The sequence below is a fragment of the Scomber japonicus genome, chromosome 2 (genome assembly GCF_027409825.1).
Source record: "Scomber japonicus isolate fScoJap1 chromosome 2, fScoJap1.pri, whole genome shotgun sequence".
NCBI lineage: Eukaryota > Metazoa > Chordata > Actinopteri > Scombriformes > Scombridae > Scomber > Scomber japonicus.
In genome coordinates this window covers 18,620,730-18,742,625 of record NC_070579.1, presented here as the reverse complement: position 1 = coordinate 18,742,625, position 121,896 = coordinate 18,620,730, and the positions used below count along the sequence as shown (strand labels likewise).

The 121,896-nt window shown below is 37.5% G+C and overlaps 11 protein-coding genes across 12 annotated transcripts; 6 read left to right on the top strand and 5 right to left on the bottom strand.

The window, feature by feature from the left end:
• Nucleotides 1-857: 857 nt before the first annotated feature.
• Nucleotides 858-5,534, top strand: LOC128365708 (leucine-rich repeat LGI family member 2-like). Its single transcript, XM_053326284.1, has 8 exons — nucleotides 858-1,036; nucleotides 1,228-1,299; nucleotides 1,496-1,567; nucleotides 1,868-1,939; nucleotides 2,083-2,154; nucleotides 2,462-2,631; nucleotides 3,558-3,722; nucleotides 4,699-5,534. Exons 1-8 carry the CDS (start codon nucleotides 858-860, stop codon nucleotides 5,532-5,534), a joined length of 1,638 nt encoding a protein of 545 aa, XP_053182259.1.
• A 2,330-nt stretch (nucleotides 5,535-7,864) lies between these two features.
• On the bottom strand, nucleotides 7,865-97,510 carry fabp2 (fatty acid binding protein 2, intestinal). 2 transcript variants are annotated; one of them, XM_053340734.1, is made up of 5 exons: nucleotides 97,355-97,510; nucleotides 96,600-96,772; nucleotides 96,279-96,386; nucleotides 95,975-96,020; nucleotides 7,865-7,877 (listed from the first exon to the last, which is right to left on the bottom strand). In XM_053340734.1, the coding sequence occupies exons 1-5, from the start codon at nucleotides 97,419-97,421 to the stop codon at nucleotides 7,873-7,875; spliced, it is 399 nt and encodes a 132-aa protein (XP_053196709.1). In that variant the 5' UTR covers nucleotides 97,422-97,510; the 3' UTR covers nucleotides 7,865-7,872. The 2 variants fall into 2 exon arrangements, with proteins under 2 accessions (XP_053196709.1, XP_053196700.1); XM_053340725.1 differs by lacking the exon at nucleotides 7,865-7,877 and having other exon boundaries at nucleotides 95,778-96,020.
• LOC128375419 (coiled-coil domain-containing protein 149-like) lies at nucleotides 8,412-14,833 on the top strand. Its single transcript, XM_053335772.1, has 12 exons — nucleotides 8,412-8,468; nucleotides 9,519-9,680; nucleotides 9,797-9,835; nucleotides 10,619-10,726; nucleotides 11,025-11,141; nucleotides 11,641-11,813; nucleotides 12,138-12,210; nucleotides 12,772-12,856; nucleotides 12,983-13,130; nucleotides 13,360-13,436; nucleotides 14,210-14,275; nucleotides 14,367-14,833. Exons 1-12 carry the CDS (start codon nucleotides 8,418-8,420, stop codon nucleotides 14,831-14,833), a joined length of 1,566 nt encoding a protein of 521 aa, XP_053191747.1. The 5' UTR covers nucleotides 8,412-8,417.
• LOC128380846 (extracellular superoxide dismutase [Cu-Zn]-like) lies at nucleotides 17,174-20,728 on the bottom strand. Its single transcript, XM_053340714.1, has 2 exons — nucleotides 20,641-20,728; nucleotides 17,174-18,006 (listed from the first exon to the last, which is right to left on the bottom strand). Exons 1-2 carry the CDS (start codon nucleotides 20,652-20,654, stop codon nucleotides 17,382-17,384), a joined length of 639 nt encoding a protein of 212 aa, XP_053196689.1. The 5' UTR covers nucleotides 20,655-20,728; the 3' UTR covers nucleotides 17,174-17,381.
• LOC128380792 (ATP-dependent RNA helicase DHX15) lies at nucleotides 23,799-31,984 on the top strand. Its single transcript, XM_053340698.1, has 14 exons — nucleotides 23,799-23,956; nucleotides 25,414-25,756; nucleotides 25,878-26,071; nucleotides 26,192-26,351; nucleotides 26,727-26,945; nucleotides 27,040-27,207; nucleotides 27,337-27,423; nucleotides 28,097-28,246; nucleotides 28,406-28,514; nucleotides 28,611-28,802; nucleotides 30,186-30,308; nucleotides 30,921-31,111; nucleotides 31,240-31,409; nucleotides 31,503-31,984. The coding sequence occupies exons 1-14, from the start codon at nucleotides 23,892-23,894 to the stop codon at nucleotides 31,618-31,620; spliced, it is 2,289 nt and encodes a 762-aa protein (XP_053196673.1). The 5' UTR covers nucleotides 23,799-23,891; the 3' UTR covers nucleotides 31,621-31,984.
• Nucleotides 32,938-40,091, bottom strand: LOC128380814 (solute carrier family 22 member 7-like). Its single transcript, XM_053340712.1, has 10 exons — nucleotides 39,705-40,091; nucleotides 39,505-39,608; nucleotides 38,679-38,833; nucleotides 38,267-38,435; nucleotides 37,911-38,034; nucleotides 37,713-37,822; nucleotides 37,265-37,479; nucleotides 36,939-37,047; nucleotides 36,638-36,716; nucleotides 32,938-33,009 (listed from the first exon to the last, which is right to left on the bottom strand). The coding sequence occupies exons 1-10, from the start codon at nucleotides 40,089-40,091 to the stop codon at nucleotides 32,938-32,940; spliced, it is 1,524 nt and encodes a 507-aa protein (XP_053196687.1).
• Nucleotides 45,505-49,421, bottom strand: LOC128380800 (solute carrier family 22 member 7-like). The gene is made up of 9 exons (XM_053340710.1): nucleotides 49,041-49,421; nucleotides 48,619-48,722; nucleotides 47,687-47,841; nucleotides 47,369-47,537; nucleotides 47,157-47,280; nucleotides 46,937-47,046; nucleotides 46,093-46,307; nucleotides 45,871-45,976; nucleotides 45,505-45,756 (listed from the first exon to the last, which is right to left on the bottom strand). Exons 1-9 carry the CDS (start codon nucleotides 49,419-49,421, stop codon nucleotides 45,546-45,548), a joined length of 1,575 nt encoding a protein of 524 aa, XP_053196685.1. The 3' UTR covers nucleotides 45,505-45,545.
• Nucleotides 55,136-59,212, top strand: synpo2b (synaptopodin 2b). The gene is made up of 2 exons (XM_053340686.1): nucleotides 55,136-55,817; nucleotides 56,765-59,212. The coding sequence occupies exons 1-2, from the start codon at nucleotides 55,136-55,138 to the stop codon at nucleotides 59,137-59,139; spliced, it is 3,057 nt and encodes a 1,018-aa protein (XP_053196661.1). The 3' UTR covers nucleotides 59,140-59,212.
• Nucleotides 68,024-70,226, top strand: myoz2b (myozenin 2b). The gene is made up of 4 exons (XM_053340713.1): nucleotides 68,024-68,190; nucleotides 68,595-68,688; nucleotides 69,445-69,592; nucleotides 69,683-70,226. Exons 1-4 carry the CDS (start codon nucleotides 68,032-68,034, stop codon nucleotides 69,906-69,908), a joined length of 627 nt encoding a protein of 208 aa, XP_053196688.1. The 5' UTR covers nucleotides 68,024-68,031; the 3' UTR covers nucleotides 69,909-70,226.
• usp53b (ubiquitin specific peptidase 53b) lies at nucleotides 77,730-92,315 on the top strand. The gene is made up of 16 exons (XM_053340676.1): nucleotides 77,730-77,823; nucleotides 78,112-78,272; nucleotides 78,651-78,785; nucleotides 78,986-79,120; nucleotides 79,780-79,893; nucleotides 80,152-80,234; nucleotides 81,395-81,500; nucleotides 82,470-82,616; nucleotides 82,871-83,020; nucleotides 83,120-83,288; nucleotides 86,466-86,588; nucleotides 86,751-87,477; nucleotides 89,399-89,460; nucleotides 91,074-91,152; nucleotides 91,270-92,096; nucleotides 92,239-92,315. Exons 1-16 carry the CDS (start codon nucleotides 77,730-77,732, stop codon nucleotides 92,313-92,315), a joined length of 3,189 nt encoding a protein of 1,062 aa, XP_053196651.1.
• Nucleotides 97,511-101,401: 3,891 nt separating the features above from the next.
• Nucleotides 101,402-119,332, bottom strand: gucy1b1 (guanylate cyclase 1 soluble subunit beta 1). The gene is made up of 13 exons (XM_053333985.1): nucleotides 119,239-119,332; nucleotides 118,840-118,913; nucleotides 115,496-115,596; nucleotides 115,182-115,300; nucleotides 112,773-112,970; nucleotides 111,387-111,617; nucleotides 111,100-111,216; nucleotides 110,167-110,300; nucleotides 108,090-108,287; nucleotides 106,456-106,693; nucleotides 105,613-105,753; nucleotides 103,368-103,522; nucleotides 101,402-103,033 (listed from the first exon to the last, which is right to left on the bottom strand). The coding sequence occupies exons 1-13, from the start codon at nucleotides 119,239-119,241 to the stop codon at nucleotides 102,886-102,888; spliced, it is 1,857 nt and encodes a 618-aa protein (XP_053189960.1). The 5' UTR covers nucleotides 119,242-119,332; the 3' UTR covers nucleotides 101,402-102,885.
• Between the last annotated feature and the right edge of the window lie 2,564 nt (nucleotides 119,333-121,896).

Below are 121,896 nucleotides of genomic sequence, written 5' to 3'. Positions count from 1 at the left end.
TATTTTCTCAAATTTTTTCTATAACAATTAGAAATAGAGTTTTGTGTATTACAAGTAATACTTAATAATAATAATTTTTAATTATTTAGTAATTCCATTTTTTGAGTATCTTTCTACAAACTGTGGATTTTGTTACTCTCTTTCTTTATCAGCAGTTTGCTTCCCCCTACTGGTTAATTTATGTAAAAGCATTCCCATAGTATTCTTCATTTGATTCAGTACTTGAATGCAGATACAAATATTTAGTGTCTATTCCCCCATAGAGAAATCCAAACATCACTTCCATCTATCCCAACCAGACTGAAGTGAGCAGGAGTTATGTAGCTGTAACCTGTAAGTGTTTGTGGTATATGCAGCATAGAGATAATATAGAGTTACATGTTAGTATGTTTTTTGTTTATGTGCTAATGGAGTCAAAACGCGCTGTCACGTGATACATTCTCATTACCAAAACGTGCCTGACACATTTTAACGCTCTCCATGGTGCTGAACATAAAACTTTTGGGGCATTTTGGTGTTGAATTCCTCACATTGAAGACCACTTTACTTTTTGTCATATACATTAAAATCATTCTTAAATACATATGAACACTATTTTAGTGTATTTTCCCCACAACAAATTACCATTGTGATGCAACTGCTGGTCAGATGACGTTTTTTCCCCTGCCCTGTCCGAAACTGAGGCAGCTTTCCGGGACGCAGCTGCAGCAGTATCAGCCTGTGTCAGGACTTGACACTAGTGCAGCACTTTGATGTCGCCCAGGCGGATAAAAGCTCCTGCTAGCACTGACCTCGGTCTCATTGCTTATTATTATTATTTTTATTATTAATTACCATTAATGCTCAAGACAAGCGACATGACGTCTACTAATCGGTGGCTGCTGGCCGGTTTTGCGCTACTGTGCATTTATGGATCAGCTGAATCTAAAAGGTATTCTTTCAAATGCCCTTCAGGATGCTCCTGCTCCAAGGAGACAATCATCTGCGTCGGCACCTCACAGATCCCACGGACTATACCGGCTGAGTTTAACTCGTTGTAAGTAAAAAAATTGTATTTCTTAAGCCTATAACAAGAGAAGGATTATTTCCTCTAGGACAAGCGATACTGCATTCAATGAGGCAATTTGTTATTCGGAGCTTCCCTGCAGAGTTGGCACTTGATGTGTCTGGTGCAGAGTGTTAAAAAATGTCCCAAAATGAGTTTGACTTCACTTTTTCCCCAAACAGGAGCATCGTGAATGGATCCATTGCTGAAATCACAGAGGGAATGTTTTCACTTATGCCTTCTCTTCAGCTGCTGTAAGTGCACCTATTGATTATTGACATTTTAAGTGCTTACTTGTACAGACAATACAGCATGCAAGACAAAATGTAGTATCAATAATTCAATAATGAATGTCTTTCTGTTCTTATAACCTGGAGTCAGAAAAGAAGCAAAAGTGATAGTTTTGATTTTCACTTCACTGATGTGTCTTATTTTCTTTTCCTTTAACAGTCTTCTGAATGCAAATTCTTTGACCACAATCAAAGATGATGCTTTCTCTGGTCTTCCACATCTGGAATATTTGTAAGTATTATTCAATTTATTTACTGCTTTCTCTGTGTGATTTGTTACATCACGTCATGCTTTTAAATGTATTTTTGCATGAGTTTGTTCACGGGTTGATTCAACAATTAACTTGAATGTATCCCTTAATCATAATTGGAGGATACACACATACATAATGCTGTAAATACAACTGCAGATCATTTCTACTCCAACCACCGCCTCCAATCACCAAATACCTTCCTGTCAACCATCTACTCAATTATTTCATAATCTTTGCCTGTCCACACTGACATGTCTCTTATGTGATTTGTTGAACAGATTCATTGAAGGAAACAAAATTGAAACCATCACCAAAAATTCCTTACGTGGTCTGCGAGATTTGACTCATCTGTAAGTGAAACCTGACAAGAGTTCCACTTCTGACCTACTGTATGCAGTGTATCTTGATATTTTAGTGAAAAGCTTATGTTAGAGCTCAAACATAAGACTTATCAGTGCAATTTTTCTCTTGTCTCCCTGCGGCTTTGGTTCAGATCACTTGCCAATAACAAGATGAGGTTTCTGCCAAGAGATCTCTTTTTTGACTTGGACTCTTTGCTGGAACTGTGAGTAAGCACTTGTGGTGTCAGCAGTGTGTTTGTGTGCTTGGTTTGTGTGTGTGCTGTCGTCTTTTTCTACACCACGCTCTTAAGTGAAGCTGACTCAGTTCTTGTTTGACTTTGTATGTGTGTGTATATTTATATATATATATATATATATATATATATATATATGTTATATGATACATGATACATATTGTAATGCATTTATAACTACCGGACTGTCACAGTAAGATATATATTCTGCCAGTGAATGTTTCCAAGGTGATTTTTTTAGATTTTGCTGATGCTGATTTCCCTTGTTATACATTAGGGATCTGCGAGGCAACTCTTTCCAGTGCAACTGTGAGAACAAGTGGCTGATGACATGGCTGAAAAACACAAACGCCACAGTGTCAGATGTCTTCTGCGCAGGCCCCAATGAGATGAAGGGCAAGCGGCTCAATGACCTTCCTATTCCACCGGGGGAGTGCATCTCTACAGGTGAAGAGATGAGTACAATATCAAAAGCTGTTATGAATAGTTACAGGCTTAGCTAAAGATGTAATGTTGAAAGAGAAAAGGAAAAAAATAGAATGTGAGAAAGAAATCAATAAAACTGTTTATAAATTCAACAGGAAACAACCATGCACTATTCTGTACTCAAAAACATATAGACTCCAGGTTTTCCAACATGTGTGCCACACATACAGTATGTATGCACACAAACAAACACACTAGTATCAATGCACACACATCCTCATACAATCGAAAACATAAACAAATAGAAAACTGAAAAAAAATCTACATTGCCTTATAATATTTTATATTAACAACTTTTGCCTTTACTGCTGTAATCTTCACTATTTTGTTTGATTCTCATAGCTCTCATAGTGTTGTTTTTGGCTGCAATGACCAGCACCAAATGGCAGAGAGACAACAATTAGCAATCAGCTGATGAGCATAGTGGAGCATTTAGCATCAGGGTGATTTAAGAAGCAGATTTAAGCAGTAGAAGCAGTTTTTTTTTTACCTGAGATAAGTTTTCAGTTCCAGAAAGAGAGCTAACTTAAACTCTGCTTGAGGTAACTGACTGTGAATCTAACATGATAGGTTTTCTTCGGGAGTTTCTCTCTGTCTCCTCCTTCTTACAGAGCCAGACATACTGTTTAATTTCCTCATTCTGTCTTATCGAAGCACTTTAATTAGCGGAGGTTTACTGTCTGTCATAGTAATAGTTCATTAGCCAAGGAGTATCTAAATTTACTGCTTTTATAAGCTTCAGTCATTTCTTTGAACAGTGTTTTTTTCCTTCACATTCCAATATTACAGGAGGAGGTAGGGAAAAAAGTGATTTAATCAGCAAGGATCTAAATATTGACCCTCTCAATGTGTCAGCAAACTATCAGTTTCTTTTCTGCATCTCATAGATTTTGTGCGTCATCAGTCCATTCCCATTCAGTCCATGTCAGCGGACATCTTCTTCTTTAAAGAGGACATCTATGTGGCGATGGCAGCACCCAACTCCAACAGCTGTGTGGTCATGGAGTGGGATCACATTGAAATGAACTTCAGAAAATTTGATAATATAACAGGTTTGATGACACCCACACAAAACAATTTTCAAAGGATAAGTCTGAAATCTTTATTGTCAACAAATCTCACAAGAAGAACAGAACAAAGCCCTACTTACAAGTATTGTCTGTGTTGCCAAAACCGTTTATATCTTATTCCACTGTGCCATAGAGCTCAATTGTTTTCCAAAAACAACAACAATCACATCAGTTAGCCACACTGTTGCACAGGGTGACATGCTCCGTCAACACAATGAACAAGGGCATTGTTTATTTTCAGTCCATTTTACTCAGTGTAGAGTACCAAATCAGCAGCAGAAAACAGTCCCCAACAAATACATTATTCACTTGTGGAGTAACTGTTAATTTACAGTTTCATTTTGACTTTTTGAAAAATAAAATGTTATGTTTGTGACTTGTTTATAAAGGTTTCCACATTTAGACCAATGCATTGATGCTTTTTTCATAGGATATGTCGACAATAAAAAAAGTGAGTATTTAAAGTAAAATAGGTATCTAGCCTTTTTTTTATATAACTAATAAAAATATTATTTTTAGTGTTAGTTTTTGATCCACTTAAAGGATGAAGACGGCCATTTTCTGTATTTTTCAAATTATGAACAAATCACATGTGCAGAGAACTGATCCTACTTACGGTACTGTGTGTGTATCTAATGCCTGATATATCGTAATCCTCTGGGCCATAGGCCTCGATTGTTGTCCAAAAGCTTTTAAAAAGACATCATTGAGCTGTCACTGTTAATAGTCTTTGGAACCATTTCTAAACTAACTACCATGCCCATAATCTTCATGATAAAGGAACACCCAGTTCAATGGTGTTGTTCATTTATATGTTACATGAAAGATCAGATCATTGTTAGTTTGGCTCTTGTCATGTGATTTGTTGACAACAAGAAAAATACTGAAAATCGCCATGCCTATCCTTTGATGTAACTTTCTGTGTTTTATTGCTACTGACAATTTCTTTTCTTCACAGGGAAATCTGTTGTTGGTTGCAAGTCAGTTCTGGTTGACAACCACGTCTTGATAATTGTTACCCAGCTATTTGGTGGTTCCCACATCTACAGGTTTGACGATCAACAAAACAAGTTCACAAAATTTCAAACGATTGAAGTGTTCAACATCTCAAAGCCAAATGATATTGAGGTCTTTCAAATGGACAGTGTGTGGTACTTTATAATTGTGGACAGCTCCAAAGCGGGAATGTCTACTATGTACAAGTGGACCGACCAACCTGACCGCAATGAAACTGGTTTCTTCTCATATCAGTTTCTCCACGAATGGTTCCGTGATACAGATGCTGAATTTGTCGAGGAAGACGGGAAGTCCTACCTCATCTTAGCAAGTCGCTCTCAGTCACCTGTCATCTACCTCTGGAACAAGAGCACTCAGAAGTTCATACTTCATGGGGAAATCCCAAGCGTTGATGACGTGGTGTCAGTGAAAGCTTTCCGGCTGGAAGGCGAGTTGTATCTGGCCATGACCTGCTACATTGGTGACTCCAAAGTCCTCAAGTGGACCAACAAGCAGTTCACTGAGGTGCAACCTCTACCCTCTCGAGGAGCGATGATTCTCCAGCCTTTCACCTTCACAGACAGACACTACCTTGCCCTTGGCAGCGATTACTCTTTCACACAAATCTACCTCTGGGATGCAGAAACCAAAACCTTTCACAAGTTCAAGGACATTTATGTGCAGTCACCACGATCAATTACTGCAATGAGCACTGACAGGAGGAATTTCATCTTTTCATCTAGCTTTAAGGGTAAATCAATGGTTTTTGAGCATATTATTGTCGATTTAAGCTTATAATGCTAAGCAAAATAACTATTAATCACACTACGTGTTGGTCTCTCAATGCAATATTGTGAATTCGCTAGAAATGAGTCTCAAATACTGTATGGCTTCCTTATGCAATTAGAGTCATCTTTCCTAGCTTGAGAGATTTTTTGTCTGGCAAGTTTCTGCAACTCATGCATTTCTAGCAGCTGTTGAAGTATGATTAATGACTGACCAGAAGGCTGGCAGAAATATAAAACAATGGCAACTTATGAACTTAATATTTAAAAAGCATGAACAGAATGTATTGGGATACTAGATATGATCAAAAAAGGTGTTGGCACTTTACTATAATTCTAACAAGCAAAAAATGGCTGAGCCAAAGGTTGGCCATGGTCCTGAGGACTACAGCATGGCGTTAGTTTTGACCATAGTAGCAAGTTATGAACAGGAATAATGCTAATACCAAGCAGAAACCATTTCAAAGTACATATTGTTTTTAAAAAAAAATCCTACACATGCTTTGAACCTGATGATCATTCAGCAGAGACCTGAAATAGTGTATGTTGCTCTGCTGAGACCAAAACAGAACCAGACACTTCTTTTGTGACTGCCCAGAGTGAAAACTGGGCTCAATCTGTCCAACCATACAGAAATTGCCAGAAGTAACCCTAAAGCCTATCTCTACTTGATGTGGTTTTCTTGGGACAACAGCAACTTTGTTCCTCTAAGCAGCCAATTAGAAAGTCTGACACCGGCTCTTCCCAAAAACTGTCATGACTGCTGGTTTCTAATGTGCACGATGCTGAGGTTTCCTTACTTACCAAAAACACAGCTGAATGTATTCCCTTAATATCACAAGCTTAAGACTAACTGCACAACATTTATGTCAAGCTAAAAGAGTGCCTGATTAATAGCAGAACAAAATATTATGTAATTTATTCCTGATGCCTATGTAAAATGTATAATACTAAGTGTTGCTCTGAATTACAATCACAAGGTTAATTGTGCTGCTATTTGTCTTAACATGCTTTGTGGGAGACACAAATGTGTGATCTTTTCTTTACAGATTTTTTGATATGTTTCATGTATTGTACAGATTTAATTAAAGTCCATTGGTTTTAGAGCAGAAATCTTGTTCACATGTATAATAATGGTGTGTCAATTAGGCCATGGTCTTTAAATATGTTCAAATCTGTGTTAAACTGTGAAATTAATTAAATTAAAATCACAAAAAGATCTATTAGCAATACGTTTTGTTAGCATTTTGAGATTTCTTTAAAAAATTAATTAAATAAATAAATTACCTTTTTATTAATCCCTAGTACAACTGATAATGACAATTATGTAAATATTTTTTTCACTGCTGGTTAAAAATTGATCTTTTACACACCGTCTTATGTAAGGATGAGTTTGTTGAAATGCATTAAAGAACATTTAACCATATGAATGGTCTGAATTAGTTTTTCACTCTGTGACAGAAGTACAAACGGTGAAATGTGACCATGTAGCCAAGACAAAGTGCATCAGACAACATGTCTGAAACTGATCGCGCTGTCAGCAACTGAGACGGAATTTTGTTTCAATTGCTGCAGATGACAAATGATGACATCATTTGGTTTATTTCAGAGACTGTTGACAACATCACCAAAGAACACCAAGAGGCCTACGTGTCTGACATCAGTCCTGTCATGCACAAACAGAGACTACTTTATCAACATTTGATCATCCTTTATGGGATGATACAGTTTGTAGTTCCAAAACATTTTTAATTTACAGTATCCAGAGAATATTAATATTAAGAAGTTTTGTCTAATAACATAAATAACCTCAACTAAGGTCTCAATTTTCCCTCTTATGCTCTTTAAGAATTAAGATAGTGACAAGCCAGCCCAAGTACTTCTGTACTTTGGGGTTATAAATCAGGTGCTGAGGGTATTTGTATAGATATCCATTTTTTCTCGTCCCATGTCTTGACCTCTGAACAAGCCTCAAAATGTCTTAAAGCTGTTCAGCTTTTCCTCTGTACTATCTTTCAGTCGGCTACATAAGGATTAACATAATTTGACTGTTTAGCGCTTTAAAAGCTGCAAATCCCCCCTAGTGTAAATGTGGTTATTGTTGTTTATTTCAGCCTATACTCCTGATGGCTGTCTGATCTATAATTTATCTTTTTGTTTGAGATGTTTACATCTATGGATATTAATTGGCAGTCACGATAAGAACATTTTAAACAAATGCATTTCTTATTTTTATTGTATATTTATGTGAAGTTTCCCAATTAATAAAATGAAAAGTACAAAGTAAACAAAATCTTTGTCTCTCAAATTGTCCTCAAAACAAAGAAGACTAAACGGATGTTTATTTTTTTCTAATCTACAGACGTCACAAAAATATTCAATATCCAGCCTTAACCTCCTCTTCAACACGTGTTTTATTTGGATGCAAAATACCTCATTCAAAATGTTATTAATACAATATTTACCACCAGTTAACCGTATTTTATGCCAGTTCAATTGTTCACACAGGGGTGGCCAGGAAAATGAGACAGTCCATAATATATCCCATTAGAGCTCCTTAATAACATTTATGTCTCCTAAGAACAGTCTGAAGAAACAAAGCTCGTGTTCATAGGAAGAAATAACTCTTTATAGTCTTTAATAGTGTCCTTTCTGAGTTTTACGCAAGCAGACTAGTAGTTGTCCTTTCCTTGGTTTTACGCGCATCTCCAAAAGCGTCGTGACGAAGCTATGACGTATGACGAGCGGAAATGATGCAGTCCGTATTTCCCCGATCAGCTAATCCGTCTTGACGATGCAAAATGTCAAAATGTTCAGCAGGAGCAACCACAGCCCGGTGGTGCCTGTTTGATCCTCAGTAGTTGTCATTAAGGGGTTTTCTGCGCCGCAGAGAGAGATGGACGTGAGCAGGAGGAGCGAGAGTGACTGGCAGGGGATGATCAGCGAGGTGAGACACCGTGGACATGCACACTATAACCTGCACTGATGCTGGAGTAACTACTGCATTATAATGTCGATAGTAAAATGTGTCTGAATTCAGTTTGTCGCCTCCTGTTTGGATGTAGAGACAGTCAGATTAAAGGGAGTAAACAGGATTACATCTCTCAGTGTGTTCTGAGAGCCTGCAGCGGTCGTACATGAGGAAGTGGATTTATTTCTGTGTGTTTCCTTGTACCTGCAGAGTCCGTCATTTTACAAAGTAACTTACATGTAAAACAGCATGCAGCACACAGCAGGTGTTTTAAATTGTCACTAGTTATTAGAGATATATCTCACAATCAATATCTGTAGATGAAACTTAAAGGTCTGTCATTACCCCCATATTCATGTTACCAAGAGCTGGAACAATAAGTTGCTCAATCTATTGGTTGCACCTACTTTGATAATGTATTAATTGCTTAACTTTAAAAAAAAAATTGTCTAAAGGATCCATAAAATATTCACAATTGAGAAGCTGGAACTTCGTCTTCTATCAGAGTAAACTGAATATCTTTGGTTTGTGGACAAAAACAAGACATTTGAGAGCATCATGTTGTGCTTTGGGAAACATAAATTGTCAATTTTCACGATTTTCTGACATTTTATGGACCAAACAACTGATTGATTAATTGAGAAAGTAATGCAGAGATTGAAGGACCTGTGTGTAGGATTTGGAGTCATCTAGTGGTGAGGTTGCAGATTGCAACTAACTGAATACACCTCCCCTCACCCTAACCCTTCCAACTGTGTAGGGGAACATATAGTGGCCATGAAAGGCCCTCTGTGTTTGGTTTTGTTCAAACAAAACAAAAATAAATAGGTGAGTAACTGTAACAAATAAAATTAAAACAATTATATCATTATATTAAATTTAAGGGAACTCACTGAAAAATGGTGATTTCATATATTAACATTAACATCAGAAGAGGCCTCATCTGTGTATTGTGATATTTTTGTTTTTGTTTTTCATGTTTTCATATTCATAATAATAATATTTGTTTTACTCTCCTGCTTGCAGTTTGTAATTTGTAAGCGGAAGTTGGAGAGCAAGAAAGAAGCTCTTCTGATTCTGTCTAAAGAGCTGGACACCTGCCAGCAGGAGCGGGATCAGTACAAACTGATGGCCAACCAGCTTCGTGAGCGGCACCAAGGACTCAAGAAGAAGTACAGGGAGCTCATTGTAAGACCTCAGTGTGTGCTGAACAAGTACAGATCTGAAAATACGTAGAATAAACATGTGGTATTAGATATTGTGATTAATGGTGATTTCTGTTATTTTCATTTAACAATCAATAGGATGGAGATCTGTCGCTGCCTCCTGAGAAACGAAATCAAGTGAGTGATTTTGACTTGCTGATGCTGTTTTACTCGAATATCCAGAAATCATGAAACAAGACATAATTCTTGTACCATTGAATCCAGCTGTGTCTGTGCACTGATTTTTCTTTTTTGGGAGCAGTTTCGTAACACAGTCAGTTTTAATTGATCATTGCCAGTGGGCAGAGGACAGTGTACCGCCAATGTCTGTAACAACATTTCATTGGGAAAACGGTAACAGTTCATCATGGCTGATGGGATGCTCCTCACCACTGTGACCTCTGTAATGATTTTATTTTAAAAGTTGAGGGAAATTTCTTGCCAGACAATGTAGGTCGAACCAACTGTCACTTTGGTCCTGACAGAAATATCTCCACAACAGACATCACTGCTGTTAGGCTGACATTTGTGGGCTTTTATTTTTAGGATAATTGTTTCAATAACTATTAGATGGATTGCCTTCAAATTTAGAAACATTCATGACCCCTCAGAATTAATTATAATAACTTGGGGCTCCTCTGTCCTTTCCTCTAGCACCATCAGCAGCATAATATACTTTGGTTTATGACCAAATGCCTGCTGAATTAATGACATTCCCATCAGCCTTAGCTAACCTTTGTGTTTAGTGTTAATTAGCTAACATACTAATCTAAAATGCTGAACAAGGTCAACATTATATCTGCTGAGTATCATCATGTTGGCATAGTTGTGAGAATGTTAGCATGCAGATGTTATATGAAACCCATGTTGTTCTGCACAGCCCTAAATGCTGACTCAAACTGACGTTCATGTCTTATTCAGGTAAATTTAGCCCAGCTACTGAGAGACTCCAGAGAAAAAAGTAACCAACTTTCTGAAGAGGTGAAGGAGCTGAAACAGCGACTGGTAGAAGCTCAGGGTGATAACAAGGTACCAGGTCATTTTTTTCTGCCTTATTGAATGTTTGGTTAATAACAAATAAGATTATAATGTTAAATATATATATAATATATAATGTATATAACGTTTATTTTACTTAGTATGTCTCCAACACATCAAATGTTTGTCAGTTTTGAATCAGTCAAAATAAATTGTGATCAGGTTGATTGGAATACATAAAATTGAGATCATGCAATTCAATAAATCAGGAGGATTATAGATATTGTATGACCTATGGACAAATTATCTGTGAAGTTACATTACTACTGGTGGATCCATGTTCCCACAGCTCCTACGAATGACCATCACCAAACAGAGGCTGGGAGATGAGGAGGTTGGCGCTCGACACTTTCCAGCACACGAGCGAGAGGATCTGGTCAAACAGTTAGAAAGAGCTGGAGAGCAGGTGAGGACTGTTGAGGTTATTCAGGCTATTCAGGTGACATTCAGTTCATCGCTTTCAGTCAGCTGCTTAACTAAAAATTAGATTAGGATCACAGTAATTAAACGCTGCCTGAAATTTCACAACATGCACAACAACAACAACAACAAAACATCCTTTGTCTTTGCAATAAGAGCTCCCACTTCCTCCTAATAACAAAAACACGTGCTCCCAAATTATAAAGACAGCAATGACATTAATTCTTTCTTCTGTTATTTTAATTTCAGACAAACAAAGTCGTCATGTCACATATTTATGACAGATTTGTGGCTGTGATCATTCAGGATAAGATGTCTTAATAATAAAGAATATGTCAAATATGGCTGCACATAGTTTGTCTGGAACTGTGGCTTTCTTTAATTAGTTATATTAGTAATAAAGAAATAAATAAGAACAGATTAAATATTATGCCACAGTTTATGTACTCTGTGTGATTATGTCTGTGTGATTTGTGTCGCTGCAGAACGAGGTGCTGGAACACAGCGTCAAATCTCTGACAGACGAGCTTCAGGATGTACAAGCGGAACGGGACGTGTTCCAGCAGAAAGCTCATCGTCTTAACATAGAAATTAATCACATTGTGGGGAATGATGAGATTCGGATTTTGGACATAGATGCGCTCTGCATGGAGAACAGGTTTGTGTTTTTTAAAACTATCATTGTTGGTGCTTCTGTGCCTCACTGTTACGAATATTAGAATATCTGCAGCAGTTTCCAAAGGTAACGGCAGAATCTCTAAGCTTAGCATCCTGTTGAAACACTGTTATCCTTCTACTACTCAGCTAGTTCAGTGAAAGAAAGTATTATTTCATTATTAATGTATTAATGTGTATTTAACTATAGAATAAGAAATTATAACATAATGACTTTGGATTTGACTTAGTTATAACATGAAGGTTTTTTCTCCACATAAAAAGATTGACTTTTGAATTGAAGCTTTTGATTAAAAATGTTTTTCAGGTATTTGCATGAAAGGCTCCGTCAACTTCAAGAAGAGGTCAACTTGCTCAAAACAAATCTGTTGAAGTACAAGGTAACTACACTTTTTTAAGCAACAGGCTTTTGGTATGGATTCCTCCTTGTCAATAGTATTTCTATTGGTATTGGTATTCAAACTGTTTCAAAATGGAGAAACATTTTTGCTGGCTGGTTATAAGCCAATCATTCCCATGGTTTGGGTTAAAATGGTTAGGTTTAGGCACAAGGGTTAGGGAAAGATCATGGTTTATGTTAAAACTAAAATGCCTGATATGACGGTAAAAAATACCCAGTTAGTGGTCTACAAAATATCCAAAAGTAAATACCAGAAACCTAGCCTGGCTAACACCAGACCGCATCTCAATCTCATGTGAGATTGAGGTAGGGTCTGACGAGGAGCCGTTCATTACCTCGTATTTGAGGCGGGATCAACGAATGTCGATCAAATGGCAAAGAATCCCCTTCTGTGCCAGTAGTGGTCAATATTTTTTGATTGTTTATTTTCTCAATACTGTGAAAACAGGGCAAATTAAAGATCACAGATCCATGTAAAAGAGCATGTTTTTAATAAAAAGACGACAGTTTAATCCTCACTAATGCTTTGAATTGATTTCAGAGTGCCCTGGAGTGCAGGAAGAACTCTAAAATCTGTGGGAAACCCAACAGCAGTGCACTCACCGGAGTGCTCTCCGCCAAACAAGGTTAGAGGAATCATATTTTTAAAACTCTCTTAATATGATGATGGTGAAGAACAGGCATGTGTGTGCTTCTGTAAACCATTAAATTGAAGGTACGGTGTCTGTAACTGACTACTGATGTGTGTGCAGTGAAGGAACTGTTATTGTCTGAAGAAAATGGCTGCAGCTTGCCCGTGACTCCTCAGTCCATCTCCGACCTCAAGTCTCTCGCCACTGCCCTGCTGGAAACCATCCATGAGAAGAACATGGTGATTCAGCACCAACGCCAAATCAACAAGTACTCAATCTCATTGTTAACACTGTCTGGACTGTGTTCACTCTCTGTCAAGTCCTGTGGCCAGTTTCACAAAGATACTGTCAAACTTCAGATAGATGTCTACAGTGGGACTCATATGCCATGATTTCATGTTAAATTGAGACACACACCTCCCCCAGCTCCTTTCTCTCCAGCTGAAAATGTTTCATGTACACACATTGTTTGCATAACTTTTGTATTTTGTCTTTAGGATTCTTGGAACTCGAGTAGCAGAACTGGAGAAGAAACTAAAAACACTAGAAATTTCTGGATTATGGAGCCTTCCAGGTGGCTATGAGTATTTTAATTGGATAAACGTCTACGATTAGTTGATTAAAAGAAAATTAATCAGCTTTTTCAGACTTTCAATCAGATTTTTCAAATAAAAATGCCAAATAAGTGTTGGTGGGTGAGGGTTTGCTGCTTTTATCTGTTCTATATCATTGTAAATTGAATATCTATTGGTTTTGGACTGTGGGTTGGACAATATCAGACATTTGAAGAAGTTAAATCGGACTGAAACAATTAATTGAGAAAATTATCATTAGATTAATTAATGATGAAAATAAAACTCATCTTTTTAGAACTGCTTTTATTGTGTGATAAATGGCCTGCGCCTTTTTTTCTTTTAGTATGTTTTTGTAGTTTAGGATTCTTTTAACTTATGTACAGCGTCTTTGACTATCTTTAGAAGCCTTCTATAAATAAAATGTACTATCATCCTTAGTTGCAGCCCTAATATATTACATTAAGACAAGTGTAATCATTGTAACCTGTATTCAACACACTGTTTACAATGATTTACCTTTCTTATCCTTTCTTCTGCCCTTTCCTTCTTGCTTCCTGGAGGCCTGACTTATAATGTGTCTTTGGGAATACATGGAAGTATGTTCTTCTACTGCTTTCAAACTCTGAACTCATCATTTTCTTCTTCTAACATCTCCCCACATTACATTTACCCCTCTCTATCCAATCCAACAGTAGTGGCATTACAGATATAGTAACTGAATTCTTACCACTTTTATAAATGACTTACTTTGAGTAATATTTTGTCACAATAGGAGGAAAAGACGCCATCATTCTGAGCTCTCAGCAGGCTGAGTCGCCAGGTTCTGATACACAGGAAGGTGAATACTCAGTTTGACTCTACTGTTGTAAATGTTTGTTATCTACTATTTTTTGTGCTGCTCTGTAAATGTTTTTTGAATCTCCTTGCAGGGGAAGAGGGCTTCAAAAATACACCTGCTGATCAGCAGAGCTCACCAGACGTCGTAAACCAAGACAGTGAAACAGCAGCTGTGTCGGCTGGTCAAGAGGAACTTCACGAGGAGTCGCCATCCAGTGAGAACCAGCAGATCTACACATCCCAGCCTCAGACAGAAACGCAAAACGGTGAAGAGTATGATGACAGCGAGGAGTCACCGATAACAATGGTTTTAACGGACTTAACGAGTCACCAGTCAACAGATGAGGAATGCCACTCAGAGCAAGCTTCAGAGAACTCCAACCCAATGGAAGGAAGAGAGGATGATAAACACACCGTTGGTACTGAAACTGAGTGCATTATAATAGAGGAAACCATTGATAGTACATCAACCATTACTGAGGAGCAGGAGGACGTCCAGTCACACCAGGAGACAGAGCTTTCTGACGGGGCAGATGTTGGAGTTAGTCAGGAAATATGAAGTCTTCCAGGAGCCTCATTAAAAAAGAGAGATCTAATAGAATGCTATTTTATTTATTTTTATGAATAATGAAGAAATATCAAGAGAGTGATACAATTTATCTGTTACTCTTGCAAAATAGCGTGTTATTGTATTATAATGATCACAATCTGAAAACATGATTACACACCGCTGTCTGAAAATCCCAAAAAGTATTTTAAAACTTTGTGCCAGTCAGTTGGCAATTTTTTAATAAATACAGGCCTGAGAAAGTAGTAAGAATGATAGCAAACCTAAATACATCTTAGTGTTACCTCTCATAGTTAAAAACAATAACCGATCATTTGACTTTTACTTGTTCCCACTTTTTTGATTGACGATTTTCAAATACCAAAAACATCTGGACACCTGAACATTGCAACCGTGTATGATTGTTGAACATCTGATTCCAAAAACCATGGAGGATAATAAGCTGCTATTTTGGCTTTTCACTAGGTTTTAGGAACTGATGTTGAGCAAGAAGGCCTGTCTTGCTACCACCCAGCCAAACCTAGGGCTGGAAAATATGGCAAAAATCAAACATCACAATATTTTTGACCAAATACTTTGATAATGATACTATGACAATATTATAGAGATGGTTATTGGTGCTTTTTACAAAATATTAACGCTTCGATAAATAGTCATCAATTGTGACTAAGTGGGTAAAGGCCAATAATGTAAAAAGTATCAAACGATATAAAAAGTAGCAAACAAGGGCTATGGAAAGAGACCTTTAGCTATGTGGCTAATATGTGTTCCTGCTATGAATCACAAAATGACTGTAGTCGTGTGAATCCTTACTCTGAATTTGACGTTGCTGGTGGAAAATGTATTTTGCATTACATTCACGCTGTTAACTCTGGAATTGACAACAATTCAGATTTTGTCTCGCACGGAAAACAGATGAAAAGCTAAAAAGGGACAAAGCACAATTCAAACCTTAAGCTCATATAGCTCTTCTGCCAGTTGACGGGTTGGTGTTGTCAGAAGGTTTCTCCTTCACCTTTCTACCTCTGTCCACACTCCCATATATCAGCATTAAAGGAAACCAACAATTATTTATTGATCATTACATCAACAAAGAGACATCCCATGATTGTGAACAGAGTTTGAACTAATTGAGCACATTTATGTTGTTCTTAAAACCACTATATAAAACAGTTTCACTTCTTCCTGTTGTTTTAAGATATACTGGAGGACATTTACTCCTCCAGCCATAAAAACAAGTATTATCAAGAGCTACACACAAATGCTACATGATAATATACTATTCAATAAAACTGCATTTTCAAACCCATGCTTCCAACTTTAGCAGACATCTTCAGTCACACAGCATGTCATGGTTTACACGCATTTGTCAACTGACACTGGACAAAAAGATCCCATCACACCTTTAAAGAATATATTTACTGAACTTAGTCTGTAACACAGTGAAGCCGCAGTATCTAGACTACCAGCACTGATGTCTTTGTTTGTGATTTGTGTCTTTGTCATGTCTAATTTTCTTTTTATAGTGAAAAATATTTATTTACCAGATATGTAGAAATTCCATAGAGCCATATATGTGCACTGTAAATGTTGAATGTGTATCAAATTGATTTATTTATGAAAAATAAATACATTTTCATTAACTGGTTTGTTGTGACTGTTTTGGGCATCAGATCTGAAATAAAATAGACTCAAATATATCAGCAGCTATTAAACTGATCGTCATTAAATATTGTTTAGATATCCATGGTACCCAGAGAATGACTTGGATGAAGTGTCTTGTCAGCTATGAGATGGATTGCCATATTACCAAATTTGTAATATATCTATGTTCCAACAGGATGAATTGTAATATATTTATCTTTATCTTCTGGTTAAAACTTGTAATTTGTCCAATGCCCAAGCTGTGTGTTATGTCTAATGTTAATTATGTAGTGTTGAAAGATGCATAACTTATTTGTGGTAAATATCACACCTGCTTAGCATCAGCTTGTCATATCACAATATATATATATATTTGAAGTAGGCAGACTACTTTAAAACCAATTCTTGTTTGACAGACCTCATTTTAAAGCCCCAGAGAACCTGGTTTCTATTCTTAAGCATTCTTTAAAAATATTAAATATTCATGATTAAATAAGCAGTGATTTAAAAGAAAAACAGATCTTTAGATGACTTCAATGAGAAAAGTCAAGCAAAACAAATACAGAAACCTCTCCCTCAGTAATTTTCTTGTGAGACTTAATAACCTGATAAAGAAAATACATTTTCAAGGCATTTAATAGTAATTTCCCTACCTACCCTGTCATTTAAAAAACATGCTTTTTTCCACACCCTGCACAGCAGTGATGTGGCATTGCACTAAACCTCACAGCTGGATGTGGTCACAAGTTGCTAGAACAGACCACAACAAGCTGTGATGTTTAATCTTTAGAGAATCAGAGTTGATTTGGTCATTGATTTTTTTTGAGTATCAGACAAGGAATACAATGAATGAAAACAAAGGCAAAACCTTTAAGTGTATGCCATTACTGTGGGATTAATTTCTCCTCATAGCATACATATTCCAGAGATTGGGGGAGGTTATCCCAATAATACAGCAGCCAAGCCTCCGGCCTGCATTTCCATGCAGCAGGCTCCCAGCATCCCCACCACGGCCTAAGTCATCTATCTTTTCATGGATCACCACAGCTCTTCCAATCACAGACTGACTTCCGAACAATGTTGCCTCAGATTCAATCATTGTATTGATTTTTCCTTGTTGGGAGTCAAAGTTACCAAAGTCTCCAGGGTGGTTGGGGTGATCTACGCCGTCTGGATTGTAGTGGCCACCGGTGGAGTCACAGCCCCGACTCAGGTCTCCATACTGATGAATATGTATCGCTCTGGGCTCTGGATTGCTCCCTCTGGGAAACCCACTGGAGCGGAGAAGGACTTTGAGCTTTCCCTCAGGATAATCCTGCTTAAACAGCACTTGACCATAAACTTTGGGCAGACCCTCAGCTAGTGATGTGCTGGGCCTCATTTTGCAGGCTGCATACAGAGTGCCATTCTGCTGCAAGACCTCCGGTGGTGGATCCACAGTGTCACAGTCAGCCGATACACGTGGCTGACAGCCTGCCAGCAGAACCACCACCAGTGTTGTGACCCACATACTTATTGACCTGGAAGATAGAAATAATAGGACATCATATTCATTACGTCATATACTTTTTATGTACAATATTAATGTAGGCTATATAAATAATTGTTAGATTATTTACTTAAAATACCCTCCAGTCAAAAATGCTTTTTATTCTCATTGGTAAAGTTAAATGTTTGATCTTCACTGTGCAGAATGAGGTATGTGCAGAGTTTGACACTAGAAGGCTGTTTTCGGGCGCGCAGGTGGTTGAGTGGTTAGAGCGCATGCCACTTACGCAGCCAACCCCGGTTCCAATCCCAGCCAGAGGTCCTTTGCTGCATGTCACACCCCCCTCCCCTCTCTCTCCCATGTTTCCTGTCTGTCTACTGGTGAATAAAGGTGTCTATGCCAGAAAAAAAAATCTTAAAAAAAGGCTGTTTTCACATTCATCTGCTGAAGGTGAAAAGTTTCTTTGTGCCCAATGATAATCTGATTTTATGAGGCAGACCTATAAGCATGATGTGTGACATCACAAACCGTTTGGAGCAAGTCCTGGTCCAACATTCAACTTCCTTGTTTCAAGATAATTAGGGCGCTAACGGATGCGATGATCCTTTGTTTTTAATAAGGATCTCATGTTTTTTTTTTTGGCTAGTGTCCGATGCTTTCATTGGTTGAGATAGTTAGGTTTAGGGATGAGGAGTAAAGGTCAGGGTAAGAATATCAGGGTTGGCCAATCAGAAGCAGAGTAGGCTGTGTCTTGCCAAGAAAAACAATGACGGGAACTAACGAAACCTGTTTGATTAATACCATTACTGGTAAATAGGAACTGTTAAGCCACGTCATGACACCGGATTAAATTTTTCTATTATCATGTAAAATATAAATAAAGTCATAGACAAGAAAGAAAACAGAATGGATTTAAAGAGATTAAAAAGGTATAAAAGTTCCAAATTCATAAAAGTAGTTACAGAAATATTAGCAACAAAGTGTACCTAAAGTGCACTGAAGTTCAATTAAAAGGAAGTGTATTTATATTATATTATAGGATTATTATTATTATTACCATAGGACAATGTTATAGCATTTAAGAAGCTTTTAATGTTGTGGCAGGTGGAGATTACGTTTAGCTAGCTATATTGTTGGGTACTTCATTATGATGCATCATTTTTATAATATTTCAGAAAATTTGTTCCTGCTGAGTCACTTCTGAGTTTTGCTCACCGCCCGCCATCCCAGAGCAGTCAACCTAGGAGAAACACTGTAATGATATTAGTTTCAATGCTGTTCCCAGTCACTGAGTTGGGATCTTGAGTGCTGATGAAAAACTACAAACTGAAATGTTATATGAGTTAACTCTCTATGAATCTTGACCTGTAAAAGGGAGAAAAAGAGCGACAAGTTGAACAAGTGGTGATGAGTCAAATTTACATGCACCCACCTTTCACTCCCACTTCATTATATTGTGTTGAATATTCATTTATTAAGTTGTTTGCCTGGATTTAGTCAAACATTTATAGACAGTGTGACTTGGGAGTGTCCCAAATTTACATTAATTAGTAGTCAAGTCATCTAAGCAGCTATGTTATGTGTGATTGTGTAGTATTTGGAATAGGTCTTATAACAGCTTATTATTCATTTTTCCTTTGCTTTCAGAGAGTGTTGAGTAGCTTTTTAAAGACATACTGTACTTTTGAATGCCATGCAGGAATGAGCAGTGTGGAAGTTATATGTGAAAGTGAACTTTTATCTATAAATATGTTGTGTTGTCATATAAAGAATCCCCCCCCCCCTCCCACACACACACACCTCTTGTCCCTTTTCATCAGATACATGTGAAAACAGCCTTCTTGAGAAAAACTCTACATAAACATCTTTCTGCACAGGCAAAACCAAACATCCGGATTAAGTATAACAATAAGCAAAACCCACATCTAGGTGTGGGGCTTGAATACTTTCACGCTTCATTGTCTCATGCCTGAACAATACTTGTATTGTTTCTAATATACTCCTTTGCAAAAAAAAAAATCAACACAACTTAGTAACAGTTCAACCAAGAAATACGTACATAAATGTACAAAATATGATTTCTGCAATAAAAACAGACTTTAATCACACAACTGCTGCTTCCATTTTCTTTAAAGTTGCCACATTTAAATGATAAAAAACTGAAATAAATAGGCTACATTGGAAAATATAGATATGAAGGGCTAACGGTTTAGCTGGTGGAGACAGTGTGTGTATATGTGTTATGTTTTGTGTGTCTAATCTGCAAACTATTGGCTGTTAAATGAATGTAGCGGTAGAAACAAAGTGGGGTATGAAAAATGTAAACACCAAAGTTAATTCCTCAAAATTAAAATGTATACAGTAGCTTCTTGCTTAAATACACTTTTACTCGTAAGTTTAAATTTAATTTTGTTACTTTTCAAATCTACTCTTCATCTTGAAACCTGCCAATGGTTAAAATGAGCTCTAACTGTGAATAAACTATCGTCATAAGTCTACAGATGGTGAATGCAATATGTTTGCCTTTAGGCTCAGAAATGAACCAGCTCTCCTTTGCCATCACATACCAAACGTGATGTCTCAGTGTTACCCTGCAGATACACTTTTAAATCAGCAGAAACAAACTCAGGCTTCACACACAGCTGCATGAGCGAAATCCACCTACCAGTATTGACGCATGGTCGACGAAACAAACCGCAGCAGACCCTTTAAAGCTCACAGTTTTCTCTCCAGTGCGTCTCCTGTCGTTCAATCCTCTCAGCACACAAAATGAATGTTTCATAAACCAGCCTGGTATTTACGTGTCAGTGGGCGTTGCTCGCCGAGGGTGGAGCACTGGTCCTCATATGACACCTACTAATCTGATTGCTATCGATGTTATGTTTTGGTTAACATATTTTGGCATTTCTCAATATTTGCACCTGCGAAGATCCTGGTGGTATAATCCGTGTTTTCACGGACATCCTGTTCCAGCATTTTGTTCCTCTCTCAGCAAAACAATAATGACACCTCAGTTGATAATATTGGAGATGGTTTTTATTACGTGGTAATAAATCAGTTTTGTTTTGTGCAACTTAAAGCTTAAATTGTGTTCTCATTGTAGAAAAAAGTAGAAAGACAAATGTTGCATATGTGCACCACAACTGTCCAGCAAAGAACTGTAATGGTTATTATGTGAGTATATAATATTACTGCCACTGGCGCCAAAAATATTGCATTAAAAAAAATCTATTTAATTCAAATGTATGTTCAGCAAAATGTATGCTACCAAAAGTATCAAAGAAGTCTAATTAAGACCAAGAATTATTTTTCCAAAGAGAGCTGCATGCAAGACAACAAAAAACACAGTTCAAACCTTCCTTATAAACAGTCTATGGTTCAAACACACATTATACACCCAATTCAAATGCCTGATTATAAAGTTTTGAAGTCTTAGAATATACTGTAGGTAATAAGAAGACACTTGAGTATTTTTTGCAATTCATTCATTTCTAAGGAGCATATGTTTTCAAAACCATTTTGAACATGCAAGTTAAAGTTCTCTGTGACTTGACATTGTACTGTATTAACAGTAGATCCACACACACACACACACACACACGCACACACACACACACACACGCACACACACACACACACACACACACACACACACACACACACACACACACACACACGCACACACACACACACACACACACACACACACACACACACACACACACACACAAAAAGCCTTGTAGTAGAAATATTGTGATATTGTTACATTACTGGATTATGATATTAATGCATTCATGTGTGAGGAGAGATTAAATGTTATAGATCAGTGGTCTCCAACCCTGCTCCTGGAGAGCTACTGCCCTGCATGTTTTAGGCATCTCCCCACTTTAACACACCTGATGCTATTAATGAACTCTTTATCAGGCAGTCACAGCTAGTCAAAGGCTTGATAAAGAATTCAAGTTGGACCCCAGAACACAAAATAGACCTTTTAACATCCGATCAGCCTGATTGTGGTCTTAGATCACAGTTATTTCTGACTGTTCCTTATTTTATCTCTAATATTCTTAGTGCTGTTCTCTTAATAATTATTTTAATGTCTCTACTTTGATGCGGTTTGAAGTCATTTGTAGTATTTTTTTGTTGGAATGCTTTGCATAAAGAAAGAATATTATTATTATTATATTGTCATTGTAACCTCAGAGTATATTGTGATTTAACAGAGCATTAGCATAAACAATTAAATGATCACAAACCAGGGAACTGTTCTTCAAGTGTAGCTTGACTAATTCAGGCTAACATGCTGTTATCAGACTAAAATAATCCTGTTAATTCTCATCCAGATAATTTGGTTCTTTGAAGGCAGTTTGAGGATTGATTTTGTAATCATGCATGACGTTGTCTTGTATAATAAAGGTAAAATGAGTTGACAGTTGAAACCATGATAGCATTCATATGACTGGTTTCGTGTTGATCATGGGATTAAATTAAATGAGGTCAGTGTGTAACTACCCTCCCAACATGCACTGGGGTAATAGATGAATGGACATAAGTCTCATTGTATTCCTGCATTGTCATTTCTGTTATTTTGATCAACATTGAATGTAGTTAGACTACAAGTCATGTTGGATGCATGATTGGTTGCGTTCTCCTCATTGAAAGCATCAAACATTACCAAATGATGATTACAAGCCTACAACAGGAAAGAAACCTTACTAAAAACTTAACTAATAGAAATGCTTTAATTAATTAAATAATTAATTGATTCCTTTTTAGTCTACAAACTGTCATTTAGTTGTACATTAGGTCATGTATAAGTAAAGGTAACTATTAAAAAAATTCCATTAAGATGATTGCACCAATTAATCCTAATAATATCTATGCACTCCTCCAGAGCCAGGCAGCATGCATCTCCGACACATCCCACCATGGATACAGACTCTTTGAACTTGTCTCTGGGACTGAGATCCATAAAAAACTCCACCTACAGACACTTTCCAGAAGCATATATTTCCTACACTCAATTCTTTGTCACAATCCATATTTCCTTTGTACAGTCAATATTTAATTTCAAGTGTTATATCTCATTTCAAAACTGCTACTATTATACGGTGTGCAATGACAACAGTTACAAATTAATTTTAAAACAGTTTTACAAAATCACAAAATCCAGATTCATTAAATTGTCAACTAAAATAGAGTGTATCATCCAGCCATCTGTAAGTGCTGTAGCCTGCATGTATATATTTTTCACTTTAAATCTGTGCAATAACAATATCAAACTCAGGTATATTATCACTCAAGACCAATTTTACTCTTGTACATAATGTTGCTTTTATTTTACTACTATTGTTTTTGCTGCTTTTGTACTTAATTATTATTTATTGTTTTTTTATTCTTTTTTATTGACGCTATTCTTTTTTTTCACTGTACACTGTGCTGCTGCAATAATATAAATGTCCCCGTCGTGGGACAACCAGAGGACTATCTAATCTTATTTTGTAGGTGCCACTCCAGACGAGCAGACGGCGGTAATAAAAAACTAAACTCTGTACAGCTGCTGTGAAACAACCTCATTTTCCCCCACCCGCATTCCGCGAAGGCCAGCCCTACCCTGCATCTGATTGGCTACTACTCGGTGTCTTCGTTGGTTATATTCATAGACTGTATTATATTGGCTGGTTTAGGCACGATGAGTGAAATGATTGGATCAGAGTATGAACTTGTATGCAACAGCCAATCAGATCCAGAGTAGGGGCAGATCTTCTCAGAATGCGGCTGTGAAGAAAATAACGCTGTGAAACACATTTGAAAAGAAGAAAACAGTGAAGCAGGAAATCGAGTTACTTACATTCAACCTGGTGCGATTGTGTCCGTGTTAATTGATTAATAGATAAGCTACACTCTCTCCTAAAGATGTCCAAAAGACATCGTCTGGACTTGGGCGATGACTACTCTTCCACTAAGAAGAGGTCCGAAGGGTAAGAGAAGCTCCACAGTCAACATGTCTGATTGAAGCACTCAACTCGGAGCTAGCTGCTAGCTGATGCTAACCTTGGTTAACTTGGCTAATAGCCACCATGGATGTAACGTGACTATCAAGAATATAACGCTAACCTCGTAGCTCTGAGCTCCTGTTTCTGGCAGATGTTCCACTGATTTAAATTATTAAATTAATTGTGTCCAGCTGTGAAATAAGTAACTTAGACCAGCTGCTAAAGAAAGCTGCAGCTAACTAGTCGCTACCCTTACGTCTGAGGCACGTGTGTGTGTGTAGCTTAGCTGAGTTAGCGTGTTGCTAGCAGGCGACTAGCTGGCTAACACAAGCTACAATTAAAATATTATGATGCAGTTATGTAACATAGCCAGTCCTCGCGTTAAGGGCATCTAACAAAAGCAGTGCGCTATCATGTTTGCTAACAGAAACATTCAGGACATGTTTTCATGCACGTTCATTGACAAACTTTAAGAGACATATTTTCCTGTCTAGTACAACTGGTTCGCAACAAACCCCGCTTTTAGGGCGGCCGTAACTAAGTTATATTGAGCTTTCTTCAGTTTTAAAGTTTTAATGGCGTAATGTGTTGGATACCGTTCTCTTAGTATTGCTTCATATTGTGTAAATTCACGAAAGATGGTGTTTATCGGAAACAGACCAACATTTTATCTGGCCAATTGTCAAGAAACATAATTAAATGTCACTGTTTATATCTTATTTATCTACTTTTTATTATTCATAATCTCTGCTTTTCTCATTAACTGTAAATATATAATGAATGCTACAATAATTACTACCGTCGTATTTACGTGTAAACCTACATTTTGCACTCTTACTGAAGTGCAATACAGTGTAAAAACATGACGAACACCTTAATATGACAACATTCAATTCAACAGCAAAAACGTGATGAAGGTGAATGCGCATCTCTCAAACAGTTTCAGTATAAAGCGTTATAATCGTCATGTAGGTAGGATTTACTGCAGGGATGTTTGTATAAGGCTGCATTTGTTTTTCACTAAGTGTGCCAAATGAATGGATAACTGAGTGTACATCAGAGCACGTTAATGCTGTCATATCTTGCAAATATCCTAATCTAAGTTATGACTAAGAAACTCTCATTTGTCTTTAATATATCTGACCCTGCACATAGCAGCATCAAAGTGCCTAAAAAACAAACAAACAAAAAAGAGTGCCTCTTGTCAGCCCAAGTCTGTCCTTAGGATGTACTATTATTACATCAACACAGAATTATTAACCCTTCCACCACCAACTCTGCAGCCACACAATCATGATAAATTGTCTTATAATGAAACATTGCTGTTACTTACCCTTTTGTTTTTTTATGAGAGTACCTAAAGTAGAAAATTGTTAAACTGCTTCATAAACATTCTTAACAATGTCAATGTCTGTAACAATGTACTGTCCTGATGTTGACAGGAGAGATAGGGACCGTGACAGAGACCGTGAGGATCGCTCCCGGGACAGGGACAGAGATCGGGATCGGGACAGGGACAGAGACCGGGACAGAGACCCAAAGTCATCTAGCGTGCCATCTAACAGCACACCAGTTGTGGTGGGCTTACCGCCCCTCAAGCAGATGGCGGTGCAGCAGCAGATCAACCCATTCACCAACCTGCCGCACACGCCACGCTTCTATGAGATCCTGAAGAAGAGGTTACAGCTACCAGTTTGGGAATACAAGGAAAGCTTCAATGATATCATCACACGTCAACAGAGCTTTGTCCTCGTCGGAGAGACTGGCTCTGGGAAGACAACACAGGTATGAAATACAATAAGTCTCTTATGTGATATATAAGATGCAAGCTTTTTCAAATAACCACAGTGATTTGATACACGTGACTTTTATCTGAATTAATTGCATCCTTTCTTTCAATCTACAGATCCCACAGTGGTGTGTGGACATGGTGAGGGGCTTGCCTGGTCCTAAGCGGGCAGTGGCATGTACTCAGCCCAGGAGAGTGGCAGCCATGAGTGTCGCTCAAAGAGTGGCAGACGAAATGGACGTCATGCTTGGACAGGAAGTCGGCTATTCCATTCGATTTGAGGACTGTAGCTCTGCCAAGACTATACTGAAGTAAGTAACTGAGGTCTGCTAATGTTCAATAATGCAGTATAAAAGCACAGAAGCAGCCAGTCTTGTTTGCCTGAATCTGGAACATCTCAGTCTAACAACGTGTAACTGCTGTTCCTTCAGGTACATGACAGACGGTATGTTGCTAAGAGAGGCTATGAACGACCCGCTGCTGGAACGATATGGTGTGATAATTCTGGACGAGGCCCACGAGCGAACACTGGCCACAGACATCCTGATGGGAGTACTGAAGGAGGTGGTGCGACAAAGACCAGATCTGAAGGTATTTGTTCATTTTGGGAATAACAGTGACAAATAATTAGTTAGTTAATTGATCATTTTGGTTTATCTTAAGTTTTGTTACAACTGATTTCTTTATAATAAGAAAATGTAGAAAGTCAAAAACTTTAAAAGACGCTTATTTAGAAAAAGTCATTAGATGATAATGATGAAATAAATAGGATGACACATAGTCAACACTCCTGAGCAAATGTTTGTTCCCTTTGCAAATCATTTACCAAGATTGTTTCATTTGATGTTCAGAATAAGAGGGTTTGGAAGCTGGTTAGTTATACTGATACTTACAGAGTTATAAGTTAAATTGAACAGATATGAATTCAAAGAAAAAAATGTTGAGCAACATTTCACTCCTGCACAGGTGATTGTCATGAGTGCCACGCTAGATGCCGGGAAGTTTCAGGTGTACTTTGACAACTGTCCTCTGCTGACTATTCCTGGACGTACGCATCCTGTGGAGATCTTCTACACCCCTGAGCCCGAGCGAGATTACCTTGAAGCAGCAATCCGCACAGTCATCCAGATCCATATGTGTGAGGAAGATGAAGGTGACTGCCTTCTCTTTCTCACTGGTCAAGAGGTGAGAATGCCTGTATTGCTTGCAAAGTGGAAATTCTTATGATGTTGTTTTTTTTTTGTCGACACAACATTAAATTTAATTATTTTTGTGTCAGGAAATTGATGAGGCCTGCAAACGGATCAAGCGTGAGGTTGATGACCTTGGACCTGAAGTTGGAGACATTAAAATCATTCCACTGTATTCAACATTGCCACCACAGCAGCAGCAAAGGATCTTTGAGCCTCCTCCTCCAAGGAAGCCCAATGGTGCAATAGGAAGAAAGGTATAATTTAAATAACTTGTCAGATTACATTTTATAGATATGAGTCAAACAACAAATTGAATTATGCAACTGCACCCAGTAATAAGATTTTCATTATAGATGTCTGATGGCTTGTTGCTTCTTTTTTAGGTTGTCGTGTCGACAAACATTGCTGAGACCTCTCTGACAATTGATGGTGTGGTGTTTGTCATTGATCCTGGATTCGCCAAACAAAAGGTGGGCAAAGTTCAGTCAAATTTTGGGTAATCCTGTAAAGTCATTGTCGGTATTACAAATGCACTCAATTCATTATGGTCCAGTGTAGGAGACTGTATTGGGATTGTAACCCAACGCGAATCTGGCTGTGGGTGGGAGCAAGTAGCCAAAAAATAAACTTATGATTTAGCTAGCACTAACCAGAAGGATGGAGTCAACAAATTAAGTTCAAAAGTAGATCAGAGCAGGTCATTACAATACAAAAGAAAAGTTTGGCAGGTCAGACATTTGGACAGATTTGTTAGTTGTTATTGATGAAGGTGAAAAAGGACAAATCTGGCACCTGCCACCCTGGGTTTAGGTTAGGGTTAGGCTCCGTTCTCCATTAAAGTAAGCTGTCCTTTTGAGATAAAGCACTTCTTACTGCACAAATTACATAATATAATATTGAGAACTGTTTCACTTTGTTGTAGACTATGATCAGAGTATTAAGAGACTAAAATAAAATAACCTCAGCAAAACAGCAACAGCCAACCACACATTCTAAAACAATGAGTTAACTAAATAAAAATTAAAAAGTAATTTTACCCTAGAATAAGTGTACTTATTGCACCAGATAACTGTAATTATTGCACCAGTATTAATGTAGTAATGCACTTCTGATTCTTAAATGGTCTTTCCTATGTGTGTTCAGGTGTACAATCCTCGTATCAGAGTTGAGTCATTGCTCGTTACGGCCATCAGTAAAGCTTCTGCCCAGCAGAGGGCAGGGCGAGCTGGCAGAACACGTCCGGGGAAATGTTTCCGTCTCTACACAGAGAAAGCATACAAAACAGAGATGCAGGTAAGTGACATAAACCACCTGTCCTCCTCACTTATTGAGATGTGGAGCCAGACTCAAATCTCATTCTTGTGTTTTGTTTTTATTCTTTGGTGCATTGTAATTTTCCTTTCAGAATTATATTATAAGATCAATTTAACATTGTAAACACTCTTTCTCCAGGATAACACGTACCCTGAGATCCTGCGGTCCAACTTGGGATCTGTTGTGCTGCAGTTGAAAAAACTGGGTATCGATGACCTTGTGCACTTTGACTTCATGGATCCTCCAGGTGAGTATTATATTAGTAGTAAAACAACTATTGCTATCTTGTTAGGCAACACCCTCTGACCTTTTTTGTTTGTCTCCTCCCTCCTTCCCACTGCAGCTCCTGAGACATTGATGAGGGCCCTTGAGCTGCTGAACTACCTGGCAGCGCTCAACGATGATGGTGACCTGACGGAGCTGGGCTCCATGATGGCTGAATTTCCTTTGGACCCCCAGCTGGCGAAGATGGTTATTGCTAGCTGCGAGTACAACTGCTCTAACGAGATCCTTTCCATTACTGCCATGCTGTCAGGTAATGCCCAGGACTGGGCTGACATCTTTCTTGCCTTCAGTAGGCCAAGTCTTCGCTGGTTAAAAACACCACATTTCATTGATGTTGGAAAAAGCATCCCGCATGAAATCCACCTTTTTATAGACAACATCTTGTTACAAAGTAGAATTACTTTCACTTTTAATCATCATAGAGAAATTTAATTTAATTCAATTTCATTACATTTTAAATGTGTTGAATATTTTTTATTTTCCTTGAAAGTTTTGATGTATTTCAAGTGTGGGCAGTCAAAGATAATAGGACATTTTCAGACATTAAGATGGAGAAGTGGATGCCTCCATAAAACCCTTTATAACCTCATCCTTATTAGATATTAAGTAAAGTATTGGCTCAGTGCAGATATCGACAAACAAGTACAGATCATATATGAAGTCCCCCGCAGAACTGTAGTCACACCCAGAAGTTACAAAGTGGGAAATATGAGTTATATCAATGAAGTAGTAAGACATTGGTGTTATTAACAGAAAGTCTTGTTATTTAATGCTAGAGTGTGAGACTCTTGTCTCCCTCTTCTGGCGTTGAGAGGAAATGGGGACACTCTGCTGTGATTGCCTGACAGAGGCATGCAGCACGCTCTCATGTCACCCTGAATGACAGGCACCTAGAGTGGTGGTAGAAATTGGTGATGATAGGTTTAATCAGCTTTGTTTGAACTCATTTGTGATGCACAAATAATCAGGATGATTACTTGATCAGTGTGAACTCATAATTCAAATAACCAATAACATCGTTAGTCCACAAAGTCAGTTCTGGTTGGAAAGCGATTCACTCTGGATAGTCTTAAATCTCTTTTTGGATTTACAGTTTCATGTCAACTTTTAATCTTGAGAGTTAAATTTATCAAAGCATTAGATGTTAATTATAAGCGAGTGAGGTTTATCACAAGTGTTTCATCACCTAGCAAGTGGATAGGGCAGGTACCACATATACATTTTTTCATGTACGTCACATTTACCAGAATTTTGTTTTCATTTAAATTAGGCTTTGAGTTAAAACTATTATCACGGTTAGTCTGTTTTTAAGTATCTGATCTCCTTAAGTCCTAACAGTTATTACTGAATCTTAAAGTTAAATATTGCTGGTGTCCCTAATGCTCTGTAGTTGTGTGAAAACTCTTGTTTTACAGATGTGGTTAAATGACCCCCACTCTACGAGCTAATAACCAAAACAGTTGGGATTGACCATGAGAAAAGACTGCAGCCCCCTTTGATAGAGCTTGTGGTCCTGCCCTCTCCCAACGCTGTGTCGAGTGCCCTAGCATCATAGGCTTTGCTCCATTTTTCTGTGAATGTTTGACTCATCCCTATGGGCGGCTTTGTTGGGGCCCATACCAACCTTGTTTAGTCCCACAGTGTTTTGTCCGCCCCACGGAGGCTAAGAAGGCAGCAGACGAGTCCAAGATGAGGTTTGCTCACATCGACGGAGACCACTTGACGCTGCTCAACGTCTACCACGCCTTCAAACAAAGTGAGCATCAATTTCTGCACCGTTCCCCTTATTTTTCCTCAACAACATATTCAAATACTTGCATTGAGAATGTGAAAACTGGATTAATTGAGGGGGTACTGACATATCACATGGCACAGTTGTGGGAAATGTGTTGATGAAAACAGTTGCTGATGAACAGTTTGCAGATTTTGAGCCACATTAGCGTGTTTCTGGCCACCTGATGCCAAGTCTTCAACAGGCTGTGTCCTCACCTTCATATATATTACACTGTATTCACCCCAGCTAGTCATTAACTTTATGTGCCTTACATTTGGTGCTAGGCCAGTATAGTGTACAATGGGGTGATAGAGATTTTTTTGCTGAAAAGGGCTGCAGCTGTAAACCAGACTGATGAGAGCAGAGTGTCTGGCCAGAAAACCAATACATTGTTGTATAATAAACTGAAATGTTCTGTTGCGCTAAGGCCTTCATTATTGCTTACATCTCCATACACATAACATCTTGATCCAATGTTATTGAATAGTGTAGCTTTAAATGTGTTGTAAATGTAAAATAAGTGTTTACTCATGCCACTTAAGAGTCTAGATACCTGAACATTAACCAAATTCATCATTGTCATCCTTGTTCCAGACCACGAATCTAACCAGTGGTGCTATGACAACTTTGTCAACTACCGATCACTGATGTCTGCCGACAACGTGCGGCAGCAGCTGTCCAGGATCATGGACCGCTTCAACCTGCCCCGCAGAAGCACTGAGTTTACCAGCAGAGATTACTACATCAACATCCGCAGAGCGCTCTGCACCGGCTTCTTCATGCAGGTAAACACACACACTCACTTCTTCCTTCCTCCACCATGTTGGGATGAATCTTAAGTTTTGTAATGTGGACATAGTTTCCATCTGAGCCTTGTTATAGTTAATTTGTTTTCGTATTTTCCATTCTGCAGGTGGCTCATTTGGAGCGCACGGGTCATTACCTCACAGTCAAAGACAACCAAGTGGTCCAACTGCACCCGTCTACAGTCCTGGATCACAAACCTGAATGGGTGCTGTACAATGAATTTGTCCTCACCACCAAGAACTACATACGCACTTGCACAGACATCAAACCAGAGTGGTATGTGTGCAGACAGTTAAGATTTGAGAAATTCAGGGGCAGATGTATACATGTGGATGAGCTTTAATTTAATGTCTCTCTCTTGTGTTTCAGGTTGGTGAAGATTGCACCACAGTACTATGAAATGGGTAACTTCCCACAATGTGAAGCTAAAAGACAGCTCGAGCGAATCATTGCCAAACTAGAGAGCAAGGAGTATTCCCAGTACTGAACAACAGCCAAGAAGTGTCCTGGACAACAGCCGCGTATTATAGTTTTAGATCTTTCTGTATCATTGTATCTTAATGTTTAAAATTTGGCATTTTGATTTTTATATTTTATTTTGTTTTGCTTTTTGATTGTTTTTTTTTTTCTTTTTCTTTGTTCTTTTTTCTTTCTCCCATCAATGTTAATTCTGTAACTAAATGTAATGTCAAATGAAATATCAGCGGCAAATATTAGACCTGGCTATAAATATTTTCAAAAGGAATATCAGTAACATGTCATTTAGATGTGGTTGACTTTCCTTTTAGAGGATTGAGTCATAAAAAGATTTGTGCTTGCGTTGTTTCTTTAATAAAGGAGCTTTGACTTAGTTTCTGTGTACATATTAATTAGTAAACCCTGTAATTGCAAAAGTAGTCACCAGTGGAGTTTTTGTTTCTGTGTTGATATGCTGACTAAGCATTTGCTAATTTGGCAGAATTAGCAAATTTGCTAGATTAAATTTGTTTGTAAATTTATAATGAATGAATTCACAGGTTAATACGGCCAATGAAAATACTTTTTCAGTATTTACCATCTTGCCAAATCCACAAAAAACATTGGCAAAAGACGTCCCAAGTGGGTCAGTGATAATATAAAGAAAAAAAGATCCTTGAGAAAATAAGGACTGGACCAGCAGCTCCTCTGGGTTGCAACATACCAAACATTGTTCCAATCCAGATTATTTATGCACATCTTTAGCATATTAAACTTTCACACTTTTCTGCATTTAAGGTGTCTGCCTTTTTTTCCTTCGTAATATTGTGTTAATAACATATTTGTTCTTTTGAATTCTTCAAAAGTTCTCAGCAGTTCAACTCAACTTTTATGTATTACCTAAGAAGCTCAGTTTAAAACACAATCTACTATAGAGATAAAATTTACACTGTTACGGTGTGTTCAGGTAACAAATTCAGGTCAATGGCACTGGTAATTTAAATTATTTTATCACAAATGTATCTCTTGTATACTCTTCATCTTACACCATAAAATAAAACTATTGTTTTAAAGATTTAGAAATTAAAATATGACTTGTGTCACTTAAAGGGCTCAAAGAGTGTTAAATCAGCTTTTCCCTTCCACCTCTTAAACATCCTTTCAACCTACTGAACTTTAAGCAAAACTGTAAGGTTTTTACATCAAACATAAATTGCACATAAAGTCACAACCAACTGTGGGCTACATATTGTCATCACTGTTTTTGTTTTACTAAAAACTTTGCTGAATATGCACTCATGCCCATGACTGCTCTTCAATATCCTCTATGTTCTCCAGCAGGCACCTGTTATGTTTTTGCTACAGTTGCCCCCAGTACAGCTACAGAGCACAGGACAAGCTGCGGGAGGTGCTTCCACATCTCATCCAGAGGAAGGAGCCACTGCTACACCAAATCGAGCCATGAAGGAGTTGAAGGCCATACCATTGATAGACAGAGGAAACTGTGTGACAGGATTTTATTTCACATGGGAATGTTGCTATACTGAATATAATAAATAATAAATAATAAACATAATTTATATAGAACCTTTCAAAACAACAATTAGGACACAATTGGAGTACAACGTGATTAAAATGAGAGAAATGGCTGTTAATAAGAAAGATAACAGTATGTACAACAATAACTATGATAGTACATGCATTTTAGGTTACACATCCATGAAAAGTTTTTAGGCTGACAGAAGAATGATTAAAAGAAAAACATGCACAGTTATCACTGTTCTTACAACAGACATATCTGAGAGAAGATATTTGAGAGGACAAAAAAATAAAAGCATCGTTAGAGTTTGTATAATCTTAAACAACAAAATGACCAAAGTAATGTCGGAGGAGTTGGACAGCAGTTGATACTGAGACTCTGTAAACATCTTATATGAGCTCAGAGTCCCATCCTCCTGGACTGGGATGCTAACAGCAAGCCTCTCCGGCAGGGATAAGTTGCTAAAAATACCTCCATCATCCAGAGAGCTGATGTTGCAGTGGTGAGAGGGAACAGCTGCTATGAAGTTGTTTAGCATGAAGGCAAAGTGAAGTGGCCAATGAAGTTGATTACAATGATCATTTTCTGAAATCTTCCAAATCCATTAATATCAGAAAGAATATTCTCAAACTTCATTGTGGCCCAATAACTGTAAAATATCTTCCTTCAAAACTGGAAAAAAATATTTATATGCGAATGACAGCACACGACAGCTCGCCAGACAACGGACAGGTCGCCACCAGATAAGGCAATCTTTGGCATTTGACTATCCCAAGGGCTTCTGGATTACAGCTGAAATAAGTGAATATTTTACCTCACTTAACCACTAAAATAACTATGTAACTGTGAATGGTGCATTCATGGTAATAGTTAGAGCAGGATTCTCAGTATGTGGCTAAAGGAGTCATCATTTTATTTTATTACAAATTTACTTCCTAAATATTGTTTCTTTATTGCATTATATGGCATATAAAAGTAGCCACAAATCTGTACTTTAGATGCAAAAATTCAGCATTGTTAGAATCAAAAACATTTTTTTCAGGAGAGGAGAGGAATTTATCCCAAGCACGAAATACACACCGTTAGTTTGAAAGTCAGCAGCTAACTTTGTGCATATTGTTAAATGCAGTTGCTTAATGGTCAACAATGACACAAAACAGACAGTGCTTGCTCAGGGGTTAAAGAGTCAGTTTGAATCCCCAAACACAACTCTCACTGGCATACCATTAGAAAAACTTTTTGAACAAAGCTTTGTCATGTCTAACAGTGGAAGACTTGGAAGTCCTGTGTAACTCCCCCCTACACACCTAAATACATAAATGTGAAAAGGGTCAGGCCAAAAAATAACATAACCCAAATTTGACCCATAATGCTGGGTTGGTCATATGATCCTACCCATACACTGGGTTATTTCCTGTCTCATTTTATATTAAGTTATATTAAGTTTAGATAACACTCATATCAAAAGATGACTTTTGAGGATATAACATAGACTGACATTCATTTCCTGGAGACTTACCCTTATCCTAACCATTCCCACTACATAGTAACCTATGACCACAGAGTTGTTCAGTACATGTGCAAACAAATCCTTGACACAGAATCTTGAACTGACTATACTGTATATAATAATAGACCTACTGTAGTTTTGTATTCTGAACTGAATGTAACAGCTTAGACCTTAGAAAGAGATGTGTCTCTTTACTGTCTGAATAATGCACACACCATAGAATAATTGCCTCAAACCAAATATTGGTTAATTGTTGGTTCAAGCGTTTATTGGAATCTGCACATTTTACAATTTCTTTACAGAACACATTATTATTGTGAAATCAATCAAGAGGGAAATCAACATGTGATTCACATTGCTTGTTAAGGGCAAAATACAAAATCATTTAACCCCTATGTCATGAATACATCATGCCATGAATACATGGAAATACATGTTAAACTATGGACAGACTCAGGATCTGGCCTTTCATTATCAACATGTTATGTTATCTATTTTTCCTTTGCATGAATCATGCTGTGAAAAATAGATAAAACTACTATTCAACATCCATCAAATTCCTAAACAATGCTGCTTAAGGCCGAAGATTGTGCAATAATTTTATAGTGCTTTAATTATGGTGATCTTTTAGCATGTGTTTTTCCCATTGGTGTATGTATGTGTTGTTTGCAATGTTATGGGATATGTGCTATACTGTTGTTGTTGGGATGGTATGGCTGGTGATGTTTTGTCTATTGTATTCTACTATTCAACATGTCATAATGCAAAAATTACTTGGTACAGAAAAGGACATCAACATAAATTATGGTATTGATTGTTATTTTTTTACATTGGCAAGTAATTTAGCCTTTGCAGGGATTGTTGGATTATTCTTTGGCAGTGGGGTACAGTGGCTTATAGTTCACTTCATCCTCTTTGTCTCCTGTGTGACATAACACCACAATGGGCTCCCTCCATCATTCCCTATCCTTGTTGACATATTGAGTCTCAGTCTGCGTTCATCTTGGCTAGCTCATCCTCCTGGTCATTTCTGCTCCTGCATGGTTTTCTCTTGCCTGGAGGAAAACCCTCAAAACATGTATGGCCCTGCCTTTGTAGTCTACCCTATTTCAATGATGGTCTCGTTTTTAGCTGTTCTGTATATGTACAAGTTTGTGATTTTGACTTCCAGATAATTGCTCATACTGTTGTCTTGATAATAAAACACTGAATCATCCTTCAACAACACTCTTTACCTTGAAAGCTCATAATCTCATAATCCTTGATGAACTCTGTCAGGTGCATAATGCACAAGTGAAGCCACCGTTCTTTGGATGTCTGCTATGTTAGATATTTATCAATCTAGTATCTTAACAGAAAGCATGACCCTCAAAATGCTGAAATATGCATTTTCCTATTTTCTTAGCATAGTAGATCATGTATCTGCTAACGAGCCCTCAGGAGTTTATGCAGCCTAAAAATTTAGCTTAAAAGATAGTGAATATTGGACTTCCATTTGCCACCAACATAAATCCAAATGAATGCTAATGTTACTAATAGGCAACTTAGTCTGCCATAACAACTTTATAACATGATAATGTATCATTGCGTGTCACTGCTATCGAGTGACCAGACGATGCATGTTTAAGAAAAACTTAATTCTTTGTTATTTTATTATTCAAACATGCTACCACCACTGACCTTCACTGCAACTCACTCACATCAACCAAGTTAGTTTCATGGCCTATTGGTTGCAATGAAAAATAAATTTAATTTGGAGATTTCCCATCAGGTGTGGTGATTGATCTTCTTCTGAAAAACAAAATAGTTGTTTATTTAATAACATGTAACTCTCATGGCGAATGTTGCAGCCAAAAATAAAGCCCAATACCTTGTCTGCTCCACTTCCTCAATGGTCTCTGGTAGGCGGACGTTTTGTGTCTCAGGGAGAAAATAAGCTGACAGGGCTGCACTAAAGGCCACCAGGGAGAAAACAGTATGTGGGAAAGGGACCCACACTTCCTCAAGAAGCATGATGAGGGGGGATACAGACACGCCTATGCGGGCCATGAAGGAGCAGTAGCCCAATCCGTTTTGCCTGTGAAACCAAAATTACAACAAGCTTGTAACAATCAGGAGCCTGTTTCAGGCACAACTCTCTCAAATCTGGAACACTGACTCCTGCATAAAGACCAAATCAGGATGTTGATCAGTTTTAAATCAGTAAATATTTTCAGATCAGTAAGTAATTAGACATTCCCTCCAGATATAAATACTGTTTCTAAATGTGTAAAATATAAACACTGTATAATTCGCTGACCTCATCACTGTTGGGTAGAGCTCTGTTGTGTACAGAAATACAGTGGTAAAAGCTGCTTCTGCAAACATCTTGCCCAAAGCAGCTACAGCTGTCCGAAACACCCAGTTAGCTGAAAAGAAAAGGTTGGAGAAGAACATTTAAAGTTTGGGTAGAATTTAGTCATTCATGACTCTGGCATCCCCTGGTGGTTGTTTTAAAAAAAATACATTTAAAAAAAATGTATTTTTATTATTGTCATCTGTTATTGTTGCAGTTGATACAAGAGTCTAGCCAGAACCTAACATTTTGAATGAGATTGCACACTTGATAATTTATTTATCTTTTACCTTCAGGAATAAGCATGCTACCGAATATACACAGTCCAGTCAGAACAAGTGTTCCAGTCTGACTCAATCTTCGGCCGATTCTATTCAGACTCAAAAGGACGAATGCTTTGGCTGGAATTTCAATTGCACCGTAGATGAACTGTGTGAGATATATGTTCACACCAAATCCAGTGACATTCAAGCTTATTCCGTAATAAGTACAGGCCACCCCAAACCTGTAAAAAAAAAGAGCAAATGTTATTAGTGTTTATTCATATGTGCTTTCAACTTTAAGTCAGCACTCACTACACAGTGAAACAGACTCAGTGTCCACAGTCACTTATCACTGGCTTACAGTTTGTTGTTCTCAGTTTAAGCATTGCTATATGTACAGTAAGTTATACATTATACATTTTTGCAATATTTAGAAGGTTAATGTTTAAAGGCAAAATGTAAGTATATACAGTACCACACAGTGCCAATAAGTAGAGATCGTGTCCTCATTCTGGGAGTCCTCACAAGGTCCACACAAGAATATTTTCTGTTTTGATTTTCTACAACTATAACTTTGGACAAAACCTGGAGAGTGAGAAGTAAACTTTGGTCAGATAAAGGAGTCACATTTATGTATCATTTTCTGATTAGATGATGATGTAAAATGTAGTACCTCAGGCTTTAGGTCAGCCATGAACTGCTCTCTGCAGTTCACTTTTGCACAGTTGCTCAGGTAAAAATGAGCAGTATTGACCTTTCCATTGCTTATCAGCCATCTAGCAGACTCTGGGAGCCACCTGTGACCAAGTTTGATTTAAAAAAGGATATTAAGTCCCATATCTGCCACTTCAATACTAGAAAAATGAGAGTAAGAATCTTTAAACACTGTAAAAACAAATGCTTGTGCTTGTGATTCACTCAATTGCACATGACATGCTGGTATTATGGCATCTTCATACTGTAAAAAATGATAGGCAGGAAATTGCTGATTATGGCTGAAATCTTAGTTACTGAGTGATGTTTCCTCACCGCCAACAGATCATTGCCAGAAAGAGAGGGGAGGTTGCTGTAACAGTCAGGTACCTCCAGTCATTCACAAAATAGGCAACAATAGGTAGCAGAGCTGTAGAAACACTCCAGTCCATGCTCATTAAAACACCCACCGCAGTCCGATGCTTGATATCCACCCACTCAATACCTACGATGACATGATGAACTCTATTAAAAGAAATATGACTATGGTTGAATAAATGACAAAAAAAGTTTTTATTATTTTATTGTATAGTTTATTCTTTTAAGACTTTAAAAGAACATGGTTTTCCAGCCTATATATACAAGCAAGTATGAGCCTGTGCTAACAATAGCAAGAATCCATCATAACCCTTGCATGTTTTTTTTTTGTAAACTGCATAAAACACACAGATTATAAGACAAAACTCACAAAGGACAATGGTGATTATACTTATTCCAGAAATTCCAAATCCTGTAAAGAACCTCATGACAGCGAACATGGGGAAATTATACGAGAAAGCGCTTGCAAGTCCAAAGATGGTGGTCGTCACATAAGACACCAGCAGCCCTTTTTTCCTGCCAAATCTGGGACACAAAATAATAAAGATTAACTCAGGGTTGTCATGTAAAAACCTTAGTATGTGTAGAAGACGTTGAATTACACTTCTTATAAAGAGGCTACAGTGTGTAAAATTGAATACAGATGTTTATTGTGTTGTTAAAAACAAATTTAATGGCTGGGGTAAAGGATAAAAATAGGGTCAAGTTAACGTGTTTTATTTTTACCCTGTAGAGATGCACTTAGTGACAACATGCTGTACATCAACTTTTTGTTGGCGGATAGTGAAGTATTAACTACTTTAACCTCTACTTTGTACTAAGTATGAGATTTGAGCAGACTGTCCATAAACAACCTGTCTGCACTGTTAATTCATTTTTTTGAGAGCTGACTCATCAGTCATGGGCCATAGGTCAGCTGCACTGACTATATTTCTGACCATCTTATGCACAATGTTGCATGATGACTATGTTTGGACTCAGTTCTTGACTCCATACAGAGACATGTTAAATTTATCTAAAACAAGCAGTCGATAATACAAAACAGCACAGAGGCTAATGCAACCTATAATTGTCATAATAATTATACAGCAGACAAAGAAAAAAAATCAATGAGTGAATATCTCTTTTGTTCTAAGAACAATCATGATAAAGCTCTGTCATTTAAACACAAATTTCAGAGCTAAAGGGCTAAACACCTGTCACTAATATAGCCAAATACTGCTGCTCCAAGCATAACCCCCATGAAAAAGATAGTAGCTGTCGCTCTGTTCACTCTTCTCTTCTCACAGACCAGATCCCACTATGGAGCAAAAAACAGAGACAATAAATGAAGGATGTTGTAGCTCATTTGGTATTTGTATATGTTTGATACTTTGTAAATAGATATATAACTTACCTCTGTGGCCAGAGTAGACTTGAAGGTGCTATTATCATACACCCATCCAGTCTGGCATGACACTGTAGGCCAGGGTAGGTCAGTAAAATTGGAGGAGTTGGACAACAGTTGATACTGAGGCTCTGCAAACATCTCACAGGATCTCAGAGTCCCGTCCTCCTGGACTGGGATACTAATAGCAAGCCTCTCTGGTAGAGATACATTTCTAAATAGACCCCCATCATCCAAAGAGCTGATGTCGCAGTGGTGAGAGGGAATAACTGCAATGAAATTATTCAGCAGAAAGTGAAAAGGCAAAGTTATACGAGGAATTACCACCAACAAGATCATTCTTAATTGGTATCTCCCAAAGCCGTCCAATTCGGCCAGCACATTTTCGAACTTCATCTTCAAACAAGCTCAAGTTTCTATCTCAAAGCACACTGGATGATAGCTTCAAAGTGAGCCACTAGCCTTGTGCTTATTGATAAATGCTGTTGGTTAATGGTCAGCTACTGTATGACAATGTGTCAAAGATAATTCAAACAGGCTCACTGTGCTCACTCAGTTGAACAAAAGTAGTCTGATAAGTAACATATTTTTTAAGAATAAATCATTTCCTAATGACCTCATAACACAAAAATACATGTTAACTGACATATCTGTATTCATTGCAATACTCCACTTAGCTATTAGATGGAGCACCATTAAATGGTCAGTTTTTTGATACAGAAATTCCCTAGTTACTATCCAGCACTACTCAACAAGGGAAGGCTATTCAGAAATACAAAGGGGGGATTTTAAAAATACTTAACTTTAGAAGATATTCACAGCAAAAATCTGTGTTCATTTGGGCACCTGACTAATGTTTTAAGACAGACAGGAAAAATTGTAAACCCATCCATAAAGGATGAAATTTAAAAAAAGCAGCCCAGGTGTCAGGTGATGGTTTGTTTAAAAAAAATGAACAATTGTATGTTTAAATTAGCTTTTTTATGTTCTCATTTTGCACTATATGTAAAACACTTTGAGTTGCCCTGTTGCTGAAATATGCTGTGCAAATAAATGTCCTTGTCTTGCCTTGCCTGCATATCTTTGACTACAGTTTCAATTTTTGTAGTAAATACAGCACATTACAAATACAACATTTACAGTGACAGTTTTCCTATTAGGAAACACAATGTTAAATTGATCTGGCTTTAAGTTTCAATAAATAAATTCCTCATGAGTAAGTTTTGTCGTTCTACTATTTTCCAAACATTGATCTAAAATAAGGACCATGTGGATAGTGTGTGAATTGAGATGTATTTCCAAGACAGAGACTGATTGCTCCATCTATCCATCCATAAGGACATCACAGCAGTGATAGAGTAGCTGAAATAAGATTACCCAAGATTTGAACCTGCAAGGAGAGGATCACATGATCGACAAGTATTGCCAAGATAGCACTTTTACTAAAGAGCTAATTTACATACTACTATATTAGAAAATGTTACAACAGAAGCATTTTAGTAGGAATTCATCATTAAAAATGTGTGTTGTGTTATTACTTCCCGGCCCTGGCATTGAGCTATGTCCTTGTTAGTATCAGATATTTCTATGAAAAGACATTCTGATAGAAATTATATATATTTAAAAAATCATGTTTGCATGAGCATTCATAATTTGTCATATTTTGTAGGAAGGTCATAGGTAGTTGATACATGTGTTTAGTTTGGTCTTCATTGTTTATAAATGTTTTGTGTTGTTCCAATCACAGTTTCAGAATTGTCCATCAAGACTCTCCCAAGGAGTAGTAGGCCTGAAGTGCATTAATGTATTGACTCCCACTCCTGACTCTGACCTCCTCTGATTGGTTAGAGTAACACCGCATCCTGACATACAACGACGCGAGTGATCGAGCGAGAAAAAGTGATTAAAATGCATGAGTTTTCAATCAGCCTTTCCTGACATGCCGCGAGCGACATCGCCCTGTCCAGCGATGACGCCCACTCCTCAAAAATTGCTCGCTCTGTCTCTATCTGGATGAAATTTTGCGGCCATGTCCCGCCCCTAAACACTTTGGTTGAAATGTACACGCTGCTTCCTATTGACAAGCTAGGTAGCCCCTCAATAATTTGATTGGTTTGGAATATACTCGCGATAAAATCATTATGCTGCATATCAGGACAGTTTTGCGCAAGATTTCCTCACCGGATCACTCGCTCGCTGTATGTCAAGATATTTTGGAGCATACTAAAAACTGACATACTGTAGCTTTGTTCTCATTATTCAGTCAGAATGAATATGTATATGTTGTCAGATCATACATTTTCTGTCATGTATTTCTCTTGAGTTATTGTATTGAGAAAAATGTGTCAACACCAAGAAACAGACACCAACCATCACCCCAGGAATTTCCTTTGTACTTTTGTCACTGGGCTGACACTTGACAAAATTACCAATATAGCCTGTACCATGACAGCAGGACATAATAAACAATAAATGCTGACACTTTTAAAGGCCCAGTATGTATGCTTTAATGGCAACTAGTGGTGAGGTTTCAGATTGCAACCAACTGGAAACCCTTTGCCTTTCCCCTGTCCCTCCCCCTCCCCTTCCTCGTGTGGGGGAATTTAGGGAGGCTGCAAAACATGCAAAAAATTGATTCAGTTTCTGGCAATAGATCCCCCTTAAATCTTACACACTGGTCTTTTAATAAACATTTCACAATAAAATGTCTAATTCCAATAAAAACCAATAGTCAAGTTCTCATTTGGTGCTTTATTGCCAACTACAGTTAAATTTGCAGTTACACTTTTCTTGGCTTCTTCTGTCCTCTTATGCATAGTACAAACAGTGGACAGGCTCAGTATCACACTCATCATCAATAAGTGTTATTCTTTTGTTGGATCTCCCTTCTCCTTGTTGATTGCACCCTGCAATATAGACAAAACTTTAGTTATTCTATCATGCGTGGATTACTGAGTTCAGTAAAGGACAAGCACAGTTTTTATTTTTTAGGCAAATGACTAAAATATGTCATGTGAACTGTATCAATTGTAGTTAGACATGACTCAATAGCCTTTGTAGGGCTGACTGGATTATTCTTTATTCTTGGTGTTCTGTAAGGTAGCCAATCATTTACTCTTGCTTAATAGTGAAATTCTATTGAATATTCCAGTGTTCTCTTACTTTGGTTTCTCAATATCTTCAATGAGCTCTGGCAATTCGGCATTTAACGTTTCAGGCAGGAGTAAACCCACTAAACCAGATCCAACTGCCACTGCACAGTAAATCAGTGAAGGGAGGAGATGCCACACGTCCTCCAATAGCATGATGAGTGGAGATATGGACACTCCCAGGCGTGCCATAAATGATGTGTAGCCTAACTCCACTTAGCTATTAGATGGAGCACCATTAAATGGTCAGTTTTTTGATACAGAAATTCCCTAGTTACTATCCAGCACTACTCAACAAGGGAAGGCTATTCAGAAATACAAAGGGGGGATTTTAAAAATACTTAACTTTAGAAGATATTCACAGCAAAAATCTGTGTTCATTTGGGCACCTGACTAATGTTTTAAGACAGACAGGAAAAATTGTAAACCCATCCATAAAGGATGAAATTTAAAAAAAGCAGCCCAGGTGTCAGGTGATGGTTTGTTTAAAAAAAATGAACAATTGTATGTTTAAATTAGCTTTTTTATGTTCTCATTTTGCACTATATGTAAAACACTTTGAGTTGCCCTGTTGCTGAAATATGCTGTGCAAATAAATGTCCTTGTCTTGCCTTGCCTGCATATCTTTGACTACAGTTTCAATTTTTGTAGTAAATACAGCACATTACAAATACAACATTTACAGTGACAGTTTTCCTATTAGGAAACACAATGTTAAATTGATCTGGCTTTAAGTTTCAATAAATAAATTCCTCATGAGTAAGTTTTGTCGTTCTACTATTTTCCAAACATTGATCTAAAATAAGGACCATGTGGATAGTGTGTGAATTGAGATGTATTTCCAAGACAGAGACTGATTGCTCCATCTATCCATCCATAAGGACATCACAGCAGTGATAGAGTAGCTGAAATAAGATTACCCAAGATTTGAACCTGCAAGGAGAGGATCACATGATCGACAAGTATTGCCAAGATAGCACTTTTACTAAAGAGCTAATTTACATACTACTATATTAGAAAATGTTACAACAGAAGCATTTTAGTAGGAATTCATCATTAAAAATGTGTGTTGTGTTATTACTTCCCGGCCCTGGCATTGAGCTATGTCCTTGTTAGTATCAGATATTTCTATGAAAAGACATTCTGATAGAAATTATATATATTTAAAAAATCATGTTTGCATGAGCATTCATAATTTGTCATATTTTGTAGGAAGGTCATAGGTAGTTGATACATGTGTTTAGTTTGGTCTTCATTGTTTATAAATGTTTTGTGTTGTTCCAATCACAGTTTCAGAATTGTCCATCAAGACTCTCCCAAGGAGTAGTAGGCCTGAAGTGCATTAATGTATTGACTCCCACTCCTGACTCTGACCTCCTCTGATTGGTTAGAGTAACACCGCATCCTGACATACAACGACGCGAGTGATCGAGCGAGAAAAAGTGATTAAAATGCATGAGTTTTCAATCAGCCTTTCCTGACATGCCGCGAGCGACATCGCCCTGTCCAGCGATGACGCCCACTCCTCAAAAATTGCTCGCTCTGTCTCTATCTGGATGAAATTTTGCGGCCATGTCCCGCCCCTAAACACTTTGGTTGAAATGTACACGCTGCTTCCTATTGACAAGCTAGGTAGCCCCTCAATAATTTGATTGGTTTGGAATATACTCGCGATAAAATCGTTATGCTGCATATCAGGACAGTTTTGCGCAAGATTTCCTCACCGGATCACTCGCTCGCTGTATGTCAAGATATTTTGGAGCATACTAAAAACTGACATACTGTAGCTTTGTTCTCATTATTCAGTCAGAATGAATATGTATATGTTGTCAGATCATACATTTTCTGTCATGTATTTCTCTTGAGTTATTGTATTGAGAAAAATGTGTCAACACCAAGAAACAGACACCAACCATCACCCCAGGAATTTCCTTTGTACTTTTGTCACTGGGCTGACACTTGACAAAATTACCAATATAGCCTGTACCATGACAGCAGGACATAATAAACAATAAATGCTGACACTTTTAAAGGCCCAGTATGTATGCTTTAATGGCAACTAGTGGTGAGGTTTCAGATTGCAACCAACTGGAAACCCTTTGCCTTTCCCCTGTCCCTCCCCCTCCCCTTCCTCGTGTGGGGGAATTTAGGGAGGTTGCAAAACATGCAAAAAATTGATTCAGTTTCTGGCAATAGATCCCCCTTAAATCTTACACACTGGTCTTTTAATAAACATTTCACAATAAAATGTCTAATTCCAATAAAAACCAATAGTCAAGTTCTCATTTGGTGCTTTATTGCCAACTACAGTTAAATTTGCAGTTACACTTTTCTTGGCTTCTTCTGTCCTCTTATGCATAGTACAAACAGTGGACAGGCTCAGTATCACACTCATCATCAATAAGTGTTATTCTTTTGTTGGATCTCCCTTCTCCTTGTTGATTGCACCCTGCAATATAGACAAAACTTTAGTTATTCTATCATGCGTGGATTACTGAGTTCAGTAAAGGACAAGCACAGTTTTTATTTTTTAGGCAAATGACTAAAATATGTCATGTGAACTGTATCAATTGTAGTTAGACATGACTCAATAGCCTTTGTAGGGCTGACTGGATTATTCTTTATTCTTGGTGTTCTGTAAGGTAGCCAATCATTTACTCTTGCTTAATAGTGAAATTCTATTGAATATTCCAGTGTTCTCTTACTTTGGTTTCTCAATATCTTCAATGAGCTCTGGCAATTCGGCATTTAACGTTTCAGGCAGGAGTAAACCCACTAAACCAGATCCAACTGCCACTGCACAGTAAATCAGTGAAGGGAGGAGATGCCACACGTCCTCCAATAGCATGATGAGTGGAGATATGGACACTCCCAGGCGTGCCATAAATGATGTGTAGCCTAACCCATTCTGCCTGAAAAATCAAAGCGCTGAGGTTAATGAAAACCTGTAGTACATGTAGTCAGAACAGAATAGAAAATCATTGTCTGCAGGAAAACCAGTTACTGTCAGTTTGTTGCTGACTAACCGTACGACTGTAGGATAGAGTTCAGTTGTGTAGAGGTATACAATGGTGAATGATGCTTCTGACAAGGCTTTTCCAAGGACCGCCACAACAGTACGAATGACGTTACCTAAGGGGAAATGTTTGATCAAGAACATTTTCAACAACTGAAAATGCAGCAAAATTAAAGTAAGTGTGTTAAGTAAAACACAATCACAATTAGATTCAATAGAAACCAAAAATTACCTTTAGCAATAAACATGTTGATCAAGAGACAGACCCCCGTCAACACCAAGGTCCCTGTCTGGCCAGGCTTTCTGCCAACTTTCACCAGGAAGAAATACACACCAATCTTCATTGGCATTTCAATGGATGCAAAAATAAATTGTGTGAGGTATGGGTTTAGTCCAAACCCGGTGATATTCAGACTTATCCCATAATATGTAAATGCAACTCCAAACCTAGAAAATGGGAGGGAAGAAGCATTTATACTTTTACTGAATTGACTGAATGCAATTTTACATTAGGGTGAATTCATTTATAGCTCATCAGACATAAAATATGACATGAATATATTACTGATAATAAATAAGAGTGAGCATCAGCAGTATACTGTGATGTTACTGAAAGCTATTTTGTAGCATCAATTTATATAATATAAACATTGTATTTTATGAAAATATAATATTGTATTAAAATGTACTTATTGATATTGTGTTGTAGAAAGAAACATATTTAAGTATTTCTTAGTGTTTGATTCACATCATTTACAGCATATATACAAATATTATCTTTCTTCTGTGAGTTAAATGAGCAAATGTGTAACACACATGTCTGTATGTTAAGTCAGGCAATTATTATCTTAGCAAAAAACTGGACACAGGTGAAATCTGCTCATTTAGCTCTGTTCAAAGTCCAAAAATCCATGCACCAACTCCTCTGAAGCTCACTAATTAACACATTGTATCTGGTTTATGTAATACATACATAAACAAACAAAAAAAAAACATCTAATTTTGATTTGAAAGGGAGTTTTAAATTAAATTAAATGCGTATGACTTGTGATGCATCCCATGAAATTGACACTTACCATACTATCGCAGAGTTTATGGCAAGTTTCCTCATATTTGGGGTCTTGAAAAGATCTAAAATAGTGTACTTCCTGCTTTCAGTTTTAGTTTCAGTAAATTCAAGTATCGTCTGCAAAGAAAACAAACTGTTTAATATCTGTATTTACTGTACAGTATTTTCTTCTTTATATTGATGTGAGATTGTCAGTTATAAAATATAAAAATAATGTTGAAATGTACCGCTGGTGTGATAGTCGCCATATGCTTTGATCTGTTGTTCATCTCAGCACATTGCATGATGTAATGATGAGCAGCGTCGGCCTTCCCATTTGCCAAAAGCCACCGAGCAGACTCTGGAAGCCATCTGGAGTCACAAACATTCAGCATCTCATCAACACCCCACAGGATTCAGCATTTTACGCTACAAAGTGTAAAATATGAAATGTGAATACCTCCAAGTAAAGACAGACAGTATCAGTGGTGAGGTCACTACCACAATGAGCATCCTCCAGTCCTTTACCCAGTATGCAAATCCAACGAGAAGCCAGTTCCCAAATGTCCAATCCAGGCTTATGATTATACCAGAGAAGGTCCTGTGTTCAATGCTAAACCATTCAACATCTGTAGAAAAGTTCAGCACAGATGAAAAGTCAGATAAAAATGTAAAACAAAATTTGTTTCTGTAAGACCAATATGAACAAAGCCCGAAATTATTATATTTATGCCCTCTCAATCAAAGGTCAGCATTGTTGTATTATCATACTACTTACTTAAAACAAAAGAGATGATACTAATTCCTGCAAGTGTCATCCCAGTAAAAAATCTCATGATAGTAAACATAGCATAGGATGAGGAGAATGCACTGAAGACTGCAAATAGCAGGGATGACAGATAAGACACCAACAGCAGCGGCCGTCTACCATACCTGGTCAGGAAAAGAATAAGAATTAGTCTTTTTTGTGTTCAAAACTTTGGGTAAAATATCCTGCATGTATATTCAAAATTTACAGCATAGGACATATATTGTAAATGTATTTTACGTATAATATTTTATGGGAAATGCCAACAGGGATGCCATTGTTGGTCAAATGGTGAGTCTACTACTTTGGTCAAATATCTCAACTGCTACAGCATTAGTTTCTATAAAATGTTTGTCCCCCCGATTTTGTGATCCCCTTACCATCCCTCCCAGCATCACCACCAAGTCGACAAACATCTGCTTGCTGGTTTGGCAACATTCCCAGATGATGTATAATGAATCCTAATGAATCCTAATGACTGTCTTATACATATCCAGACATAGATGACTAAAAATACAATTTGTCTTTTCATATTGGAGAAGCTGGAATTTTTATGTAAAAGATGACTTAAATACTTAATTATCAAAATAGTTGCCTATTTATTTTCTGTTGATTGACCAAACAATTGACTAATTAGTTTCAGTTTGAGTGAAATGTCTCAACACTGTCTGTATAATGTCTGTTCATTGTTGTTCAGTGCTAATTAGCCAATTAGCATGCTTGCTAAACTACAGTATGTTGAACATTGTAAACATTATCCCCGCTAAACATAATCTCTGCTGTATCCTGTTATGTATGTGCTGTTACAAAAACAGACTTTCAGACTATATTACGTAACATTTGATACAAATACTTTCAGGCATTTTGGAAATATAGAGGACATATGTATTTTCTTCTCCTACCTGTCACTTAGAAACCCAAATAAAGGGGCCCCAAGCATAATACCAATAAAGAAGACGGTGGCCGTTGCTTTGTTCATCGCTTTCCTGCTGCACACGAGATCCCACTGTGAAGAAAACACTAAAAACATTACAAAAGCCAAATATTTCTTACTTTTGCACACACATTTACTGCAGATGAAAATCAGTATTAAGCTAATACATCAAATGGCAACATATATGTTTAATATTGTACATGGTGCCTTACAAATACATAAATAAAATGTACTTTTGTCACAATTTTAAGATCAAAGAATGGAAAGCAATGTTTGATAACAATAATTATGTTATTAAACTATTATTTATTCTTTAACAAAATGCAGATGCAGATGACCAAATGTCTCTGATGAACATAAAATGTGATAAATGTACTGAATGACTCTTACCTCTGTTGCCAAAGTAGATTTAAAGGTGCTGTTGTCATACACCCATCCATTCTGGCACTGAACAATGAATGGATCATCACTACTGTTTGAGGCTGACAGATATTGATATCGTGGCTCAGAAAACATCAGGCAGGAGCTCGGAGTCCCATCCTGCTCTGCTGGAATACCAACAGCCAGTTTCTGCTCCAGAGTTAAATTCCCAAAGACATATCCGTCGTCCAGAGCACTGATGTTGCAGTGATGAGAGGGAACCGCTGCCATGAAGTTATTTAGCAGGAAATGACATGGCATGGTCATTCGAGAGAGCATCTGAATCAAAACTAACCGGATTTGGAATTTTCCAAATCCATTAATTTCTGAAAGTATATCGTCAAATTTCATTTTGCTGTGACACCAGACTCGACACGAAGCTAAATGTTGAAACAGTGAAGAGAAGTAAGGTGACATAATACTGAGAGAGACACATTTACTCACACTAAGTTAATCATTACATTTTAGCGCACCCAATTGATGCTTGGTCTATGTAAAGTGGCTCTATTGTGGAAAAAAAACTTCCCACATTGCTACATAATGTGCACAAGGTCATCAAGTACTTCCTGCATTTTTCATCCAAATTAGCACAGGTGAGAAGGAATATACATTCACAGGGGTGTGATGATAAATCATTATTACTTTAGTCAATAATATACTGGTACCTTACTGTCATGCCCTCCACTTCTGCCTCCTAGTCTACAACCTTTGTCTGTTTGTCAGGCCACCAGCTGCCATACATCATTTTATTGCCAGATTGTTGAGTGTTTTGTACATGTTTTTTTTTTGTACACATGTAACATGGTGGTCCTTTTTCTTGTAAATAAACCACCTTTTGACATCTGATCAAGACTTCTGTGTCTGCCTCCTACTAAACATCAATCCACAATATCACAAACTAGAAATAATAAAATGAAAGGAATATAAACTGGACCAAACCTATCAGGCATGAGTGTTAATAAATCTCTTTACCATTAGAATTTCTTTTCAAAATATATTATGGAGGGAGTTGCCATATATTTGTAACCATCCTAACTTATCAAGAAAAAGGTGGGATTAAAGTGACACCTGGTTGATTTCAATCTTAATACAGGACCAAAAAACTGTACTCTGTCGATCACCTGTACTCGTTTTATTGACCATGTATCTTTATTTTGTCAAGTTTTTGGTAATTGTTTTCTGGAGTGTAAGAACTCTGTGCATTACCTGACAACAATACATACAACACTTTTTTATCTACTCAAATCTCAGCAAATAGTGTTTTAAACAAAATTTCAAAGAAATGTATTCTGTCTTTTGTGTTCAGACACTGAGACAGTCCCAAAGTGGTAAATGGACTGAGACTAAACATGCATGATAGGTTTAATTCAACACTTTCATATTGTGGCCATATAAAAGACTGAGTGATACTGATATTTGTAGCACTCACTAGCAAAAAGGATTGAAACACAAAGTTTACGCAAGGATGGAGCAACAGAAAAATGTTATATGGTCATTAAAGAGAAATACTTCAACCCCAAGGATAATTAAGCAGAGAGAACATAATAACTGTTAAAAGAATACATTAGTAAGCCGTGGATTAAAGTCTTGGATGAAGTAATTGTGTGAATATCAATGTCCGTCTCCATATTGCTTTTGAAACCTAGGGTTTCAAGCTCAGATTTAGCTCCATGTATGGGCATCCTGTCAATGAGAACAAGAGTCTTACCTCATCTATTTACTGTACAGCAGCTTTATCATTTGTATTTTCACCCACAATTGGTTTAACCCTATTAAATCGTCCATTTTGACAGCAATGAGCATGTAATTACTTATGCAACTTCTGTAGAGGCTGAAAAACAACAAATCTGTATTAATGTTTGCTTTTTGTTTTTTGTATTTCTCTCAGTAGTTAATAAAAGTGAAATTATTCTCAAAAGAATAACACATGCACAGATACCAAGCTAAAGGCACATTTCAAAACATTCCAAAATATTCCTAAAGTTTTCTAAGCACAGGTTCATTATGTCAACTCGCTGCAGCTGCATGATGCTAACTGAGCTGTGTCTGTGGGGGGTTTGGGGGCAGGGACACCTATTCTTCTCTCTCTTTAAATACAGTAGCACACTTCAATGAACACCGCTGCACTATGAGCAAGTTGGTAGGTAACCCTAACATCTGAGATTCATGAGTCCTTTTCATCTGCATGCACTGAAACAGGCTGGATGTGAAGACAATGCCGGATATCAACTGACAAGGTGATTTCTGGATAAACTTGTGTCTTTTACAGTTGCTTCAGGGATGAATACTGCAAGTAGTGGATGATGATTGGCAAGTAATTCCTTGATTAATTCATCTTAATTGCAGATGCAATACTTCAGTGAAGCTATATTTGAATGATTCATTTGTTTTTTTCCTTATGGATTACATTTGGTTTTTCAGTTACCAAATAAGTCTACTTAGTGTAGGTCTGATGGACTGGTGAATAATAATATAGGGATGGTCAAAATTCAGAATCATAAACACAGTTTTTGTTATTTTAATTGTAACTTGTGTAATTTCCAGGACTGTATGGGTTAGGGTTAGGGTTAGGATTACTTTATACCAAAACATTAAATAATAGGTTAATACCTAATTTCTGCTTAACTGATTTGAATTATGGTGTAAATTAATTTAATGAAAATACATTTTAAGCTGAATTTAATAATGATTTAATAATAGGTTAAAGCCTTAGCTGTGTATGCAATAGTTTTTTGTTCCATCAAAAGGCTTCTCATTTGTGGTTGAAATGAGTCTAATTGTGTAAGAACATGGAAACTAGCAGATTAGACTAGAGCTCAGTGCTCAAGGGGGTCATGCTACAGAGCAAGAGTTCACTCTTTTGTCAGGGATGCTGACTCTCTGTTTCCATGACAATAAGTAAACACGCTGAGCTCACTGCCTTACTAGGAAACGGAAATTCCTGTAGCCCCAAAGTCACGCTTGATGATGGTGAGGTGTTAAAATGAAGTGGAACCAAGTGTGAAGAAAGGTCTGCATGGGACACAGACTCCATGACTCCATGGCTCCTGTGTGCATCTGTAAAGTAAAAATACATGTAGTTTAATGTAATTTACTTAAGGTTTCAACAACTTTCTAAATGTTCAATCTAGTGATGCATGCCACATGCCACAATCCAAATGTGTTAATGTATGTGTACAGTGATACACACTAGTCTCACTGCAATCTTTACTGCAATTGTAATGCTCAGAACACACACCTGCCCAGTACAAGTGCTCATATGCGTATGGCAGGACAAAGAAAGAAAACGTTGCCATTGGTCATTATTCAGCCTGAGAGCATGAACTGTATGTGATACGTGTAGCATGTGATTTTGTAAATGTGTCTCTCAATCCAACTCTGAAATTGAATTGTTACATTTTTTTAAATTACAATGATTGCAATTGGGAGAAACGTTTTTTCTTCGTACTATTATACTGCAAAATAACTTTTTTCATTCTTAAACAAGACAGATCTTGTGTGAACAAAAGAAAACTGCTCTTTTATTTTAATTGAAATTAAATTAAGTCAGTGAGAGCTTTGAACAGCTTTTAAAGGGTTAGGGTTTTTCAGGACATATATTTTCTGTTCTACATGCTTTATCTCATTGTGTTCCTCTAAAAGGGGGTTAGTTTTATGAAATACAGATGTATTCAGGTGTAAAATAATATATTCTTACCTACCTATAAACCTAAACATCAAACTGATGTCTCTGCAGCCAACATGGACAAAGAATGGCTGTGTCAGTCCATCAGTGTATCATTCCTTCAGGCCGACACACCTGTTCAAGAGTGATTTGACGTTTAGTTGGATGATGATTGTTAACCCTATAAAGCCTGAACCATCAAATAATTGCCAGAAAATTAAATTTCTTTGAAACTAGAGTTTATTGGACCTTCTGACAAGTAATTAAAAAAGATGAATTAAATAACACTTTGCATCTATGAGTTTTGTTTTGTATCATATTTGATACATGAACTTGAAGCTCATAACACCTTTTAAACTTTTTTATGCATGATAATAATAATATGTAATGCATGAAATGAAATAAAATGAAAATTGACAGATTTACAGACTTCTATACCTGCTGTAATTTGATAAACACATTTTCAACAGTAATTTAGCATAAAACAAGCTACTAAATATTTAGTAATTCAACATTGCATTGGTTTATCTTTGTACTACATGTATCTGATTGTTTATACATCAGGAATAAAATATGATCACACTGATGATTTAAAGGTCTCTAAAACTCATGTATCCAATATGATACACTTGGTGATACAGGGTTAATGATGATTCCACAATGGATGCATATTGGATTTAGGTGATCCCCTGGTCTTTCCCACTACTGCCCCCATCAGGCAACAATATTTAGTTGTATGCAATAATTAATAGAATAAAATAGAATAACAGAAAGGAGCAGATGGAAATATATGTCAATTTAGGACGCCACATGCTTTTCTCTAGCTCTACTCAGACCAAAATCATAATCTGACAGATTGCTGACCACATTCATGCTCCCACAGGGACACAATCTTCTGATTGTTTTGACTGTAGTGTTTCCTTAGGCGTCACACTAAATACATATATCCACAGTACTTGAGAGGTTCTAATAATAGAAAAGAATAATAAACAGTCAACAGCTAACCGTCTAATCTCCAAAGGTATTTGCCAAGTTACTCTGAACTTCAGTAGCATTTAAACTGAGGTCAATATGCCATATGAGGAACTGATCTACTTGAGCATTACAGCCTTTGACTTTCTTTGTCTCAGATAATCCATATATACCACAAAGCTGAAAATTGGCATGTTTAAAAAATCCACACAAAACATATAACTGTTGTATAAGAAAACAATAAAATGTCAACATATTAAAAAAAGACTTACAATCAGGAAGTGGATGTATTTATAACCTTGTCAGTCTGCAGTGTCTGCAGTGTTATGGCACCACCTTTTGGTGGATTTTGGAAATGTTAGGGTGAGGACAAATAGATTGCAGGTGGTGTGGTGAGTGGGTGAAAAAAAAATTGTATTTGTAGTCAAACCTGAATAATTTATGGCCTTCCAAGCATTTGAAGACTGCTCCTCTGATCCGAGGCAAGGTCTATAGATCCACAATGTGTATGCATTAACAGTAACAATTTCATCTGGGTGCTATTATTGCCTTTTACACTTTCCTACTAGTTTATGAAAATACAGTATTCAGTTCATAAATTAATCTACTAATTTGAGCTGAATTTAATATCAGTATGGGCTAAAATAATTGAATGGAAAAACATTGATAGTTGTTTTGCAAGAATAATTGTTGATTAATTTGATGGCTAATTGATTACCAGAATGATTTGGAAAGAATAATTTGCCAGCCTTTTTGATAAATGAATTCTTCTTGTAGTTAACATCAGTGATGAAACAAACACTGGCTCTAAGTGAGGGAGTGGGAGGCCTAGTATTTCTACTATGTATAAAACAAATTCTCTCTCAGATTTAGTTCTTAAATGGAAATGCTGACCACCGCTGAGATTTGTTGCAGTGATAGATGAGAGAAAGAAACCTTACTGTATAAACAGGAGTTCGGAAAACAGCCACCCGATTGTTTTGTTTATACTCCTGGATGTGAATGCTGTTTCCCCACGATACTACATACCATTCCATTTAGAGCGATGGCAGCCCCAATGAAACTGCCAAAGCAAAGCTGCACTTCCTATTGGGGATAGGAATCATCTTAGACAATTACATGGTAGTGTGCTACTGCTGAAATGTCTTCATCTGCGCAGTAAACATATAAATTAAATGCTAATAATTGTTGTCATTAAATGTATTATTTACACTCCTGTTAGTCCATGGAGGCATTTGAATTGAATTGTCTTCATTGTCATTGCATTGAGGTCAATACAACGAAATTTAAATGTCATGTTTTTATAGGCAACATATAATAGTTAAAGGATGCTGACAGGCCTCCTTCAAGGGGAAAGGGCTCTTTGCCTGAAGCTGTTTGTTTCTGTCTTAATAAAGGTGACACCTGGGACACTGAAAGTGAATTAGAGATGGAACCAGAAGCTGAAGATCCAGATAACAATGACTTGGTCCCTTGGTCAGGTTCAGAAGGTTCCCAAGAACTTTGCGTGTCTGAGTCCTTGGCAGAGTCCTACAATGAAGATGATGTCAGTGACGCAGAGTACCCCTTAGACCCAAAGCCTGCTCATATCCCAAAATCTGACCTAGAGTCCCCTGAGTGCCTTCAATCACAAGATTGGGAATCTGCACATGAGCAACAGTCCCTGCCTGAACTCAGCGGAAGTGAAGAGGATGTTTCATACCAAGAAGATCATGACATCTACCTTGAATCAAGAGAGTCTCCTCACATCCAAGCTTCGCCAACATCATTGTCCTCACAACCAGAGCGTCCTGACCCTGATCCTGAGCCTCACACTGGCCATATATCACGACCGCAATCTCAGTCATCTTCATCCTCTCTTGGCTGTGCTGCTGATATGACCCTGGCCTTGACCCTGACCACAGAGCAGCCCCTGGGAGCCATCAATAGGCAGGGCTCAGAATCTGGGAACAGGAGGGTTGAATCTTCAGAGGAAGGAGGGAGTAGTGAAGCACCTCCTGCTTCTGTCTTCTTTGGAATTTCAGGCGAGGGTGCTGAGCAGGCAGAGAAGTGGAACTCAGAGTCTGACACAGATCTGTGCAGACGGGACAGGCACAGGGCAAGGTACACACGTAAGTATCTATCCTCTATCCTCACTTGTTATAATCCAGCAGACATTTGAAGCTAGTGGTGCAAACTATACAGCATTTAATGCCTGCTTATTTCTAAATTTAAATAATGAATGATTTATTAATAGATACTATTTCATTTTGTGGTTGCTTTAAATGCAGCAGTTGAGCAACAAAATTTTAATTCTTGTTTTAATTTGATTTTTGATGTTGTATGAAATTAAATATTTAATTTTATGAATAAATTATTGGTGCAAAGCACATGGGTGATGGTTATTTTCATGCTGCAACATGAGGTCTATTTGAGGTGGACTTACAGGGAGAATTCCCATGGCTTTAATAGTCAGTGCAGGATAAGAATAAAATATGACCATATGATGAGGTTGGCAGAAACAAATTTGACAGACAACAGCATGTGTCACCCTGGCCTGACACCCGATCCCCTTTCCAATCGTAAGACTTGACTGCAATGGAAACTGAGCTCCTCACTTTCCTTGCCTCATCGACCCCCCTTAGTTAGCTGTAAGTAAATATGATGCTTTTATTAGTGTGCTTGCTTCAGCAGGGGCGACTTTAAAATTACTGTTACTTGTTATTACTGTGCTTGCCTCATAATGCCTCTAATAATAATGATAAAATAATAATAATAATATTATGGCTGGTTTCATTTAAAAACTGATCTGAAATAATATATAAGTATGTATGAAACAAAACCCCAAAATGTAATTTCACTATCTGTCCCATATTTATTTGACTTTACTGAACATTAACCAAACACTGAATCTTACTTTGACAGACATTATATCAGAATGAAAAAATGTTTTCTTACTGTTTATTTACAGTTTTGTATGTTTTCATCTTCTTCACAACTCTCTCTCTCTCTCTCTCACTCTCTCTCTCTCTCTCTCTCTCTCTCTCTGTCTCTGTCTCTCTCTATCCCTTTATCTCAGGGCTCGGTCACAAGGAGAGCCAATCAGAAAGACACGTCAAGGAGACAAAGTCTAAATGTAAGCGAATTGCTCGCCTTCTAACTGATGCACCCAACCCTCAAAATAAGGGAGCCTTGCTGTTTAAAAAACGTCAGCAAAGGGTCAAGAAGTACACACTTGTGAGTTACGGGACTGGTGATAACAAGCTTGACAGCCAAGACCAAATTGAAGAAGAGGCTGAAGGAGTCAGAGCAGCTGGGTATAACTTTGTGGCGACAAGTGACTCAGAGTTAGAGGAGGAATACTCTGTTTATCACCACCAGCATAAGTTAAGTGTGAATTGGGGAAGTGTTCGAGAAATGGAAGCATTACCAGAGACAAAAGGGAAGGGAGTTATGATGTTTGTCCAACGTCGCAAACGGATGGATGACATTGTGTCAGAGCAAGAAGAACTCAGGAGGAAAGGATTACCTGAGGAGGCATTAACAGAGTCTGAGTTTACAGAAGTACAGAATATTTATGACACCAGAGAACTGTATGCGCATACTGATCAAGCCACCTACATGGATGCAAATGTCAAGCAGCAGGTAGAATACCAAGAAAATATTCAGCAGGTAAACCACCTACCCAACGTGCCAAGACTGTTGGTGCCAAACAGAACTGCAAGGCCCTTCCTAGGATTTCAAGATATATCATCTGCTCCTGCTGAGCCTGGTGCAGTTTCTCCAATGCAAATGAAGCAAGAACCAAGATTCAAAGTACCTGTGCCTGTTAACACTAGCCCGCAGGTTTGGTCTCCAACTGGAGATATAATAGCCTCAAGAGATGAGCGGATATCTGTGCCAGCAATTAAGACCGGCATCCTTCCAGAGTCAAAAAGGAAAGGCATTAATAAACAACAAGCAGCACTAAAGAAAGAATCAGATCCTCATCTTCAAAACAAAGGGGACAGGAGATCTTATATTGAGTCAGAAGAGGACTGTTTTAGTCTTGGTGCTGAAGCTTGTAACTTCATGCAACCCAGAACAATAAAACTCAAGCATCCCCCTCCAGTTGCTCCAAAACCTGCCATCAACCCAAACTGCCCTCCTTGGTTGAGAGGTCCTTCTAGTGAGCCCTATATCCCACCAAGAAGTCCAGTTTCACAACCCTCTCATAGTCCTGTGGGGCCTCATAGTCAGCATTTCTTACAACAGCAAGAGTGGGCTCAGCTCCAAGAGATGGCCAACCGCAGGGCACCAGATCAAGCTCAGGCAACACTTCAAACACCTGCCAGCGCCTGGACACCGGTCAACTCCTCTTCTCAGCTTCATCATCAGCCAACCACAAATAGCTGGAGTCAACAGCCGTCACGATCCCCTGTGAGTATGCCCGCCCACAGCCCTACTTACAGCCCACATCACCCACCGTCACCCACAAGGAGTAAGTTGGACACTGCGCTAAACTCAGTTGCCTCTTATCCACCACAAGCAGGGAAGTCTTATACCCATGCATCAAAAGCATCACAGGAATCTCCTAAGGGTCAAGTCTCAAACAGAGGTATTAATCGGGCTGGTGATGGGCCAACAATTGCGGGAAAAGGTGCAGAGTTGTTTGCCAGAAGACAGTCCCGTATGGAGAAGTTTGTTGTTGATGCTGAGACAGTGCAAGCTAACAAAACAAGATCCCCTTCCCCCACGCCGTCCCTACCTAACTACTGGAGGTATTCTTCCAATGTTCGTGCTCCACCACCTTTATCATACAATCCTCTTCTTGCCCCTTTCTACCCTCCATCAGCATTAAAACAAGCCCCTTCCACTAGTCCCAAAATTCAGCCTAAGACCAAACCGAAACCTAAAGCACCCCCAAAGCACCTCAATGCCTTAGATATTATGAAACATCAGCCTTATCAGTTGGACTCAACACTGTTCACGTATGATGCATTCAATGATGCCAAAAGCCCCAGCCCTAAACCAACTCCAGCATCAAAGTTTGAGGCTGTCAAAACCATTAAACGTAGATCTGACCCCACTTACTCTACCTATACTGCCTCTGAGCTTGGTGTTGAAAACAAGTCTGAAGCCCGTGCTAAGTCCTCTGGATCGGTAAGTTCCCAAGATCTTTCTATTAGCCAAAACACCAGATCAGCTGAGCCCCTTGCAACTGGCAAGCCCTTGGATGAAAAGCACACTGTCACACCTGCTGTCCGTCACATAAGCAACAAGCAAGCACCGAGTGCTCGACCTGCAAGCTCAACCTCACAGCATTCATCTACTGGTGACAGCATAGCTTCAGCTTATTCTCCTGCATCGCTTATTGCTAGGGGTGCACTTCAAATGGCTCCTTGGCCAAAGTTTTCAGCTAAGAAGCCAACAGTGACAGGCAAACACTGGAAGCCTGTTGCTATGATTCATTAGTTATAACACTGTATATGGTCATGCTTAGGTGTAGTCAACACAGACATTAGCTGACAATTACATCTTCAACTTGGTGGCATTTGTCTTACTTGACAAAAGAAATATAGAGACTTTTGCACTGTCTAAACGTGGGCCATATCCAAAATAATTTACAGCATGCTGCTTTATGGATATATTTAGCTGGTAATGCAGAGAAAACATAAAAAAGCAGTTGAATGTACAGCAAAGCTACTGCAGCTTTAAAAATATAAATTTTGCACATTACATCATCTTCCTGAAACAGAGTTGCATGTGTGCTTCAAACAGGAAAAGTGAGACTAAATGATGTTGAGTGATTCACAGGAAGTGCTTTTACATGCTGTGTGGAGGGAGCCTCTAGTATTTTGTTGTTGTTTTTTAATGAGATCACATGCATATTTATCTGTAGTAGACATCAACTCCAAGAATATAAAAATCCATAATATTTATTATACTTAAATCAAATACATAAATAAACGTCATAATTATGTCCTCTGGGATAACAGTAAATCATTTATTTACTCATAATTTAGTGTGTTTGGGGAGAAACTGTATATGCACTTCTTTTTTTGGATGCATACAATTTGCAATTCCTTCAGTCTCATTCCTCACAACAACTAAAAGCATTAATGGTAGTTGTGATAATTTAACCCTGATTACTTTAAATGTTTTTTATTTATTTATATGGATATATTTTTTTCAGTTATGGCCAGTTATTTAACTGTCTGTAAAGTCATCAGGCATTCTGTATCCTCATTTTTGATGTAAAACATGACAAAGTTATCACCAATATTTGAGTATTCTTGTATTGATATTGACATATTAACAATAGCAACTCAAAATGAGAATAGGAAACAATTGTCTTTTCCTTTGTCTCTGTCTTTACTGCACATCTTGAACTCAGCATAGCCATGCTATTAAATTTCTCTTTCCTCCTACTTGTGTATATGTGTGTCATGAGCTTTTTTTCTCTTTTCCTGAATGACTGCATCACTACTTTTTCCTCTTACATCTTTCTCACTGTCTCACACTTAAAAGCTTTCATACACACAATGTATTATTATTTGTGGCACCTTCAGCAGTATTAGTCTTCTAAGATCCAGCACATTATTGGCTATTTTCAAATTTTTTTAATTAATATTAATATAAAATGTTGCATTGCTGAAGGTCAACAATGGCACTGATCTGTATCTTTTTCAACGTGTCTGAACTGATGAGTATGTTTGTTTCCACAACTTATCCATCAGTACAGCTTTAGATCTGAATGTGAAAAGTTTGGAACTATTTAAATCAACCATGAAAATATTTTCTACATGCATTTGTTACAAGGTTGCTTATTAAAGGGAAAAGCCATCACAAATCAGGATTTACATTGTTTCTGTTTCTAATGATGGTGGACAGGAAGTCAGGACAGGAAGACAACTCTTTGCATAAGCTGAAAATCATCAATAAGTGAAATCGTGTCATTAGGTGACTAATTTTTAAATTGACTGACACTGAATAAGAGCCTATAGTTATTGATAACATGGCTTTACAGAGTTAATGTTGGTGATATTACTTCCAGATTAGGCTTATTTAAGGTTTCCAGTTGTAAAACACTATTTTAACACAGTAAAATCTTCATTAGTGCTGTCTCATTGTTCTCAGAGTTGTTCTGAAATTTGATTTTAATGCCTATCTCAGTGGTTCACTGCCATTTTACCGAATTGGGGGTGTATGTCAGTCTTAAATGTCATCTGCAAATGTTTTCCAAAATTTAATTTCATATTGAAAAAGACTAGCTGTTTTCTGCTTGTGTTTTTTAGTATTATTAACAGTTATTGATGTCACCCAGCTACACCCACAACTAGCACAACAATGGCGATGAGTTATAAATATTTTAGAATGATAACATAAGTTTCCCAAAGTTTCACTGCTTGCCTGGGAAACATAAACAATATTGAATTTGGTCTAAAAATATGCAACTATCAAAAATGTTTTCTTAGTGGAGCAGCATTAGTCAAATATGCCAATGTTAGCTCTGACAACAAGCTAGCTACTGGCTAATGTCAAACATTTAGACTTCATGGTCAAAAAGAAACATAATGTTAAATTACAGGGACTTTCTTGGTTGTTGACTGTTCTTGTATTTGAGTTTGTTTATCATTAAGTAAGCTTTAAAGAAATTTTCACGACTGCTGGTCTCACACACATTTGTTCTTTCAGCTAATTTAAACCCAAAAGAAACAACCAATGCTACCAGGACTGTAGCAGTTCCTTGTGATCATGATCAAAATTTGTATCAAAGTATTAGCTGCAAAAAAGAGCTATGTAGAGGAGTTAATAATGAGATGATCATTGTTTCAAGTGAAACTTTGTCAAATAGTCTGTATAACAGTGGCCCATGAGATAAGGCTGCAGTTCAGGTTAGATAAACTATACCAGAGGTGTTTTTTTGGCTGAGAATTTACAATACATAATATAGAGTGCATTTTTGGTCAGATTTTCATACATTTTTCCAATAGTAAAGGCCCTCCAGATGAGTGGTAAATCCACCCACATAATTTCACTTCGTTTAGCAGATTAGAGGGCTTGGAGTTTGGTGACCAACCTCATGTAATTCTCAGTAGCCTATAATTTCACAGGTTTTTAACCTGAGAAGAGGTATAATCAGCCGGAATAAGGGAGAAAACCTGCATGGGTATTTAAAAATAAAAAGGTTGAAATTTTGTGAAGCAGCTATGTGAATTCTGTTTTTGGCTGGATTTTCTCTTTAAGGAGAGTAAAACAAGGACATGGTCATAAGGATATAGTTCCAAACAAACTGTAATAATCATTTATGTTTTTAATGTATTTGTGTTTATTTCACATTTCATGAATCAACAGCAGGTAAGTTCTGAAAGTTATAATCAATATTTGGTGATCGTATACATTATATATGTACATCAATCAAACCTCTTATTGGATATTAAGGATAACCCAATTCACTAATTGGACTACACACTAACCCTAACCCAAGTTCTTTCAAAAGAGATTACATTTGTTTACACCCCTTTTTTCACTAAAACTTATCATTCAATTCTAAATAAAACACTACTGTCATAAGACATATAATTATTAGTTTATTATAAACCAGTGGGTGGCAGCAAAGTCTGCAACACTGCTCACATTTGTCAACTAATGTGTGCTTTTGTTTCAGGGATTTGGCAGAAGCCGCTCCCTAAGCCTGCCCAGGCAGCTGAGTTCTGTGTCTTTCCCTGGAAATATGTCACCTGTGAGCACACCTGGAGGCCAGCCATCTTATTTACCTACAGAGCGGCAGACATCCTTTCAAGAAAAAGCCTACAAGCCGCTAACACCCTGGGAGGCAGCATCCAGAAGCCCCCTTGGTTCAGTGGACGACGCCTTTTTGTTCCAAAGCCTCCCATCATCCGTCGCCTCTAATGTCAAGGCTGCAGGGCACCGCAGGTCTCTGCCAGAGCCTCCGGATGAGTGGAAGCGCAGGGTGGCTCTTGATCCTGCACCTGTCAGTAAGGGTCATTATCATGCTGCCCCAGCTTTCCAGGTGCCGTCCATAAGCAGGAAACCAGTTTTCTATGGGCCTCCCTTCAGACCTGCCCAGTCTCTAAGGCCTGCTAGTAGGGCCAGTATTGGATACATGGGACAAGGCCCCAGTCAAATGCAGTACTCTCCCATGTATAGTGGAGTCCAGAGAAGTTATTACAACTGATTAAGCCAGAAATGATAGATATACATCCATGTAGACATTCATGGTATATGATGGCAATGCAAAGTACACTTGGGGAACACCAAATTAACTTTGTGTTCAAGACACAGTGATGAATTAGAAAGTGTTGATGTGTGTTTGTTCAAACATATCTAGTAAATCTGAGATTCTCACAAAAAAACATGCTATCTTCATTGTACGTGTGGTCACTTGATTTGAAAAACACAACAACCTACTGTAGCAAGTGTGCTGTGTTGCTGATGAGATATGCAAAGAGATTTTGCAATCATGTCTGGTGATCATTTCAGAATAATTATGTTTTACTAGTTTTTACAGACTTATTTAAGACATACGGTGAGCTCGACAGGCATGGTTTAAGTCAAACTGTTATTAAGATGAGATTTAGCAGATAAACTGAACGTGTAAAAGATCTATGAAGTATAGGATGAAAGATTGATATATATCCATCATTATGGATGTTTGAATGTAAGTTTGGTAGGTTGATTTTTTTTTAAATGTGGTTGGGTGTGGTCACTGAAAATCCTTGTATTTTTGTTAATGTTGGTTTGGGAAAGTTGAAGAGAAATGAGGCACATGTGTGGCTTTTCACTCAAATATTTACTTTTAAAACTCACTTTGACTTTGTGTTCACTTGTTCAAGTTGAGGTTCTGTTAATTCATTGATATATCATTACTTTTTATAGAGATAACCATTGTAGATGTCACTTGCCCCTATATGACTCTGTCCTTTCTCTTGTTGCTGTGGTGATAGCAGATATATTGAAGGAGTGAACATTTTAATTAACTATTACCAGTTTCTAGTGACTGCCAGTTACACACATTTTATGTCTATCTTTCTGTAAAACAGCACTGATTGCCAGTGTTGTGATATGATAGTTAGATTTGAACAAAACAATATTTAAAAAATGGATACAAGCATCTACATCTATTATTATATTGTGTATATTCAAGTTAAGAGCAAAAATGTTGCATGCATGTGTACATGCATTGTCTTTCCTCATGCACTGATAAGTGATATGACTGATATATGTTTATGACCTACAAGGTCTTTAAGGTTTTTTTTTTTTTTTTTTTTTAAGAAATGAGCTGTTACTCTGTTTGACATTTTTCTTGAGTCCAATATTGAGTTGAGGCACTTTTTAAACACATACTAAAAATTAAAAGATATGAAAATGCATTAAGAAGTGGCATTTTTTTCTCACTTGATTTATGTACTTTTACATCATGCTGTGAACTGAGAAGTGTGTATATTTAGCGCAGATGAAAATGGCTTGGTTTCATTCTGTGATCATGTGTTCAATTTATTAGTTTATTCAAGATGAAAATGTATTGATAGTATAGATATATGACATGTAGTTAAGGCTAGTTTAATGACAGTATTTTTTTTTTTAATTAAAGAGAAAAGTTAAGAAAGTTACGATTAGGTTTAATACAAATCTTACTTTCATGCAGCAGTATTTTTACAGTATATGTATTTATTCCATGTATCACACAATATTTTAAGTGTCTGGCAAGTATAACAGCATGCTTATAACCTTGATGTTGCTTTATTTAAAAGAGTGGTGGACTACCATTCAAAGTATGAGGCCATACTTTTGTTTAGCTCCCCTCCATTGTCTGTATATAATTATCCAGGCTCAGTAATCACACATACAGTAATGACAATAATAGAACTCAATTTGTAGAGACAAGTACACAAGTTGCAGCTGTGCTGAGTACAGACTTGAAGAAGGCACGATGCCCTGGAGGTTTAACCCACAGAGACATGTTGACTTTGAAGATTCAGACACAAGGAAGGAAACATGTTTCTGACCATCACTAAGCAAGTGTGTTGTCCATCCTCCCCCCCCTTTTCTCTTTCTCTCTCTGTCTCTCTCCCTCTCTCTCTCTCTCTCTCTCTCTCTCTCTGCTAGCTATCCTTACCCCATGGTGTTTGAGAGGGGTTTTGAGTGTTTGGCAGGTTAAATTTAGCCTATTGATGTAAGCTGCATTCCATTCACAACAGACACAGAGACATACGCTCACAGTTTGGCTTTAGTGTCCAGGAGTGTGAAGATCAGGGAAGATCAAACTACCTACTGTGGGTTGACCCCTGAGCTTCCGTGCTTCCCCTCAAGGATACAGGTTGCACCTCTGGGACACCATCACAGGTATAGACAAGCCTCGTAAGGTGTGTTTTGTAAATAATTTTGGTATATTTAAATGTAATCAGTGTTGCTTTAGTTCTGTACTATGAAAAATAGCATCGTCGGCATCAAAGGCATTAGAGTAATTTTCTTTTGACCTAATCGATATTTAATACATGCCAAATTATCACTTTGATATTTTTCCATCATAATTATATTGTTTTTCTTTCTCTTTGTTTCATATGAAAATGATTTCAAAATTGTCACAAATACTGTTGCTGCCACGTCAGCAGATGGGCACAATAGAGTTAATGAACATGTAAGATTTGTTTTCTCTTTTAAAAGAGGTATAGTCATAATCTTACTGATTTCTTGTTGTTCACTTGACAAAAAAGTAAAAACTACAAATGTGATTATGCAAGCTACTACTACTAGTATTGGTAGAAAGTTATTTGTTTGAGCTCTTTTTGTGTGTTATGTAGGATATTTGTTGTGTCCAGCTACACATAAAAGCTCAGGACATAATATTCACCCTTGACCTTTACGCAGGCGATTTATCTTGTGGTAAGGGGGATGCCACTAACATTAGCTCACATACTCAAAAACTGGTCCAGTGACATGCACAGATTTAAGAATTACGTGTGCTGTTCCATTGGTACAATGGGGCCTTAGGATTATGCAACACATTGTAATCTGTTAAATAAAACCTCCACAGAGACGATTATAACACGACAAGCACTAACACTGCAGATTGGTTTAAGAGGGCACCTACCAGCTCATCTTCAAATTCTAACACATGCAGACAGCAAATGGAGTGTTTTTAGGCTCAAAGACGGTATGTGTATTGTATATTTTGTATTATGTAACAAAAAAGATTAGGATGATAAATACTATCACAGGAAAGTCATTCTGTATATGCTGAATTTAACTATCCTTGTCATCTTCTCAATATTTTCTGTTTCATACTGACAACAACACAATGTTACAGATTCAGTACTGATGAAAGTTATCCTTGTACTCAAACACTCTTCAGTCCAGTTTCTCAGACAGAGATTAAGACTAGTACGAGACTAAAGACAATATTCTGTGGAAATATAGAGAAACAACTTTAATCTTGGACTAGACTTAATCTTTGTCCAGGAAATCAGCCCTTAATGTTTAGCTTTATCACAAGAAATGGGCGAGCACTGCTTTAATGGCCTCACAGTAATTGGAATATGAATTGGGAAGAACAACTACATCCTGTGTCCTGTATGTGTTTCCAGTACTCCTGCGTTCTGCCAACCTTGCCAAAGCCACAATGTCACAATTCTGTACAATGCCAACTGGAGAGAGGAAGAAGCGTGCAGCAGCTATTTGTCAAGAGGTCCACGGTACCAATGGTATGATGTAGAGCCGAGGCTCAGCGGACAAACACACTGCTGCAAAAGAATATCCATTCTGATCTAAGTTCAAAATGTCAGGGCTGCTCTCCAGCGCTCGCCATAAATAAGATAATGGGATGATTTACTGCCTATGGTGGCAAATCCTTTGTCGTTGTCCTCTTCAAAAAGGCTATTTTTGGGTGGGTGGGTAGGTGGGTGTGAGAGGGGAGGGAAGCTGTGTGGGCCAACTATGTAGCTGTTTGGATAATGTGAAGGTCTGTGACAGCTGGGGTACATTCCATCACTACTGGTGGATGAGGAAGCATCATGTACATCCAAAACTAATTCTCAAGTACAATGATAACTCATTTTCCATGAACAGGGATTATAAAATGGAAAATATGAATTTTGTGACACCCTTGATGACAACTATGGACCCCCCACCCCCCCACCACCACTTCCACCACCACCTCTATGCATGCTGCACTGACATGGGAGACGTTTCTGAGTTTATATTTATATTGTTTATCCAAAACTAAAACCAGGGCTGGATTAATCCACTAGGGGGCCGCTGAAAATAAAAAGAGCTGTCAGATTTTGTGCCCCCCATCCAATTCCCAAGTTAGTTGATTCTAATATGATCATGCATATCTTTTTAAAGAGTATGCAACATATAAGCATAATAGTTACTGATGCGTTTGAGGAATTTAAAGACATTTTAAGTTAAGGGCTCTCTTCAAGATGTCCAGTGGTCAGCATTCAGTTTCAATCATGGATCAATTTTATTCAGCATTGTTCATTGGGCAGACAAAGTTGTACAGTCGCAGTATGTATTCATGTATATTTTAGGCATGTACTGTATGTTTTCAATGTTTCTTTTCTTTCAGTTCATTTTAGAGTCACATTTATGAAACTATTTGTTTTAAGTTGTCATAGAAATCATATTGCCAAAAAAGACTCATATAGGTTATCTAGACGTGCTAAAAAGATGGTTTCGTGTTTCATTAATAGTTGAATGAAAGTACTGTTGTTGTTGTTGTTGTTGTTGTTGTTGTTGTTGTTGTCATCGTTCCCTCAAAAAGAATTTATGATCACACCATCTCTGTTAGACTGCCACCTGTTTGTATTTGTATGAGATGCTCAGCGTTTGCACGTGTCTCTTCATGTGGAGGTATTATTAGATGATACGCATTCGCATTTGTTGGGGTTTACATGAGCTTCATATTTATAGTTATCTACAGTATATTAACGAAGAATGGAAGTTTCTTATTATCAAAGAAAAAGCTTGTTTGCTACTTCTCACCTACCACTGTGTTAAAAAGAAGAAGTCACTTTAAGATGCTTATAACTTTATTTTATATGCTTTTAGTATATTAACAACACATTTGCAATTAATAAAATTACCATGACAGCCACATCATCAAACCTGGGCCAACTTTGCCCACTCTGTAACATCAAGTTGTTTATTTAATCATTCTTCTTAGAAAATGTGCCTTTACAGAATAATACATGTTGTCACAAGTACATGTTTTACAAAATGTTGTTATGAAACATCCAATATACTAATAATTATCACTGCCTATAAAAGCTTAATCTTATACAAATGTTTTTTTCCTCCACTTCTTTTTGCTTTTGTTGTTGCCTGACAGGGGACGTCATGGATCTGGGAAAAAAGCTCAGCACTCCTAAAGACATTATGTTTGAGGAATTGTCGTTGCTTTCCAACAGAGGTTCTCGGCTTTTCAAAATGCGTCAGAGGAGATCTGAAAAATACACATTTGAAAGTATCCAAAATGAAGCAAATGCACAGCTAAATGTAAGTCAGCTTATATGGAAGTGTCATTTCAGAAATTAAATGACGCTTCAAATCTATCAGAAAATGTGCTCTTGGAAAAAGTGTTACAACACATGGATAACAGAAACATGTGCCTCGTGCCTTTTACATCCGCCAGCCAAATAATTTAAGAGGCTGCTCAGGCACTTTGCTGAGGACCTCCTCACTGTTTATCAGTGCCTGTTGATGTGTGTGTTTGTGTGTGTGTGTGCATGCGTGCGTGCGTGTGTCTGTGTCTGTGTCTCGGTGTATCTGTGCATTGTACTTTCTGCACCTTTGTATCTGAGTGTATGGTAGACAAGAGCAGCTGAACTTTGCATTTTGTTGCACAATTGATTTTGTAACTAAAACTGAATACTTGTATTGTGCTTTATTCTATTTTGCAGAATGATATTTTACCAGAGAACATGCACACTGTTGAAATTAAAGTGGATGCACCGGCCGACGGAAACACTGTTAATCATGACAGCACAGTTTCAGGTAATGATGCTGTTCAGTAGTATCGAGTCCAACATGGAATTTTCATAAATCATAAAATCTTCTTCTTCATAAATCTATTGTAAATTAAATGTGCTAACATTGGCACTGTGAATATTTGGTCACTGAAAATCCATGTTGACCATTTCTTCAACCATCAAAGTGTTCTACATTATGCTAAAAATAAGTCTTACTGCTGCACAGTCAATAAGAGCTACTGATTATGTAATTCTGTCATAATAAAGACAACATACTGTGCAGTCATAACAACTGATTTTATAGCAACGGATTTGAAAAGTATGATACTATAGTATGCATATCATATACTACTGTGTATATCCAATTATTAAAAATGATGAAATTCACATTTTGAGCAGCTTTAAATGTATTTTTTTGTATTTTTTCCATTACATTTTTTTTGAATAGCCAACAAAGCCCTGCGCTTATTTTAAAACACCCCTGTGGTGCCATCCTGTTTCTATATCTATGTGCCATCCCATGTCGACACATTATATGATGAGTGCACACTTCAAGTATGTGCTATTTTAAGGCCTCACATAGTAATGATGGACAACTCAGTCTGCCTGTGTTAAGTGTTCTCTAAGCGCTGTCTCTATTCATAATCCTATCCTCTCTAAATCTTTAGCCAAACTGCAAACCAAACTGCCAGATCATTATAAAGCAAGTTGAGACACTCCTCACAACATGCTGATATTTATCCTTTGTGCGCCTCTTTGTTTTATGTCTGCTCCTTGACAGACATGACTGCAGAGAAGATGCATAAATGCTACAACTCTCCATGGGCGGAAGCCATGCTAAGTGATCCAGACCTTGCTGAAACTCTCAATCTGAGAATGCCTGCACTGGACCCAAGGCCAGACCTCCCTGAGTATAAATCCTTTAACCGGTGAGAAAACTACTTTTGAGTCTATTTATTAGTACAGAGTTCAGAAAGAATGTGATTCACACTTCTAAAACTACACTATCTAAATTACAGGGTTGCCACTCCGTATGGTGGCTTTGAAAAAACTCCTAGAGGGATCACATTCAAACTCCCTCCTGTGGACCTGAATCCACCAGGGTACCCGGAGCTCCAGGATCAAGGAATCAAGCGCCCTACCTTCAACAGGACAGCCCAAGGATGGATATCCGAGGGCACCCATCTGATCCTTCCCACTGTTACACTGGAGCCCATCCCAGTCCCAGAGTCTGATGACCTGTAAAGGGCCAAGCAGTCAATAGTAGTGCAGTTGCAGTTCCTTACCAATATTTTGGATGTTTCCCAATCAACAGACAACAAAATGTGTCATGCATCTATTCTGCAGTTGGCCATTACTGTCTGTTTGCTGTACACTGAAAAAACTGTATCCAAAGAAAATGTAAATAGCAAAATTAATGTGCTACAAATAATTCAAGAATTGCCACTAATACTGACAAAAAACTGTAAATTTTATAAATGTTCAAATGAATTGATGAATATGTGATGTAAATAAAGAATGCAACTTATTTATTAATGTCACACAATCAAAACTGGAACATACAGTAAGTTTTATTTAGTTTGTATTCATTGTAGTTCTTCAATTATATCCACAGTAAAGAATGATATTACAGAAAAATAGAAACAATAATGGATTATGTTCATTGATATTCATTTATCATCATATATAAAGATCTAATCTAAATAAAATGTGTTAGAATAAGAAATATGCAAATAAAATAAATGAAGTGAGAGCTCTATTTTATATCCAGGTCCTGCATCCTGTTGTGTTGAAGAAGAATAAATCATTTCACACTAAAACATTATGAAACATTTTATCTTGAGAAAATAACAGAGGTCACATCAGTCGAGGTGGAAGGTTAAGGATTCTGGGGTCTAACCACTTATAGAGAGCAGATTTTTGGTTATAATGGCATATTGATGGACTTCAAAAGACTTTATGCAGCATTTCACAAATATGATCATACCCTGCACAGGTTCACACAAAATGTATACAGTCACACCTATCTTGTCTAGATTGGAATTTCACAGTGGAAATACTGTGTGTCAAACACTTAATGTTTGTGATGCTCAATATGTTTCTAGAGAGTTGAATGAATTTGTTTCTCTGTACTTTAATGTATTTAACTTCTAATATAGTTTAAATGTATCTGACTTCCTGCACACACTCATACACATTGTATTTATCCTACTGTGTTTAATAACTTACTTAAATCATTAAATGTTTGTGCTACTTAACTGCACATGTACATTAAATAAGGAAACAATTTACAATGTCAGCCTTTGAGACAGCTGGAAAACAGAGTGAGGAGACACCAGAGAGTTCTGGCAGGATTTTGTGAGCAAACTTGTTTCATGACTATCATTTCTTCAAACCCCAGAAATGCAAAGATTTTGCATACCATTCACAGTGTGGCCACCAGTCATGTACAGTATGTAGGCAATACTGTAGTTATCATCAAGTCAGATGAGGCAACTTCTATTTTTGCTTCTTGCAGCTGTTTAGTGTTATCTTGATAAGAATGATCACTTTAATGATTTAATGAGATTGTAACTGGGTTGTTTTTTTTAGCTCACATCCATCCCCCAAAATATGATGAGCTGTTAAATGTATTGAGATTGTATAGTGAGAGAATCTGACTTAGTTGGTTACTGAGTCATAAGGTTGAGTCAGAAGAAGACATGACTACCTCTGCACCAGACATAGCCCCTTTAACCCTTGTGTCTTTGAAAGCTACACTGCATAATCTGCTCTTTTTCAAGGTATGAACCCCCAGTAACTCCAACTTCTCTTTTATATCATCTGGATCCTACCAAGAGGCATTTATTAGTGTTTGATACTCAGTTATCGCACGAGAGATTAACAAAGTAGCCAAACATTTACATTTGAATTACAAGACGTAGTAAAACACTTTTTCATAAGTCAATGGCACCCTCCTGTCTAAACAGAGGAGCGCAAGTACAGCAGAGAAACACATGACGAACAACTGGTTTTCCTTGCTAAATACTTTTAACAATAAAAATATCTAATACAAATACATTCTGTGTGAAAAACACATATATTTTTCTGTGTTTGCAGGCCTCCCAACTCTGGATGTATTATAGGAGCTCAGGGAAAGCTTCACCAATATAAAACCTTCATGGATCAAAAATTCACTGTAGAAAGAGTCATAATTGACCTTGTTTGAGATTTTTGAGGTGTCCTGTCAACAGTTTTACAGATGTCTCTTTTGCAAGGGAGGTCTATAGGGAAAATGCTTTTTGGGCTGGACGGGTACCACAAGAAACTTTTGTGAAAAATTGTCTCCAAGGCTTGGCGACATAACTCTTACAATACATCCCTGCTCTTGACATTAACAGACAGAAGTCATTATGACATCATGAAATAATGCAACGCTAATGTTACAACACAGACAGCCTGATTTAATTGTTAATAGAAGTAGCTACGCAGTGTGTGTGTATGTCAGTATTCATCTGACTTCATAAGGCATGGGCTAATAAGGATAGCATTATGATAAGGATAGTATCATACAAGAACATCAACATGTTGTTTAACACAGAGGGTACAAGTCACATTTCTTGAAAAGGCTGAACTACAGAAACATGGAGTTCTCAATTTTTTTAAAACTTCATATAAATAATACCAAAAACTCATCAAGTGTATCTGTGTGGAGGTTTTGCTGCAGCTGAGCAAACTGTAGTACATACAAATCTCTGTAAAGTCCTTCAAACAGGATCAGCTAAATGCTACAGCTAATTAGTTAATGTGTCCTACACATACAAGTGATCAGCCCACATGGATTTAAAATACACTCAAATACAGTTGCAGGGATGTAGAATTAATCAAACATAAACAAGAATATTCCGTCATCTGTACCAAACTTAAGTATGCAACACAAAAAGTTCCCTTCCTGAACTCAGCTCAAGTTTCTTATAATTATTCTTCCATACAAACTCATCAGAAATTGAGGACATTTTAAATAACACTGTATCCCTTAAATCATCATGGACATTAATATAATGGACAGAAAATGGACTTTGTCTTCAGTCCTACAAAAATCAAACAGCAAACAAAGCCTTTCCTCGTACTACGGTGGCCGAGACCCGCCATAGCGGCAAATAAAAGTAACGGTGCAAACAAAAACAAACTGCTGCAAATAAAAAGAAATGCTGCTGCATATAAAAGAAATGCTGCAAATAAAAAGACACACCGCAGCAAACAAAAAAAATCCCGCTGCAAATAAAAACAAACGCCGCTGCAAATAAAAGAAACACCGCAGCAAACAAAAAAAACCAAAACACCGCAGCATATAATAAAAAAACGATGCAAATAAAAAAAGCCACAACGGAAGTGGATTACCGGGGACTGTTTTTGCCGAAACACCGGAAGAAGAAACAACAACAACAGGACTACGAATTGGAAAACGAACTAGAAAGTAAGTGAAAATGGTAGTGTTTAATGTCGTTACATGTACTTTTTTCAGCATGTTTGAGGGTGACTTGTCTGTTTCAGCCAACATGGGGGATGCGGATCGGAACTGCAGACACTTAAAACACGCTGTTCCGCCTACGGGACGGGTCGGAGGTTGGGAGGTAGCCACAAGTCCTTCTGAATGTTTTAAACACCAACCCTTAACATATATATTCATGCCGTACATTGTTAGAAAGCATAGGTTGCCCTGATTCATTCAAGACCACTCACGAATTATATTGGTTGCTCACAGCCGTAATAGTATTAGCGATTGGCTCGGCTAGCCACTCAGCTAAAGTAAACACAGCTATAATCTCTACATACCTTCAAAGTCTTCCCTTTATCCACAACGATCATCTTATGACTCGGCACTTTCTGTACAGCTCGCCAAGTATCCATTCGTGTGAAATATGAAATCCGTTTCCATAACATCGAAATACTTTCCTCAATATGTCCATGTATTTAGTCCAACACGTAACGTAATAACACAAATAACAAACCATATACGGTCCCTTTTGCGTCTTTTCCTGACCTACACGTACAAGCAACAACAACAACGACAGTAATAAACTGCCGGAACTATGTAGCCGTCAGTTGTTTCCACTCTCGTTAGTGGTCTCCCCGTGTTAGCCGAAGCTAACAATACACCGGCATTCTCCAGTTCAACTTCAAACCTGGGGCTACATCGCCTGACCAAATAACACATTAAAAAGTACATGTAGCGACATTAAACACTACCATTTTCACTTACTTTCTAGTTCGTTTTCCAATTCGTAGTCCTGTTGTTGTTGTTTCTTCTTCCGGTGTTTCGGCAAAAACAGTCCCCGGTAATCCACTTCCATTGTGGCTTTTTTTATTTGCATCGTTTTTTTTATTATATGCTGCGGTGTTTTTTTTTTTGTTTGCTGCGGTGTTTCTTTTATTTGCAGCGTTTCTTTTATATGCAGCAGCGTTTCTTTTTATTTGCAGCAGCGTTTCTTTTTATTTGCAGCAGCGTTTGTTTTTGTTTGCAGCGTTACTTTTATTTGCAGCTATGGCGGGTCTCGGCCACCGTACTTTCCTCTTCAGGGAGAGCAGTACTTTGACTTTGACTTTTGGATAAACTCTGCTTCACATAAGGCCAAACACCACCAAACAACAGCTATTTACTACACACACATGTCCGTCCCAGACTCTACATGGTCTATACATTTGTTTACTTAAGTATATAGTGCTGAGTACAATTTCCTCTAGTCATATAATTTATGTTTTTTTCTCAATGACTGTGAGCTAATGAGTGTCTGTTTAATATCTCTAAACAGATTTCATTCTTGGACTCATAACAAGGACCAATCTGTGTAACAAGTCAGGATAAGGATTTTACACTATTTTTCACAGGCACACACATACATACACACACACACACAGAGAAAGAGTACTGTAAATCATCTACTAGTATCCACTGATACACTGTATTTAAAGAAAGTAAGGGTCTCAACAACTGATGATATGATGATAATAAACATTGTGTTAGGTCCACTGCATCCTTATGTCATGTTATTTTTCTTCTTTTTGCTTATCCTGACATTTGTTTTTGAATTTAAGAAGTCGAAGAGAGATTGCGTGTCATTTCTGCAGACTCCGGCTTGCATGCACCGTCAGCTCCTTTTAGTCGTCCTGTCTACACTTAAAAAACCTGCTCAGCTCTGCAGGCTTTCCCCTGCCAGGCCCTCCATCTGCCCCAATTTTTGCGAATCCATGTCCTGTTTACAGCAGCACTGACATCACAAAGAGAAAAATATTACATTTGGAATTGATATGAAAATAAATGTACCTCTCTTTTGTTTGAGAATGCTTTTTATTTGGGTGACACGTGATAAGAAAGGGGAAGAAAGCATAACATCCTCTTTATCCAGTGTGGCTGATGATGGAAAATGTGGCATTTTAATACATTTGGTATTTCACTCCACATCTAAATACACATATATAACACTATTCTGTCCTGTTACTTGACATTTAAGTGAGAGCATTTTATAAAGAACAGGCAGGGTTTAGTCCCCACAGTGCTGCATGATTATGAAACCAGTGCAGTCATGTGATGTCTTCTCTCATCATCCTCATGAAGTTGGAAGTCTGACCTTCCGCCAGCCACACAGTTTGCCATGCAGGGATTGAAGATTGCAATACAGCGGCAGTGCACTTGAGGCTACACTAGGGGCGGAGTTTGACCCCTCAAGTCTCAAAACATCACTAATCCGCGTCGGACATTCTGACACAGGCCATCACCGGTCCCGTTTGTACAAAGAAAACGGAGGAATTTCTTTATTTATAACATTGTCCCCGGAGCGGGTGTGTGCGTGTGTGTGTGTGTGTGGCATCAAGCGGAGAGGCTCGGGCTGCAGCCTGGAGTGTGAGCGAGTCGGAGGGATTGGGAAGGTTGCACTATGACAGATAGTGCGCTACATGCGTCTGGCCGTCTCTGCAGTCGTTTCTAGCCGGTTTCTATTCGCAGGTTTCGGCGAGAAGTCGTGGGAATTGCGCGTTGACAGCTGGACCGCCCTGTGTGCCTTCATTGGAGGCGAGCAGTCAAGTCTCCACGCTCCTTTAAGGTGAGTCTGCAGAGCGCTTGTTTTCTCCGAGCCTAAATGCAAGTTGCGGCATATTTCTGCTACAGTAGCTGACCGGGCGCTGTTCCCACATATACAGTTCACCACGGAGCCGCTGGCAGCGTGTCTCCTGCTGCTGTGGGAGCGCGCTCGACGCAGCTTTGGTTTTGTTTATTAACGCAGAAAAACAGAGGATGGTCATTATAAAAAAACAAAAACATGTTTATGTCCTCTTTATGAATCGTACGGAAAAGATGGGCGCTTCTGTCAGACCGTATAGGCCTATAATGGTATCACATGGTGTCAGAGAGGTTGGTGCAGAAACACATGTGGGCATTGACACCTTTGGCTTTAAATATGATTTCACATAAAGAAACAATGTTTTCTGCAGATTGTATGACCAAAATAGGGACTTGGAATAGAAATGAAAGGCCAGTAATCAGTCATCTTTTGACCATAAATTACAGTCAGATTCACATATGTTATTACAAAACGTGCTTTATGTTGTATAAGTTTGATATCCCATCTGAAATTTTAATTTGCCTATTCATCATCATATAATGATGTAAAACACTGATTTAAATGCTTGTTTACTGCAGTATTTAAAAAACACAGCTGATGTAAACAAATCACAATAGCATCATAGTAATAGATCAAGACTTTGATTTAGTTGTGTTAAACTTTGTATTAAAGCACCTGCATCCTGTTTTGTTTTTTATATCTGGGCGAGTCCTTAGTTTAAATTTGGATTGTAGCTTAATTTAAATGTGTAATTCAATGGAATTTTAAATGAGATGTCATGTTGATGTGAGCTCCATCATACAGCTATTTATCATTGCATAATAATTTATTAAATACAAAATGTTCTAGCACAACACAGTTAAATCTGGTTTGCATCACATCACAGGACTGATAAACTATTGATACCCATTATGTAAATACTGAAGGGACAAACACAATATGACAAAGGACTTTTAAATCCCAAAGTACCATTGGATGAATTTAAACATGAACTTCATTGAGATGTCTGTGATTGTTTTGCGCATGTGTTATTTTGTCTGCTTCTCTCAGGTTTGTCTTTCAAAAGAGATCTTATTGTTAATGGGATTACCCAATTAAGGAAGTGTTATAATAATATTGACAAGAAGCCAAACTGTATTGCTGACTATTTTAGGTTTGATATAACTAATAATGATATATATATATATATATATATATATATATATATATATATATATATATATATATATATATATATATATATATGTATGTATATATATATATGTATATGTATGTATATATATATATATACTTTTTTATTTTTTGTAATTTTGTCTCTGTCATTATTATTTTGTTATCCTTTATCTGTATTTGAATGGTTTTTCTGTAAACAGTGTAACAGTAGAAGAAACAATACAAAAGCATACAGTGGTGGGGATGCCATGACTCAAGTAATGATCTCAGGAGTTAGTTATTTAGCTGATCAAGAGAGAATGAATTGGATTGGATACACCTTGAGTTTTGGCATTTTTCACAATTTTCTGACATTTCATAGTTCAGACAAGTAATTAAGAGATTATTTTAATAATTTAAGCCCTGAATTCAAATACCAGAACACAACATCTGTAAGTCAGCAGGAGAGCACAGTATTTATATTCACAATTTCAGAATAATTTAATATTGAGCATTTCTTTTCTGAAGTGTATTTTGATGAGAAAAAGCTTTAAGTCACTTTCTGTGTTTGTTAACCTCTTTGTTCATATCAGGATGCAGAAATTGGCTACAGCACTACTTTTAAAGCTTCACTTCTGTGGTTATCCTGCTGTTGAGCAGCTGCACTGTTGCCTCAGTACATTTATGGTTTACCTCTTCCTCCTCTCCCCCAGATTGTTGTTCATTTGCCATTCAATGTCTAGTAGCACATGTCTGAGGCTGCCCTGTGGCTGATCCTGACAATGCTTTCAACCAACCGCTCTGGAGGTGCGTGGGGATGAAATGGATGGAGCCCATGGCCAGACCACCGCACCAGCTCCCTCCTCCCAGCATGTCCAGCTGCAGCAAGTCTCCCCCCAGTTCTGGAGAAGGTAGATGATATTATTTATCTGGCTTCGGGCCAAATCACTCATTTGGATTAGTGATGTAATGAAAACTGGGTATAAGATGAACTGAAAAGGCCTTCATAGTCCACGGTGCCATGAAAAAATAATCATAGCTAGCTATACGTTCATTAAACGAGAATGCACTGAAACATCTTATCGTATAATATACAGTACTTTTCTAACATGACACATTGAATATAAATGGCTTTAAATGACCTTCAGTAAAATACGAAACAGAGGATACTTGTTAAAACCTGGGATTTTCTTCATCAGCTGCAGGCTCTAACTCCATGGCATGGGTGAAGATGTTCAAAAAACCTGGAGGAGGCCTGAAGAAATCTTACCAGCCAGGGAGCATGTTGTCTCTAGCTCTCACCAAAGGCCTGCTGAATGAGCCTGGCCAGAACAGCTGCTTCCTAAACAGCGCTGTTCAGGTGAGATCCATTTTCTGCCAGCTCTAAATGACTGAAAAATACATACTTCACTCCACTGAAAGGATTACAAAACCGTTTCAGTGCTTTAAGAAAATCACCCACAGACTTGCCATCTGCCAGAAGTCAGTTCTGTTTGAGCTCTGGTTTGGTTTCTTGGTAGCTTAATTTTTAGTTTCCACAGTTAGTGTTTCAGTGGCTTGTGTGAGCTCGCCATGTTTGGTTTTGGGTGGGTTAGCGAGACCTGCCACGAATCAAACCAGAAATGAATGAGTTGAAAGTGACTAAAAGCTGAGAAAAGATGCAGAGTTTGGTATTTATTCTCAGTGGGATTGGCAGCACTACATTAATTGTAATTTAAAAACTTACTATCACCTTCAGGTCAGCGCTGTTAAACACTACGCTATTGTTAAATGTTCACAGGTGCTTTGGCAGCTGGACATTTTCAGGAGAAGTTTGAGGCAGCTCTCAGGTCACTTTTGTCTCGGTGATGCCTGCATTTTCTGTGCATTAAAGGTTTGTAGACTGTTGCACTTGGAGATAAACCAGCCATTATTTTGTTGAATGTTTTTAATGTAATTTCTCTGATACTGGTTTAATTCTGTAATACTTTAATTATCTATGAAAGTAAAATTGTTCATGAATTATATATAATTGATTATTTCGTAATACAATTATAATGTGGTTTGTGACTGCTGATTATTTGTCGTTTTCAGAGTATATTCAGCCAGTTTCAGCAGAGCAGAGAGCGTGTACTCCCCTCCGACAGCCTGCGTAACGCACTTGCTGAAACTTTTAAAGATGAACAACGCTTCCAACTGGGCCTGATGGATGACGCTGCTGAGTGCTTTGTATGTTGACACTGCGCCATAGGCTTTTAATCAAAATTAATATTTAGTGGAAGACCTCCCAACAGAAAATGTGATTTAAATATTGTCCTGGTGCCTCCTGCTCTGAATGTGACACTGAACACTAACAAAACTGTTTCAGCACTGTGTCATCAGCAGGTGCATTTTGGGCTCTTGTTTTTTAGCATATGCAGGCCCTGTTAGGATTGTGGTCCCTATTTAATTGAGTTTGTCTGTTTTCATTACTGGCTGTTTTTCTGTACACTAGACCCTAAAAAAAACTTGTTCACAGTTCATGTTGAATTGTCAATAGGAAAAAAAGAGGGAATCCCAGTAAATAAATTAAATTAAAAATCTATGCTATGAGTGCAGACATTTTTTAAAATGTATTTATGATCTGCAGCAAGTTTTAATCTTTTGTAATTCTGCTAATTGTTGCAAGTGTTACTCAGCTTTACTTTTTGACTAGCAAAAAAATACAAAGCTTGAAGTTCTTTATATTTTACATGTGAGTATGATAACACAGTCAGTGAGCAAACACAGAGAAACTGAATTGAAAGGTTTTACTATATACTCTTATCTTTCATTTGCTTTGCAGTCTGCTGTGTGGTTGCATATATTCACTGTTTGCATTGTAACTTCTCTTATTTCCTACATGTCAGGAGAACATCCTGGAGCGAATTCATTTGCACATAGTTTCAGATGCTGCAACTGATGCTTGTTCATCCAAATCCTGCATCACCCATCAGAAGTTTGCGATGATGCTTTATGAGCAGGTAACTAATCATTTCAGTACAATCACTGCTAAACGTTATTGAAAAGCAACACAATATTGTACTAAGATGTGTATTAATGATAAGTACATAATAGTTATAAAGAAACAGATATAAACAATAATAACAACAGAGAAAGACTCCTACAGCTGCTATAACTAAATGTGAAAGTTATTAAATATGTACATGCCATTCATAAAATGTATTAGATATAAAATGTAGTCATTAAAATAAAGTTAACTTTTTTCTTCTTTTTTGCAGTTTGTGTGTCGCTGTTGCGGTGCATCCTCAGACCCCCACCCATTCACAGAATTTGTACATTATGTGTCGACCACTGCTTTATGGTGAGTACTTGATTTATTGCCATGGCTTTAAAAATGGGCTGCAAAAATCAGGCCAGAGTGCTAATCCTGATTTAAATGTCAAAGTATTAAATAAGGTTACTAAAAATGATTTGAATTTTAAGCATCTCAGATCAATTTACAAATTCTTTCCTGTCATTCAGCTGCTGTAGCTAAAGGCTCAAAGTAAATGTGAGTGTTTTCCTTTTTACTGTAGTCTTACATTTGGATATTCATAGTCAGAAACTTGACTCTAAGAAGGAATCCAATGGATATATTAATGCCCAAAAACCTGTCAATGTCATTTTTATTTGAGGTGAGGTGAAAAGTTTTGTGTGACCATCGCTTGTTCTTAGATACTTCCTGATTTATTAAGCTCAACATACCGCTGTGAGCTGCACAAAATACCTATCAAACAGCCAGGCCTGATCAGTGGTATTTCCCAAAGGTTGGACTGAAGATGGGATGATACAGTTATTTGGTCACATTGTTGTGGAATTGAACATCGCAACACATGATTTATACCTGTAGTGTGGAACTTTTACACATAAGTGAACATCAGTTACATTCAGGCCTATCAAACCAGTTCACACAATGCTGATCAACGAGATAACTCTCACAGAGTTATTAAATCTCATGTCTGGCTGTTTGAATGCACACTCAGAGACCTCTGGCAGCAGAGCAGCTAACTTCCAGTTAGCTCTCTGATAATTTGAATGGGGATGAAATAAATAAATCATGCAGCTCTTCTAGACTTTCCAGATGTTATTGGACCAAATGGATGAAATCATGGTAATGAAACAAATCATTTTTCAGGGGTTATGTGATGCAATCACCCACTGTTTTACAGTTGCAACATTAGCAACTGAGTAGGCTACATTGGAGCCTCTGACATAAGCACATGTCAACAGTGTTTTTGTAATTACTCTCACTGCCACAAGGGGGAGAAAAAAGTCCTGCACTCCAGCTTTAAAATAAACAAATATAAAGTACAGCCCTATTTTAATCTGTTCATATTGATTACTAGAACACTGTTATTGTCTTGGGATGTAGTTCATTAAAAATATATAAGTTGTGGTAATGGAACATGTAGTAATGTGTCTGACTTTTTCAATAAAATACCAACCATCTACTATCCATATAGTCTCTATGTTTGTGCACAGCCAACAGGTTGATCGCACACTGGGGAAGAACGAGCGACTGAGGTCAGACATGTTCGGAGAATTGCTGCAGGCAGCAAACAACACAGGTGACCTCCGAAGTTGCCCGGTATGTAATTCAGTGTCATTACTCATTATAATAGTCATTGTTTTCTTACGAAGTGGTGTCATACCTTTCGCTGTCTATTTTTCCAAAACAGCTGACTCGTCACAGCCAACTATTGATGAATAATTTAAACATTCAGCTGAACAGTTGTCATGTTACTGTAAAATGGGCACAAAAATGATTCTTGCAACTATGCAGAGTACACTCCGTGCTTTCTGATGTGACACTGCACTTGAAGCGGACGGAAGGAGATGGTGCCAGACAAGTGTTAGGATATATGTATTTGCTGCTGCCGTCTTCCTCTTCAGTGTGTACCAGTTTGTTGAAGCTGAGTGATCTGTTCCCTCAACGAATTATTGTTCCAGAAACTGCAAGCTGCAGTACTGACTTAATGACACTGTGATGTGCAGATGATACATGCTCTCCGACTCTTTTTATATCCTTAAAAGAGTCCTTGTTATGGCATTTATTTTGAAATGTTAAGTCAGAGGTTATATTTTAGTTTTGATGATGTGTGTGAGGGAAAGAGAGTTAAAGTTATGAAACTACCAATTACAGTATGAAAGATGTAGCATTAACCTGACAAGCTGTTGTTTGTCAAGACACAGCAATTGAAATAGAAATAGCAATGCCTAAGCTAACGACTTACTTAAATTAAATTATAATTAAATTAAATTATAAATTATAAATGATTGGCTAGTGGTTACCCCCTGCTTCCAGCCTTTGTGGTAAAATGGGCAAAATATTGTCAAGTATCTCTGTCTTAAACACACATAGAAATTAATATTGAAATCATCCTAATCAACTATCTCTCTGTAAGATAGCAAATAAGAATGTTTCCCAAAAGAGGGCACATCCTTAAAAGAAAATCATACCTCTGTGCTCCTTGAGAACTTTAGGAATAAAAACTTTTTCTTGTATTTGCATCTATATTAATACGGGCTCACATGGGTTTTTATTCATACTTTGCAGAGTGACTGTGGTCAAAGTATCAAGATCCGTCGTGTGCTCATGAACTGCCCAGAGATCGTCACTATAGGATTTGTGTGGGATGCTGAGCAGTCTGATCTTACAGACGATGTCATCAGGTCACTTGGCCCACGTTTGAACCTGTGTGGGGTAAGAGCTGACCCAAGAATAATATCATCATCTGCATCGTCTTTGAACACTGTCTATTGAGAGAATGGACATTTGTGCTGCTAACAATCACTCATGTTACTTTTGTTTTTATATACTATGCAGGTCAGACTCATGTAATCTTTCATAAAAGAAATCGACAGACTATCTATAAATGTAGTTTTTATCATAGGATTTAGTAAATGCCAAAGAGCAATATGTGGAGATCAAACTTGCCTCAATTTGCTCTCTTTCAGCTTTTTAACCGTGTCACTGATGAAAATGCCAAACGGAGTGAGCTACATCTGGTGGGGATGATCTGTTTTTCGAGTAAACATTACTCAGCCTTTGCCTATCACACCAAATCTTCAAAATGGATGTTTTTTGATGATGCTACTGTAAAGGAGGTTAGGACCTCTGCTATTAATCTGCTTTACTCCATTCAGAAGTCTGGTACCTGTTACTGCATATTACATGCTCTTAAATCACTCTTTTCTTGTTCACAGATTGGATCCAAATGGAAAGATGTTGCCTCTAAATGTATCAGGGGACATTTTCAACCACTTCTTTTGTTTTACACCAATCCTGAGGGAACTCCGGTGTCTAATGAAGATGCACCGAGACAAACAACCATGTGTCCCCGGTACAAAGCCCAAGTAAATGGAGATGTGAAGGGTAAGACAATTTTTATTAGCATGCCTAACACAAAACTCCGTATGGGCATTCAAGATATTTAATAATACATTCAAAATATAGGTTGAAACAAAATATAGAGATACACTGGACTTTGCCTCCAGCTCATTCAGTATTATTTTCTTATGTCAGGACATCTTCAATAAATGACTGCTTACTAAACACACATTTAGACATGGATGAACAGGGCAGTCACTTGCCAAAAACAATTAAATGAATTATTCACTCAAATTTGTTGAAAGCTTTACATGCAGAAAATGACAACACAGACAAGAAAAAACATTTAATTCAAACAATTAATCAACTAATAAGAAACTAATAATAATCATAAACACATATGGTGGAGGGGATTATTAGCATGGCTATTTGCCTGTAATCATTTTTGAAACCAGTAGTATATCACACTACCAGCACCATTATAATAATAGTTTGGTCCAGATTACCCAAGATATTTTGTAGTCAGATTAACTGAATACTAAATAATAAAATAGAATATTAATATTCATGTGTGTGTAATGATATGTATGTGTTTCTACAAAGCTATTATAAATCCATATTTTAATGCACATTTCAAGTATACTTTAATAATTGATTCATCTTTGTAGTATCTTAAGTACATTAAGTAAACTTAGTAAAGTATTTAAAAACTAGCTAAGTTTTAATTTTAAAAAAAGAGGGCAGACTTTTATATCTTCTTACGGTAACACAGATGATGATGTGAAAAGCCTGAGAGGTAGTGCAGTGATACTCACATCACATGCAGATGAAAGGCTCCTGGAAATCAACTTAGACGAAAAGAGTTTGGCTGCACACTGAAACCACAAATGTATTAACAACAATATGGACAACACTACATCATTATATTCATATCCATATACAGTCAGTTACAGTTTTTTGATAACAGATGTTAATTGCTGTCAGAAAGCAATCATGAACATTGTGACTATTCCTTTCTTATGAGTCAGGGAAGCTGAGGTGAAATGAAACAGCAACATAGTGGTGTAAAGCAGTAACAATAGGAAGGCACAATAGAGAATGAAGAACAATTTTCAATTCAATTTCAATTTCAGAAAAATCTTTTTTAGCGTCTGGGTATTTTTTCTAAAAGTATCGTTAATTGGCATTAAACATAAAGCAATGCCATTACTTTCGACAACAATGATTTCACTCCGCAAATGGCAGTTATGATTTGTGTTGGGATTGAGAGAGAATGCTGTTAAACCGCAGGCAGAAAGATTGCCCCACCCTGTGTGCTGGCTTGAACTTGACATGAGGATGATGCCTCTGTTGCACGCAGATTACCACCCACGCCTCCCTGCCTAATCCCTGTTCCTGTGGCCAGCACACCCATGCTCCTGCTGTACAGTTCTCACTCCTCCCCTAGACATTTCCGATGTTTGCCTCCATCAATTTATTTGCTTGCTTTTTTGGCAATGTGGCCTCGCCAGTTTAGATGGATTGTTTTGCTTTAGTGTGGTGCCCAGGCACTCTGACTGGCATGGGACTGGAGCTTTTTTTATGTGGAAATAAGTGTAAGTAATTGATTTTTTTTGTTTTTGTCTCAGGAGTCAAATATTGTTCAGTTTTATGAACATTTATTTTGTGCATTATTTATTGTTATCATTTTTCAAAAAATACTTATTTTTCTTTGGATTTTACTGATGTAGACATATTATTTTAAGTCATATTAATTTACCCTGCAGTATGTAGTGTCTCTTCATGTCCATAAGACAACTCCAACTAACCAAGACAGCTTTCTTGCAGTGTCATATTTGCATTACTAAGCCTCTGAGTCTCTTTCTAACTTCAGGCGACATCATGAAATGTGTTTTGCCTAATTACTTGGCAGTTGTGTTAAGTGTACTAAGTCTAGTATCCTTTTTCAGTGGAACCACTCAAATGTCAGCATTAGACTACATGAACAAATCTGAAAATCCATAATACTACAGCTTACTCACTGCTTACTCACCACTATTGTACCATCCAGCAGCGGTGCAGGAGTATGGATGGAGTATTATACATTTATTTGTTTAAGCATTTAACTCACCTGTTTCCTATTCACAGTGTTATACTGTTGTGTTTTACACATCTTTAAAATATGAAGCATCTTTTTGAAGTCCAATACTCATTAACAGAGTAAAATCAAATATAAAGAAGGAACAGTTTTGTAGAAAGTGGTTTGACACGCAGAAGTTGCTGTTGTTTGTCCGTTTATTATTGCAGCATGTTTTTTGTTAAACATGTCTTATTTAGAAGAACAATACAACTGAAAAAGTGGCAGCTGTGCTAATTTGGAGGCAGATGTTTTGGGCGGCTGTGGCTCAGGAGGTTTGATCCCTGACTCCTCCTGTCCGCATGTCAAAGTGTCCTTGAGCAAGATACTGAACCCTAAATTGCTCCCGATGGTTGCGCCAGCTTGGTACCTTGCCACCATCAGTGTGTGAGTGTATGTGAATGGGTGAGTGAGCAGCAGAAACATTGTAAAGTACTTTGGATAAAAGTGCTATATAAATGCAGCCATTTACCATTTTACCATTTATGTTGGCAGTTCACATCATTGTTGTTTGTCACGTAGGCCTGCTCACTACAGAGGGAAATAAACACATCACAGAGTGGGCAACAGTGTACTTTTAACAAAGTTAATAATGCAGTGGCATTTTGTTGTTTCTTAAGTTTTCGATTTGTCTCCCGCCTGTTCTGCAACATGAAAGAAGGTGAGAGTGCATCGCAAAATCTAAATCAATCAGCATTGTGTGCTGCACTAAAATTTAAAGAATAAATGGGAATGACCTGGTCGAGTATCTGAAGCCCAGTATCTAAAGTAACCGTGCACAGCACAGTGTGACCTTGCATGTACAGTGTAAATTTGTTTCCCAGGACAAGATGCAAAAGATGCAGAGTGATACTGTAGAACTTCTAATAACCTTGTACAAGACAATTGCATGTTGTATAGCAGTCACTGATATGTACATTTCATCTCACACACTGATTGTTTTTTTAAGTGCCATTCAAGTTTTTCTTGATGCAGATAAAGGGAATTTAGGGCCAAATGACAATCATTTACTACAAAAAACAATAAAAAAACATCAAGTACAATGTTTTTAATAGTAGAGCAGCCACTCATCACCTATTTCAATATCTTTTTTTTTTCCTCCTTAGTGAAAAATACGCTTGGCAGTCCCAACAAATTCCAGGAACCGTTCACAGAGAGTTTGCAGAGACCAGGTGAAACATCAAAAAAGGATAGGGGGCATCGAAGAACAGACCCATCCCAACACAAAGGTAGAGCATTGTGTCTGCATCATTCTGTAAGTTTGAGGGAAACATTAACAATGGCCAGGCAAAAACATAGATGTACAAATGCAAGCCAGTGTAAGTAACTACTATCTAGCAGAACAAGATCAAATAGTTGCCCAACAAATGATCCATGTCCACTTTCTTTAGAGATGGCACATGCAAGATCTTCATCTCCTCCAGAGAATGGGCCGAGGCATCCTGGGGACCAAAAATGTAAAAGCCATCCACGTTCTGAGAAGACATCAAACCATTCAAGCAGAGGATCTCAGGAGCCACGTGGACAGTCCCTCAACACACAGGGTAGTGGGCACAGCAAGAAGAACAACACATCCCCGAATCGTTATGATCAGGACAGCTGCCAGGAGCAATGGGATAAAGGTGGGAGTGGAGGAAGCCGTAATAAATCCAAGTCCACTTGGAGACCCATTCGGGAGGTGTTAAACGTGGACAGTGTGCTGAATGAACTGGAGCAACGCCGTCTACAGCAACACGACAGCCCCCAGCGCAGCAAGCCTTCATCCCAGGAACGGGTCCTTGCAGAGCAAAGTCGAGACCGGGAGCGTGAATGTTTTCGCAACAGAGAAGATCGGAAGCAGAAGTGTTTAATGACGATTTATGAGGATGACCAGCGGCATGAGACTGAGAGCCACAGCTCTATAGAGTCAGAGAGCAGGGCCAACCAACAGAGGGGCAGCAGACTTAAAGGTGGCCCCAAGACACTGCTGCGTAGTGACACCTGGACCATTCAAAGGACAGAGTCAGGCTATGAGAGCAGTGACAGACTCAGCAGTGGCTCCACCAATCCTGACTCACCTGGCGTTGATGGCTTTGTCGTTAAAGACCAGAGATTAACACCAGAGGCACAGTTGCAAAGGTAAGAAACAATCACACTTTTGTATGATGACACATTGAGGCTTCACATTCAATACAGTGGAAATACTGTGAGTTAAAAGGGATGTACCAAGCACATTTCTAGGTTTATATATTCTGGGGCTCTGCTGGAATATCTTTGCTTGATTTACAGTTAAAAGAACTCCTCATTTATCTTATACCTCTGTCCAGACCTCTGTCTGAAACAGGCCACTTGAGCTTCTGTCTCTTTCAGCCCACTCTGTTCTGATTGGTTAGCTGCCAGAAACTGCCTCTCAACCGACTTGTAGCAGTTCTGGAGTGAACATCAACAAACAGCTGTAGCAGAATTTCACTTCCTTTTCTAGTTCTTCTCAAATACACCCGTACATGTTTAAGTCCGAATCCTATCCAAAACATGCGAGTGGACAACATGAACAACCCATGGACCAACCTTAGCAAGAATCTTAGCAAACAGTCTACAGAGCTGATGGCTGTCTGTGGGCATGTGCAGACAATCTGATGTCATCATGAAGAGGAAGTATAGGTTGCATTGCAAACAAAGTTTTGGCTTTTGACTTGCAGGGAGCATTTTACATCTCACATATACTCTATGTTCACCTTAGGTTTTGGACCTTTTGCCATGTTTAACATAGATATCTGACATTGTAAAAAATTATTTCATGGAGAAATCTGTCCAATAGCTGACAGTTATGGACAGTTGTGGATCTTAAAACTGTCCCATAAATAACATTTCTTATTTAGTAATTACTAATGGAGCTACCACATGGAAACAATCAAACTACTTTTACATAATTGAGGGGATTTTATTAACAATATCTACTGACAAACCATATGCTTTTCATTTATATCAGTACATTTTCTTAAATACTTGCTGTGTTGCACCAGTTTGCTATTCTGAGATTCATGTGTGATGCATAGCTACTATGTATACATCATCACTCAGAAATACATTAGATTTTCCTGGAAACAAAGATAAATTTAGCTTGAAAAACAACAGATGGCTTGTTCCATTGAAATAATAATATGAAATGTAGATAACATATATTGTATTTAATGTAATGTATATACTATCAAATGTTGAAACAAACCTTTATTGCATATGGTTTTATCAAATTCCCAAGGCGTTCTCAACAAAGACATTTCTCCTTGTTTGCTTCTGTGAACTTGAGATCTAAAATTTGTGGTAACTGAATATTATGAAAAAGCTGCATGTTCACTAAACTGTTAAATCAGACGATATATTTTAGTTTACTTTATTTGGATCCCCATTAGCTGTTACCAAGGCAACAGCTACTCTTCCTGGGGTCCATGTTGAAATAAATACAACCAATTACAATTACAATTACATTATAACATAAATGCATACCTAAATAGAGTCTCATATTAAAGTTTGTTAGAGTGGTATATTGTAACATCTAGTAGTCTTCTTCTAGTACTGTTTGTGGGAATGAAAGGACATTATGTTTGCAAAATATCAAAAATTATTCTAATTTAAATTGGGAGCTTATTGTCAAAAAATTAAAACTGAATCTCTTGTTGAGTAAAGTTCATTTACAGTGTGAAGTTACAGTATACACCATCATTCAAAAGTTTGAATACACCTTCCCTTTCACTCGAATTAGAAATGGTGTCCAAACATTTGACTGGGACTGTATATGGTTTGTAAATGAGGCCTTTAAAAACAGCAAAACATCTCAGTGTTCATTACTACATGTGAATTAAACTCAATAAATCACATTTCTGGGATCTCAGAATACAGATGGAACCAAGCAGATAGTCATTTTAGAAATGTATTTGTTTGTCATTTTGCCAGTTCTGTTGTCTGCCCACCTTACACAAAATATTTTTTTGTTTGCTTGTTTTTGCGCAGATGTACAGATCTGTTTTAAACATGCTAAATATAATCTTACTTTTGTTTTCAGCCTGCTGCACCAAAAGGGAGGTGATGCAAAATCAAGTATAACTTCCTCACCTTCACACAACGGCAAGTACCCATATTTAAAGGTTTTCCTGGCACAGTAAAAAGTCTCTAAATGCAATATGTGGAATATGTGGAATAACCACAACCGCAGGTCTGATGTGTATTGGTGATGTTTAATTAAGTTATTAGGACTGGTATTTAAGTTAAATAAATGTACGGTTATGATATAATAGCTTGACATTTTATAGTTAGTGCTCAAACACAAAACCTTAAATTATTTTTCAAAAAACATGAAAACAAGATGAAAATGTATCAAAAAAACATGATTTAGAACATAAAAGACCATGTCACTGCATATTAAATACATCTGACCTGCAATACCAATTTAATCCTTCAGTAATTATAATACATTAATATAAAATGGCAGTACACATTTTCAGTAAATATTATCATGCCCTTTTCAATCCCAGGAAGACATTTACTCCATGTAAGTACAGTAGTTACTTTCTACAAGAAATATGATCTACAGTATTCTAAGGAGTTCTTTCTTTCACATTTTCACATGTTCTGTATGATATCTCAAATTTGTTCATGTTATATTCACAAAATGAACAAATAAGATGTGATAAGCGTCCCATACTGATAATGTGAGAGTAATTTAAAAATTGAAGAATGTGTGGGTTGATTTCTGAGCTTGGACTGGCTTCTTTAACCTCTTCACCCGGTCAGCCCTGCACAGGCATTAATCTGATGATAATCCCACAAAGCTCATTGAGATAGCACAGCTGGGCATGACTGCTGGCATTGTCATAAATATCTTTCTGTTTCAATGCAGTGCTCTGAATGTGCTGCACTCGATACTTTATCAAGGCTATGAGCATCTAGAGCCAGTGTTTCCAACCAACCGCTTTTATCCTTGCACAGACCTCTCCAGGGCAACAGCAAAGAAAAAAATAACACATCTATTTTTAAAGGGAAGGAATTCAGCACCATGCTCCCTCTCGCTGCGCTGGTGCACGAGTGAGCATGCAGAGTGGCTCATCCAGCTGTGAGGAAGTCTTGTTGGATTAACACTCTGCTGCTGCCACCTTGTGTCTGGAGAGGACAACACTGTCATAGTCAGATGTATAGTGTGGGCCCTGTTTGTGCTCTCCATGCCTCATTTCTTCCTGAAATTCACTTTTCTTTAATTGTTTTTTTTTTTGGGGATCAATTTTTTAGCTTTGCTTTAATTGTTGTATGTAAGACAAGGATTAGGGGGAAAGTGAAAAGTATCTGAGCTCTGACATTAATCTCTGAATTCCCAGAAAAATAAATCTGAATTATGAGACTAAAGCCTGAAATCTTTGATTTAGCAGAACTTTGACTTTATTCTCAGGATTATTAATTCTATCAAACTTCTGAGAAAATGATCAATCTCAGCACTCACACTTTTTTTCATGAGTCCCTAATACTAATTCTCTTTATTGCTTTTTTAAATGATGAACATAACATAACATAACATATGTTAATATTCGGATTTGTATCTTCTAATTATATTGTGATCAGTTTACTTTTAGTGCAAAAGAATGGTGTTGCACATTTTGCTCTGCATTATTTAAATTTAAAGAGTAACACATCTATTACATTTTGTAATTTTACATATGTCTTGATAACCTTTTTTTCATATTTTATAGGTAAACATCAACCCAAACCTCAGGGAAAGAACCATGACCAAGTTTCACATTCACATCTTAAGTGCAGTCCAAGTTCAAGGTACGGCCCTTCATTATAAATGATATATAACCTGTTCTAATATGTACATGTAACGACTTGTAGGTTGGATTTCTGTAATATTTAATGATCATTCTCTACAATACTTATCTCTTGTAGACGGAAATCAAAGTACACTTCTAGTACTTCTAGAAAGGCAGTATCTTCAGAGAGGGACTCCACTAGTGCAGATAACAGGCAGAGTGAGCAGCAGGAGCTGACAAACTGTAGAGGGCACACTGGAGAAAGTACAGCCCTGCGGCACATTACAAAAACCAGCAGCTCAGAATGGAACAGCTCCGATGATCTCGCTCTCTCAGAGCCAGAGGACAGAGACGGCACTTACCGCTCCTGCAACAGCGAGGCTGTCGCCTCTGATTCCCAGTGTCCTCATTTCACCCTGCCATACCACCCTCCCAGCAATGTGACTGCAGAACCTCTCCAACTGAATAATCAGCGTCAGCTTGGCACGACAGGGTCGCCTCACGTCCGACCCGCCCGGGTCTCTCCTCACCTGGGTGAAACAAGTCATGCCGTGTTTCGCCCAAGGATGCTTCAAGAACCCTTCCAGTCCAGTCCTCGTCTTTCAACCGCATCCTATGTAAGTCCTCACAAGAAGCCTGACATGTCAGGCCTCCGAACCTTCTCAGATGCAAGCTCTAAGTCGGGCTCCGACCCGGAGAGGAGTACTCCTTCATCATGTGAAAGTGAGGAAAGACTGACTGGATGCAGAATGGAACAGGCTCAAGAGGTTTCTCTGACAACATACTTCAATGTGGATAACTGTATGACGGAAACATACCGTCTCAAGTATCACAACCAGAGGCCTCTTGTCCTCTCGGCCACGGTGCCACGGACAGCAGTTGCTACTGAGCGCAGAGATACCAGCCACACACTCACCACAGACACACACTCACAAGATGTGCCAAAAGCCAGACCTGAAACAAGTAAGCCTCTCTAGATACGATTACAGACCTGAAAGTTATCGGAAAAGGACAAAAATGACAATGTCCAGTTTTCTTTGTTGGTGTGTCACAGTATGTACAGAGTAGTTTCATGAAACAAGATTGTTCTTTTTTTTCTTTACAGGCCATAATAGCAATAAACCCACAGCAAAATGGAACCCAGTGACAGCCAAAGGACTGGATGAACGTGGTTTTTTATGAGTGTTACTTGGTAAGTTTTGTTTACACAGATGGACAGTGGTCAGTAGAGAAACTAAATGGATGCCAAAGAGTTTACAGAATGGAAACATTGTTCTGAAGCCTGACACCTCCAAATTGAGTGGAATTTATTTATGCAAGCCTGTCACATAAGTAAAACTTATTTTGAAATGTTGTTGCGTATTGTTTGATGGATTATCAACTATCACATACAGTATACTGTCTTCCACTGTCCCGCAGTGTTGCTGCAACAAGGTTTTGTTCAACCAAAATCTGGGCTGTTTTAAAGTTTGCACAGAAGGTTTTTGAGTCTTCTTTTACTCACCAGATGTTACGTTTAAATGTTTATTTTTTATTTGTGCTACAGTTCTGCAAAAATGCTGCAGAATGAAGACATACTAGTATTTAAAGGATAAGCGTGAGAGATTGTGCTGAGCCTCAGTTTACTGGGTTTGACAATTAAATGAAAAGAAGGAATGAATTGTATTGACATGTCACAGCATGTTTGAGTGTACTTAAACAGGAATCAACTGAAGGTTTGCATCAACGTCAGGTTAAAGATAGCTTATTTATGTGCACCTGTTGACAGAGGATTCACTTATATAAGACTAGAAACCTTTTGAATTAATATCTAGGCAGCTCACTGGCTTTATATTGAGGGCTTGGCAGGACACAGATATTGCAACATTTACTTTAACTTACTGATTTGTTTCAGCCGTTATCAGTTATTTTACAACATATATGTTAATGAATGACTGAGGGCTGTCGGCTTATTTGGCTGTAAAAATCTTCAACAAAGATTGTCAGTTTGTTTATTTATGTGATTTGCTAAATTCAGATGCAGATTTCATGCCATTACTCATAAATATGTACATATCTTGGAGAGACACAGTTTCTCAAAAATGTAATTTTGCATGACTGCATTCAACAAATTACACTATTTGTTGACTCTTGTGTTCTTTAGATGGGGCAGCCCTCAGGTTATTCAGTAGGTCGCTATATATGATCATGCAACCTTGTGTGTTGTACCTTCGATTGTGCTGTCTTGTAATCCTGTTTTGTAATTTACACTGATGTCAAATCATATTTTTTCAGTCTTCCTCTTAAAGTAGTCAGATTTAAACAGGTCTGTATTTGCAGATATTTTAAAACGATGCCAATTAAGTTAATATTTCTATCTGACATTATATGACCATACAACACACACAACGAGTACTCTTATTCATTAGAATAATGTTCTGAAACCTGCATGTGGCTTTTTTACAAAGTCTTACTAGCTGGGTGTACAGCATAAGCATGAGCATGAAAATACCAGACTGTGAGTCCAGCAAACATAAATTCTATTGGGTTTTATTTAATTGTAATAAAATTAACACATTCAATTTGTAATTTCAATTGATTTAAAACCAATTTAACACTTGAATGTTCTCTTGTTTATGCAAGGACATACTTTTGATTATGCATCAGTTGTAAATATTAGAGTATGATGCAAACTTTGCTCTGCAACACAGACTGTCCAAGACATACTATGCATTCATTAAAATCACTTTAAGATTTCTTTCAAAGTTTTTTAAAGCTTTGTATTCAACATCCAACATTCCCAAGAACACGTAAATATCAGACTTTTAAAAAATGAACTGTACCAATGTTTTTGTTCTCACTAGATTGCCAAGTCTTTTCCTGAACATCGAGCCATTTTTCTCACTCGCTTGCATTTTTTCTATCCACACTAACCTTTGTCCAGGTATTTCTCAACTATTGTACTCTCACTGCACATACTTAGTCACTAAATTTGCTGTTTGTGCGTGATGTGTTTGTGCTGTCTGACATCAAAGGATGGTGTTAAGAGATTTGTGTTATTTCAGAGCCTACTTGCATTTGTCATGATTTATTTATTGGTACTGTTTAAAGTTATCAGTACTGTTTAAATGCAAGAAAAATATGGTACATAATGTAACTGAGGTATTAAGAATTTCTTAAATTGAGCAGTCTTGTCAAATCTCTCACTGATACACAGTGACAGTATATGACAAATAATACAAGGATGCCTTTAAACAAGCTGATTGTGCTATAGTTATTATAAATGACATACTGTATTGGATAAAGAAATTTAGTAACTAAATTACTGGATTAGACAAATCTCAGTTAGAGTGTATCAACCAGATTATGTTGTTGTCTCATCTGTTAAGTGTTTTTTGTGGTTTATTATGTGGCTACTGATTATTTCATTTATTGACGGTATTTTCCCTGTTTTTCTGTGATTTACTTATTTTCTGACAAGAGAGCAAATCAATTGTTTTTACATAAGTTTTATTTTTAATCCTGATCTTTGTGACTTCAGTTGTATCAAGAGTGCCTTGACATTTTCAGTGGGATGAGATTTTTGTGAATGAAACCAGAAAATTAAGGAGATGAATGAAAGGGAGCAGAGGATGTCATGCAAAACTTTTGAATATGCAGTGCTAATAGTCACATATCTGATGACACTCCTTTGTGTGTGTGTGTGTATGTGTGTGTTTATGTGTGTGTGTGTGTGTGTGTGTGTGTGTGTGAGCGGCGAGGGAAGGGATTTGTGCCAGGTCCAATATTCCTAAAAGCCCTTTCAGATTTGGAAGCTACAACCACAGCATCAAGCAGCAAGCTCAGCAGTTCACTTTTCATTCAGATGCATTAAGCAAAAGTTTGACATGTTCAAATGTCATTGGCAGAATACAGGAAAAACAGTATCTGGTCTTGTAAATTCATACCACCTCCTGGGTACAAACCTTTGTTCTTCCCAGTTTGAAAGAGCTTTAATGTATTATAACCAATTTGTTTTCCATCGCTAAAATTGGATTATTAACTGTACATGCCTGTGTGTCTGTTTGTGTGCGAGCTTGGAAACAGAAGCTGATAATTGGTTTTCCTCTTGCGCCCATGATCAATAGCCTTCAGTAAAGGCTTCATATAATCTGGAGGCCTGTATCACGAATGGTCTTTTTGCCCTGTGTCACGCAACATCACAGTTGGTATTGCATCAATCCGTATCTTTTATCTTGCTGTAAATCTACGGGGACAGAATCTAATCACACTGTATTGCATCAACACTCAAGATCTTCCACATTGTGTCACTGGTTTTATCTAATAAGTTACTGGCTGATGTGAAGGATCTGTATGCCTCACTCAATCTTGTGAATGGTTAGGATTTGGCCTGACATTACTGCTGAATTGAGTTGTTGGTGCTTCAGTGAATGCTTCATGACTTGTGTAAGTACAGATCAATCTAAAGAAACATGTCAAATCTGTCTACACTTTATATTTTTGTAGATAATATATATTTATTTTTATTCATTGTTGAATAAAGTTGAATTACTGTATCACTCTAAAATGAGTCGCTTTACTGCGTCACTACTTTAAACTCACACTAATCTGCACAGATTCTCACTGAAAATTGAACAAATAGAAAACACTAAAACCACACAGAAACACAGTTATAACTTTATTAGTGCCAGTGTACAAATCTGGTGCAACTCAAAAATTGTTTTACATACTGTGTAGGCATAACAAGTAGTGCATATTTTATTTTTACGTTGAAAAAGAAAAAGACAAATTCAAAACAATACTTTTTGTAATCCAGATGTCATCATGAACATCTCATATTCAACTGCTCAGTTTTTTCTAACATTTCTTGAAAATTCTCTTTGCGTCCACACCTTCGTAGTTGTAGCTCTGTGAGAGAAAGATGGTACAAGATACACTTAGTCATGTAATCTTGAATATTTGAAACGTTTTGATTACTTATTTAACTTATTTAAGTTACCATAGACCGATGTCAATTACATTATAACAGGCATATGTTTATATAGAGCATATTATCTGAGATGAGGAGCAACAACAGGAGTATCAAATACACCATGTTTAACAACACCCAATATCTCTATTTGTGATCAAATGTGGATTTTTAATTCCCTTAAATATTGTACCTACCTGTATAAGTTCATCTCCCTCCACAACTCTAGTTGTTGTCAGCTGCTTTCCATTGTCCTTTCTGTTGAAAACACCCTTCAGCATGCTTCCCTCCATAGCCCATGAGCCCTGCAGGGTGGAACATAAAATGTATCATGCCATGAATATTACTACAGGTGGTAATAGTTAATTGCAAGTTCAAGTGGGGCTGGTTGACAGTTTTATTAAACAAATGACTCAAATTTAAACAAATTTGAGTTTTGTCTTCTAAATGTCAGTTTGTAAGTAATCTCGAGCATAATGATGGATAAGGGTTGCACACTGGATCTCAGCTTGACTTACGGTTAGCTCTGTTCCATCTGCAAGGCTGTACTCAAAGGTGACCCCCAGGGTGAAGTCTATTTCCAGGGTGCGGAAATTGCTGGCCTCCTTGACATGAAATTTGTCTCCAGTTTGTTCAATGGTTATCTTGAGGCTGTCGTGAGCAGCCAGCTTCCTCTTCACCATGTTGATGCCTATGAACAGACATGCCAAAATATGTTTAACAGACTTGTAACAATAAGAGGAAGTTTTGTCAGGATTTAATCACTTTTCATGCATGTGTTACAAAGGCAGTTCCTTTGTTTGTGCATTGAAAGAGGGTAAGTAGGTACAAAAGTCAAATCACAGATATGTGTTGTAGGTCATCAGCATAGATTCTCTGTATGCTTGCATACTTTGCTGATAAAGACATTCAGATTATTCATGCCATGCCAAGTGTTTTCAATTAAAACCCTAGCTCCAGTATTTGGTTCTGTTTTATACTTAAGTATTTAAAAGACTTAAACGATAATAACTTACCTAATGATTGCAAAAATTAAAAACGTGCTTATAAATTTGATCAAATAAAACATTTGCTGCATAAATGACATTTTGACAAATATCCTCATAAAATTTTACAAACATGATTTGCTGCATTTTATCATTTGTCCCATTAAGTCTTGATTCTATTATGGTCATCATGTTACACAAAGAGTAGACATAGTATGGTGATATGTTTAAAACTGCACTGAATGAAAGAATGTCTTTAAAGGTATGTCTGTAGTTTAATCACTTACCCATTTGTTCCATGAATTTCTCATAGTTGTCACTGCGATCAACTTTCCAGTTACCGTTGAAGGTCATGGTGGCTGTGAGGGAGGTCTGGTCAAATCTGCAGCAAGGAGTGCCTTTCTCAAAGTCTGTGCTGCTCCTTTTAAACCACACTCCCTCTTATCTCATCATCTGTCTGAATGCTGATGTGGCTGTTTAAAGTTCATATTTTCTCAACAATAGCCCACAGCTGCAACTGATTGGGCAATGCCAGTGGCTCTGGATAGACCCCTTGGCATAATACAATATGCCACACAAATGCTGTATGTTTCCTGAGGTTTGATATAATAACAGTTAATATTCTGGTTTTACCTGTATCTGTGTTTACAAAGGGCAATGTCCTTGTTTAACCACATCAACAGTGTTGAGTGCAGGACTTGTGAGCATGCAGTATTTATTACAAAAATAAGACTAATATATATTTCCAATGTGAGACTGCCAGAAACACAGAGTAATGTTTTTAATGTTTCACTTCTTTGTGCCTGTACATCAGGCTGGGACAAAAAAAGTATTTGCACTACTGGCAAAAGTCTCTGAGGTCACTTTGCTGAGCTTCTTATCACTGTGCACTGGATTTAACTACCTTGTATAAACACAATTGTGATCAGAGCGGGTGATTTTTACTACCTTTGACCTGATTCAGGCCATTGTTGATAAACGAGACCTTTGATACTTGAAGTTAATATCAAACAAATGTTTGTGTACACAGTTATTATTTGAACATTATTATCTGTCATTAAGATAAGACGAGGATTCAGATTAGTCTTTTATAGAGTCAATAGCTATAAACTCAAAGGATTGAAAATGATTGAAAATGAATGACAAAATGTTTCTGTAGGGGGAGAAAGGAAGCCAGCAATCAACTCAGCTGTCATAAAATAACAAAGTATATCTCTTCAGCAGGCAGGAAAGAAAAGCATTAAAATAAGATGAATTGCATTTAGACTTCTAGAATATCCCTGCTAAGTTTGATAAAGGAAGGAGCAATATGTGCACACTTTTTTTTATTATCAGTATGTCCTACTCTCATAAAGCTGCATGAGAGACCTTTGCCTGATCTTCAGTTCATCCTCATTGAATCTCCCTCTTATCAGTCAGTGCTGTCAATGATGACATTGAAAAGTGAGTTTGACGGAGAGTCTCCTCAATAAAGATCTGCAGACATTAATCATTAACACAATAAATTACATCACATTACAACGTGGATCAAAGTTATAATATGAGTTGTAGCAGTACATTCAAAATGATAAGATGGTGAAACTGATAAAGATAGTGAATTAAAGAGACAGAACCTGCAGTAACTTACTCTACTCTAGTCAATTACGTATGGTAAAGAAAACAAATAAGAAGATGAGCGAATAAAAAGATAACATATATTCAAGGTAATAAAGAATACCTGCCATTATGGCCTCAATTATGGCCTCAATTGCTAGTTTCAAGTCTTCTTCATGTTCATTTTGTAAATTAAAGTCCCCAACGTTTTGGCCACCCTAAAAGAGTCTTGCTCAGTGTTTAGTTGCTCTATGAAGTTGGGTATTCAGTTAATTCTGGTAAGTATATTATATTATATATCTTTGGCCAAGCTACTAGTAATTAGGGTCTACTCCTCTGCTCCACTCTCTCCTCAAAATCATTTCTCATCACATCTGGAGGCTACATACTGGTTGAGGGATGTGATATTTTAAGAGTGGATTGCCCAACCATTTGAACGTCCTGTAGTCTCTTGAGTGAGTGGTGGAAGTCATTGTGGACTGGGGGGAATTTTGGCTGGGGATTACCCTGAGCATAGCTGGGCCTCTCATAGCTACCTATGAGGGCATTGGGACTGTTAAGGAGCTCGCAGTAGGCAGAATTAATGTCACTGTGCCTTATTCCTAGATCTGTGTAATCCTTTTGCAGTTCTTGTAGAGCCTTTCTGTTCTCATCTAGGGCGATTTTCTACTGGTTTAGCTGGAGCTTGGTGTCAGTGAGCTGTCTGAACTGAAACATTGCTTCTGCCAGCTGTTGTTACTGGAGCCTGGACTAACAGTCTTGGACCTTCTGCAGGATCACAGCCAGTTTCTTTCTGTAGCTGTTCTTCCAGTGCCTCTATCTGCTCAGTCAAAGCTTCCTTGAGATTGACACAGTGCTTTCACACGTGGCCTTTTTCCTTTTCGAGAGTTGTGGCAGTTTTTATTTTCTCTGTGCTGCAGCTTAGACTTTCTTGTCTTCTTCACTTTCAGGGCATCTTCATGTTCTGCCCGTCTTGTCCTTCTCTCTGACATGCTTTGAGTTCATCTACCGCTTCTCTGGAGCTTAGCAATGACTCAGAGATGTTGTCATTTCATCATGGTGGTGAGAGAGAGAGAGAGAGAGAGAGAGAGAGAGAGAGAGAGAGAGAGAGAGAGAGAGAGAGAGAGAGAGAGAGAGAGAGAGAGAGAGAGAGAGAGAGAGAGAGAGAGAGAGAGAGAGAGAGAGAGAGAGAGAGAGAGAGAGAGAGAGAGAGAGAGAGAGAGAGAGAGAGAGAGAGAGAGAGAGAGAGAGAGAGAGAGAGAGAGAGAGCTGGGTTTAGATTGATCTGTCATATTGTGCCTCCCTGGTGTATTTGACCCTGATGTCAGTATTCTCCATCCGCATGTCTCAGATGCTGTGAGGACAAAGAGGCTTCTCTTAAGTGGTTACCTAGGCCTATAACTGGATTGATTTCGGCCTACCTTTGTAAAACCATCTGGTTGAGGGACGCTTTTCATCATTGGTGGATGTTCTCAAAAAATTGTCAGCAGTTACTCTCTTTTCTAAATCCACAGTCTTCTTAGAGAGCTCTTTATCTAGCATCTGTAACTTTCTGTACAACCCCTGAAACCAGACCTTTTATGGCCTCCTTGTATTCGCTGCAAGCTTCACAGACATCCTGTAGCCAGTATAGAGCAACCTGCCTCTCATTTAGAGCGGTCTCAATATGACTTTGTAGTCTTGTCTTCTCAGAAGCCAGTTGCTGGTTTTCAAGATTCAGGCGATGCAGTCTCTCTGCTCCTCTCCTCTACTAGGAGTCAGTATCCTCATAATCCCTGTGAAGTTAAGTTCTGACGTCCACTGGTTAACTTTCAACCAGTGGGAAGAAATAATGTTGTCCTTCAATTTCACCTTGAAATGTATTAAAATATCAAAGTTTTTTTCGCTCCAGCTTCAGAGCCTCTTTTTGTGGAGATTTTTTGCTCTGTGTTGTTTCATTACATTTTTTTCAAAAGCAGCTTTGGCTTTTCTCTCCTCTCCTCTCCTCCTCTACAGCTTCTTGAAGCACAGCACATATCACCTTCCATGATAGGACTGCTATGTTGAACAAATTATCAAGTGAATTATCATTTAAAATCAGAGTGGTCACCATCAAGAAAGATCAAACCGAGGTCTTGACACCCTAACATGTTTGATCATCTATCTATAAAGAAAGGGTCACACGCTTAACCAGTCTACAATTTTCCCACCCTCCAGTTTCTATTGGTTTTCATTCAATTCAGTACAGTATTAAAATAAACTCTTTTATCAACACTTGCATGTAATATGTCAATCTGTCATAGTTATTTTATCATTTTGTGGTTATACAGTGCTGACGTTCCAGAAAGTTATGTCCTTATTTTTAAACTGCATTGCAATTTTCATGATAACTTTGACAAGAGGAATTAAAGTAGACAGATCACTGTAATGGACTATGTAACTCTATCTGTAGCTGCTTATTAAATGTCCCAATATCAGACAGCAGGGCACAGGTCAACGATAACGTGACGTGAACTTCCTGATTTAGATATTGTAATCCTCTTACAAACCACTAGATGGAGCCCTTTACAAAATAAACTACAGATTGGCGACACAGTTCTTGTTTCTGCTCATCTGTCAAATCGTGTCCAGAATGCAGGCTGACAGCAAAGTTGCTATGCAAAAGTAATATCAGGCAACCAACACTTCTCAAGACTTTGTTTTTTATTAGTTTACCCAACAGAAACATTATTCAAATAAAAACAAGCGTTGAAATGCACTCCTACAGGACAAGAGGCATCTGTTTCAGTCTGCATGGATCTGGATTGCTTGCAAGGTTATCTGAGATTTAATAATAGCGAATATGGAAAAACACGGAGAAAAAAGGTACAGTAGTATACAGTATACTCATGAGCAATTAACCCAACGTGTACAGTACATGTTTTAGTTTAATAATAAACATCATGGAGGCACATACATTAGTTTCATCCGTAATAAAGTTTATTTTTCTTTGTATATTCTGTTTTCTAAAGGTCATAGCTACATTTTATAATATAGAGATCTTATCACAAAATAAATACCAAGTAACAATAAATATGTCCATTTTTAAGAATATCTCGGCAATTAACAGTAGAATTCAAAACAGTAATCAATGTTATTTTCATTCATGATAAGGAGAGAGGTGCGATGTGTGTGTATATTAAATAAAGTGGTGTATAGTGCTCTATGGTGGGACTGCTTTAATATTTCAGTTATAGATACGTGATGAAACAGGTTTGCTTATGGCTCAAACACTACATCATCAGTGACTTTTATTTTTTAAATAACTAAACATCAAATATATCTTTTATTTGAAAGATATCAAACTAGTAAGCACAGTGACTTTAGTGCCAAAGAGCTGATGAACACGGTGATATAAATGTATATAAATACATATAGCTATAATATCTAAATTCTTTTTTTTTTTTTTTTAAAGGGAACTGTTAGACTACAATCTGCACAATCACTGAAGGGAGCTGGCAGAGCTTTTGTTTGCTCTGGTGAAGCTGAATTCAATATTTAACAATGTCTTCTCGATGCCAGTGTAATATATTCAGTGTAAAACCTCTTTACTGTCGTATCCAATGAACAAAAATGGTTCGCACAAAAACAGAGACAGTAACGGTTTGGACACAAACATGATATATAGAAACATTATCATTGTTTAACTAACACAGTAGGGATTTTACCCAAATCTGTTTGATTTCATTTCATTTTATCATCACTCAAAAAGTCAAAAAAACAATGATTCAAACATATCTCATATATCTAAACTTACATTAGTTATTTTTGGCACACAGGGTGAACTATTTATTCTCAGTATTTTTGGCCGGTACACAGTATTTACGACAAAACTAGCAACTAAAAACATTGAGGTTAGATGAAAAATGTTATAATCATCAAAATCTGTTCAGTGATGTTATATAAAATAATTACATGAGCGTAATTTGTCAAAAAATGTATCAAATTTAGGTGTACCTTACAGTAGATCACTAACCTCAACTATTTATCAAACACTGCATTTTGTGTGTGCGTGCTAAAAAAATATACGGTGAGGCCAGAAACAAAGATTAATACAGTAGATTCAGATACACTTTGAAATGAGTTCATGTGATTTATCATATTAAAAATATCTGTACGTTTGTGGATAGATCATCACTAATCCTTCTCATCTCTGTGTCAAAATCTGACTAGTATGGTACCATGACACAGTGTTGAATGAGAATAGTTAAGCTTTAACTGAGGTCGACTCAGTATCAGTGGGCTTCCTGGACAGAAACCACACTTTCATTGGTTCCTTCTTTCCTTTCATGGTGATGGGGCCTCGATACTCCAAATGAAACTGAGGGTCGGCGTTCTCAGCTGACTGCAAACACCTGGAACACAACGTCAATAGCACCGCAAATCACTCTGCTTGTACAAATCCGGGGATCTTTTATCTTATTTTCACTACATCTTTGGTAAGAAAGAACATTGAATAAGTATATCTTTCTGTCCTTGTATAGATGTCCTAGTTCATGTTATAAATAGATTCCAACTCAGCTTCCATGTCTAATTTGGGTATTCTCTTATCATCTTACAAATCCTTTTTAATACTGTTTAACCGAGTTCAAATCCTCGTTGTTTCTTTGCCAGTGATAAAAATCCAAACATGACTTCAAAAGAATCAAGCAGACTAAAGAAATAAAATAAAGAGGCACTTGTTCTTACCGGTAAGTATACTCTGAGACGTTTATTTTGCCCTTTTCACCAGTAGTTTCTGTACGACTAGTGAGGTTGACTGTATTTCCAAAGAGGCAGTATCTGGGCATCCTCTGGCCAATCACCCCAGTCACAACCTCTCCTGTGTGGATCCCAATAGTAATCTGGAAAGAAAGGAGGATGAAAAAAGGACACTATTTATTCAATCCACTATCAGTTGTCACTTATCTCAAATATATTGAATAAATATAGTGAATATTTTTCCCATTTCTTGTTCATTACTGGCAAACCAAGTTTTTATATTTATTACCAAAAAGATCTCCGCAGCTCTCCGCAGTATTCAAACACACACATCTGCTGTAAATTAATTACTGAAAACAGCATATGACGACACCTGGAGAGCAGCTATGAAAAATGTATCCTTTTTTAAATTATGCTGGCAGTAAGTCTGAGTCTGACAAAAAAACTTGTTAAAATGTTAAATCAAGGACTGGATGATGATTTGTTGCTCCGCAGAGAGAGGGATAAAAAATTGCAAGCAGCAAAAACAGCTGAATGCTTCTCTTAGCGTGTTGGCACAAAGTCTTACAGCTATCGGCTCAAAAGGTGCAACTTTTAGTGGGTGGACAACAAAGTTAAGTTTGCCAGAAATCACTCCATGCACAAAATTAGATATATTTTTAGAGTTTGCAATAAAGTAACAATTCCAAAAGGAGTCCTGAGCAATCTACAGACTAATATTTAGACTTGTAGGCACTTCAGCGCTTGTTGTCTGCAGAGCATGAACACGCTGCAAGTGTCTGGGACAAATGAGAATCTATTTTTAGCTGCAGGATCGTGAGATGATTTGAGTCTGTTTCTGCTACTAAACCGGACTCCTCTTCAGCCCCATGCGATGTCCCAAAATAAACAGCCTTTTGTTAAACAGACATGATTTTCCAAAGTTAAGTCTCAACAGTCATTGATACAATAACAATCTCCAACAGTCAGTCAAACAAAAGTCTGCTGTCTTTTATCCAACTTTTCACTGCGTATTACCTCAGCATGGAAATATGTCCAGATGCCCAGATATAATCAATCATGAAATCAATTAGCAGATTATATTAGCTTAGCATCACTTTTCAACTGCAGAAGAGGTCTGACACTCTGTGATGTGAATTTTTAAAGCAATGTTAGAAAGGTAACTGAGCTCCAAAAAAATGTCTGCGCCAAAAATAACAGAAGTATCTAGTAATTAAGCAAAATAATTTAATGTGTGAGGATGAACAGTTTGAAAATCGTGACATCATGTGCCAAACACAAACAGTATCACCAAAAAGACACAAGGCAAAAGTGATAGGAAAGAAATAGTGCTTAAAAAAATGGGGAAAAAAATTGAATGATAGCGGCATTCATGCAGTATAGTGCTTTAAGACTCTCACTAAATATGATTTCATAGTTGGATTTCTGTCTTTGAGATTATTCATGTAATGACTGAAACAAACATTTCAAACAGCATTGAAACTTGTTCTAAGAAAACATACTTGTGGTTGATTTTGTGATGTTTTGTTCTTATTCATAACATCTATCATCTATCATCTCATATATAACATTGCTGCAGCTGCACTCAGTCCAGAATTAGAAATACTGAAGCAACTTTCCCTGAAGTTTATCAGTTGTTTCCATTCCAACAATGAAAAATGCTGAACTATATGTTAGAGCCCTGCCAATAAATAAATAAGCTGGGCCAATATTAGATTATTACAAATATCTCTGTACTGCCGTATGTATTTCTGTTGGCAATGAAGAGGAAATTGCAGGACAGAAGATATGACTGAGATAGAAAAACAGTGTCTCCATTAAACGGTTTTGCACCAGAGAGCTCTGACAAGTTTATTTTTCAACTGTGAAATGTCCCACTCAGTATATGTCTTAATCACAATTCATTAATATCCTAATTGAATTAGTCTTTATCAAAATGTTGTTTAAGTTATGTATTTATGTAAAAAATTAATATCATTATCTGTATTTAACACGAAACTTTGGTATTGGTCTGACTTTATTATATACAATATAATATGCTATAAATATACATAATATGCTAGGCATGTTTGTCGGTGTCTAATCAATCTAACCTACAAATAAAAATATTTTAAAAAAAATAGCTTATCAGCTGCATGTTGCACGATAATTGATCAAATATTCTTCTTTTTTAAATTATTTTTAGCCATAAAATACAGAACATATTTTCTGAGGCCACAGATTCATATCACACCTGTACGGGTTCACCATCCACTTTGACTTGTCCAGCAATCTCCAACATATCAAGAGCGAGGTGGCAGATTGACTTGGCATGATGTATGCACGGCTCCGGCAGGCCGCTCACCGTCATGTATTTATCACCGACTGTTTCCACCTGTATAAAGAAAAGCATCATGTGAGCAACACCATAACCTGTTTTGCTTTACTTTTGATTCATGTAAAATCATAGGATCCCACTGTGCAACAAAGGGAGTTTTAAAAAAAACAAACTGTACAGCCAGAAATACACTGAAACACCCAGAGATAAACACTTAAACACTTACATCAGCTTTAAGACATTCAGGGCCTCTTTGAGGTCTGCTAAAACCCTAAGACCACCTAGCCATTCAGCTTGTAGAGTAAATATTACTTCTTTTGGTGACCCAGTGCCTGAAGTCGATCCCCTGGAAGTGCCGGGGTCTGTTTGACTTCTTAAAGTGCATTCTTGTCTGAAAGCCTGGAGTATAAATCTGCTGCATGAACCCTATAAAATGGTGCAGTCCCTCTGTAAAACTACACTGTGTTTAGGACTCAGTGCTACTCTTCTTATGGTGAAAAACTCAAGCCAATTGATATAAATACTCTCTTGCTGACTTGTATGTGCATAATTGCATAATATTTTTCAGCAGAGAGTCACTGGTGCATTCAACCAGCAGAGAACATGCTCGTTAAAAGCACTTGATTTCTTAATTTTCGATACAAATCTGGTGTTTTTTACACTTTGATCATTATCACACATCTGCACAGATCCCCTCCTTTTTTATTTGTTTACACAAATGCATGATTTACTGTCATGAGTAAAATTCTTGCTTCCAACCTTGTATACATAAGGGTTCTTCCGGGAGTCTGTCAAGATGTCAAAACGTGTGTAAACATCATTGAGCAGGTTGACTATCTTGATGGCTCCCTCAGCAGAGGCGTGCTTGCTACAGAAGGCATTGAATCCAACGATGCCACTGAAGAGGATGGTCAAGTTGTCGTAGCGTTTTGCCGGGACAGGCCGTTTGTGTCGCAGCTCGTTGGCGACAGATGGCGGCAGAACAGAATACAGCAATCTGAAAGGAACGAGAGGAATGAACATTTTGAGCAAAAGAGTAGTTATGTTGTACTCAAGCGGTAGAGTGCTGCCAGACTGAAGTCCATCCATTGGATCAACGATTTATTAGCTCACCCACCACCTTTTGGTCATTTCTCTATGCAAGCTGCTCTCAGATGGGATGGTGGTGTTTCTATGGTAACTGGTTAGATCATGGCTGTCTGTTAAGAGCAAAATACCTTCCATGATGCATCATAATTTGAGGACACGATACGTACAGATAGCGGTCACCACACAAGAATTTATACATACAGACATATTGTATATAGAACATATATTTATCTTTAACAATTCACATACAAAGGCATCCAGACTGTTTTTCTCTTAGTGAGATAGACATCCAAACAGCAGCAAAAAAAAGCATTAAGTTAATTCAGGTATCTTTTCATATTCAGAAAACGCAGTGTTGTAAAGTCCTGAAAATTCAGTGACAGAACAGCAGCCGCTCTCTTAAATATTTAGAGAGGAGCCGTGAATTCTAATCAATACCAGGAGCCTGAGGCACTCTCAGACAGGAGAATGGCGAGAATAATAATTCAGGGATCCAACGACAGAGTGACAGTCTTTTCCTATGAGAGGATAGGGCTTCTACAGCTGCCTTAATAAAGACCACACTCCACCTCTGTGGTCCTCTCCAGCTGTCACCCACCGCTGTACCAAATTACTATGACAGGCTCCTTTCTATAAGCCCAAATCAAAACTAACTGAGTGTCTTCACCATAACAAGGATTGAAGAGTAGCTCAGGCAAATATCATCTGGGGTATAATGATAGATTCTGACCCTCAGTGGTCCTACTGTCATGTAACCTCAACATGACTGAATGGGACTGTCAGTGTGTAAGTCCTGCTGTATATTTCTTGTCTTGAGCCGGTCCTTAAAATGGAATACTTGAGTCTTAAAAGATGGGACTAAATCTTGGCCACTGATTTTGCACAAAGTCAGCAATGTTATGACACATTTATTTTAGAGAAAACATACCAACAACTACAGGGCCCTAATATAATTATGCGTAATTAAAACTGTACCAATACAGCTAAATGTGGATGCGAATAAAAAGGTCATTCCTTTAAGCAGTGGTTTTGGGTTGAGACATCTCTAAAGGGTCACGAGATGAATCTGAGGACAATTAACAAGTTAGGAAAAACTATTCAGGAACATATTTCAGGTACATAACACTGTGACATTTCCCTTTTTATTTATATTTCTCTTCATGTCATTTAAATATATTAATTAAATAACGTTGATGAGAGGTTTAAGTTGCTTTTAGAGGTGACAAGCCAAAAGGTTTTAGAAGGTTTTAGTTAATGCCATGCTAAATTCACAATTAATAGGAAATCTAGATATATGGTCTTACCTGTCAGTCTTTTTCTTCTCGTCCTCCAGGGCCCGGAGTGTATGCTGCAGGCGATCTGTCAGGATTTCCAGCTCCTGGGTCAGCTTGTACTCCTCACGAAACTGCTCACCCAGCAGTACCAGGTCACGCGTTGCATCATGTAGCGGGATGTCGCTCAGGTACAGTCCCCTTCTTGTAAGATCATCCAGGTTCATCACACTGTTAAAAAAATAAAAAATAAAAACTGAAAACAGAGAAATATGCATTTGATATTGCTGGTGTTACAGCGTGTACAGTCATTTGTGTGTGTTCATATCAAGAAGAATAAATTAAACAGACCATAAAGTATAAACAACCAGTGGTGAGATCACTTTCCTACTTTCAAGGTTGAGTCTGCAGTCTCCAGATAAATGTTTGTCTGAGGTGGTGAGGTCATGATGTCTGCGTGACTCTTCTCTAGGCAGGTGAATGAGCATGGGTCTCTGTTTCAGCCCCTGTTATTTACTTCTAGGCAGCAACCTTTTGTGAAATCACTGCTCTTGTACTCTGCAAAGTGTCTTCAATCTGAGAACTCTTGAACCCTGCTCTCCTGCATCCGATATTTCACTTGATATGTATGATTGGTTATATAAGGGTCACAGAGACTAATGGAGGTGACAACAGAAGAACCAGTGTAATTACCAGCTTGAAGGTTTCCTTGCTCCGGTCATGTAACTACTAATGTTTTGTTTATGAAAGACTGAAAGCAAAATATATTTGAGCGAGCTGGTTTGGTAATTGCTTGATGAAATGACTGTGTGATGACTACATGAAATGAATAATCATATTGCAACTACTGTGATTATGAGCGTATTTGAATTAAAAGCAAAACAAGTTTCAGGTTAAAATGTTTCCAGCATTTCATCATTTTCTTGCTGCCCTTAACAGAAGTTATAATATTTACATTACTTTAAAATATGATTTCATGCAGAGAATATAAAAATACTGGTAAGGATAAAGGTGGTAGTTAGAAAATATATTTAAAGGACCATAACCAAGTATTGACTGTGTTACCAAAGCCTGACATAGCCAATTTCTCTGAGTCATAGACCTTTACTAAAGGGGCACTCCACCAATTACACACACAAAGATCCACAGCAAAAAGGGGAATTAATTATTTTCAGTATAATGTCATCCATTAGTAACAAACTGACAGAATGTATGACTGTTTTGGTCAAGGGCTTCATACTGTACTTATCTTATCAGATGGGGGACCCCGGGACAAATTATGGTCTGTAGTCCAATTTGTGTCAGTTTAGGGCTCCTTGACATGAAAGCATTTGAGAACAACTGTACAAGTCAGCCTGTGAAAACAGTTGTATAATATGTTCTTTGGCTCTGGAGGAGCTTTCTAAAGCCTTAAAAATACCACTGATGATGTCATCAGGGTTATCTCAGGTTGGATTTGAATAACACGTTATTGAGTTGCATTAGATGAATTGCAGGATTCAATATTTTTGGAGCTTAAGGCATACTAACTTTATCAAAGTGCAATCCAAAATAACTGTACTGGCCCTTCAGAAACATATAAAGTGCAGTGTTGCACTGGGTGACATGTTCCTTCATTATGATAAACACAGGCACTGGAGTTTATTTGAGTCAATCCCAACATAACTGTCCTGCGGCTGTAAATACTTCCTAGCACATATTAATCCAGATCTGAAAATAGGCCCTAGAAAACAAAAACATGAAAAGAAAGTCTAATACTTTGTAGTTAACCTTACTGAACATCATCAATCTAGAGCTACTGAAGGAACAGTGAACAAAAACCAACACTATTTTAACAAAGTGTAGAAAATTGTGAAAACTCCAAAAATGTAAAAAGATGGGTTATGTATATTGTGGCCTGTATGTATATTATTATCAGATATTTTATTTACATATAAATAAATACAGAATGTGTTGCTCAGTTTTTATTTATCAAAGTTAATTAACACATAAGCATTCAGGATTCTTATCTTCGCCAGGAATGTGAGAGTTCCTATACAGGCCAGTCACTAAAAGAGGTTCTAGGTTTTGGTGTTTCATTAGTGCTTCTCTGCACAGACTGTGAGTTTACCTGGGTGAGCAAAGAAAAAGGATGTTCTCCGCCTCTGGCAAGTAAATCATCTGTCCTTTCAATCTCAGACAGCTGATCTCCACCCCCGTCAGCTCGTCCTCGTTCTCTACAGTCTCCACATTCAGCAGACCCTCCTGTCAGGATTACATCACATTTATGAATATTTCATTATATGTTGCCCTCTAAATCTGCTTCAAAAGTGCATAGGCACAAGTTCAGCTCACTCTTTATTTCTATATCTGTCTGCTTTTTGTTTTTTTTTGTTTTTTTCTTGCTTTAAGTCTGGAATGCATCGTCTGCCATGGATAAGAAATTCTATCTGTATCTGAATAAGGAAAAATTAAGACTAAATCAACTTTTTTCTTGTATCATGGCTTATGTAGCAGCACCATGAGTTTAATGTACTTAAAACCTTTATCAAGGTATGGCAGCTATTATTTTAAGACCTAAGCATTTCCTGACCCATAAGTACACATTTCTGTTTAATTTCAAAACTATTTGCTTCAGCTTTTTTTCAGTTTCTTTACTCTCTGAACAATTCTTAACTATATTGCATGATTACTGATGTCTTGCACTCACTGCCACAGACTGTAAAATGTTAAAAAAATGTTCTCAATTTCTTTAATGCATAAATGACTACACAGATTACTGTTTAGATGACTGTGAACAGTTTCATTCTCATGAGCAGTGCTGATGAATCCCATATCCAGTCAAATTATTATGCAGCCTCTAAAAATATCAGTGAGCTCATCAATATTAATATATGACTATTAACATGTTCTGTCATGTACAATGAAAACATGTTTTGATCAAAGGATCACCTTCTGTTTTAATGCTTTTTGCCTCCTGGAAAACTGCTTATATAAGAAAAGTAGTAACATGATTAGCCAACAGTGCTGTAACAAAAATAGAGTTTCTAAATGTAATATGTACCTTGCTTCTCAGAACGAAGACAGTGTTGATGTGAGAAAGGATGCCATGAAAACTGAAGTCAATGTGAGGACGGACCAAAGAGAAAACTGAAGGGAGGATACAGGCACCAGGCTGGAGCTGTGGAGGCCAAAATATGCATAATTTAGTTACAAAAGATTAGAAATGATTGCTTTATTGACTGTGTATGCATTAATTACTGTAGCATACAAACACAGATCCTGTGAAAGAGTTTTTGCTGAGGATAAAACAGATTTGTTTGCATTGTATGATTGCATGTGAATCCACACCTGGGGAAGGATTCGATAAATGGCATTCCCGCACTGTGTGAGCATCAGGTCTTTGTCAAACATGAGGTGGAACGGAAAGGCCTTGCAAAACGTGTATGGGCTGATCCGAGTCTCCTGCGTGCCATTCTCCTCAAAGCCGTCCAGATCCTCATAGAACGCCTCCTCTTCTGAATCCTTCTCCTCAATCAGGAACTTGATGTGGTCGCACTCCTCGCTTTTGGGTTGGATCATCTGTATTAGATGAAATTAAATAATTGATTCTATATTCATGACATTGTTACAAAACAGACCAAATTTAGGTTAAACATTCCTATATTGTGGCACATGCTGCAGCAATACGACATTCTTGATTTAATATTTTACCTTCACAATGTTATTGTCATTAATAATATTGCAAAAATATTAATATGAATCTAGCCTATTATTATGGAATTAGGGGAGTATAAAATGACATTATTCAGTGGGTTTATGGGCATAAGGCATGCTGACGTCAGGCAGCTGTCTCTGCACCCTGTTGCCACAGCAACCGTGGCTAATATTTCCAGAAATTGGGTGTCACATTTGGAGTGTCTGCCATTTTCTGTTCTTTCATTACACACACAATTGCTGAAAAATATTATCCTGCCTGTACAATATGATTAGGTTCGGGGAGGGTGGGTGTCACTCGCTTATGAAATGAAGAGCAAACTCCAGCCAAAGTACAGCAGACATCTTATAGGAGAGTTACATGTCGCAGTTATTGGTATTGATTACAGGCTGTGAATTGTGGGCTCAACATTAACATACCAAAAAAAATCCAGTGACAGACAATGTGTAGCTGCTACAATTCTTTGTATAAGTTGAGTCAAAATGTGATTAGTATGGTCGTGAAAATGAGACACTGTATAAAATTATAAATCCACTCTCAGGATGTATTATCTAATAACTGTGCAGCCTATTTGAATTCAGCCACAGTTAGACAAAGTTAAAATAACACTGTGGAAGGCAGAAAAAAACAGCCTGAAAGATTCCCGACATCTCCAAGCTAGAGACTCTATAACTTAGATCTAAAAATATCCTCTGACTCACAGACATTAGCCAAAAACTCACTGCTGAACTGCAGTTGTCACGGCGCAGCACTGTTCCCATTTGGGTATTTTGAAACTTTCTGTTGTTTAATCTTCAAATTATAACCTCTCTAATTATATCCTGACACACACACACACACACACACACACACACACTTTTTAACACAAAGAATAACAGGGATTTCTCCACTGAATGTTGTGCCATAAATTAGAGAGAGGAGCTGGAAAACCATAAAGTCATCTTCATTCATCATCAGCAGCAGCAGAGTGAGATATTAGAGCTGCTGGGAAAAAAAGTGAACAAAACAGCAAAGCAGACCTTCATCTCTATCTCTGTTCCGTGGATTTGCTGAGCGACTGTTTTAATGATGCCAATCACAATGTCTTGCAGGCCTTCTCTCTCTGAGTAGTAGTGAAGAATCAGATTGTTCCCCTTCTCTGCGTCGGTGCAGCGAAACGAAGGAGCCCTCATCCCGGGATAAATGGTACCCAGGTGGTCATGGAGAGCATCCAGATTCTGAAAGTGAGAGTGAATATGAAATATGCAACATTCAATAACAGCAAAGTAATTAAACCCTGCTGAAGTGTAATGAATTATATGATGGCAATGTACATCATATATTAAATTACATATTAAATATTAAAGGGGTACTCCAGGGTTAATGTCTCAGACTTAACAAACCTTCTAGGTCACTGAGGACATAGGCTGAGTATTAGTAGTAGTACTCTTTGTGATAAGTTAAATTACCTCCATATTAAACCCTTTAATGGTTGAAATTTCAAAGGGGATATATGCTTTTTCAGTTTTTTTGTTATATATATATACTGTTATGATGTCGGATATCTATACTAAACATAGTCAGACTTCCAAAACGTGAGGTCATCAGGCCTGTTAGTCAAAAGCCTTGGTTCAACCTGATCTGAATGACAGTTTGACAGTTTGTGACAGTTTTTTCTACGTCATTGTTTTCCTACCAGCTCCTTGTGCATTGGTTGGTAAGCATGTTGTTAAGGTTTTTCCATGTCTTGTTCACTTTGTCCTCATATTTCAGATGGATTTCAGCTTGAAGTAGTGAAACCCTACCAAGGATGTATTAAAAGAGCTGGATACCTAGCTGAAAATGGCATGCGTTTAGTCCAATAAGAATTGCTCAGCTGGCACATACACAAAAAACTGTCGAACATCTGGGTTTGCCTCCATGGTGCACAGCACACTCAGTGTTTCCCACACATTCATTCTTTCGTGGGGCCCGCCACGAAAGAATTACGTCCGCCACGAATAGATTTTTCGGCTTTTGGCTCGCTCGACCTCGCTCATAAAAGCATAATAACGGGACTCTGTCTGTGAATGTAGCTTGTCGTAACAATTCCGGGGCAGTAGGTGGCGGCAATAAAACCAAAGAAGACGCACTTAATTCACCTGGTCGGCCAGAAGAAGAAGAAGAAGAAGAAGATAGACAGACAGACAGACAGACATATGTCTTTGCTAGAGGCTTGTCACTACCCGTAGTGACAAGGCTATCTGCTGGTGTGTGGTGTGTATGAAACAGGAGGAGTTCACGGACGTAAACAAAACAGTCACGTGTCCCACAGATGCACGTGTAGGTCAGGAAGTGACGTGAAAGGGACCGTATATGGTTTGTTCCGTGTCTGTTTCCTTACGTGTTGGACTAAATACATGGACATATTGAGGAAAATATTTCGGTTTTATGGAAACGGATTACATATTTCACCAGAATGGATACTTGGCGAGCTGTACAGAAAGTCCTGAGTCATAAGATGATCGTTGTGGATAAAGAGAAGACTTTGAAGGTATGTAGGCATTATAGCTTTTCTTACTTAGCTGAGTGGCTAGCCGAGCTAACCGCTAATACTATTACAGCTGTGAGCAACCATATAATTCATGAGTTGTCTTGAATGAATCGGGAGAATCTAAGCTTTCTAACAATGTATGGCATGAATATACATGTTTAAGGGTTGATGTTTAAAACATTCAGAAGAACGTGTCGCTACCTCCCAACTTCCGGTCCGTCCCGTTAGCGGAACAGCGTGTTTTAAGTGTCTGCAGTTCCGATCCTTCATGTTGGCTGAAACAGACAAGTCACCCTCAAATATGCTGAAAACCATGTTGAAGTTTGGCCTGCAGTTAGTGTTCCCTAATGTGTATGTGGCTTTGAGGATGTTCCTTACGTTGCCGGTGACAAACTGTGGGGGGGAGCGCTCATTTTCTCATTTGGGGAGAATCAAAAATGAGCTGAGGACCACACCACCACAAATAGATGCCTGTCCTGTGGGAAACACTGCCACTGAATATGTGCAGTGGTGCTTCCCACATACACTTTACATTGTGGTGATGTCACAGATTTTCTTACTAGAAAAATCCTTACTAGAAGCAGTCATAATTGACCTTGTTTGCCGTTCAAATTGTCCTGTCAACACTTTTACAGACATCTCTTTTTTAAAAGCCCCAGCAGCTCCTGAAGTTGGGCATGACACTGTTTTATGGATGCTAACCAATCAGATCACAGTGGGCTCATCAGGAGGGGGGCCTTAAAGAGACGGGAGCTAAAACAGCATGTTTCAGACAGAGGCTGAACTAAGACCAGATAAATATTTCATACAAAGATATTCCAGTATGGACCTGAAAATGTGAATGATACATCCACTTTAATATTAGTTTTGGCTAGTAATATCCAGCTTACTTATACACAAAGAGGAGAGAGCTTACCTGCAGGAATTCACGGACATTCGATCCTAGCACTCGCAAGATGGTGTCATATCCGGACTCCTGACAGAATTCAAAAAACATCTTCCCAAACATCTGTAAGATATCTCCTGCATTTATCTCTGAAATACAGAAAGGAACAACTGTAGGTCTTAGGCTTTGACTAAACTCCATCTGCTGGAAAGGACTGTGATACGATTGAAAGCTCTAGTTTGGTCAATCACAAGTTCTTATTGTTTTATAAAGTTGTATTTGTGTCATATATTTGTACCACATACAATGTTTTTATTTCCAATAATTAGAAAAAGAGTCCTTACTGAGAACTTTACTTGCAGCGGCGACAAGATCGTATGTTTTGGCGTCTTCATATATGATTCTAACAAGGAACTGACCCTCGATATCAAGTTGGGCCTCTCTCCTGAAAACAAAGTGAAGTTGTTACTTGTGAACCACCGCAAACGTCACAGCAGCAAGTAAACAGTCACTGTGGACAACATGTTCACGAAACCTATACAGTGTGGCTTTGTCTTTCTGGAATTGCTTTTCTATTGTTGGAGTAAATCACAGAGGGACTCCTGTTTACACAAACAATTTAATAACAGCTGCTGGGTTTTATTTGTGGTCAGTCAGTGTGAGCTAACCTGATTTCTATTACAGTAACATGAAAAAGGTTTCCATGTTGCTTTGAAGTGATTGTGTGGTTTCAAACCTGCATTGCTGAAGGGTTTAAATGATGCAGGACTACGTAATGCAGGTCCTTTGGAAAAAAGCACAGCTCCAAAGTCAGGGTGCACTTTGCTATTTATACATTTAACAGTCCAATTGTTACAAAACTGTGTTTGGGCTTAATGAGTTTCTGATTACAACTGTTTAACTGAGAAAACAAAAAATGATTTACAGAGCTGACCAGCAATCACCATTTTAACAGGACGTGCAACAGCTGAAGAAACATACCAAACTATGAAAGGCTTTGCAAAGAAAATAAGAATTCATTTTAAAATGACTCAACTCATCAAAGTCTGAAAACAGAACAGACGTGATAAATTGTGCATTAAATAACAATGAGTTACATTTGTGGAGATATGACGTAGCAGAGCACAATAAGGTAAAAACCTTTTTTAAGCTAGAGAATGACCACATTTACATAAGGCAGCTGCTGCTTTGCTTTCTTTTCTTTTTTTTTTTTCTTTTAGGCCGGGTCAGGAATAGGGCAGTTAAGACTACATATGAAAAATAAACTAATCTTGAGCCAAATATTTCAACATGCTGAAAAAATGCAATGTTAACATTATACTGGAGGACTGGAATTACATTCATCAAATGTGTTGTAATTGAGAAAACTCTTTCAAGTTAGATAAGAATAAAACACATTTTTTATGCTGATCTACTTTAAAAGGATTGTTTAATGATACTTTGCTGCTGCTGCTGCTGCTGCTGCTGCTTGACTGATTATTATCATTATTGATTAATCTGATAATAACTGTCTTCTTTGATTGGTCAATCATTTTGCCTATAAAATGTCAGAAAATTGTGAAAAATGGTTGTTATAATTTCCATCATGATGTCTTGTTTTGTGCAGCCCAGAAGCTGAAACCCAGAGTTGAATGACAGTCATTAAATCATCACATCTGAGAGGCTGAAACTCGCAAATGATTGGATTGATTAAAATTATTATTCAATTATCAAAATAGCTGCCAATTACTTTTCTGTTGATTGAATAATCGACTAATCGTTGAAGCTATAATAGATCGCTGTTCTATGAAAACTATATATCTCAGAGACCTAAACTTTTCATGAGCTAAGATAAACAGCCCTTTTTTCAGATTTGTGATGATGCATTTTTCAGATAAACAAAGCGTTATTTAAACAAGGAATAGAAAGTATTCCTCAACCCATAAAGACACAAGTTATCCATAAGCCTATCTGGAAAATTCAGTCACCAAATAAGGACATGTTTTGCATTGGACAACAGCAGGAGGCTACAGTAGATTACATCAGCTTGCAGACTGCCATTAAAATGTTACCTATAACAGGACAGTAGCAGTCAATTTTAGAGCTGCAATCATTAGTCAAATAATGAATTAGTCTACTAACAAAAAATTAATCATCACCTACATTCAGGAGTCTTCTATGAAAGTAAAGTGGACATATTTTGACTGTTGGTCAGGACAAACTAAAATATTTGACACTGACATTAAACATTTTTTTGTTTTCTAATACTTTTTAGGCCGAAAACGATTAAAATAAGACAATAATCTACAGATTAATCACCAATGAAGTTAGGTGTAGCCCAAGTAACTTTACTTACGTACTTAAGTTCAACGTTGAGGGACTTCAGATACTTTACCCACCAATATATAAAGACATTAAAAATAGTTCCACCTCGATCAGCTACATTACAGGACTTTTCACACTGCATATTTGTATTCCAGGGTTATCTTTAGCCCAGGACTATGAATAAGAGTTGACTGTGGGATAATTCAGCCCCTTTTCACACAGACATTGTTAACCCAGGGTAAACCTAAACTCAGGGCTTTAAGATTCACACTGCACCAGCAAGACCTACACTAAAGTCTGAGTTAGCCAATGTGTCAGGAAAGTTTTCTTTAATAGCTCCATTAACCTGGGGCTAAGATGAGTCTAAGAACACTTTTAGTCCTGGACTAAGTGCAGTGTGAAAACCCCCTAAAAAGCTACTTACACATTAAAGGTGCAGTGCATTGAATTTAGTGGCATCTATTGGAATGGACTTGGCAGAAATGCCTCTACTGAGCCCGCCATGTTCCACCATCATGTTTCTACAGTAACCAAGAAGAGACAAACTAAACACTGGCTCTAGACAGGGTCTGTAGCAGTTGCAATCTGCAACCTCACCACTAGATGCCACCAAATCTTACACACTAGTACTTTAATACATTAGTAATCAAATAATAAGATATAATAATAATAAAATATAACCCTCCATACGGATTATTTCTGATATGATCTTTACAGTAAGTACCTTTTTGCTGCTCATAACTACATCCACTTATTTAGATGAGACTTTTAATTCAGAAATATTTTTACATTGTTGTAATATAGAGCTAAACTATGAAATTAATCAACAACTAGATTTTGATCATTGATTCAGTGTTTTGAGTACTTTTTTCTCAAGATTTTTTTTTTCTTCTTACATACTTTGGTTTCTTTCTCGAATTCTGTTTTAAATCAAATATATTTGGGTTTTGGACTGCTGTGGACAAAACCACACACCTCAGGCTGCGTGAAATAGTGATGGACATTTTTCACTAGTTTCTGACATTTCATAGACCCAAACAACTAATCAAGAAAAGAATCAACAGATCAATTGTTAATGAAACTGACCATTAGTTGCAGTCCACTGATCTTACTTGCACACATATGTTATATTTAAGTGAGATTTTTTTTTTTTTTTTTATCAGCTTCAGAGTTTCAGTGTAAGCCTGCAGATGATAGTGGTTAGTCATTGTAAGCAAACATCCATCCCTGTTGTTTGTTAACACTGGCCATGCTGAAAATGTGCTGCTGGCTGAACAGTAGGCCTGTCTTGTATCCTTGTTTGTGCTCTGGTTGGCCACAGTGTAACCTATGATACCAGCAGGGCCTGGATAGTAAACACACATGATCTACATTACAAACTCACTTGATGTCTTCCCACACTTCCGGCCCGTAATTCCTTAAAACCAGGAGCTCCAAGGCGTGATTCACAAAGCCATACTGCAAATTTATGGAAAACACGAAGATGAATATAATGTAAAACAGACATTTTTTCCCCCTGAAACATATATTTACCTAAGCTGGGCGATTCATACTTGTTGTACATTACGTAAAAACATGCTCCAAACATACTATATAGTTAAAATGTACACAAATGCAGTTTTTGTTCACCTGTTAATATGCACAGTATATCTAATCAGGGAAATTCTCGTACAACGCAGAGGAGAGAGGTATACTAGCAGGAAATGTCAAACGCATAGCGTCGCGATACAACCATATCATTTTACCAGCATTAAAGGAGTAAATAAAATCTGCGGATACGTACCATGATTGCAGCTGCTCTGACTTTCCCTTATTTTTAAGCAAAAACTGCTGTTTCTGACACTACCGTCATCGTTTAGAGCAGATGCTGATGACAGTCTCTACCCCCTCTAGTAGCCTCAGCAGGAGACTGACAGCCAACCTGACCAATAGCAGGCCAGAGAGGGTGTTACGTAAGGGATAGCTGACCAATGAGAAGGACGCCACGGTTGTCCAACTAATGCTGGTGGGACATGAAATCTTCCCATAGCGTCTCGTATTATACAGCATGTACAAGTAATATTATCTGCGTTTTGTGGCAAGAAGTAGGCTAAACGTGTTAAAAAAACAGTAATTTGACTTAATGGGATAACATTTAAAACATGATATATGCCATCAAATAGGGCTGCAACTAGCCTGATAATTATGTCATTATCATCTGCCGATTATCTAATTATTGTTTTCTATTAACCGATTAGTTGCTCCCATAAAATGTCAGAAAATGGTGAAAATGGGGATCACTGTTTCCCCTCAGCCCAAGATGACATCCTCAAATTCACAAACCAAAGATATTGAGTTCACTGTCACAGAGGATTAAAGCAAGAAATATTCACAATTATGAAGTTGGAATCAGAGAATTTTGACTCTTTTTTTCTTAAGGAGTGACACACACACACACACACACACACACACAAATAATTGATTATCAAAATAATTGGTGTTTAATTTAATTGGTAACTAATCAATTATTCAGCTATAATGTAATTTTTTCAGCGATGAAAGTACTAAGATCCAATGCTACAATCATGTGAAAATACTAAAAACTTAAGTAAAATAATGTCTGTGCAGAATGTCTTGTTTCAGCAAAAAATATAAGTAGAGTATATTTCTATGTATTCATATTTACTTAAAACAAAGTAACTAAAGTAAAAGTAAAGTAACTTGTAACTATAACTGTCAAATATATATGTAGTGGAGTAAAAAGTAAGATATTTTCCTCTGAAATGTAGTGCAATAAGAGTAAGGCAGTACCCAAGTGCTTCAAACTTTTACTTAAGGATATGTTTTCTTCTAGTGTATATTACATAATGTTTGTATTTGTGTATAGTAGTGGTGGTAGAAGTACTAATAGCATCTACTTAAAAGTAAAAGTATACTCTATTAAAAGTAAAAGTCCAGATGTATTACCAGCAAAATGTACTTAAAGTAGATGTACTCCTTACTGTACATAGACTCACACTCATACTCATAGACTGGCATCTTATAGTGTTCTTATAGTAAATCATATTGTTTGTTTGTATCTCTAATACGTACATGTAGAACATTTTTGTGTTGTAGTTAATCAATGTACAGCCAATTTTAGATACCTAGGGTAGATTTATAGTATAAAATTTAAACAAGTGAGGATTAGGGTTAGGATTATTTTGTGTAAAATCTTAAATCTTAATCTCTGAAAAGTAATAACTATAAATGGCAACTACATGTAGTAAAAAAAGTATAAAAGTTCTCTCTGAAGTATTAAGTAGCATAAAATGGAAATACTCAAATTTGTGTTTAAGTAGAGTACTTGAATAATTGTACTTAGTTACTTTCCACCACTTGTGAACAGCCCAATTTAACATTGGACATTTTCTGTAATAAAGAGTATTGTATGTACCATAGAGTCAGTGAGTGATGTCAGTTTATGTTAATATTTATTACGCTTTGATTACATTACATTAATGGTTAAAGCACATCATTATGAGTGATAGTAGAACATTCATTGTATTCTTGTTGTGTCATATCCCCACTGTATGGGAAAGGAGTGCTATGAAACCAATGTAATAAATATAGTATAAATATGTGTACAGTGAAAAAAGTAAAAATACAATTATTATTTGGAAAATGGGATCTTGGAATGCTTCATGTCATTTATATATATGGAAGTCGTAGTTACATGTTATTACAAATATATATTGAGCTGGAACCACACACCTCAAAAACAATGTTTCTGGTTGTTTTTGTATATTGATAAGCAATAAAAATAAGTAGGAATAAACTATGATCAAGCCTGTATCACTCCAATAAGGCACCTGAATCTGCATCCTTTCATTTGAGTTAATCTTGGCTTATATATGTATCTTTAATCTTTAATTGTGTGCTTCAGTTTTTCAGATTATGTCTCCAAATTCCCCACTAAAAACACACTGAGCTGATTTAGAATTTATCTGGATTCTTTCTGTCAAGTCAAGGTGCTTTAGCAGGTACCCACCCAGTCACAGCAGTGTAGACAGATGTGAATGGATCAGTAAAATATCTACAGAACAAAAACTTGATAAAAGGTGACACTCTTTTATAACATCACGCTGAGGATCCAGAATGCATTTCATTATCTTATCTACATAAAACAAGATGAAAGATTCATATTTCATTACAGCGCTCCAAACAGTCTCTGACTTGCTTATCTTAAATGTAAAAAAAAGTAACAAAACAGTCTCACAATCTTTCAATGATGGTCTGTATCTTAACTCCGCAGCTTGCAAACACTAGTGCTACTTTTTTTTTAATAAATATACAGAGATGACTCATTCTGGAAGAAATATTATGAAAGTGAGTACTTCTCTCCACTACAGCTCTACAAATGGGTAATTGTAAAGGAACAAGACTCATGTTTGACAGCAAACTGACATCTCTGTAATTAAGC

What these genes read in the sequence shown, in the direction of transcription:
- LOC128365708 (XM_053326284.1), top strand. Translation starts at nt 858, where the DNA reads ATGACGTCTACTAATCGGTGGCTGCTGGCCGGTTTTGCGCTACTGTGC. An exon ending in CTGCGAGATTTGACTCATCT is followed by an intron (nt 1,940 to 2,082) that starts GTAAGTGAAACC and finishes GCTTTGGTTCAG; the next exon opens with ATCACTTGCCAATAACAAGA. An exon ending in AAAATTTGATAATATAACAG is followed by an intron (nt 3,723 to 4,698) that starts GTTTGATGACAC and finishes TTTTCTTCACAG; the next exon opens with GGAAATCTGTTGTTGGTTGC.
- LOC128375419 (XM_053335772.1), top strand. Translation starts at nt 8,418, where the DNA reads ATGGACGTGAGCAGGAGGAGCGAGAGTGACTGGCAGGGGATGATCAGC. An exon ending in TAGAAAGAGCTGGAGAGCAG is followed by an intron (nt 11,142 to 11,640) that starts GTGAGGACTGTT and finishes GTGTCGCTGCAG; the next exon opens with AACGAGGTGCTGGAACACAG. An exon ending in AGTGCTCTCCGCCAAACAAG is followed by an intron (nt 12,857 to 12,982) that starts GTTAGAGGAATC and finishes ATGTGTGTGCAG; the next exon opens with TGAAGGAACTGTTATTGTCT.
- LOC128380792 (XM_053340698.1), top strand. Translation starts at nt 23,892, where the DNA reads ATGTCCAAAAGACATCGTCTGGACTTGGGCGATGACTACTCTTCCACT. An exon ending in TGACTTCATGGATCCTCCAG is followed by an intron (nt 28,515 to 28,610) that starts GTGAGTATTATA and finishes TTCCCACTGCAG; the next exon opens with CTCCTGAGACATTGATGAGG. An exon ending in GCACCGGCTTCTTCATGCAG is followed by an intron (nt 31,112 to 31,239) that starts GTAAACACACAC and finishes TCCATTCTGCAG; the next exon opens with GTGGCTCATTTGGAGCGCAC.
- LOC128380814 (XM_053340712.1), bottom strand. Translation starts at nt 40,091, where the DNA reads ATGAAGTTCGAAAATGTGCTGGCCGAATTGGACGGCTTTGGGAGATAC. An exon ending in TTTGGCTATATTAGTGACAG is followed by an intron (nt 38,834 to 39,504) that starts GTGTTTAGCCCT and finishes TTTGTGTCCCAG; the next exon opens with ATTTGGCAGGAAAAAAGGGC. An exon ending in TCATCATGCTTCTTGAGGAA is followed by an intron (nt 33,010 to 36,637) that starts GTGTGGGTCCCT and finishes CCTCTGGATGAG; the next exon opens with ATGTGGAAGCACCTCCCGCA.
- LOC128380800 (XM_053340710.1), bottom strand. Translation starts at nt 49,421, where the DNA reads ATGAAATTTGACGATATACTTTCAGAAATTAATGGATTTGGAAAATTC. An exon ending in TTTGGGTTTCTAAGTGACAG is followed by an intron (nt 47,842 to 48,618) that starts GTAGGAGAAGAA and finishes TTTCCTGACCAG; the next exon opens with GTATGGTAGACGGCCGCTGC. An exon ending in ATAAACTCTGCGATAGTATG is followed by an intron (nt 46,308 to 46,936) that starts GTAAGTGTCAAT and finishes CCCATTTTCTAG; the next exon opens with GTTTGGAGTTGCATTTACAT.
- synpo2b (XM_053340686.1), top strand. Translation starts at nt 55,136, where the DNA reads ATGGAACCAGAAGCTGAAGATCCAGATAACAATGACTTGGTCCCTTGG. An exon ending in GCACAGGGCAAGGTACACAC is followed by an intron (nt 55,818 to 56,764) that starts GTAAGTATCTAT and finishes CCTTTATCTCAG; the next exon opens with GGCTCGGTCACAAGGAGAGC.
- myoz2b (XM_053340713.1), top strand. Translation starts at nt 68,032, where the DNA reads ATGGATCTGGGAAAAAAGCTCAGCACTCCTAAAGACATTATGTTTGAG. An exon ending in AAGCAAATGCACAGCTAAAT is followed by an intron (nt 68,191 to 68,594) that starts GTAAGTCAGCTT and finishes TCTATTTTGCAG; the next exon opens with AATGATATTTTACCAGAGAA. An exon ending in GAGTATAAATCCTTTAACCG is followed by an intron (nt 69,593 to 69,682) that starts GTGAGAAAACTA and finishes TCTAAATTACAG; the next exon opens with GGTTGCCACTCCGTATGGTG.
- usp53b (XM_053340676.1), top strand. Translation starts at nt 77,730, where the DNA reads ATGAAATGGATGGAGCCCATGGCCAGACCACCGCACCAGCTCCCTCCT. An exon ending in CGATGATGCTTTATGAGCAG is followed by an intron (nt 79,894 to 80,151) that starts GTAACTAATCAT and finishes TCTTTTTTGCAG; the next exon opens with TTTGTGTGTCGCTGTTGCGG. An exon ending in GTGACCTCCGAAGTTGCCCG is followed by an intron (nt 81,501 to 82,469) that starts GTATGTAATTCA and finishes CATACTTTGCAG; the next exon opens with AGTGACTGTGGTCAAAGTAT.
- fabp2 (XM_053340734.1), bottom strand. Translation starts at nt 97,421, where the DNA reads ATGACCTTCAACGGTAACTGGAAAGTTGATCGCAGTGACAACTATGAG. An exon ending in GAAATTCATGGAACAAATGG is followed by an intron (nt 96,773 to 97,354) that starts GTAAGTGATTAA and finishes GTCTGTTCATAG; the next exon opens with GCATCAACATGGTGAAGAGG. An exon ending in CAGATGGAACAGAGCTAACC is followed by an intron (nt 96,387 to 96,599) that starts GTAAGTCAAGCT and finishes TCCACCCTGCAG; the next exon opens with GGCTCATGGGCTATGGAGGG.
- gucy1b1 (XM_053333985.1), bottom strand. An exon ending in CGCTGCAAGTAAAGTTCTCA is followed by an intron (nt 115,301 to 115,495) that starts GTAAGGACTCTT and finishes TCTGTATTTCAG; the next exon opens with AGATAAATGCAGGAGATATC. An exon ending in ATGTCCGTGAATTCCTGCAG is followed by an intron (nt 112,971 to 115,181) that starts GTAAGCTCTCTC and finishes TCTCACTTTCAG; the next exon opens with AATCTGGATGCTCTCCATGA.